Source organism: Opisthocomus hoazin, chromosome 6 (genome assembly GCF_030867145.1).
Source record: "Opisthocomus hoazin isolate bOpiHoa1 chromosome 6, bOpiHoa1.hap1, whole genome shotgun sequence".
In the NCBI taxonomy this organism is placed as follows: domain Eukaryota; kingdom Metazoa; phylum Chordata; class Aves; order Opisthocomiformes; family Opisthocomidae; genus Opisthocomus; species Opisthocomus hoazin.
In genome coordinates, this window is record NC_134419.1 from 3,125,048 (window position 1) to 3,267,048 (window position 142,001).

The 142,001-nt window shown below is 46.0% G+C and overlaps 5 protein-coding genes across 10 annotated transcripts; 1 reads left to right on the forward strand and 4 right to left on the reverse strand.

Annotated features, from left to right (window-relative positions):
- Window positions 1-9,092: 9,092 nt before the first annotated feature.
- Window positions 9,093-36,384, reverse strand: PGM1 (phosphoglucomutase 1). 2 transcript variants are annotated; one of them, XM_075424312.1, is made up of 11 exons: window positions 36,035-36,384; window positions 21,433-21,595; window positions 21,012-21,158; window positions 19,450-19,575; window positions 17,907-18,097; window positions 17,320-17,474; window positions 16,616-16,731; window positions 13,346-13,481; window positions 11,516-11,699; window positions 10,304-10,438; window positions 9,093-9,363 (listed from the first exon to the last, which is right to left on the reverse strand). In XM_075424312.1, exons 1-11 carry the CDS (start codon window positions 36,278-36,280, stop codon window positions 9,274-9,276), a joined length of 1,689 nt encoding a protein of 562 aa, XP_075280427.1. In that variant the 5' UTR covers window positions 36,281-36,384; the 3' UTR covers window positions 9,093-9,273. The 2 variants fall into 2 exon arrangements, with proteins under 2 accessions (XP_075280427.1, XP_075280426.1); XM_075424311.1 differs by lacking the exon at window positions 36,035-36,384 and adding an exon at window positions 24,566-25,286.
- Window positions 36,385-37,718: 1,334 nt separating this feature from the next.
- On the reverse strand, window positions 37,719-67,669 carry EFCAB7 (EF-hand calcium binding domain 7). 4 transcript variants are annotated; one of them, XM_075424308.1, is made up of 15 exons: window positions 67,510-67,669; window positions 67,145-67,273; window positions 64,721-64,908; window positions 60,329-60,540; window positions 57,796-57,882; window positions 56,755-56,950; window positions 55,527-55,651; window positions 49,343-49,484; window positions 48,353-48,462; window positions 47,196-47,353; window positions 46,859-46,992; window positions 44,602-44,750; window positions 42,729-42,938; window positions 39,690-39,797; window positions 37,720-38,590 (listed from the first exon to the last, which is right to left on the reverse strand). In XM_075424308.1, the coding sequence occupies exons 3-15, from the start codon at window positions 64,905-64,907 to the stop codon at window positions 38,516-38,518; spliced, it is 1,893 nt and encodes a 630-aa protein (XP_075280423.1). In that variant the 5' UTR covers window position 64,908; window positions 67,145-67,273; window positions 67,510-67,669; the 3' UTR covers window positions 37,720-38,515. The 4 variants fall into 4 exon arrangements, with proteins under 4 accessions (XP_075280424.1, XP_075280425.1, XP_075280423.1 ...); XM_075424309.1 differs by lacking the exon at window positions 42,729-42,938 and having other exon boundaries at window positions 37,719-38,590; XM_009931325.2 differs by lacking the exons at window positions 67,145-67,273; window positions 67,510-67,669 and adding an exon at window positions 67,274-67,381.
- ITGB3BP (integrin subunit beta 3 binding protein) lies at window positions 67,625-101,236 on the forward strand. The gene is made up of 9 exons (XM_075424313.1): window positions 67,625-67,709; window positions 72,932-72,974; window positions 77,257-77,395; window positions 84,436-84,508; window positions 87,770-87,848; window positions 88,965-89,058; window positions 90,838-90,897; window positions 98,342-98,395; window positions 99,709-101,236. The coding sequence occupies exons 1-8, from the start codon at window positions 67,705-67,707 to the stop codon at window positions 98,392-98,394; spliced, it is 546 nt and encodes a 181-aa protein (XP_075280428.1). The 5' UTR covers window positions 67,625-67,704; the 3' UTR covers window position 98,395; window positions 99,709-101,236.
- Window positions 101,237-103,442: 2,206 nt separating this feature from the next.
- On the reverse strand, window positions 103,443-127,300 carry ALG6 (ALG6 alpha-1,3-glucosyltransferase). Of its 2 annotated transcripts, none has more exons than XM_075424315.1 (16): window positions 127,250-127,300; window positions 126,297-126,551; window positions 123,856-123,946; window positions 120,056-120,140; window positions 116,441-116,530; window positions 115,392-115,480; window positions 113,030-113,112; window positions 112,262-112,329; window positions 110,183-110,365; window positions 109,521-109,656; window positions 107,384-107,469; window positions 106,721-106,805; window positions 105,532-105,602; window positions 104,514-104,582; window positions 104,192-104,390; window positions 103,443-103,920 (listed from the first exon to the last, which is right to left on the reverse strand). In XM_075424315.1, the coding sequence occupies exons 3-16, from the start codon at window positions 123,935-123,937 to the stop codon at window positions 103,723-103,725; spliced, it is 1,524 nt and encodes a 507-aa protein (XP_075280430.1). In that variant the 5' UTR covers window positions 123,938-123,946; window positions 126,297-126,551; window positions 127,250-127,300; the 3' UTR covers window positions 103,443-103,722. The 2 variants fall into 2 exon arrangements, with proteins under 2 accessions (XP_075280430.1, XP_075280431.1); XM_075424316.1 differs by having other exon boundaries at window positions 123,856-123,967.
- Window positions 127,301-133,962: 6,662 nt separating this feature from the next.
- On the reverse strand, window positions 133,963-136,043 carry FOXD3 (forkhead box D3). Its single transcript, XM_075424030.1, has one exon. It carries the CDS (start codon window positions 135,706-135,708, stop codon window positions 134,518-134,520), a length of 1,191 nt encoding a protein of 396 aa, XP_075280145.1. The 5' UTR covers window positions 135,709-136,043; the 3' UTR covers window positions 133,963-134,517.
- Between the last annotated feature and the right edge of the window lie 5,958 nt (window positions 136,044-142,001).

The window sequence follows — 142,001 nt, forward strand, 5'->3', positions numbered from 1 at the left end:
AGATTTGTAGTCTCTGCCTCCTGTTTCATCCACTTTCGCACAGTCCAAAGGAAAAAATACAGAAAACTTTCTCTCTCCTTCCCCTCTTTCAGGACTAACGTGTAGGATTAGCACAGCCAAAGGCAGACTCGAGAAGGCTTCTCTCTCGGTACAGTCCCTTGCAGGCCGGTGACCCCAAGGGAGAAGGCAGAGCCTCTCGTGCTGCTGCCGCTTGTCGGTGCTGCCTCACGTGAGGGATGCTCCAGCCAGAGCAGGTCTTCAGCTTGTGACGCCGAATGGCCGGGCAACGCGCCTTCCTCCGAGCGAGCCGCCCCGCAGCTCTCAGCACCCTTCAGAGGTAAACGCCGTTTCTCATTTCAATAACAGCCGTCTCCAGCGTTTTAACCCACGTTTATCAGATTTATTCTGCATAACTGGATCCTGCCCCACCTTGCTCGTGGCTCCTACCGGCAGCCCAAGCCTTGCTGCTGCCAGCAACAACTGCCGCAGCCATCCTTCATGGAAGTGCCGGAGCTGAGCGTTCCTGAAGGTCTCCAGGCCTCGCCATGGGAGGTTAATGGCATTGTGAAGGGACACACATGACCGGTGATTTGGTGCCAGAAACAACACAAGCACTCTGCTTGCGAACTTCCTAAACTCCTCCGCTTCCCTCCAGCTCCCCCCGTCTCCCAGGAGCGCTGGATAAACACGGAGTCAAATGATTCAAAGCTTCGCATACTCGCTCGCTGTGACACAGGACTTGCTTTGCCCATTTATTCCCTTTACAACTTACCTTTTTTTTTTTCACCTTCCTTTCTGCCATGGGTGCAAGGAGGTTCACTGGGGCCTGAAAGAGTGGCAGGACGACCCCAAGGACTCGCCATGCAGGGAGCCCACCACGGGGCGAGCCGCAGCAAGTCGAAAACTCACCCTGTGGCACCCAAACAGGCACCTTGAGGGAGCAGAGCATTTTTCCTAGTGTTTCCAGAACGGCTTTGATAAAGGAGGCGAGGGAGATGGTTTGATTTGAAGTCGGTGCAAAGTCTTTCTAAGCAATGCTGTGATATTAAACATAGCTGTTAAATACAGCCAAACTCCTCTAATGTTCATCTCATCCCGGCTGCTTCCAGGGGTAGATAGAAAGGTCGAAACTGTGGCAAATTAAATGTGCCACGGGCAGGATTTCTTTGCCAGCCTTTGCCTTGCTGTAGTTTCACTGGTGAAGCGCACACCGTTGTCCAGGAGCCGGTGGGGTGCTGGGAGCCATCACCAGCGCGAAGAGGGCTGTTGTGCTGGGGTTCGTTTACCCAGATGATGCAATTTCTAACCTGTGCCATCGGCAATGGGAGGATGGATCTTTAATAACGACTTCAGATGCCGTGCGAATCCATCCTGACTGCTGCGGCTTTGGCTCCTCTTACACGCTGTCACACAAGCCTGGACGAATTTCAGATCTGGACTGTTGCTCCTCGCTAAGATCCCTCTTCCTAACTAAAACTTAATTTGTTCCCTGTAATCAAGCTCTATGTGAGTATATCTGAGTGCTTAGCCACAGAGGAAAATGTGAGTTTACAGAATGCAAGTGCAGGCGGGATGCTGTGAGCAGCAGGTTCTGTGCTGGCATACAAAGCCATTTCCCATAACGAGGAACAGGGCCGTTAACTCTGATAATTCTGGCTGGTAATCACAACCTGTGAAAACAAAGGAAGTAAACCCCAATCTGTCACTCTTTTGAAGCTTTTATCCCTTCCAGTCTCCACGTATACCACCCCACTCCCCTCACCTCCACCCCAGCACCAGCTCCTGATCCCGTTTTGTTCTCACCACGCTTCCCTGACCCTGCTCCTTCGCCCGCACTCCTTGGCCCCAGCCTGGCCCTGCTCCTCGCCGGTCCCAGCTCATGGTTTCTGGGATTTTCCCAGATCCTCCCTGAGCCTCCCAGAGCTGGGGAGCATGAGGGAATACGAGGGGAAGGGATGAGAGGAAACTCTGCTGATGGTGGAGAAAGTGCGTAGAGACACTGGGATGTGCTGGTGGTCCCACATGCCTGGACAGAGTGTGAAAACATAGAGGGAAAAAAAGATAATTGGCTTATTTTATTTGATAATTAGCTTATTTCATTTGCAGGCACTCTCCCCACCTGAGCCTGGGCATAGCTGTCAGTGCTGCGATTGACAAATACTGAAGAACTCACGCTCTTCACTGCAAAGCTGAGAGAACAGATATTTTTTTCAATGGCAACTGGAAATTTTGCCCAAAACTCTGCATGCTGAAGATCTGGGGCTTAGCCTTTGGATTTATCACATGGAAATATCCCACAAAAGCCAGCACTGTGCAGCATTTTCCTGAATTGTTTTAGCCAGTCTCAAAGCAACCTTTGCTTTCCCAGGCTGAGTTTCAGCTTTGGGCCAATACTATGCTCGGGAGACCACGCTTAGGGGATGGCTTGGCAGTCTCTGTACTCACTAAGGACTTGAAAGATGCAGGAATTCTGAATTGTGAATGAACGCCCAGATTACAGATGAAATCACGCCAGAGTGAGGTGTAGCAAGACCCTGGGTCCACAGGAGACTGCCCCGAGACTCTTTACCAATGCTGCCATCTAGAGAGAAGCAGTCCCTCCTCCACCGGTGAAGCATTGTCAGATCCTACACAAGAACAGGATTTCGGAGCGTCCGCCTCTGCCTCTCGCACAAGGGCTCAGCCTCTGGTGCGTGGGCTCGCTGACACCAGCCCGTGGAACCATCACCCCTTGCGCTGGGAGCCACCCTGGCCGCTGCTGCCCGCTGACAGCTTCTGGCCACGGCACGTCTCCAACACCCACCAGCTCGCGGCAAGAAATCACCGCGCGGCAGTGCGGTGGCTGGGCCGATTTCCGCTCCGCGTACGGCTGTGGCTGCTTTAGTCGGTGAGCTCTTGTGATGCATTTTCATTTTTGTGCAGTGGAAACTGCATGCAGAAATCAGATATCGCATTACGTAAACGCGGGGTAAAGATTAAAACGCGTTTGGCTAGTGAGACATCTGGATCTAATTGGGCTCCTCTGGGACACGAGTCTATAGCTTTAGTCTGAAGAGAAGCAAAGAAAGAGCAGGAGTAATTTTTCATGCAAATACCCATCTGCGCAGAGGGGCTGAGTCTCTGCAAACACCTCCGTCACCACATCTTTGGCGACGGCGGCCCATGAAGTGCCGTACGGGGCTGAGCGTGTTTCCCTGCTGTTGCACACAGTCAGTGACTTGGAAGGAATCCGCTCTAATACAGCCCAGGGGTAAAAGTGAATTTCCTGAGAAAATTACGACTAACTGAACCTCGTAGAGCGGAAGTCTCCCGTATTCAGAGCTGTACCAGTTATCCTTAACCACCAGCCGCCTCTCCCTCATTTGCTGCACATTCAGGGACTCGCCGGCACTCCGGCAGCTGCCGAGAGCCACATCCCGCTCAGCGACCCAGCAGGCAAATCCACCCGGGCTTCACCAGGAGGAATATTTACCTGCGGCCATCTCCCTCCCTCATGCAAGGCTCCAAATCCCACGAGCTGAATGGGCAAGGGCTGCATAGGCACAAATCGTTTATCAAGGGGGAAGGGTATCAACAGGGGGAACAGTTATATCTTCAAATAAGATAAATTAGGAAGTTGATTTTGCCCCATACCTCCAGCACTGTCTGTAAAATACTCTGCTGGGTGTCTTGGAATATTTGTTCGTGGTCAACGACCTGGATAAAGAGTTAGAATGTACCCTCAGCAAGTTTGCTGATGACACCAAACTGGGAGGTGTGGTAGATACACCAGAAGGCTGTGCTGCCATTCAGCGTGACCTGGATAGGCTGGAAAGCTGGGCAGAGAGGAACCTGATGAGGTTCAACAAAGCCAAATGCAGGGTCCTGCACCTGGGGAGGAACAACCTCATGCACCAGTACAGGCTTGGGGTGGACCTGCTGGAGAGCAGCTCTGTGGAGAGGGACCTGGGCGTCCTGGTGGACGACAGGTTAACCATGAGCCAGCAGTGTGCCCTGGCTGCCAAGAAAGCCAATGGGATCCTGGGGTGCATCAAGAAGAGCGTGGCCAGCAGCACGAGGGAGGTTCTCCTTCCCCTCTACGCTGCCCTAGTGAGGCCCCATCTGGAGTACTGTGTCCAGTGCTGGGCTCCCCAGTTCAAGAAAGATGAAGAGCTACTGGAAAGAGTCCAGCGCAGGGCTACGAGGATGATGAGGGGACTGGAACATCTCTCCTGCGAGGAGAGGTTGAGGGAACTGGGCTTGTTCAGCCTGAAGAAGAGAAGGCTGAGAGGGGACCTTAGAAATGCTTACAAATATCTGAAGGGTGGGTGTCAGGAGGATGGGGCCAAGCTCTTTTCAGTGGTGCCCAGTGACAGGACAAGGGGCAATGGGCACAAACTGAGGCACAGGAAGTTCCGTCTGAACATGAGGAAGAACTTCTTCCCTCTGAGGGTGACGGAGCCCTGGCCCAGGCTGCCCAGGGAGGTTGTGGAGTCTCCTTCTCTGGAGATATTCAAGACCCGCCTGGACAAGGTCCTGTGCAGCCTGCTGTAGGTGACCCTGCTTCAGCAGGAGGGTTGGACTAGATGACCCACAGAGGTCCCTTCCAACCCCTACTATTCTGTGATTCTGTGATTCTGTGAAATAGGAGGAGAGCATGACTTGCTCTAGCTCCATTGTTTGATGGCTGATCTGCCCCACTCATTATGCTGTGAATTAAGAGAACAAACGCAGATCATTTGTTGGTCTCTTAAATGATGGTGGTCTGATTGGGGCCCAAGTCTGTTACCTCAGGCAATTGCATGGAGGCCAAGTACGAGGAGTCACCAAACCGCTCCGCTTGTAGGTGCAGCGGACAGGAACAGTTGGAGGAACCGTAGCTGAGATAAAGCCACGAGAGTGCAGGGACGTTTCCACCTCATTCTGGAGATGCTGAAGTAAGTCGGGAGCCCCAGGAGCAGCGAGCTGCGTGCCGCCGTAGAGCCCTTAGCACCATTAAGGGCAAGAGAGCAGTTTTGAATACACAGAGTTTGACTGAAAAGCACTCACGGTTCCAGCAGAAGCAACTCAGGGCTGACCTGCTTTAAAAAGAGGCCAACCATAAACTATGGGGTCACTTGTCCACGCAACGCTTAAAAGGCAAATTCGAGCAGCCAAATTGTTTTTCCCCCACTAATCCCAGCTTTCTGGGTTAGTGCTTTGCAGCTGGCGGTGAGGAAAGCCTCCAAGGCCTGACCCTGCCAAGTGACGCGCCGGGCTCGCAGGGACGGGACCCCGGCACAGCAAACACGGCTCTCCCGAACTCGGGCTCGAGCTTTCCCGGGGTCGGCAGCTGCCGTGCCGCTGGGTGACGATGCTGCACACCCCCTTGGCTGATCTGCTGTCTGCAGAACGCGGCCCGCGCTAACATCTCCTCCTTCCCATCCACCCTAAGACTGAGCGAGATCATTTTATTGAGCAGCTATTAGGGTGCTAACATAATTTTCAGAATGTATTATTTCCCATTCTAGTTTGTTTTTATAATCAGAGTGAAGCTCTGTGGTGCAAATGTAAATTCTTTTGTCTCTTACTTTATAATCACCAATTGTCTGGAGTACTCTGTCCAGTTCTGGGCTCCCCACTTCAAGAAAGATGAGGAGCTACTGGAGAGAGTCCAGCGGAGGGCTGCGAGGATGATGAGGGGACTGGAACATCTCTCCTACGAGGAGAGGCTGAGGGAGCTGGGCTTGTTCAGCCTGGAGAAGGCTGAGGGGGGACCTTAGAAATGCCTCTAAATATCTTCAGGGTGGGGGTCAGGAGGTCGGGGCCAGACTCTTTCCAGTGGTGCCCAGAGACAGGACAAGGGGCAACGGGCACAAACTGGAGCATGGGAAGTTCCGTCTGAACATGAGGAAGAACTTCTTCCCTCTGAGGATGACGGAGCCCTGGAACAGGCTGCCCAGGGACGTTGTGGAGTCTCCTTCTCTGGAGATATTCAAGACCTGCCTGGACAAGGTCCTGTGCAGCCGGCTCTGGGTGACCCTGCTTCGGCAGGGGGTTGGACTGGGTGACCCGCAGAGGTCCCTTCCAACCCCGAACATCTGTGATTCTGTGATTTCCATTGGTTTCAAGTTTGTTATTAGCTGACTGAGAGATCAAATGTTTCCGAGCCATATGCGTCTCTGCAGAAGAAGCTGTCAAGTAGATTTAGGCTTGGTCTTTCAAGTGCTCGGAAGAAAGGAGACTCCCCAGATTAATTTGGAAGCTTCCTTGCTGACTGCATCTGCCCTTTCCTGGCCGTGCGGCTCACGCTTCCAGACGGATTCGTTTGGCAAAAGCCACCGGAGCGCCCGTGCAAACGATGCCTGACGTGTGCTACGGAAATGGAGTCCTTCATTACAGCCCCAAATACTCCAAACATTTGCTCCACTAAAACAGTTACAAACCTCCTCTGCGGATTAAAAAGGGAAGAGCGAGATGGCTCCATGCCGCAGAGCAGCAGCAGAGAGGAGGGGTTTTGATCGTAGCTCAGCACTAAGGGCTCTTGGGCAGCAAGAGTTTCTGCTAGAGGACTGAAATCGATGTTTGCCATTAAACATGTTGGGGAAAAAAAAAATCAGAAAGAGGGTTTCACAGCAGTGATTCACTTGAATAGAAGAGGTAGCAGATGAGTCCCCTGCTCCCCCACGCGCACTGGGCCAGGGGAAGGGGACAGAGCAGCCGCCCAACGGCAGTGGTGAAAAGCTGCAGGGTCTGGTCCCGTGTCCCTGGTTCCCCTCTACTCCAAGTGCCAGCGTGGCAGGAGCTCGGCTGAGCAGCGCACGAGAGGGACGGGCGGTTGATGCCACCTCGAGAAAGGCTGGAAGCCAGGATTTACACCTGGGAGGCTCCAGGTTTCACTGCCGACCTCCGGCTCCAGCCGCGCGTGTTTTTTGACAGAGAGCGAAGTGGAGCAGAGCGCCCGGCTCACACCGTGGACGTGCCTGGATTGCACCATTCCGCTTTGGCACACCTCTCGCCTACGTGAGGACGCAAGTAACGAGTACATGCTGGACCATACTGAACTGCCCTTGGCCGGGTTTGACATGCAATGCAGGTTTGATTTAGGGTTTATTTTTCCCCTTTCTCCCCTTAATGCAGAAGCCGCAATGTTTGCTGGGATTTTGTGTTTCTTTAGTTGTGTTTTGTTAAGTGACCCAGCCCAGCTTGCTCTGGGCAAGGCTTTTGCACTCCCTGTGAGAGGAACGCGCCTGCTGCTCTCTGCACCTGCCTTGCCTCCCGCGAGGTTCTCCTTTCGCCCCGCAGACCGCGAGCAGGAGGGATCTGCAGCTCTGCAGCGGCTGCGGAGGGAAGAGGCGCAGCAGCGAGTCCGGCCGCACAGGCAGAGCTCTGCACCGGCACACCGCGGTTTCGGTGACAGCCGTTGGCCTCTCAGCCCTTTCAGCACATGGACTTTGGAAACCGATCTTCAACGTCTGGTTTTTCTGAAGATCCTGATCACCAAAGCTCCTCTCCCCCACCACGCACTAGGACGGAAACGCTGGTCCGTCTCCATGCACATGGGTTGTTTGGGTTTGGTTTTTCCTTTTTGCCTGGAGTGGGAGAAAACCATGTGCTGCTGTTGCTATCCTTCACTGTAAACAGGAATCCTGGTTGCTATAGTTTGTGGCCAGACCCTGAGCACAAGCACTGCTTCCTCAGACAGACGACACAGGGTTTATTCGGATCATCTCCTGGTATTCCTCTGCGCTGCTGACCTGAATCCATCCAACGCAGAGGCCGCGGCTGGTCCAAAAGCAGAGCACGGGGCGGGCAGGGCTGCGGTGGAAGCGGCACGGCTCCAGCTTTCCCCACGGACCATTTCTCCGAGCATCCCAAGGGCACGGCTGCCCAGCGGAGCTGGGCTGCGGGAGTGAGCGGGGACATCTGTGCCCCCGGCCCGGCGACATCCAGCACCAGGGCGCAGGCAGACGACGAGCAGCAGCAGGCTGGGAGGTTCTTTGGTTTCTAACGCGCCCCACGCCAGAGCAGCTCTGCCAGCAAAGCTGTGACCGCAGGCCGAGCAGAGGCGTCTGGCTGTCCGAAGAGACGCCTCACCGCTGTGAGGAAGGACCCAGCCAGGGCAGAGGGCGAGACGGGGCACCGGTGTCGCAGGGGTTTGTGCGACAGGTGTAAGCAAACCAAAAGGGGAAAGTCACCTGAACGCATCGCTAAAGCTAACGTGAGTGCTTTTATTGACAGAGCTTAAGCCGCAAGAGCCACGAGATGGAGGGAGTAAACCAGCGGGGTCTTGTGGGTTTACCTGGGGTTATTTTCCAGAGTCCCCTTGCACTGCTGAAGGGCATCACCTCCATGGATGAGGGGCACCAGGTCAACGGCATGAGCACGTCCGTCCTCTCCAGGGTGAAGGCAGCCGGTCGGGCCGGGAGCAGGAACGCGGCTCCGCTCCGAGGGGATGGCTTCCAGGAGAAGGGCAGGAAAGTTCAGCCACAGGCCGCTAACATGGAACAGCTACAGCTGCTTCCCAAGGGACCCTCTCTGTGCCCTCAGCTAAGACATTGCACATTAATGTCTGCAAATCTGGTTATTCCAGCGATCTTACCATCCACGGACAACCAAAGAAGAGCTCACCAAAACGATCTTTCCTTCTTCAAAAGGGAGCCTATCATGAGGTCAGGAAATAAAAGAGCACTGAACAGTAATTGTAGCTGATACCACTTTAATATCCTGCGATGCTCGTTACTGCTCATTTCTGTGGGGAGGGTTTGTTGTGGGTTTTTTCTCATACAGAAGGCAAATGGAGGTCAATTTACATAATTTGTTTTTGAAAGGGAAAAATCCACCCAAGTCAAAAACACTCAGCCTTAATAAACAGCCATTGCTTATTCAGAGACATCACATGTAAATGACTATGTATTAACAAGGATAAAGTGTTTGTGCTGCTTTTCCAGGAAAGTTTCCAAGACAGAAAAAACCCTCTGTATTATTGAAGACTTTAGTCTCTCTGTTATTTCTGGAGCCTTTTCTTTAAGCAAAAATAAAAGTACATATGCTAAACCAAAAGGCTGTGCTAATGAGCACCATACACAAATCGCCAGCAGTGCTGTGTGACGCAGAAAAGCAGCGCAGCAATGTGCACACAAAGTGCCGACAGGGGCTGGGTTTTATTGTCTATCCTTAGCCGTTCAATAGTGTTCTTAAATACAGAGATAAAATTAATATTCCTCTTTTAGTGACAGATTGGACAATGAAAAGGGGAGACAGGCTGATGTCCCTCACTCGGTGTGCACTCCAGCACGGTGTCTGACCAAGCCTTTAAGTTATGACGGTCGGACCGGTGCGGCCGGTTCTTTCATGAAGCTGTGAAAGTTTCAGTGCAATAGAAATGAGAGGTGCCAACATGACCTGCAGAGAGGAAAGAGACGGCTCAGAACGGCGGAGCAGAGCGGCGCGTGCAGCCCACGCATGCTGCGTCCGCCCTCCCCTCCGCTGTCAGCCCGGGACGCCCCAAGCCCGGCACCGCCGATCGAGGGACCGTGTCGGGGCGGCGGCGTGAGCGGTGGGGCCAGCTGGAGGAACGGCGCAGCGAGGGGTGTCGTGGTACGGCCGCGTGCAGGCTCGGAGAGAAAGCCTGAGTACAGCTCCGGGGTTGCTGCCACCCTCACTGTGCCGTACCCTAAACCCCGCTGCACCAACGGCACAGCACTGTTCAATCACAAGTTCAGCTCGTGCCTCTCAGAACGTGGGGGGTTTTGCAGTCTTTCTGTCAATAAGTGCAGAGTAAGTTATGCAAAAAGAGCTCAAACACTCTTTGCTGGGGAATAGAAAATGGGGATTCTTTTCCTTCCAGTGCCTACATGAAAGGTCAACAGCATTTTTAAATGATGCTGTAAAGAACAAGTATTAAACTTAGTACAGAACAGTTCAGTGTCACCCTACATATGACTGCATCCTTTTGCCCCCAAATTCATTTGTTTTGCACAAGTATTTCCCAAATTTGGCACAGGAATGAGCTCGCTCCATCCCTAGCGATGCGACGTGTCAACCAGCAGGTCAGCTCAGGACTGGAGCAGCGTCCTCCCACACCTGCAACCAGCCACAGATGGAACAGAAACAGGAAAACTCCTGTGCGACTGCAGGAGCAGCTGTGAGGGATTCTGCGCAAGTAACGCTTGTTCCACACAGAGCTTTTTTTAATAAATCTATTTCTGCTGGGATTACAGACCCCAAAGCCCTCGCTTCCAAACACCTGGTGCCTCCACATGGCTCTGAGCAAAGCCGTGATAAGCAAAGGCTCAAGCTTTTGAGGAAGGCTGGGAGCCAGCGACTGAGATGCCAGACTTACCTGTGGGTCTTGGTGTATCTTCTGAGCATCCTTCTCGTAGCTGTCGATGTACAGCCGCACCGTTGCTCCAGCGCTGCCGGTACCGCTTAGCCGGAAGATAATGCGGGAGCCGTCAGAGAAGATGAGCCGCAAGCCCTGGTAAGAGAGAAGGAGGGAAGAGCCTCTCAGCCACACGCCTCTTGGATACCCAATGTATTTTCCGTGAGACCCAGCGTGGCTATGCCTGACCTGCACAATCCCAGGGCTCCTCCTCTTCAGGGAGCCGCAGGAGGCCCCTCTATTATCCTTTCCCCACTCCCACAGGAGCGAGTGTCCCTCCGAACCCACTCTGGAGGACCTGCTGGAGCTCCTGAACACAGAGCCCGTTGCTGCTGTAAGGTTCCTTGCCCCAGCGCTTGCTGGGAAACAAGCGTCAGGGTCCGACTCTGTGTTGGACACCAACCCGCTGCTCTTCCACGACAGCAGGACGCACAGAAGATGCTCCTGCCATCCCCACGGGCAAGGCGATCATTCCTGCAGGATTTCGCCATTATTCCTTCCCACTGACTATGCTTCCACGTTCTGCTGTCAGACCAATCCATCTAGAGGACATTTTTATTCCAGTTATCTCTGGTGACAGGTGACTCATCTCACGTGTATTTAATACCCCCGTGGCTTCTGCAGCCTGGAACTCCACCCCCGTTGCAGCCGCTCCGCACTGCCGCCTGCCCTCTTCGGGACCAGCACGGGGAGTGCCATCGCCTCGGGGACAAAGGCACCCAGGGAGGGTCTGTTTGCGGCAACCTGGGGGTCTCGTGCTAGAGACAAGACAGCCCCTGAGCGGGAGGGCTTGGGCCTCGTGCTCCAGTGGGGTTTCAGCCCTTCGTTCAGCACGAGCCGTTCCTCAGCCGCTGACCCACCGCCCAGAGGATCCCTCTCAGCTCGGCTCCGTCGCCCCTTCCCCTCTGGGGTGGCTGTGGGGAAGCTCTGCTCTCCCTCTGGGCCCTGCTGGGGCTGGAGCAGCCTCCAGACCCTTCCCTCTCCAAGGCAGCAATTTCCCTCAGGCAGGGCAGGATCCCACCAGCAAACACAGGGCAGAAAAAAACTTCCAAAGGACAAATGCAATCTTTGACTTCAAAGAGGGTGCAAATGCAACGGGCAAAGACTAAGCCCAAAATACCCAGTGGAACACCCCTCCGAGGTCACGTTCAGCCCAGGCCAGGCTATGCCCACCTGGTTTTTGGAGACACTTCCATCCACGGGATCGTTGTACTCAAAATTATCAGCTTTCTCAACCGTGTAGACTTTGTCACCAGCTGATAACTGCTTCCCCGCAAAGGAGCGGTCAAACATCACTGTCTCCAAATCCTTCATCATTTTGTTAGCTGCATCTGCATCCACCTCTTCGTAGTCGTATCTACAACCAGTCACCATAACGCAAACGTTAGGAAGGGGAGGCTGGAGTAAGCAGCAAAGTTTTGTGGTGCCCGTGTTTAAACACTGCGGTCTGGCCCAGGTATGGTCTCTATGGGAGGGAAGGAAGGAGGGGAAGGAGGGGAAGGAGGGGAAAGGGAAGGAAGGAGGGAAAGGGAAAAAGGGAAAAAGGGAAAAAGGGAAAAAGGGAAAAAGGGAAAAAGGGAAAAAGGGAAAAAGGGAAAAAGGGAAAAAAAAGGTAAAAAGGGAAGAAAAAGGGAAAAAGGGAAAAAGGGAAAAAGGGAAAAAGGGAAAAAGGGAAAAAGGGAAAAAGGGAAAAAGGGAAAAAGGGAAAAAGGGAAAAAGGGAAAAAGGGAAAAAGGGAAAAAGGATCTGCATGCAGCAACGTCGATATGGTCCCATACAGGTCCGTGGGACACACTCCGACGTATCACAGGCACTCGGCGTCAGGAGAGATGAAAGCACAGCATCTTGCGCTAGGTGTTATCGAAGGCAGAGGGCTGGACTCCAGCAACGCTGACTGCAAAGAATTTATTCTAATTCTGCCGATAGGATCTCGACAGGTTCTTCACAGTAACAATTTCGCCTGAACATCCTCGTGTGCGTCCCCACAGCAAACCGCAGGTGCGATTGCAGCCCACGGTAACATCCCAGTGCCAGCTTTCATCGCATTAATCCGGGCAGGAGAGGCAGCAGAGAGCGGCTGAAGCACACGTCGGGACCCGAGACTCTGTACTCTGATCGCCAGCGTGATCTGCGCCGCTTTTCTGTGCCCGGTTGGCTAGATGGAGCACGCACAGGCTTGCTAACCTGCCCACCCCTGCACTTCGCCTGCTATGCAAACAGACCTCTGGTGCGAAGACTGCCCTTTTTATTCTAGACTTTAGCATTTTTTCCACAGGTTTTAATGCCTCAGATGTGTGCTGGCTGGGGTGGGGGGGGGAGAAGGAAAAAAATGGCAAGTTCTTCCATTTGGCAGTTTGAGACCAAATTTTCATGTAGGTCTTCCAAGCTGAAAGATTTGTGCCTAACGCTTTCCCTCCTGTCAGCGTTCCCACCTTTGTGTATGTGCATCCTTCTCCTTTCATCTTCCACGCCTACTGCAGTTTAAATTAGAATATTTGGGGACTGGATAGAAACGCCACCAGGTAAATAACGGCCTCGGAGCTCGGCAGCCATTCAATAAGACATCGCCACCACTGAAGATATTGCAAATTAACTTGGGATTTGTGGTCTCAAGAAACATACTGTCCTAGTGGCAAAAAAAGACTCTTGCAAGACAAAAAATCTCCATTAAAAGAAAAAAAAAACCTCGCATATATAAAATGTACAGCCTTTGCGGACTTTGCTACTTGGTAGATTTATGTTCAGAATAACAAATCCCAAACTGGGCATCGTGACAGGTGAATACCCACCGGTTTGTCTAACCCAGATAGGCTGCCTGCTGCAGCGAACGGCTCGGGGAGTTTGTGGTTACTGCGGCTGCATGGCCACAGCCGGGGCAGCGAGGTGGGAACAGCACTGCGGAAGCACATGCGGCTGCCACCCGTGCCGAGGGCTCCGACCTCGGAGCGTCGAGCACAGGACAGAGCGAAGTCAAGCGCGAGGCGTCGGGAGTGCTTTCCTCACCTGGTGAAGAAGTTCCTGCCGTATTTCTGCCAGTGATCCTTCATGATGTCCTCCACGCTCTGCTTGCGGGCGGCCAGTATGGAGAGCCACGCCAGGACAGCCCACAGCCCGTCCTTCTCACGGATGTGGTCGGAGCCTGCGGAGAGCCGCAGCAGAAACAGGTTTCCCACCTCCTTGCATGCCAGAGGCTGTGCTAGGGCCCTGCCTTGTCCTCTCGCCTCCATCCGACTGGCAGCCACACAAACTCACGAATGGAAGGCATTTCGTGAGCTCCATCCCTGCTGTATTGTTAAAACGGTTCAAGAAATCATCTGCTTTTAGCTATAGCCCACATAAAACGTTTGGCCCCTTTTAACTCACACACACTCATCGTTCACAGGCCCTTAATTCTGCTCCCAAGGCAGTAATGGGGAATGCACAGTAAAAAGGTCATTAAAAAGGAAAAAAAAAAAAAAGGCAAACGCAAAGGAGCAGCTCAGGAAGGACTCACATCGACCCTTCAAGCAGCTGTCACGTCCATTCTGCCAAATCAGCGTACTCCGATCAGCACATACTCTGGCTGAGCACCAAGAAAAATATCAGCCCTCGCCGAGGAAGCCAAACCCTAACGACTCCAAACTCGCGCTGCGACAGAGAGAAGAGCCGCTTGCCGGAGGGCAAACAGCAGAGCAAGGAGGGGCTTTGCTCGCCTGCGGAATCCAGGAGAGCGCCTCGTGCCTGCTCTCACGCCCAGGCGCCAGGCACTGACGGGCTGCGAAAGCCCCCGCTTTGTCTGGAAGAGGATTCCTCCAAGCCAGCACGGCAGAGAGCCCGAGGCCGGCAGAGCCCAGCCCAGCCTCGCCTGGGCACGCCGGACCGGGGCTGACAGCGGGGCAGCAGGGGCTGCGCAGCACCCAGGCCCCCGCGAAACCTGAGCGGGTGGTGCAGCTTAGATGGCCCCCCGAACACCTAAATTAAACGAGGGATCAAATGGCGGCCCGGAATACTCCGTGCTTCTGGCTTGCGAGTTGGGCACCGCGCCCCACAGATGCACAACCTCTGAGCTTCATCCTTGGAGCTCTGGAAAGCCTCCAAACAGGTACTACTGAAAGCCCAGGGAGCCAGGGGACGCCTGCTAATGCAGAGCGCGCTCCAGAGCTGCCGTTTTACCCTCGCCCGAATTGCCAGGGTGGGCAACGGTCCGGGGAGAAAGGCTGGGGCGCAGGGTACGTGGTGCTTCACACAAATCCCACTGTTGTGGACGCAGCGAGAAATTATCCTCACGGTCCTTTGTGGCAGAGGGAGCTGCACAGAGGTGATGGAGAGGAATGCTGAATAAACACAAGTCCCATGTGATGTATCAGCTTATTGCTGGAATAAAATACCCAAGAAAGCAAGCAGGAAGTCTGTCATGTCACATTACTCTAATTGCTCCTGGACCCCAGTCCCACCGGGTCACAGTTTGTTTCAGTTTTTACTGGGTCTCTTTGGCTGCCCCTTCACCTCTCTCCCCTTCCGCACTCACGTTCTGCCCCGCTACAAACAACTCCTCATCAACTTGCTGTCAAACAACCTTCCTCGCTCCTTGAAGCGTGTCTGCCATATGGGCAAACCGACTTCGCGTCGCAGGGGGTGTCCCACACTCCTTTCTTCATCTGTCCCTCCGCCCTGAAAATGCTTCAGGCCACTCCGACATGCTGCTGCGTGGCCAAAACCCCAAACCCCTCTCCCAGCCCCTGCTGCAAATGGAATCGGTCGCCCGGATTTGTAGGCTAGGGTCACTTACCTGCTGGGGGATGGAGAGCAACTATGAGCTCATTGCTCACACAATAAAAGATGGAAACAATTTGAGAGAGCTGCTCGTTAGAGGCCATCTCCTATCAGCAGCTCCATGAGTCATTTGCTGCTTTTTGTTTTTTATTTATTTACTGAAATGCCAGTGCCCTCTCATTAGCCAAAGTCCAGAACGTAAACTTCACGCATGCTGAAATCACTCCGGGCAAAACTCCAAATTCTTTCTTTACTCACAATTTACTTCAAGATTTCTTTACAGAGATACCACATTTTCTGAAATTCCCCTTTCCTTCCAACCTAAGGCCAAATCCCATATATTAGAATAGCATTTGATTGCTAAAATATTGCCACTGAAGCCTGCGTCAGCCCCACAGCAAACCCCTTTCAACCCGAGCGTGTGATGCCATTCCCTCAGCTACAGAAAAGCTGGGGTAATCCTTTCACGTCGGGTTGCGCACCCCAGTTCCACAAAGCACTTGGTCTCAGGCATTTGGGGACCTAAGGCCACCCCTGCTCTGCGAGACGCCCACGCACAGGCTAAAACGTTTTCCTGAAATACGGGGGGGTGGAATGAAAACACAGAAGGCTGGAGCCTGATGTCAGCCAAGCTGAATACCCTGAAACCCCCGTGCCTCGCACATCCCACCAGCAGCCCCCTGTCTTCAGAAAACGGGAAAAACAAGACCTCGGGCAGAATTCAGACCAGAAAAAACTTGGCCTTTGTGTATGAACGAGGTGCTGGCCTCCTGCGTGCAGGGAAGATTCCACTTCCACAGTCAGGATGTTAGAACCACGTGCTAGATGCTACGGGAGAACTCAGAAACTGCCGAGGCCTCCCGGGAACCCTGCGCGTTCCCAGCACGCCGCTGCGACGCAGGGCAAAATCTGCTCACTTTAACTTCCCTGCACAAACACTACATTTCGTGTCACACGCACACCCCTAGTAAATTCCTTAAGATGTTCGCTTTGTTTCTCAGTAACCTAATAACTTGCTTAGACTGTTCAAAGGCAAGTGTTAATTTAAACTTTATAAATCATACCTTGTTTTTAGAACAGGAAAATGAGGGCCCTATTAAGCTCAGAGATTTAATAGTGACCTGAAACCTTCCCTAATAAAACTGCATGCTCCAAACCATATTTCTTTCCAGAAATGAAAACATTTAGAAGGTTTTCCTGGCCACCAAGAGTTGAAAAATATATTTAACACTGCACTTAGTCCCCATAGACTCAATGACCGGGCTAGTAAAGAGGCCCTTCAACTTCCTGCGTATCTACATACGCCTACCTAAATAACCGAAAGGAGAGCTAGCTCTTGCCTGACAAAACTTTTAGCATTGTGTTCATTTCCACTAGTGATTCTTGCAAGCTTTTCTTTTTTCATTATTTTAGAAGCGTTAACAACCACACATGAAAGATAAATCCCAGGCTACCCAGCACCATAAAGAACTAAGAGGAGAAATAATACCCTCACTGGTGAGATCGGGAACGCTGACTTACCCGTACCAAAACTTTCCTCTCCACACAGAGACAGCTTGTTTGCATCCATCAAGTTTCCAAAGAACTTCCAGCCAGTTGGAGTTTCATACAAAGCAATCTTTGTAGCGTGGGCCACCCTTCAAAGGCAAGATGGCTATGTCACACCACAGCTGGGCTCTGCGCGCTCCCCGGTGAAATACGGCGGCAGGAGCTTCAGCTGCTGCCAAGCACCTCCTTCGGGGTAACACTGCAGGCAGGCCACGCCGCCGTTTTGGCTTTTTACAACGAGCAATTCTTTGTTCCTCTATTTTATCCCGGTGTAACGCTTGGGAAGTGTGTGGGATGCCCAACTACAGAGCAGATATAAACTCACAGCTCTTCTAAAGCCATTTTAAGTTTGAGATCTCAAAGCCGACAAAGTATCATTATCAAACTTAAAAAAAAAAAAAAAGGTGGTGAGGATCACTTGTTTGGGCTTATCTTTAGAGAAAAGAGCGAGCCAGGAGCGAAGCCCCACTCTGCCAGGTCCCCAAGCAGGATTTAATTCATTAAACTTCCCTGCCGGCCCTGGCAGCCAGCCCGCAGCAGCCCTGGCCCTGCCTCACCCCTCGGGCAGGCCAGGCACTCGCTCCCCACCACAGACCTGCGCTAGACCACAAAAAAGGGACAGTCCCTCTCCTCGGCAGCGCTCCCTCCCCTCCCCACCGCGCAGAGGCGGGTGCTACCTGTCGAGAGCCCCGCTGGTGGGCATGCTCCGGGCAAAGCCACGGACTCCGGTCTGCTGGAAGTAAGGGATACTGAAAATATTGGCAGCGATGACGGCGACGGAGTCGGAGGGGTTGACGAAGAAGCCATGTTTCCCAAGAATCATGTTGCGATCCTGGCGAAGACAAGAGAGACACAGCTCTCCTCCCCGCTTTGCGCAGAAAGGCTGCAGGGGCAGAAGTTGCTCTACTTGGCAGGCGCAGCCTATAAACCCAACAACTCACAGAGATTTTTGACTGCACTGAAATAAATGCAGAGTTTGGAAAGTTAAATAGCAACACCTGTACAGTGTTTCACCTTCCTGCTGATTTTTCACAGCCTTTAAAGCTATGTAAATACCGTTTGGACTTCATTATGAACACAGCAGCCAACCATTGCCGTGGTGGCAAACTGCATCGAGTGGTTCACGTCCATCTGCAGTTACAGCAGGGAGCGAGGGAGAGAAAAGCTCTTCGCCTCCATCCTCCCCTGTTTAAAACCAGCTGAGCCGTCCCTCCCCCACAACTGACTAGGGGGCAAAAAGGGGACTGCGGAACAGCCCAGTTACCCCGTCTCCATCAAAGGCAGCTCCAAAGTCGTACTCTCCCGTCTTCATGGTCTGGACCAGGTCGGCAGCGTAGGTTAGGTTGGGGTCGGGATGGTGGCCACCGAAGTCCTCCAGTGGGGTGCAGTTCACGGCTGAATTCGCTGGGGCTCCGAGCTCCTCACACAGGATCTTTTTTACGTAAGGGCCCACAACTACCACGGCAAAACACGGAGAGGAACGAGTCAGCCTCTGCCCTCAGTCAGCTCTGCGCCAGCCACGTAACCGCCCAGGCCTCTGGCCTGCTCACTTTGGGTCAGTTTGCCTGGTTTATGGCACTAAAGCACAAACACTCACATCAAAAGCCAAAAGCAGCACACAGGCGTGCTAAAGCCTGATCCACCCAGGCACACAAGCCCTTGCCAAAGCCAGCTTTGCAGCTGCGGGGCTGTCCCACGAAATAAGTGCAACCACTCGTGGGTTTAGAGGTGAGGATGAGCCTATGGCAGGGGCTCGGTGCGTGAGCCAGGATCCCACTGCGAGGGGCTCAGGCCCCAGCGCACCGAGGCATTCGCACGGCAGCATCACGTGGCAGAACAGAACGCACGTGTGAGCCACAGACAGCCGGCAGCACGGCAGGATTTACTGCCCTCAAACGTGAGCAGTGTAGGCAATAAAAAGCGAGTACAGGAATGGGAATGGCCTGGAGACAAGAGAAACAAGATGCTAAGAAAGCTAGGGCGCTCCTGAAAACGTCTGCTGAAGAAGACTCACAAGCATATGTATGAAATTACATAGAACAGTCCAAAGGTCCCGTTTTTGTACTCAAATATCTACAGGCAGACCTTTGTCTAGCGCCGTGTCCTCCATGGGACATCGACTCATGCAGAGTCTCCCAGAGCAGCTCGGATCACGGCATCAGCGCTAACCTCTGCCTCTCCAGCGCGGGCTGACGTGCGTGAGCCACGCAGCATCCCTCCCCAGAGAGAATCACAGAATGGTCGGGGTTGGAAGGGCCCTCTGTGGGTCACCCAGCCCAACCCCCTGCCGAAGCAGGGTCACCCAGAGCAGGCTGCACAGGACCTTGTCCAGGCGGGGTTTGAATATCTCCAGAGAAGGAGACTCCACAGCCTCCCTGGGCAGCCTGGGCCAGGGCTCCGTCACCCTCAGAGGGAAGAAGTTCTTCCTCATGTTCAGCTGGAGCTTCCCATGCTCCAGTTTATGCCCGTTGCCCCTTGTCCTGTCGCTGGGCACCACTGGAAAGAGTCTGGCCCTGTCCTCCTGACACCCACCCTTGAGATATTTGTAAGCATATATTAGGTCCCCTTGCAAACCCCGCCAACGTCTCTGCCCCAGGTCAATTCCCCAGTCCGAACATTTGACAAAAGAAAACAATGTAAAGCTATAAAAAGTTTGCCTGCAAAAAGAAAAATGCAGTATGTTACAAAACAAAAAAACCCACAAATTTACAGGGGACGGATACAAACAGTTTTCCCTCTGCAGTAGGTGGCAAAGCCCCGGGGACACCCGGCCCCCCGCAATCCTGCAAGCCCAAGCCCCCAGGTACCTCCGTGCATAGCATCTATGCGAATCTTGAGGTGGTTTTTCCCCGAAAGCAGTTCCTTTAATGCACTGAAGTCAAAGATGTTCCTCAGCATATTCGCGTAAGCTTCTACCGAGTCCACAATTTCCACTGGGGAAAAAAAGCAAACAGAGACCAGCTCTCAGAGTCTGAAATCTTCGCAGAAAAACGATTCTGCTGCACGTGGCAGCGTGCTGATGGTCCTTGGTGCAAAGGGCCAGGGCTCAGCATTAAGCCTTTAAACATCCCGTAGAACCGTTTCATAAAGACAATGATAATGGTCCTGTATTACGAATTTAATTACAGGCTGTCACTGCTAACGGAGCTGCACACCAAACGGACCAACGGGCCGGCTGCTCCCGGCTACAGCTCCCGAGGCTTCTTTCGAGAGGGCTCAGTCCCACTCTGCTTACTGGGAGAGTGGGATTAAAGGAAAGGGGGGAAAAAATATAGACATATAAAAACAGATCTCCAGTTTCCACCAAAGTCAATGGGAACTGTGCACCCAATAGTCTGAAAGTTGCACCTTGGCAACTAACCAGCCATATAAAGACAGAGCCACGAAAACGCCGTTAATGTAAAAATCCCACTATAGAGAAATGGGAACTGAGAGAAATACCAACTCTTATGATAATTTGATTTTTTTTTTTAATTACAAGCACAGGTCACCGGGAGATGGTAAAAAATACCTGCAGTAAGTGTTTTTCAAAAGTCTGTTTTTAATGTATTTTCGTACTTCACTGCTAACTGACAAAAGTCACGTGTGAAATGTAATGGATTTCCCACTCAGAGAGCGCTTCTATACACGAAACCATGGGGGGGAAAAAATCAGTTACAAAGATTAAACACTGTAATTTTTAATTAGGAAAACACACTTTAACTGCAGAGCTGTCTGTTTCGCAAGTAGGTGTTAACGGTACCCTTACAGACAAAATAGTCTCTGATTTCAGTGACGTTTGCTGGACCAGGTTTATCTACCTAAGCACAACTTTTTGCAGGACAGAACCGGCGATATAATCAAAGCAGCCACGCAAGGCAAGACGCAGGCTGAAATAAAAACATCCCAGGATGGCAGTGTGACCAGGAGTGATGTCCCTGCTTGGCTTGTCCAACAGATGAGGAGCCGAGGTCACAGAATCACAGAATCACAGAATAGTAGGGGTTGGAAGGGACCTCTGTGGGTCATCTAGTCCAAGCCCCCTGCCGAAGCAGGGTCACCTACAGCAGGCTGCACAGGACCTTGTCCAGGCAGGTCTTGAATATCTCCAGAGAAGGAGACTCCACAGCCTCCCTGGGCAGCCTGGGCCAGGGCTCCGTCACCCTCAGAGGGAAGAAGTTCTTCCTCATGTTCAGACGGAACTTCCTGTGCCTCAGTTTGTGCCCATTGCCCCTTGTCCTGTCACTGGGCACCACTGAAAAGAGCTTGGCCCCATCCTCCTGACACCCACCCTTCCCTCTGAAACGCCAGGTGTTCTTGCTCCTTCAAGGTAGGTCCATGCTAACTCCACCTGAAAGGAAACTTCTCGAGAGGAAGAACAGTTGTTTACCTGTAAATGGTTTAAATTTGTTCTCCAAGTCAAACTGCTGTTTCCCAATGGTGCCCAGGTCCACCTGGAGATCTGGGCAGATTGCATACTCTTCAATTTTCTTGCTGATTTGGAAAATTTTATCCGTGATACCTTCAGGAGCAGGACCTGTAAGATAAAACGGGCAAGGGAGAAGACGTTGAAGAAGCAGACTGCAACAGGAGTGTACTTCAGCAGGGCAGCAAAAGACCCGGGGCTGGGAATACCTCCCTTGGAGGGGAATACCAGGGTATGAGGGGAGCAGATCAGTCCCACGCTCTGGTTAGGGAAACCCACTGCTCAGGGTGCTGAACCTCTGCGATATAAATTTGGTTCCTCGGGGTCAACACAAGAAATGGCCAAACAGAAACAAAGCGAATCAAAACGAACCAAGCGACCTTACCTCCATTGGCAATATTGAATTTAATGCCAAAATCTCCGTTGGGCCCGCCAGGGTTGTGGCTGGCTGTCAGAATGATGCCGCCAATGGCTTTGATTTTCCTGATGATGCAGGACACGGCTGGGGTGGAGAGAATGCCGTTCTGCCCGATGACCAAGCGGCCGATCTGAATATTGAGGAGCAAAACAAACAACTGTGAGTCCCAAATCCTAAAACCAGCAAAACCACCAAACCTCCGCACGCCGGTGACAGGTACACGAGAGCCTCGAGGAGAGGTGCTGCTCCTCTGCAAGCAGCAGCTCGTTCCCGGGAGGCTGCCGAAGCTCTCTGCTGCAGGCAGTGAAGGTCAGCACCTGACCCCGCTCTGTTGTGCCTTTTTAGCATTTTCCTTTACGCATGCTGCAGCTCCACTGGAAATGGCAGCGTGCGCTGAAGAGCTGAGCTTCCCAGAGGCACCTAAACGACTGTGGCCAGCAGGTCAAGGGAGGTTCTCCTTCCCCTCTACACTGCCCTAGTGAGGCCTTATCTGCAGTGCTGTGTCCAGTGCTGGGCTCCCCAGTTCAAGAAAGATGAGGAGCTACCAGAGAGAGTCCAGCGGAGGGCTATGAGGATGGTGAGGGGACTGGAGCATCTCTCCTATGAGGAGAGGCTGAGGGAGCTGGGCTTGTTCAGCCTGGAGAAGAGAAGGCTGAGAGGGGACCTTAGAAATGCCTCTAAATATCTGCAGGGTGGGGGTCAGGAGGATGGGGCCAAGCTCTTTTCAGTGGTGCCCAGCGACAGGACAAGGGGCAACGGGCACAAACTGGAGCCTGGGAAGTTCCAGCTGAACCTGAGGAAGAACTTCTTCCCTCTGAGGGTGATGGAGCCCTGGCCCAGGCTGCCCAGGGAGGTTGTGGAGTCTCCTTCTCTGGAGATATTCAAGACCCACCTGGACAAAGTCCTATGCAGCCTGCTGTAGGTGACCCTGCTTCAGCAGGGGGTTGGACTAGATGACCCTAGAGGTCCCTTCCAACCCCGACCATTCTGTGATTCTGTAAACAACCACCAAAAAAACCCACAACCCTTTCGGTCTCAAACTTTGCTTTCAAAAGGCACAATGAGACTGAGAGAAACCAAACCAAAAATCAAACATCATCACTACTCCCATGGGACCAGCTGCAGATTCTCTGCTCGCAGCGGCTAACACACCTCCTTCCCAGAAATTTAGTAATATCACTGAGATTAAATCCAGACCAACGTGCTAAGCAATGCAAGGTAATCAGGATCCAGTTGCTGGCATTCATGTAATAAAACAGAAGATGAATATTCTTCTGGAAGAACATGCTCCTTACCATAGCCCTCTAAATGAGGTGACAGAGGTTTAAAAAAATACCAGACTACTCTCCATCAGCCAAGGAGATCAGGCCGAGATACGACCGAGAAAAGCACAGGAATTTCATTCAAACTGGAAAACAAAAGGCAGCATTCCCAGACCGAAGGTCCATGTTTGGTGCTAAGCCAAGGGCACTGGATGACTGCGATTCCTCTCCCGTGGCACTGCCTGGTGCTAAGCCCCAGCGTCGCTGCCGATCGGTTATTACATGCTCCAGCTGCCACAGACCGGCTGGGCGAGCAGGGGGCCGCTGGGAGAACTGCGCCGACCCTACACACTGTGCCACAGTTCCAGCCTCTGAACAGAGACCCTCCTATCTAGGCAAGTCAGGTGAAGCGGACAGACTACGCCGGGCATCTCCTTTAACCAGACAATCAGCATTGAACGTGCAACGTGATGCTGCCGACACTGCAAGCGTGTCCGACGTGATTCGGCAGTCCTGCTGACCCCACTTTTGTGGAGGCGACAGCACCTGCCTCTGCCACACACCGACAAAGAGATTTTCACATATTCCAAACACAATATGCATTTTTTATATCTGAAAACATCCTTGGACTCACCCCTTCTATTCCATAGAGCAAGACGAGCACAATGCTGACACAGTCACCAGTATTAGGCAGACTGCATAAAAACAGGCAAGGAAAAGTACCAACACCAGCAGTGAAACCAGATTTTAGCCAGACACGGGCCACACCGCTGGAAAGGAATGCATGAGAGCAGCCTCACGGTCTTATCTCACCTTTACCAGCAGAGAATCTGTCCTAGTGCCAAGCAGTCCAAGCAGCAGGCCTGGCTCTTTGTGCACGTTTTCCAGCTCTTCTGCTCTGCCCTTACACTGCCTTAAGAGGAATGCATTAATTCGCAACGCCAAAGGATTATTTTTTTCCCCCAAAATGGAAGATATGTTGATCTAAACAAAGGTCTCTCCTGCTATTCTCCCATTCACTACTAATTACCCTACTGTGATCAGATAAGTTTTTCTGTCAAACAAATGCCTAAGAGCCAGGTCTCTCGGCATAAAGCTTGCTCTGCACAAAGAGATCCAGGACAGACAGCAGAGTCTTTTCTTCCCAAAAAGCAGAAGGAAACAAAGACAAAACCCCAGTGCCCCAGAGCCTCACGGCGCACGAACCGTGCTCTCCTGCAAACAGAGAAGCCTTCTGTTCCCTTCCAAAACACAGATTTCCAGCACAACCGGAGATCACCGTAAAGGCTGCCACTCATTTGCTAACTCTCATCTTATTTCAGCTTTCAAAGGCTCCCGGAGCCCTTATCGCACAGCCACAACTTAGACCTGCTGAGAAAGAAACAACCACGTTCCGCCTTCTCCTCGGCCGAGCAGCTCAGGGCAACGCTGGAAGAGCTTCTGCTGCGCTGCCACCGAACAGCGAGCCGTGGCTCTACCAGTTCCTTCGCTTCTGAACAACATCAGGGCTTCAGGATCCGACGGAGAGATTACGAAATCCACAGGTGCCAACAGCCTGTGGCATGTCAAAACACAAAGCCAGAACACACGACAACCTAGCAGGATTTATTTTCTTTGCTGCATGTGTATTTCCACATACTGCTATCCAACTGCATCACTTCAAAGAGAAAAAACAGCAATTTCTGTACTACCCAATTGATTTTCCATTAAAAAGTTAACTATTAGCAGTTGAATAAAGTCTTTGGGGAAATTAAATCTCACAGTGACTAATTCATTATGGTTTTCCGCATTTATCAGCTACACAACTACAGGAATTTAGTCATTTAACATTTACCAACCCCATTGGCAGCAGCCATTTGCACTATCAGTTCCACTGCAGACTTGTTAAGGTATCTCCCATCACCTCCAACCACCATCGAAGATCCTTGCCGATCTCTTAGGTCTATGGAATAAAATATACTCTGGATAAAATTCTGCAAATAGTTCATCTTGGATTCAAAATAAAAGGTCTTCTTCCGTAATCCACTGGTTCCTGGCTTCTGATCGTTGTAAGGAGCTGTTGGCATGGTCAACAGAGGCAGAGGAGCGTCTTCCATGTTCTTTTTTCATACAAATGCATTTAAAAAGTAAATTATGCCAAAACACCAGGAAAAAAAAAAAATAATCAATCTTGACACCAGCAATGGCCCACCTATTAGACAGAAGTTCAGTGAAGTTGCTGAGCACCCAAAAATAGCTCCTGGAACCTTGAGCTGAATGTAGTTTCTGTAACTGAAGACGTTTTCTTGCACTTGTTGTGGAGGATCAATGTCACGGAGAACCACAATTCCACGCTGCCGTCCCTCACAGAAATGGCTGGGAAAAGGGGATTTTTGTCTTCTTTATCATCTTCTGTTCTCCCCAGGCACAGCTCCTTGCCATTCTGCGCTATCGCCCAGCGCCGTCAACCGACCCAGGCAGGGGCGATGCGGGGAGCAGCTCGGCCCTCTGCCCAGATGCACCGACGTGCTGCCCCGGCACGGAGCCCAGCGTTTTCCCCCTGCTGAGCAGATCTGCACGGCAGCAGCAGGCCGCTGGCTCCCCAGGAGGTGAGCCTCCAGCAGGCACGGCAGCGCTCCACTCGAGTTATTTTGCAAAGTCTGGCAAGTTAAAGGTCACTCTTAAAATGGAAGGCAGCAGATCTGTTACCTACGGTTTGCTCATACAACTCCCGCTCTGACAACCTGCCTTCTCCACGGGCTCCCTCTCACACACAGGGACGTTACCCACGATGAACAGCGGGTCGACCGTTGTTTGACCAAGAAAAACCCAGAGTAGCTAAAAAGCCACAAGAGCAATGGTGTCAAACAGATACCCACACAAGTCTCACCACAGAATCACAGAATGTTTGGGGTTGGCAGGGACCTCTGTGGGTCACCCAGCCCAACCCCCTGCCGAAGCAGGGTCAACCAGAGCCGGCTGCACAGGACCGCGTCCAGGCGGGTCTGGAATATCTCCAGAGAAGGAGACTCCACAGCCCCTCTGGGCAGCCTGGGCCAGGGCTCCGTCACCCTCAAGAGTGAAGAAGTTCTTCCTCATGTTCAGACGGAACTTCCCATGCTCCAGTTTATGCCCGTTGCCCCTTGTCCTGTCGCTGGGCACCACTGGAAAGAGTCTGGCCAAACCAAGAGCAGTATATGCACCAAAAACGATCAAATCTTTTGGAAAACTGCGTCTGATAAAGCTATTCATTTTGGAGTGGCTTCAATACACAAAGAAAAGACTCAGCCACCAGGAAACTTTTATGAAGTATCATCTTCCTGAACATGCAGAAGGTAACTTTGAATGCTAGATTGAAATCGGTTTCCTCCAAACCACTTCAATAACCCTTGGAGTCCCCCGTCCGAGCTGCTGGAAACAATTTATCGACATTACTGGTGCAGTTAAAGAGCATACACTTCGTAATGACTCAGTTTGTCCAATTATTAAAAAGGGGGGGGAAAGGAGATGTGTACACAGCTGAACTGTGAAAATCTGCAAAGGCACTCACAGGATTCTGTCGTTGCTCCAAAACCTGACAGATCTTCTTCCAAGGGACACAGAGATTCCGTTACATGCATCAGTACGTTAAAATCAAGCTGGCTGATTTGTCTGAGACTGAGGGGAAACCTCATGACTGAAGGCAGAAAAACACCTTTGGAGAGAAAAGCTCTACCTGACCTTCTGTGAGTGCCTCCAGCGGGTCCTCCAATGGAGCCGAGGAGCCAGGTGAACTTCCCTAGGGAGGGAATTCAATTCCCAAGGAAGGGGAGTTTAATTCCGGTTTGCTCTCAGCAAGCAAATCTGTTTAAGCCACCTGTGGGAACCCCAAAGGCCACCCCAAGCAGCCACCTACCCAGGCTTGTCCAAGGAGCGAGTGCTGGCTTAGTCGAAAGCCAGGACGCTGCAGGGTGCTGGCCTGAACACTCCGCACATGAACCGAGCTGCCTGATCCACCCAGAGCCCTCGTGTCTTCGTGCCCCAGAAGCGATTCATTTCGCGTGGGCTCAGAATCTGATTCCTTCATCCCTCCCCATCAAACCACGCTGAGGCATGGGATGCGGGACGGGATGCCATCCAGAGGGACCTGGACAAGCTGGAAAGGTGGGCCTGTGTGAACCTCATGAGGTTCAACAAGGCCAAGTGCAAGGTCCTACACCTGGGTCGGGGTAATCCCCGGTATCAATACAGGCTGGGGGATGAAAGGATCAAGAGCAGCCCTGCTGAGAGGGACTTGGGGGTACTGATAGACGAAAGGCTGGACATGAGCCGGCAATGTGCGCTGGCAGCCCAGAGGGCCAACCGTGTCCTGGGCTGCATCAAGAGAAGCGTGGCCAGCAGGTCGAGAGAGGTGATTCTGCCCCTCTACTCTGCTCTGGTGAGACCTCACCTGGAGTCCTGCGTTCAGCTCTGGAGCCCTCAGCACAAGAAGGACATGGAACTGTTGGAGCGGGTCCAAAGGAGGGCTACAAAAATGATCCGAGGGCTGGAGCACCTCTCTTATGAGGACAGGCTGAGAGAGTTGGGCTTGTTCAGCCTGGAGAAGAGAAGGCTGCAGGGAGACCTGATTGCAGCCTTTCAGTACTTAAAGGGAGCCTATAGGAAAGATGGGGACAATCTTTTTAGTAGAGACAGCAGTGACAGGATGAGGGGTAATGGTTTTAAACTGAAACAGGGTAGGTTTAGGCTGGATATAAGGAAGAAATTCTTTACAATGAGGGTGGTGAAACACTGGAACGAGTTGCCCAGAGAGGTAGTGGAGGCCCCATCCCTGGAAACATTCAAGACCAGGTTGGACAGGGCTCTGAGCAACCTGAACTAGTTAGGGGTGTCCCTGCTCGCTGCGGGGGGGTTGGACTAGATGGCCTCCAGGGGTCCCTTCCAACCCAAAACTTTCTATGATTCTACTGCAGAACGATGACAACACATATTTCACACCAAGGGCAAGACTACCTGGGATATGCAGCTGGAAACAACAGGTTTGTATTTTATACATCCATGCCATGGCAGCGTCCTGCAGCTGAGCCGCCCTTTCCTTTCACGCAAAGGCACAGGTTTCCCTCTAGCGGCACAGAAAACCAAACCCGGCTCCCAAAACGAGCTCCGAGGAGCCTCACACCCGACAGCCTCTGGCAGGAAAAGGCCTAAGCAAGCTCTTTCCCTTCTTACTCCTGGTGGGATAAACTTACTGCCCTGCGAAATGTCGCGGCATTAAGTGACGGGAGGAGGGCCCAGGCCACCCACCAGCTCCCGCAGCTGCACGGAGGAGATGCACGCGGACTTACTGGCAGGGAAAAGGCCTATGCAGGGTTAGGAATTTGTGCGTGTAATTAAGTGCACACATACTGGACAGAGGAATCAAACTAAATTAAGCTGGGGAGGAAGGTGTTGGTCATTAGTGCCACGCTTACGAACACAAATGAAACACACTCTATCAAACGGGAGATACAACTCAGCGATGAGCTAGGGCATGTAAGGCACAGGGAGAGGAACGGCATATCCACCAGCCCTGCCGCCGGGGCACTCACCTGCTCCCAGCGCCTTCCATCGCTCCTTGGGATAAGCCAAATCCCCAGCAACTGGCCAGCCAGGACTGGTGCAGGGGTTGGTGATCACACAGTTGCCAGCAGATTCAGAGGTGAAATAAGCTCGTCAAAGGTGGATCCTGTCCACCTCCAGGACTGGAGCAGCGACTGGGGAAGGATCATTTGACCTGGGAGGCTTTGTTTGGATGGCTGATAACTACAGATCACTTACAGGCTGGAAAGGAGCTCAGCAGGCCATCTGCTCCCTCCCCAGAACCCTGGCAGCACCAAATACACCTAGGGCATCCTCCAGAAAGTTCACGTAACCTGTTCTTGAAATCTTTTTCTCCAGGTACGCTGTGCCAGTGCATAATTCACCTTGCAGGTAGCAGTGTGTTCCTAAAATCTGCTGTACACCTTCCTTACTGTGGCTTAAGCCCTCCTGAGCTGACACAGAAACTGATCCTATCGCTCTTCCTGACATCTCACACATTAAAAAAATCCCCTTTCACATACAGAGACTGAGTGCCCTCTCTTTGCTACACCAAACAACCCCAACCTCCATAACTCTTCCTTGCGGTCATACTTCCTCGGCCTCTTACCCCTCCTGGCAGTCAGAGGCTGCTGAGGGTGTTTCCTCCTCCAAACGGCCGATCTGCCGCAGGCACGGACGCTTGCTACCGTTGGCCCCCTTTCACCGACTCGCACTTCACACCCAGGAACAGAGGTAAAACTGTGAACTAACCGTTGACTTTGGTTAATGATAAAAAGACAAACAAGACTACTTTAAGACAACTTAAACCTCAGTAAAACATCGCCGAGCATGCAGGTCCTCCCTTGGCTGAGTATTGTCAGTCCTTGCCCCATCTCCTCTCCCACTGTGTGAGCTCTGCCATCTTCCCTCGGTGCTGCCACCTTCCCTCATCCCACCCACGCCAGCCCGTGGCTGCCTGGAGCCCTCCCCAAGCCTGGGACCAGGCACCCGCGTTCTCCCAGCCTCCCACTCCACCACTACCTCAGCCTTCCTCCCACCTACAATCTTATATTTTGACATTCAGGCAAGCAAAACGGTTGCAGGGAGGAACCCACTGTGCAGAAGCCAGACGGAACAGCAATCCTCTCTTCTCCTCCCCTGCAAACACCCCCGGGTCGGGCTTCTCCAAGGCCCAGCATGCCCCTTCCACGCCGTGAGGAGCCTTCTCCTCCTCACCTTCCAGCTTCTCCCCGTCCCTCTCGCTCACACCTCTCTCTCCCCATTCCGCAGGCAGATAAAGCCAATGGACCCCACTGCAGAGTTGTGTTCAGGTGCAAAAAGTTTCCTGCTTCTCAAGAATTTTTCTGACAGTAACCACATGGTGATAGGAGTTACTCCCTTACGCTCTTTTTCTAGGATTACTCAAAAACTTACACTGCATGAAACCCCAGGGGAAGGCATGGAACCAAATCAGGTACTTTACTCTTATTTTGCGACTTTCCTTTAAGACAGAAATCGCATTTCCCTAACTGCTGCCCACAGAAGAGTTCCTCGTCCCTGCACTGCTGCCGGCACGCTCGCCGTAAGAGGGTGCCAAGAGCCCGGAACAGCCCCGCTGCTCAGCTGCCAAAACCAGGAGCCTTCTGCCCGAGCGCAGCTCTGGTCCGGGCAGCCACCGCTGCGTGTGACATTTGGCAACGCCAAGACAAATGGAGCCATGGTAAAATACACAGACCAACTGCAAGCCTATTAGTCACACAAGGAGTGCTCTTCCAATTGCAAAACTCTCTGTTTCCATAAGAATTAATTAAAAATCTAGGTTTTGAAGTTGCTATAGAGATTCCAGAGAGGCAAAACATGGTCTTGACAGCACGAGTTCACGTAGGTGCAACCACGCACACACAAGTCACTCCAGAATTAAGATACGTTGCTCTGTACTTACACACCAGCAACCACGATTGAGAAACTTTCCGTTCAAAGGTCTGCTCTTCAAAGCACACCCAAATCTGCACGTTACTTTGGACTGCCCTGGCGTTTGCTGTCCCGCCCCTGCACCGCGGGACGGGAGCGGGATTCCAGCCAATTTACCTCAGGCAGACCCAGGAATGCTCCCGGATCTCTTGCCCCGGCCCACTGGGAGATAGCCCCTGTCCCTGGGTCCTCTTAGAAACCAGCACCTGAACCCAAAAAATCCATAATTACAAAACGCAGAAATGTTGTGGAGCAGAGGGAGGGCACTGGCTGGCTCGGCCAGATGCTAGCGTGAGGAGCAGAGCCGTGTCTGGTTAGACCTTGCAGGATCAGGGACAGAACCTCTGTACACCCCACCCAAACCACTCTCCTTACAGGTTTTCCCAGGCAGGTTCAAACATCCCCAGGCACAGCACTCCTTCCATTAGCCTTCAGCTTCCAAAAGGCTTTCTGATGCCTAACCCAAGCCTTCGCTGCTGCAGTGTGAGGTCTTTCCCTATCCCCAGCAGGCCAGAGAACAATTTGTTACCTCCCTCCCCGCAGCACCGTCGCAGCCAGCCGTCTGCAGACTGCCACCACGCTTCCGCTTTGGAGTCTCCTTCTCTGGAGATATTCAAGACCCGCCTGGACAAGGTCCTGTGCAGCCTGCTGTAGGTGACCCTGCTTCGGCAGGGGGGTTGGACTAGATGACCCACAGAGGTCCCTTCCAACCCCTACTATTCTGTGATTCTGTGATTCTGTGATTCCCCACCTCCAGGCCGAGTTCATTTCTCCCTCAGCGGCCCCATCCACCCAACTTCAGGTCACCGCTGGCCCCATCTGCCCAGCCTCAAGTCACCGCTGGCCCCGTCCACCCAGCCTCAGGTCATTCCTGCCGGAGCGTCCCCCGCGCAGACGGCATCCTCTCCGAGGGCTGGTACCCCAGAGCAGGACTCGCGTTCCTGGTGAAACACCATTTCCTGGGTTTCACTTACAACCACCTAATTTAAAAATCCAGGAATGCCATTTGTTTTTCTGGATAACTAGATGATACTGCCAATAATCTTTGTGGTCTGCTCATCAGATCTGCTGCTTAGTATGCTACTCTGAAACTTGTACTATGATTAGAAATACATATATTACATTTGTATTTTATTACTTCTGCCTATGCAGGCTTCTTTGCATTTCCTCTTGCTGACATCCTATGCTATTTCTGTTTATTTCTGTTCCAGTTCATCATTTGAAGCATTAATCAATCTATCGACTAGCTCAGAGAGAACCACACCAGGATGGCAGGGACCCACCATAGTGCATTTCTGGATCCTGGTGCAGCTCAGCCCTGGCACAAGACATCTGGGTAGCACCTATTCAGTCCAGCTCACCCATCCTAAACTTTGCCTTGCCAAAGAGACAGCATTAGACTCCGTCCTGCTGCCCTACCAGCACAGCCAGAGCTGAGGTTTCTGGTTATACGGAGTCGTTGTTCCAGAAGACTATAGTTAAAGCCCTGTTAGTGTGAATTTCAACACTCTGCTGGCTTTGCAGAGATTAACTACAAAGCACCTTAGCTCTTCCCTTAAGCTGGACTTTCATTTTTGTAGAGTTTAAAATTCCAAAAAGGCACTGAAACCGGGCAACCTGACCCCTGCCTTAATAACTTTCATTTGCAGACTTTACAGGCAAAGCGAAGCTAAGCTAGCATACAAGCAGTCTCCAAGGTGTAAGAGCTGCTGCAGGCACGGCTGTCTTCTAAAGCCCACCATAATGTGAAGCCAGGGCGTATCTGCACGGGAATGCTCACGGCACAACCGGTATCTGTTTCCTTACTTCAGACACCACATCTCAATTTCCCCTTCTGCTTCTGAGAAAAACAGTAACATAAGAAAGACCAGAAACGGAGTTTTTTCTTAATGGCCTATAGGACTTAGCATCACTGCACCTAATTCCGGTACACAGGGATTGCTTTTTGGAAGAAATTTCTTTATTATTATTTTAATCTGATGTTTTTAATACCAGGAGCTTTTACACAAAGGGAAGATCTGACCCTGAGGACCGAGGGGGTCTATTCTTCAGGACAATGATGCCGATTGCTGAATGGATGAAGGTCTGTAAACCACCAAGGCTAAGGCTGACTGCACAGCATTGTGTGGAGACAGGAACAAGAAGCAGAGACATCAGTAACGGGTTTCGTAAAAACCAGGTGAGAAAAACAAGTGAGGCTGAGACAGGGGTGAGCAACAACGAACACTTCCCACCAGCAGAGCCAAAGCAGATCATGGACGTGCCGGTCCCACCATGCCCCTTCCACAGCTGGGATGCTGAGGCCGGGACCGTGGGCACACTTTAGCCAGGACCAGAACGCGGTTCTCCAGGCCTGCACCGCACCGTACTGCTTATTGTGGGCTCAGCAGCCCCATCAGAAAGGGAACGGGTCTGGAGGCTATGGCAGAAAAGGAAGCAGAGTTACAAAAGTAGAGCAGTAGCAAATATGGAGCTGCTGAGCAATGTAACAGAGTTCAAACACTTGGTTTTCCCGGGATAATTGAGGGGGAAAAAGGTTAACAGCAGCCAAGCCAGGAAACCAAACTTTCCAGGGTGGAGAGCAGTATTTCTAATAAAAGCCCTGTTTGTCCTGCAGCAATAAAACAAAACCAGGCTAACGTTTAACATGCAAAGCACTGCCTGGCATGCAAAACACCTTCAAGCAATTTGCTTTAATGCAGCTACTTTGCAGCACTTTCAAATCTGTTTATTTAAGAAGGAACCAGGGGCACAGTAAATTTGTTGAGTAGCGGGTGACAATGTCAGCGAATCCGCCTGGTGCCAGCTATATGACCAGATCTAGACTGATAGCTTCAATTCTGTAATTTTTGCGTGCTTTTGACATAAAGCTATTGCACAGCCACAATTCTATTCTGACAGGTGATGCTCCGACAGGAGCTTTTAAGCTTTTATTCACATAATTAAATAGTCAGACTCACTAACAATGTGGGAATAACGTCAAGGAAACCTGGCACAACAGACCAAAACAAAGCAGGTAGGCTACACTGGATGCCAACTGGGAATGGCAAAACCAACAATCTCTATTCCAGTTTACTTATATAAATGCAAACTTATAAATAGGATAAACACTCCTTAATCACGCAACTACAAATTGAGTTGTTGCTAGTCAAACACAAGTACTTAGTTATATATTAACCATTCCAGATAGAGACAAAACTAAAACTGACTGTAGCATCCTTTCCTTTTACACTGTAAAACTAACAGTCACAAACTGCGGTCCTCAGGTTTGTCCTGTGGCTCGAGAGGACCACTCGACCAGACCTTAAAATCACAGGGTTTTAAATTAGTAATCCAATCGCCTCTTACTCCCTAGGACCAGAAATACCGTTTTCCAGCCCTTGCTCTGGGACCGGTGGCAGGCTGGCTGACTTTATACGAGTGAATACAGCCCGGTATAACGTACCTTGTAAACCAAGCAACCAGAAGAGCTATGCTAGAAAAGACTGTAGCCCAAACATCTCTTCATTATGTCTTTACTCTTTATTTCTTGTTTTCAGTTTTACTGCGTTCATGCTATAGCTGTACACCAGTCCCTCCTCACACGCATTGTAACAATCACTTCTCTACAGGTAAAACACAGCACTGTCGGCTCATGTGTCCAGACACGGCAGCGCAGCCACTGCAGTTGTCTCCAGATTATTCAGTATTTCTCAGCACAAGATGACCGAGTCTTTCTGAGACCTGGCTGCTGGAATCAGGAGGCCCCAAGAGCCCCAGCGCTCTGACAAAACCACAGTCTCCAGGAACAAGGTACCAGTGTTCCGTGCTCTGCAGTACACTTTCCTACTGGTTCACAGATTCAGCCCACCCTTCTCTTTGAAGGGCAGGCGACCTCCAGCTACTTCACATTTATTATGATGAAACAGGATTTTCACAGGCTCTTACTCAGCTACACTGTGGTAACTATTAGGGAACTAACACTTGCAATTACAGAGAAAAACCACGAAGCAAGCACCCCCTAACCATTCCAAAACAGGAAAGCAAGTACATAGATATTATTACAAACCAGCATTTTGCATTCGCTAAAGAAACTTTCTATTTCTAGTCACCTCGTTTCTTGGGACCTGACAGTTCTGGCATTCTTGAGTTTGGCAACGCAACACTTGCAGTGTCTTACACAGGCCAGTGCCACACAAACTTCACCAGCCCCTGTATATCAAGCTTCAACGGCTCTGTATTCTGCAGATCACTTTGCTGCACCTCCTTCCGGTCACTTATTCAGGCTTTACCTGCCGTTCACTTATTAAAGAACAAGGAGATACTTGGCTCTTGCTCTTCAGTACTCCCTTATGAGGCCTTTTTCTTCCTCTTTTTTTAAATGGGATACTTAGATCTACAATTTTGCGGTGCTTTTGACCTGCCAGTCCTCTTTGAAACTCTTGGGGGGGGAAACAGGGTAATGTCATGGCACCCTACAGCACTCTGTCAAGCCTATACCACTAACTCTGCTCTGCTACACCAGAGGTATAGAGACCCTGCATCAGTAGATGACCGGTAGTGCTGTAACATTGCCAAATTGTTGCTTGAAATAGCCTTAACATTTTGTCTCAGGCCATGGCAAATAACCTTGTTTTATAAAATAAATGATACAAAACGAAAGCTTTTAAAGGAAAACTTCTCACTTCATATAGTGGTGTCCTGGCTCTTAACCCACATATTCTTTCTCCTGTTTTCTTCCTCTACCTCCCATTTCCTTTCTTCCCTTTCCAGAACGTTCTTCTGACTTTAGAGCCAAGTCTGTCCCAGCACTCTGAACTGATGTGGTGAAAATCCTACAAGGCAAATACCCATTATTGAGCGCATCCCTCTCAGGCCCTCGACCCCCTCCCCAGAAGAGACCTGACCAGAACCTAGCGCAGTCTGCCTTCAGGCCCTTGCTTACTTCTGGGACCAAGCTGAGACACAAATGACAGAGAGCTCCCCAGTGCCTGGAAGACTGCCACGTCCCACCAGGCCCTGGGTGCACATCCAAAAACCTGCACAAACTAAGGCTTTATTCCAGGGAACAAGCCTCCCAGTCTGCTTCTCCATAGTGATCCAGCGTGCTGTCTGTGTGTGCAGTCAGGCGTGAACGCTGTACACTCCAACCCCTTCTTAGAACAAATAAATAAACCAGTGCCTGTTGCTTTTCCCGTCAGAGAAGGCTGCGCTGTCCATCGGGTGCACGCAGCAAGTGCTGTTCAGGGATGCTGGGACACGGGCTGAAAACTGAACAGCTACCGCAAATCACAAAAGATAAATTTCTATGGGGCTTAAAAAGAAAGTTCTGTGCTTTTTCATGCCGTCAGAAGGCAGTGATCATTTTTCTCTTAAGAAGCCAATGTTTAAAGGCATTGAGGCACCCGATTGCCACTGGGAAGCCAAAATAGGTAACTCTAAGGTTCTACTCTAACGTACCACCCTGGCCACCAAGCATCCTCAGCTCACCCCCCTTGCTGGCCTGCGAGGAAGCAAGCTGGCTGCTGGCGAGGAGGAGTCAGGTGTCCCAGGAGAAGGGGATGTCTGTCATTTGGAAAAGAGCAAATGCAGGGAAAAGCCGTTCGCCAAGGCAGCCGCAGCTCAGCCGTCCCCACCACCACCACCTCCCCTGGCCGGGCTCCTCTCGGGCTGCCCGGACCAAGGACAGGGACGGAGTCTCCAGCAGCGAGATGGTGGAACGCGCTGCCGCTGCCCGCCGCCAGCACGCTGTGCCACTGGTCTGTGGCTGGAACACCCCCAAACCCCCACAACCCCCCCCACCACCACCGAGGGAGCCCGGGGACCGCGCTCAGCCCTACCCCGTTGGCGGCGGCGATGCGGACGATGAGCTGGATGGCGTCCCTCATGTAGAAGCGGCCGTCCCCCCCCACCACCAGCGCGGCCTCCTGCCGCTCGCCCGGCGGCACGGTGGCCAGGATGCTCTGGATGAAGTTCTCGGTGTAGTTGGCATTGCTCTGGAAGACCGTCACCCGCTTGCGCAGCCCGCTGGTACCGGGTTTCTGGTCGCCGTAGGGCTTGGTCTTCACCGTCACGATCCGCACCATGGCCGGCCGCTGCCGAGAGTTCCGGGCGGCCGCGGCGGGAGGCGGGGGGGGGAGACGCCGGAGCCGGCCCCGCCACCGCGCCCGCCCCTTAAAGGCACCGCCGGCAGCGGAGGACCCTGCCCGCCCCAGCCCCAGGGATGAGGGGGGGGACCCTGCCCGGCCTCCCCAGGCTCGTACCGGCGGTGAGGAGGCGGGGGGAGGCCGGCAGCCAAGCGGCGGGTCTGCGGGCCGGGAGCGCTGGGAGGGCGGCGGCGGCGGGCCCTGCGCGGGGAGAGGAAGATGGAGGAGCCGCGGAGCCGAGCCCCCAGCCCCGTCCCGAGCTCCCGGCACGGGCAGGAGACCCGCCCGGTGTCCCGCCGGCCTTAGCGATAGCTCTGGTCCCCAAAAGATAACGTCCCAGAAATTCAGATTGCGGCTCTTACTGACCCTCCTTCTCCCAAGCGTCTCCCACGAGGGGAAACAGGCCAGCGTTTTCAGCCTCAAAAAGGGAAGCCGGAACGTTTCTCCACCTGGACTTGGAGCAAGCTGGAAGAGGCTCTGCAGGTAACAGCAGAAATCTCTGTTCTCAGCTCCTGCGGGGCAGGGAAGAAGAAAACTAGCCGGTGTTCCCCCCTAAGAAGTTAGATGATGAAACCCTCCCTAGCAGCAAGAGGATCAGAAAGGAAAATAGGTTCCACTGGGTATTGCCGTGTTATGTTTAACTGGACCCTACCTGCAGCAAAACCAAGTCTTTCCACGTGCAGTCCTTTCTCAGCCAAGAACTTCCTTCCGTTTTAACCATTCCTTTCCTAAAACACAGAGAGTGTGGCGTAGCGATTCCTGCCACATCTAACGAGGCTGATTTTATACACAAAAGAAATGCAAATAATGCAGTGCTCACTTTGCACTGCCTACTGTACGCAGAGAGCATCCCGTTATTTCCCAGCTCCTTCCCAGACGCAGCTGGGAACTTCTGACATACCCACACCCTGCCCGAGGCAGCGTTTACAGAGCTCAGCCGCTTGCCAGAAATTACCAAATATCTGTGGGGCCTTTTAATACAACTTCTTTCAGACAATTCTGGAAATGAAAGCAGCATCTGCTATACTTGCTAAGGAAAAAAAAAAATAGAAGACGCTGAAGGGTGTAAATCACAGTCGGCCTCTAGCAGAGCTCTCGTTTTGTCACTGACCTTTACTCGCCCAGCGTACGGTTACAGCAGAGTAACAGCACAGCGCGGGAGCTGCTGGCAGATAAATATAGCTTTTCAGGACTACCTGCTGCCCTTGCGGGTGAGGTCACACACATTTAATGTCTATTTTTAACTCAGACACTTTTTAAGAATCCAGTGACCAGGGTCATCTTTTTTTTCCTACATTAACAGACATTTAGAGAAAGCAGAAAAACACAACAGGCTGAATATTTTTAGTACCTCAAAGCTGGTTTTCACTGCTGTTGCAGCCTAAACTTGGTGGACTTCAGTCTCCTTATTGCAGCTACCCTGGAAATCATTAATTGCTGTTAACAGTCAAGAGCCCAAGACAGATCTTCAATTTCCTCAAATAATATCTTCCTATCGCATATGAAAAGGCAGAGTTTATTTTATATGAGAGTATAAAACCAGTCAGTAATTACTCAAGTGTAAGATGTGTATTAAATAAAAACAAAAAAAAAGAGGGGGAAAGAACCAAATCCTTTATCAAGTGGCAAAATGAAATCATGAACCCCACCCCTTTACACTTCCAACACCAAAACAACACAAATGTTTCATCAGGAATCCATCAGACCTATTTACAAAGTAATTTTTTCCCCAGTGAAGCAGTTCCAGCGTGTGATGGAACTACATTACACGTTGTAGAAAGCAAGAGCATATTTAGGGAAACTAGCTTTTATAAAACACAATTATATTACAGCTGTCAGCTACATTACTGAAGAGCACTCGTTTTCATTGTGTCTCGGTGTTTTCATGCCAATGCATTTCGTCAGACCGTCTGTGATGAATACTCTGTACTTACAGTTATTCCATCCCTAAGCTATCACTACACGCTTCTGAAAAGCCATTAGCAAAAGTGCGATACCAGAAATAAGGAAGTACTTCTGTGATTCCTTGGCTTTTTAACTAATCAAGCTCTGTGAAGTATAAATGCAGGCCAGCTTTTTGAGCAGGACAAGACTGGAAATTGTCTAGAAGCTGCCAAAAAAAAGTTCCCGGTGTAGTCTGAACGCTACCAAGAAACACCTCTGTAACTAGAATGTTTAACGTAAGAGGGAATGCACACAACTGTAAAGCCATTCTTCCTGCTCGTTCAGCGGCATCACATGCTGAGAAACCTGCATGCAAGAGAGAAAACAGAGGTGAAACAGCCGTTTACTGGAGAGCTGCGCGTACGTTACCTGAAGCGCTATGTGAGCAAAATGAGCTGTTTCAGTACTTGTGTCACTAACATTAAATGATGAACATTCATCATCTATAATGACAGCTAGTACTCAATACTTACTATTGAATTTAATTGCATGATGGCAAAATATCCATAAGGGGCACTGAGCCTACAGTTCATACTGAATGAAGCCAAAATTAAAATTAATAAAACACCTTCCAGGCTCAGGCCATAGATATCTAAAGTGCCTAAAGTGTCAGCAGCAATATTAGAATAGGCCCCAACCCTGCCTGGGTCATGGGACTGTGCCTGTTTACAACGCGTTTCGACGCATCTACAGTGGAAAGCTGTGAAACATAAAATGGTTTGGATGCCTCTTCTTTTAAAGAAAGAGACCATACTTTTAGAATAATAAAAACTGGGTTTTCTTCATAAATGAATGAAGAAAAATATCATGTGCATTTGTAATGCATTTTCAACTTCATTCTATCCCTTAGAACCCTCATTTAGAATGTTCACTAAAGCCTGCCCTGCTCTGGAATACGGATCCACAGATCAAATTGCCTTGTGGCTAAACATGATCCCTAAGCCTGGTTTAAGACAAATTAGCCATCTGCAAATCACACTGTCCATAAGCAGTGCCATACATATATTTTTGTTTCTGACTAGCACATGCTTGGTCTGTTTCTCACAGACATCAATATATCTAATTAAAATTTGTTAAGTAAAAAACAAGAAAATGCAGCCTTAGGAAAAAAAATTAAAATAAATTAGTAAATGGTACGTGCATTGAATGGGCAACTGAAACAGGCACACTTATGAAAAACTGCACAGCTATGGACTTTTATGGCAATCTGCACAGGGAAACACGGACACATGTTCAGCTCTGAAATATCAGGAACTATATCTGATCTGTACTGGTGATGAAGATGCCACTATCCATGTGCTCATTATCATGATAAAAGACCTGCAAAATGAAACTGTAAAAATGTCACATCATCTTTTTTTCTTTTTGCTTAGATTTTAAGTTGGCTAAACAATAAAAATCTTACCATCATGGATTTTGGCGCCACTTCTACAGCAAACACAGTAAGTCCCCTGTTGCTTAGGCAGTTCTTACTCTGCTCATTGCTGACATGAAGAATCACTTTGTTTTCAGACTGCAAGTGAAAAAACATGAAGGAACCCATTAGTCTTAATGGTTAAGTGACTGCTCCTTAGGTAACAACTGCACATCCCTCTTACTTCCTCTGACTTGGCTTTTCTACAGGATAGAAATGCTGTAAGGGTGCTGATGTCTATTCTCTTTGAAGAGTAACAATTTCAAATGTACCTTAGCATCATCAGAGCAGATTCATTGTCAAAAGTCATTTAAGACTTGTTGAAATAACTGAAGCACTTGTGAAGATACAACTTGGGAACACCATTGAGCGAGAAGACTGCCACAGAACGCTACTGGTGCTAACGGTTTACATCATTTCAAAAGGTGACTGGACAAATTCATAGTAGAAAACTACATTAAGGGATTTTAAGTACAAAGAAAATATTTCTGACTCAAGCAGTCCTTCATCTGCAAATCACTAGAGGCTAGGACAGCAATCTGGAGAAGTGTCACTGGATGCTTGCCCAATTTTTGTACTTGCAACATCCCCTACAGGCCCTTTACAGAGGCAGGACACAGACCTAGAATAATCTTTGTCTGACATCTGATTTTCCAAAATGCTATCACTCTAGCAAAAGGCTGTTTCCTTAGGAGCTGACACTACAAGTCCTTAAATTCTCACCAACTATGGACGGATTCAATGGAGACTAGGCTCCTAACAGCTGAAGATAAATGCCCAAGGTAAGCAGTAGGAGCACCCTTCATATTCATAATAAATGACCAGGATTCCTCCCTAGTTCCTCACTGCCACAAATCAAGGACACCCCTCACAAAGGTGTTTGTAAGAGACACTCATCAAGATGTGACCCATCCCAATCCACTGCACATGGTTTGTTTCAAGCATTCTCTTGAAAAAAACAGCTAGACTTAATAGAGATTTCAAAAAACAGCTGAGAAAATTAATATAAGTATAATCACTTAAAGGACAGATGTTATTGCTGTGCAAATGCTTCCAGGAAGGATCCAAGATATAAAACTGAAAGCTTGGTAATGGAAAATTCATTAACCACCAGTTTGTCCCAGGCAATGCTCAGACATGTGACTCAAGGACTTGCTATATACCCTGCTCTTCAGCTGTCTCTAGGTAAACTTCACTTTGCAGAGATGTTGGGAAATGTTTGATTCTTAGACCATGCTATCCAACATTCTCTCTGTATTGAGAAATGGAATAGAAAGACAGTTACTTTACACAATCACCCTTACATGGCAAAGAAGCCACTATGAGACTGGTAAGGACTGACCAAAAATAAGTTCTCTCTGGTGCTCACAGTACAAAGGGTTCGTGGACAGCAGAGTATAAATATGGTAATTCTTGAAATATGGTATCGTTGCAGAAATGTAAAGACAATCTAGCATTAAGCTGCTTACGACTTAAGTCCTCCTTTCTACATGGCAGCGAGATAAAGGCAAACAAAAGAATTATCTGTGCCATAAGTATCTTCCTGTAACAGGAACAAGGTCACAGAGCTTCGCCTAGCACAGAGGGTATATTATAGTAAGTTTGTGCTTTGGATGATACGAAATGCCTCATTAACCATTTCTTTTGGCACACAAATGGGCAGACAATAGATTTGGTACTGCTTACTCTGAGAAATTTGAAGCTCCGTATGCAAGGTCTTTTAATCTCCCCAGCTCACATCCTGACTAGGGTTAGAAGACAGACAACTTTCTCTACCCTCAGATTAAATACATAGCAAGACGAAACCAGAATCCATCAGAACTAGCATATTTCCTTAATTTAATTATAGAAATAACAAAGAAACAATTATTTCCATTTAAATCATCAGTACAATAACTGAAGATGTAATCAGACTGCTTACACTGCTGGAAGCTTAGAAGACGACAGACGCATAAAACTGCTTTTTTATTATTTCTTTCCAGGCATTTGCAATTCAAAAAGGTCTCTAGCTTACAAATTCTAATGAGATTTTCAGGGAAGTGCAACTATTTGCTTCACTGCAGCACAGTGGTATTTATGAGACCCAAACGGTATAAATGGCAGTGGTCAGTGATTTTAATCAGACAGCATCCAGTTGCTTCAGTAGAGAACCTCATCTCCTTCTCTGACATATCCCCAAACATATAAATAACTCCAGTGTATCTACCCTAAAGGGCGAAGTGCAGATCTAAACCTGTAGTTCCAAGGAGCCTCGGCATTCAGTCCTAATATTAGTCTGCCAACCCACCCCCTTTTGCATGTTTGTCCATTTAAAAATACACTTCTTGCAGTGCTCTTTTAAGACTTAAATCTTCTTAAGTTTAGCGTCTTACGGCACTGTATTTATTTACTCACAGTTCCCGATATAAATGAAACTGAAAATGAACAGCACATTCATTATGATCTACACAAAAAGGTTTAAAATCTGTGCTTCTCACCAACCACTTCTGCTTGGATTTACAATTCTTAGCTTGGACTAGTAATACAGTAGACCTGTAAGAGCAGCCAGTTAATAATTCATCTGTAATATGCTTCTAAAACACAATCAATGCAAATCACTGCTCCTTTACTTTCTTATACACGCTGAAACCATTGAATACTGTAAATGCTGTAGCCTTTGCTCTTTCTTTAGTTGTATTTCCTGTTCTTATTATTTGCTTTCTGGTATTATGGACATATTACGTCTCCAATATTTATCAAAATATTGAAAAATTGGAATGTGAACACAAATACTCAGATTCTGTATGATACTTCAAACTGCTTGCCTCATTATAATAAGCTGTCCTTTCCAAGAACACTGATCCAGACTCTTTTGAAGTCAGAGTCATGTCTCAAAAATAGCTCTACATCAGTCACTTTTTTTTTTTAAAATGAACTAGATACAGAAACTTGGTATCAGAAATATCAGAAAATGTAATTCTCAAAAACAATGCAAGGAGCGACAAAGAACACTAACAGAAAGTACCTTACAGAAGAAGTCTCATGCCATACCTTGTTTTCAATAACAGAAGTGATTCTCCTGGCCGCTTTGTAGGTATAGACAACTATGTTTTCACAGCCATCCATTACTTTGGCCTCTCCTTTATTAACAACAGACTTGCAGATAGCCCTGTTCAGTTGCCAGCTCCCTGCCTCTAGATATATGGCTTTAATTCTGGGTTTGCATTTTTCTGCATAGATGTCAACGACAAAGGGGCATGCCTGCAATGGAGAAAATGAGTTTTATCATCATTTTATCTGCAGTTTTTCCCTTCAGATTTTCATCCACAGCTCCTAATTATTTTCATACATGCTCTGAAGTAAAATTACTCAAATGCAAGTATGCCACTGAATATTAAATATTCAAAACCTGAGAGCTGTGGCAATCTTTTAAACCAAATGAAAGCTCAGGACAAATGAATGTTTCTCATGCTAGTCACAGCATACTCGATATGCGGCTTGGTGCATTTAGCTCCAACATAGCAAACCCTTCCTTGGATACTGAAACATACAGGAATTAAGATGAAGTATTAATGTATTTTAGTGTCTGAAATACCCCTTCACTATTGGAATCCACTAGGATTTCTCAGTTCTGTCTTTAATTTGTTAGAGGCTCAATGCTCTTGAAATATCTATCTCTTAAATTGTCTGAAATCGAGGAATTAGTTAAGTTTTAGATGCAAGTAGATTATACATGTTTAGATGAATGACTAAACCATTCAGAGAGCTATATTGTCCTTCGGAAAGCAAAGACGATAGCCATAAACCACAGCTAGTGTAAGGCACAAAATACCTTTTTGAAATGTCTAACTTGATAAAAAACCTCCCCAAAATCTTAGAGGATAGCTCCCTCTTACGTCTGAAATGCAGAAAGACAGTTTTGTAGTTGCTCTGCTAAGCATACTTGCAGGAAAGGAGAAAGTGCTACTCATTAAGAAACCTTTCACCATGATCTCAGTGTTTTCACTGAGAGACAACTGAAGTCTCTCTGCCATACAGAGTAGATTTGGTTCTGTATGTATTCGTTTCACACACATACTTTTATATGGTGACTACACTGACCTGATTTAGTTTAACAAAAGTTAAAGAAATAATACAATCAGACTATGATAAAAAAAAAAATCAGCTTTTCTTGGGAATGAAAGTTAACTGATTAAATTACCTGCATATTTAATGTTTTCTTTAATTTTTCATAATTTATTTTCTATTCATTAAAGATATCTGCTTTCTTTAGTGAGAGCTATTAACACTGATAGTGTTTCTGATAAATAAATAAGCACACAGAAACATCAGAGAAATAATCCCTGGTCCTGTAAAGTAAACAGTGTGCCATCAGAAGCCCTTTCATTAAAATTTTATGTTGAACACCTTCAGACACTTATGAAAGGCAACAGTAACAGAAATAGCCATGTCTGGAAATTCTGAATTTGGAATCATCTAGGGAAAAAAGTTATCTCCTCCTTATCCATTTCTGTTGCGGCTTGGGCCAGGAAAGTGACCTTTTCAAGCAGAGCCAGTCCTGCATTTTGTAGGTTTGCTCACAGGTCACAGTTTACCATCACTGTCTTCTCATCACTTCCCACCAGCAAGCTGCATGAATTCTTTCAATGGGTATTAACCAAGCTTCCTTCCTCTACAACCCCACAAAATACTGGCTTTTTCTAAAGCAAAAGGCAAGACTTACTCTTTCAACAACGTCAGTGTTACCCGAAGAAACAGGACACCATAATGACTGAAAGTCATAGTGTAAACCCTGTATTAGCAGTTTGGACTGGATCGCTGACCTACTGAGACCAATTTCTGACAGACAGAAACAGTACTGCAGTGGAACATGTGCAAGCAAGCTGTATACAAAGCAGTTATTTTTGCTATATTGCTATCATACCTCTGTCATTTCTAATGCTTTATTGTAGCCCAGAGACAATAAAGTGACCCAAAGGTCACTAGGATCCCCTTCACGGTCATTGGCTTCCATGAGATTCAAATCCATAAATCCTTGTCTTGTTAGTTCATTCTTCTTCATATCAAAATTTTCTGTTTAAAAAGAAATATATGGTAACAGCTAAACATCTGTTCCCTCTGCAAACACCCTTTATCCTTACAAAACCAAACTCCCACTTAGGTTAAATGAGGTTTAAAGGATGGAGCAGTCTCAGGCTCTCCAATATTATTTGGGAAAGAATGTCCTTGACCAGGTATGTGCTCTTTGCACAGCTTCCCTGTGGATATTAGATAGCGACTGAAAACAGCCGGCCCCTTCCATAACCCAAAAGAGGGTGAGATTTCAAAACACAAAGTTTTGAGTTCATATAGATTTTTTTCCCCCTTTTTGCTAGTAATATTTGTTGTGCTTTAAATTTGCAGAATGGGGTATATTAAGAATGGGAAATGAAAGTCTGTTGGGGCCAGCACCCTCAGTGCTTGAGCTCCTTGATATAGAAATGATTTACTTAGTTCCTGAAAAGCAATAAAATGCCAGTAATCCTAACACCCCTTTCTTGATAGAATATCATAGATCGACCACTCTAATGTCAGCAAACACATAATTGAAATGTCCTTGTGTCAGAGATTTTTAAAAATGGTTTTCTCATCTTCATAACAATGCTAAATCTTTACTATATATTATTAAAAAGGAATTACCAATTTAATAAATCTATCTAAGGGTACAGATGCCGTAATAAATGGCTTGAACTTTGGTGTCAAGATTTATGACATTCGTCTGAACCCTTCAACTGATTAATGACCTGGTGAAACATTCACCACATTATCTTCTTTCCTCTCTTGTGCACTTCACGCACACACATACACCCCTCCTACTCACGTTGAGACCAGTGCACAGAGGCGTAACACTGACAAAGTCATAAAGTGTGGAAAAGCACATACAGGGATGACACCGACGAGAAACTCATTTAGAGGAAAATAACTTTGTATGAGCTTTCCATCATTTAGGAAAAAGTCCAATATCTTAGAGTGGTTTGTGGAGAAATAGTTAACAGGACTTTCCAGATCTAAAGTATTTTGGCCCAAATTAAGGAATGTGCCATAGCCTACCAAAGAATTACATCAAACGTCACATGGGCCGACATACAACTACATGCCATACTGGCATTTCAGACCTAAGTTGCAGAAAAACTACATTTCTTATAGAAACTTCTAATTTTCAGACAATGGCATCTAAATTCCCACTGAGAAATTCCCACTCACTTCAGCTAAACAGCTAATGCTTTTAAACCATTGCTTTCGTGCACTGTATTGTTGGTGTAGCCTACAGGAACTGGTGGTTGTGTTCTCCTAGCCCTGTTATGAGCTAAATATGTCCATTCTCAAGGCCTTTGAGAGCTTAAAGCAATGCCACAGAATTCCTTTTTTCTTCAAAATCAATGTTTGTGGCCTAACGCTGCTCCTGCAAGCTAGCAAGATGTCCAGTAACACTGATGAGATGTATCAGCAGACAGAAAACAGAGTACAGCTGGAAGAGTCTTCACTGTCTGTCAGCTTCCTCGTCTCACTCACGGGAGTCTCAGAATCTCACGGCTGTCATATAGCGCAATATGGACAAACTGACACACCATATATGACCCTTCAAAAGACAGCTTTTTTATGAAAACCTGCTTTCATCTGAAGAAAATACATAGTTGCAATATGCATTTTCTAATGTCTAACGTTCTAAACAATCACCATAAGCTCTAGATGCCGTTTCTAAAGCATTAGACACACGCTAATTAAATGTCTCTCTCAACACTTGGTGAGATATGAAACTAGTATCAGCTTAATCTGAGGAAAGGAGATTGATTAAACGAATACCTGTTACATCTTAATTCACCATATGATCCATGATTAGAAAACCTGTAGTTTTTGGCAGCTATGAAATCTTTCACCTACAAAACTTTGCAATTAGCAATGGGAAGAATTGTCTCAGCAGAAGGTCAGTGGCACACAAACCAGAATGAAGCAAAACAAAGGACAGGAGACTGGAAAAGGAAAAAAAGAAAAAGAGAGAACAATATCTACATGTGTTCTTGGCAGAGGCTATAAAATGCTCAGTTCTTTTATACTATATACATAACAGGATGCTATAAACAGCAGCTTTCAAGTAGACCGATAGCCCTAATTAGTTGCATCAAGCACCGCAATGAACTTACCCTTACACACAGCCCATGCTTCCTCATCGCATTTCTCACCACTAGTTCTCAGTTCAAAGAAATTGTATTCCTCCAAACTCAGCAGGCCATTTCCATCCAAATCAATTGTTTCAAATATATCCAGTAAAGCAGCTCTAAAAGATGAAAAAGGCAGAACTATTTCCAAATACTTCTGTTTCCTTTACTGTCTCATAATATTGTCGGCAACTGTTCAGTCTATTTGAGAATATTCTGTACAAACAGTATTTTAGTAACATACAGCTTTTAAAAAGCTAAATGTTATTTGGAGCACATACTTTTACAATGGTTACCATGCCTGTTTGGGAATATGACTCACCGGAACTCTTTGGTCAGAGCCAGTTCTCCATCTTCACCTCTATACACCAGCTTTGCTTCTCCAGTAATTTGTGTTTTCACCTTCTTCAGCCTACAGCCTGTTGTGAATGGGAGCAGCCAGTAAACACCTGATCCGAGCTCCCCTTTCCATCCAAACGTCTGCTCTTCAAGGAAGACAAGTCTGTAAGTTACTTCTCAAATGATACCTTTCTTTATTAGTAGTAATACTATACAAAAAGATTACTTGAAAACACTGGTAATGCTACGTTCTTTGCTTAAAGAAAACAGGTCTACAGTGAGAGGTTGTGTGATGTCATTTTTAAGACACAAAAACTAGTGAATCTCTTAGTTAAAATAAAAGTTAGAAAAATGTACAGGACCGGAGATGAGGAGAGAACAGCCATACTAGAACTGTCTAATAACAGTCCAATCATTTTCAGATTTGTACCACTCTTTAATTGTTCAACTTTAAAACAAAAGCAGCCAGAAGCAGGTTCACAAAACCCACTGAGTTTTTAATTTCCTCCCTGGTTTAGCAGTTTTATTCAAACTAGCAACAAAAATTTCCTATTTAAAAAGTCACAAGTGACTTAGGTTTTAAGAAGCAAGCCAAGTTCCCTGTGGCTTGGAAGGGGGAAGTAATTTCACGCTGCCATTTCTTCTCCCTTATTTCTGCCATAGGATAAGAATATTCTGTGCATTATGAAGTTCAAAATCATATTTATGGCAAGGAGAAAGAAAATTAAAGGAAATTTTATCAAATTTTACCTCTGAATAAACAAAAAAACCTTTTGTTTCTGAAGGTGCAGGAATACAAGTGAGCTTCCACAGAGTATCTACATCGATAACCTGCAACTCAGCAATAGTTGCCAACACACCCCATGGTAATATGGTCCTCACAGGAATTTCATTAAACTTCCATACAAGTGGCTTGCAATTCAGCCCATCCAAATGGCATAACTAAGACAGTATTACACCCTACCTTGCATAAATTCTGTCAGTTTTGAAAGGGAACATGCACAGAACAAGTGTTTCTTCTCTCCTCTAGTCTGATTAGGTACAGTTTGAATTCCTTCCAAACACATGGGAACTCACCCATGCAGCATTAACACATAAAGATATAACAGTTACAACAGGAATACAACAAAAACATCTAACCTCCTTGTTTTGCTGTTCAGTAAAGCTCACAAGCTGTAGATTTTCTGGTGTTTCATTTTCCTTCAGAATATACAAAGCTGTATCCACTGACAACCAATGACAAGATTTTCCTAAAAAGAAAAACATTCCCGACACAAATGCTTAATAATGGCACAAAATTGTTTTTCTTTGAACTCCAAAGTAGATAATTCCATGGTATTTACAATATTGATCCCTGCTAATGCAAGATGGAAAAAAAAAAAATCATTATATGCTATCGGGATTTCCTTCCTATTTAGGCTGATCAGACAAATTGTTGCAAGTCTTGTGATTGTCTTACAGATAATGATTACTATTAATAGCTCTAATATTAAAACGTTTGGTAGTTAAGGAAGCTATTTTCATTGTAATTGATATTAGCAATTAAGGATGTTAGCAAAATTATATCATATTCTCTTTTAATGTTCTGTAAAATAGTGTTAAACTTATCTTGACTAGACACCCAGATTACGTAGAAAAGCTAGGGATACCCAAAGATGTAACTCTTAGAAGTGTAACTTTCAATCATTTTCAAGATTTAAATATAAAATATTTTAAAATATTTTAAAAGCCATTTTAAGTAATTACAGAAGTATTTGGTGGAGAATATTGGTGGAGAGTGCTGGATTCAGAAGTTTTGTATTGCTGTTTCCCAGAAAGTACATTAACACCTTAAAGAGAGATACTGCAAACAGTGCTAACATTTGAATTTTGTAATAAGAAGCTTCACAAACCTATGGCCAAAAATAATCTAAGAGGTTGGCTGACTAAAGGGAGAAAGATAATGGATTTAGCTGATTTTCACCGCCCGGGCAGCGAGCACAAACTGACTAAGCAGAAAATATAGTATAACAAGTTAAGTTGTATGTTTAAATAGGACTCTGTCAACAAAGTATTGCTATATGGCAATAGTCCAAAGTATTGCAAGTAAGAAAGGGAGATGTATCTCCAGAGAAATACAAATACACTTACCTTCCACCTGACGAACATTTAAAGGCTTGATGGTGATACATACTGTAGACCTTTGAGGTAAGTGCAGCTTGTACTTGTGACTAATGATTTCACCATCTTCTTCTAAGTAGAAGCATCCTTTGGATTGTGCACATTGCCATTCCTGGAAACCAAGCAAATATTAGATATTGCCTTGATCTTTAATCAAGATAAAATCACCTTCTCTAAAATATATTAATTTGATAACTTAATAAAACCTGAATAAAATACACCACAAGATACAGCACTCATCTTCTACTTCTTTGTTTAAAAATAATTTCTCAAATTGTCTTTTTTGTACCCAATTTTTGCAGAGCAGTTAGTAGCATTGCTTCACTTGTGAAAATGCTTGGAAAACATACAGATTACCCCAATGCTCAAACAGCTGAAATGAAATTTGAATTGCCACGAAGAATCAAACTGAACTCATTAAATTCTCTGAACTGTGTCATTTACCACTGAAAGGCTGGAATTTTTCTACATTAGTTCCATCAGGCCAATCAAGCAACGAACATAATTGATTAGCTGGACAATAAGGAGTTATTTGCTCAGACAAATCAAAACCACAAGTACTGGTCAAATTAAGCAGCTCTTGACTTCTGTCAAAGCTATTGGAAAGACATAAACTGAAAACTGCTGTCTTTGTGAATAATATGATTCCTAGAGAAGCCATGATTTTGCCAAGATGCTAAAACATCTACATGCTTCAAAAATTGGTTTTTTTAAACAGCAAGTCCCAATTTTCAATTTCAAATAACATTTTAATGATATTTATTTACCAAAATAAAAATAAAGTCCTTCTAGACATACTGTATGCCTTGAGGAATGGAAGACATCCTTGATTTGCCTTCCCTGGCCTGGATTAAGTCCATGATTTCTAGTCCCCTTCCTAGCAATGGAAGATAATGTTTCTGAGCGGGGCCAAGCAGCATGAACCTTTCAGTGTCATCTTAGCCACGTGGCTGTACCGATGCTGAGTGCTCAGTGTAACAAGTAAGCCAACACAGATTTGAGAAGAGAGCTTGTAAAAAATGGAGGAGGTCTGCATGCAACTCCCAGTAAGGAGGCTGACTACTAACTCCATCTGAGGCCAAACAGTCTTCAACAGAGTGCTACATTTCAATTCTCCTCGTACAGCATCTGTTTTCATCACAACGCGTTCACGCCCAGTTGATGGTACTTTACAGTCAATGACCTAAAGGTGTCAGGCAAGAACTGGACTTTGCTAGTGTACGTCCACCCAGGATGCCAAGTAACACACTTGGTCTACATGCAGCTCTGATCCTAAACCTGGATTTCTCTGTTCAGAGCTCTACATTTCTTAAGAATATAGATTTCTCAGGGACTCATGGATTTAAGAGCCTTCAGTCCTGTGCCACAGTTTTGCCACTGATTTCTGTGGAAACAGGACCAGCTCCTCTACACCAAACATTTCTCATTCAAACCTTACCAAATTCATCTTCATTATACTCCTTTGTGCTTTAAGAACTTTTTATAGTTTAGTCAAAAGAGAGAGAGAGGTGTACTTTGAGCAAACTCACCACCTGTGTTGGCACAGAAAAACTGCAGAATTTAACACTATCTCTCCATTTTCTGCCTCTGAATCACTCTTATCAGTTTCACCAAATAGCACAAACTCAGCTATGAAAAGAATCTTCACATTAAAGGAACAAAAACACAGCATCCTCAAAACATCAATGTGGATAAATACTGAATTCCAGATTTTACATACTGGGAAACTACCTTCATCTCAAAATGGTAAGACTACCCTGTTCTTTTCAAGAAGTTGACCTAAAAGCAACAATTATTTCAGTATCAGTACCCCAGTAGTTCTGGTAGCATAATGCATCATACCAATTTTAGATGTCAAATTCTGCTAATTATATTTGCATACAGGAGTATACAATATGGAGTACTTTTAAGTACAAATACGATATACTTTGCAACTCACTTTGTGCTGTTCTTTGGAGAAATTATTTGCAATTTTTAAAGAAAATTAAAGACTTTGCTAAGGAACCTCTAAGAGACTTTAAAAGTAAACACGCTTCCTCAGAGCACAGGCTATTAAAAAGACAAAGATCAATTAAGCTATCTAAAAGAAAGTGGGACATCCAATCCCCGATGGAAATTAAAATCCAAGTCCCTCCCCTCCCATAATCTCCCATAATCTCTTCCAGTTAAGGTAACATGTGGGATCCGGACCTTTGTGGAAACCTATGTTCTCTGCCATCAGAGGTGTGGAGGGAACAGGGTGCTGTTAGAGCAGCAATGATCTCACCTCATCTCACCAGCTACAGCCACACTGCGAAATAAAAGACAGCAAGATGCAAGGTGAAGCGTTCAACACCCTATCACCCATACTGTTTAGCTGTTAGCTCATTCCAAGGCTCCGTTTCAGAAGACAACCACCAGCAGTCTTCAAGAAAGCGTGTACATGGTTCAACAGATTTTTCACTTCAGGCACCACTTTCAAAAAGGAATATGGATGTAACTGCACTCGATTTGGTTTTCTGGGACCTACACAGTCTACGCCATCCCATAAGGTTTTACAACCTTGCACACTCCATGCCATCACCTGCCCCACAGCTTGTAACGTGTTCTTGGTTGGGATGCAGACACATAAAATTATGAATGGCACTGAAAAATATAATTTCTTAAGTCCACACCACCAATATATGAGTTCTAGGGGAAAAAGCAAGCTACGTGCCATTTAAAGGGGGCACAATCTGCTTGATAGGGTGCTAGGCCTAAGCCTTGTGGAAGTGAAGATACTACCTATGACACCTGGTCCACAGAGTCAGAGATCAGTCCCTGGTTACCTTTTACGTAGTGGTATAGACCTAATTTACAAGGCCACCTAAAAATTTCATACTGATCTTTATCCATGAGACTAGATTTCTAGTGATGAGATAAGCAAAAAGGGTCTAATCACAAGGAATAATCAGCAAAGAAGTGAACAGAGACAAAAAGTTACTGGGACTTCATGGTGAGGGTTAAATGTTGAGCAACAGATGGGGTTCTCTCAGTCAAACAAGTGGATAACGGGAGTTGATATTAACATTAGAGTCAACTTAAGTCAGTGCTGGAATGTGAATATGTAGTTTAGTCTGTTAAATCATTCCAAGTACTATTCCATTCTCTGTAAACTGTTTATTCCAATACTCGCGTGACTTCTAACTTCATCTAAAGCCTGTATGAGAGATTGAGATTTTTCCTTAAAACTTGACACTGCTGAGATAACTGGTTGTTAGCTCATTCAGTCTCTAAGCTTAATACTTTACAAAACTGCTTGAAAAATTAAAGACATTTCAAAAAGATCAAAGTCAAAAGGTCTGCTAATGAAGCAACGTGGCTGTTCTCTGAGACACAGAAGAGCATAACATGAGTTTAAACAGCAATCCAAGTGTGCTATAACTATTCAGAAAGATACTGTGACAATTTTCTTATACAAAAATGACTCTAACAACCATGTCCTATTCCCCCTTTCTCACTATGGCAGTGGTCTTCAAACCATTATCTCACAGAAAGCGCATGGAGCATAGCTTTGCCCTGTTTGTTCACCTTCCATTTTTCTAGCTGTTATTTCAGATGAAAGAATACCTTTTTTTACAGTTTTGCATTCAGATGGACATTGTTACAACAGGGACATCAAACAATCCAAGCAAGCAGGGAAAATATCTCCAGGATCAATGTTCTGGTTAAGACGTGAGCAACAGCAAGCAGAAGTCTCACAACACTTCAGGAATCGAATACTGAACTGTTATTCTTGCAGAGAGCATAAGGTGGCGCTGTGTTCCCTAAATTAGCCATGTCAAATTGCAAGCAGGTATGTAAATTTCAGAAGCTAAAAGATTATTTGCTGTTTGGATTTTAGCATGTCACTTCAAAGCATAACAAAAGTTGTCAAATAATAGCTAACGAAACGTAGTGGGAAATGTTTGTATTAGAAATCATAAAGAATTGTTCGGGACTACCTGCTGCTGCCAGTGCTGGTCACTGCCCAAATAACTCATTCCACTGCTGTTACAGTTTGAGTTATTATTGAATAGTCCACACACTCAGGCGTAATTCAAAACCAAAAGCAATGTTTGTGAGAGGAATCGTTTCTATGATTAAAGCAAAGAACTTCAGCTCAACGCTTTGTCTCATACAAAACCTGTTCCACAGTCTTGCTAGTTCAGCTGCATGAGGCTACTTCACGGATACGAGTGGGAGCAGATCACTGTTTCTTTCAAGCAAAAAAAATTTTCTCATGTATTTCTTTTGCTACCCACTGCGTGTACAGGTCTTTCACTCACTTCAGTAGAGCAGAATGCAAAGGTAAGAATCCTTAGCAGGGATAATTTAGCTACCCAACGCAGAGAGATGATTTTTGAACATGATACACTGCTTTCTTTTTTTTTGTTATTGTCTTTCAATCTTCACTAAAACCGACACAAAGAACACTTTGCAGAAATTTAATGTCTCCATTAGCCATCTTTTAATGAATTGTGATTCAACTACAGTTAAAGCCCAACAGGTCAGCATGTTGTTTATGCACATCTGTAGCACTTCCACAACGGTCTATTTTTTTTTCCCCCATATTTATTTATCTGGCTTTGAACATGCCACAAAACTCCACTGACAAAAAGAAAACACATGGAAGAATGTACTATGAATACATTCCATGTTCTCTAAGGGTTTTTAAGTTGAGACATTCATCATGTTTTGACTTCCACTGTTTTCTTCTGTCAGAAATGTAAAGCTGGCATGGGTCCAACTTCACAATGGCAATATTTTCTTACTGTCACTTACAAAGAAAGGTGAACGGCAGAAAAAAAAATCCTGAATATAAGATAAATAAGAATTTTTGGGTGCTAGATTCTGATCCGCACTGCAAATGAACCACTGTGTATTTATTCATTAGTTATGACAGTTTGCATTGTGCCCTTACTAGCGAGGGTTGAAAAAAATTTGTAGTTCTACTTACACCTTTTCATGTTTACTGATTTTGTATGTTTACAGTTTTTGTATGATGCTAATCAGTAGTAATCAATATCAATCAAAGTAGCTGCTTTTTTTTAAGTCAGTTCTTACTTGCTTGTACAAAGAAAGAGGAATCCAATAATGAGAAACTGTGCGATGGTTTTATATACTACACATCATTTTTGAACAAGGTGAAATTGCAGGTTAAATTGCATGGAGGTCCAGATACCTAAACAGACTGCAAAAAATTCCTCTGAGATTATGTTTTTAAATTTTAATATAGAACAAATGTCACTGTATAGCAATGTCGAAGATATAAAGGACTTCAGAGTTCAATAACAAATACAGAGTTGTTATTTGAAACAAAAATGTAACTCCTGAGAACAATCAGTTCAGTTTTCTAGCAGCAGTTATACTATGTGGTCATAACCATTTTTTCCCTTTTATACAGGAGTCTCAAGGTGCACATTTTTAATGTATCCTAGCAGTTTCCTGTTAATGTTTTATATTTCTACAGCTATTATTTTCTGTTGAAAGAAAACTAGTAAAGGTTCAGTCAAGACAGGGAAAACAAAGGAAAAAGATCAATATTAACACTCTACAAATATTGACTTAGCAAAGTGACTTTGTTGTCTTTCTCCCACGGGAATTTATATTGAATGAGTGATTTATTTAAAAGAAAATACTGATAGAACATATTATTCTAACTAAAAATCAATATTTTCAGGCTACAGCATATATTTACAAATTAATGCCCAACAAGCTGAATACGCTCATGGATCTGTTATTTATTTCCAATTACCTTTCATATAAAGGTTTATGATACACAACCTTTCAGACTACTTAAGCATTTAAAGTTCTCACCAACCTAATAAATTATTAAATTTTAAATTTCTCAAAAAGTCATTAAACGTTTTATCCAACAGTGGTTTCATTTATAAAAAACACACTTTGTTCTATTAAACCTTCACACCTGAAAAATTATTTTCAATAATTAGATGTCAGCAAAACCAAAAGTATATAAAAATGTTAATAATAATATGTATCAAGAAACCTCTCAGTTGTTTATAGCTGCCCTTGACAAACTATTAATAAAACATATGCTAAAAATCAGAGAAAAACGGTTTCTTATTTAAAATGCAATAACATATGTGCCTAGAGGAAAACAGCATAATTTCAAAGGGACTAGCTTACGTGATACCTTCACTGTGTCTGGCTCAATTAGCTTTGCATTTCTGTTGCTACTGGCACCCATGCTGATCGTGGTAGAAATGGATGCTTTGCAACTTTGAGCTGATGAGGGTCTTGAAGGAGTTTTGCTATCACCTATAAACATAGATATTTAGTTACAAACACATTATTTCAACCCACTCCTAGTGCTATTTATCACAAAGCCTCACATTTATCGGCACACAGAGAAAAACTAAATGACAAGAACATCAATCAGATAAGCTGACTTCCATTATAATTATATAAAATTTAATAATTCATTAGCCAAACATCTTTACTTCCCTAGTGTACATCCCAGGTGAATGGGCATAGGAATAGCAGAACCTTGGAATCCAAATCTGCCTGAAGGACAAGAAATTCTTACCACATGATTCCATTTAACTTGCAATCAAGGTAAATCTGTCCTAAGTAAGTAGGTTTAACCTGCTTCTAATTTAAAGTTATTTCTTTTCAGGACAGTGTAATTTCCCTGCCAGACAGCACATCACTTACGTACAGCTGCCCAATGCAGTTACTTGCAAGCCTTTACTTTCTGGTTCCTTATGTTGGGGCAGTTCTGCTAGCACAATTGTTGATTTAGGTACATAAACTCATTCTTCATCAGTGTTTTGTCATCTTTGCACCTCTTCAGTATTGCCAAGAATCGAAGCAACTTAAAGTAAACAGTGCACACTACTACATGCGAATATTTCAACATGTACCTTTGCAGTCTGTTAGCCTGTCGTCTTTTTCCAGTTTGGGAAGGTTATTAAGTATCTTTGTAAATTCAAGAAGAACATAAAACTCTCATCTTGATTGTGCTTGAAAAGTAGCCTCAATAATTGAAACAAACAGACTGCTTATTGATAAATGTTTAAGGTTTCATCTCTGATCTGGGAAGGAAATAAATAACTTGCTGTGTTGCAACATCTGAGAATTCATTTTCTCTCCTCCCTCTGGAGTCTGGCACATGAGAGTCAATGAAGTTCACCCTTAAGAATTTGAGAGCTTCAGATCACAGATGCAGCCAAAGTCCATTTGAACAGAGGGGTCAGATATTCTACCACAACATTTACACGATTGCCACAGTAGCAATTTGTATTAGTCAATAACACCCTCACCAACCTGAGAAAAATTAAACAAATACTCAACTGTTCATTGATCCAGAGCACAAACTCCAACAGAATGAAAACTCATTCATTTACATGAAATATAAATACCTTTTTTTGGTGCTAGTTTGTGATCAGTTTTCCTTGAGATTCTTGGTGATGGTTTTGACACCGGCAGCGTGATCCCTTCAGATGAGGTTTCAGCTTGACTTCCAAACTGCTGTTGCTTCAACCGACCATCAACTTCCAGTTTCTCTCGTGCAGTCTTGCAGCACTGCTCACTGGTTGTCATGTACAAGTCACAAAACTTCAGAGAAAGAAAAGCAATCTGGTAAGTGAAACATTCTCACAGTTTTAAGGATTAGACTGTAACATTAGTAAGGAAACGACAGGTCACTAGATGTAATGCATTTTCTCTTAAAGCACAATATTAATTTTAATTTTCATGAATCAGAGCACCACTCAAGTGACATAGTAAAATGAAGCCATGATTCAACAAGGAGGTCCAATACTGAATAAAAATTAAGTGCGACTTTCAACTCAAGAGGTGATTTAATTTCTTTCTAGATATTTGCAGACTGATTTTTCTTTAACGTATAATTTTTAATAGGGGGTTACTTTTCTCCTATGAAACTATATTTATGTACAAAGCTTTGTGGACTTTGTGGTTCAAAACTTAGTCATTACTTAGAGATTATGTCAAAAAACCTGTAAGATGTTGCATCTTGAAAACTAGATGTTCAACATATACAATAATGTCCCCCACATAAGAAATTATGAAATGTCACAGCCATAGCAGCTCTCGCTGATTAGCCAAGTTTGCTGTCAACTGTCATCTTCATCCTGCCATTCCTTCAGCTCTTACCTTCACACATGCTGTCAGGCTTTGTGCTTACTACTAGGCTCTGCCTCATACATGAAGTTCACTTGCAGCAAGTGACCTTTTCAAGGATAATAGCCAGCTAAAGTGAGTGAAACAGGAATATGCACCAGCCCATGTTCCACTATGTAGGCAGCTGAGAGGGGCCTGGGGTGAGGTCGTCAACAGACCAACGCATGGGGGTGGTATGCATTGTATGTGACAATGCTAATACTGCCAATAACACCAAGCCAGTAACAGAGGAACAAATAATATCACCCTGTGTGCCATACCTTGTTGTAGTCAAGTTTGCCACTGCAGTTAAAATCAGCTTGCTCAGTAATGGCACTCACTTCATCCCGAGTCATTTTTTCGCCTCTCTGCAATAAAAAGCAGCTCATTTCAGGCTCTTAATCAAGACTGCTGTTCACCTACAGCACACATTTAATAAAAACAGAAAGAAATATTCTTTTTAATAACCTTCCAGGGGGTCTTATCTTGCAATACATTTACATGGATTTTGATTTCAATCATCAAAATAGAGGTAAAAAATTACATCCCTACAATGCTACTAAATACTGAAGAGATTAACTGCATCAGTTCATGCAGTTTTGTGGTGTCTTCTGGAAACCTACTGTGAATTACAACAATTTCAGGAAATCTTCCAGAAACTGGGGAATCCCAGCTTTCAGTCATTCTTACTTGTACTGTAGCATACTAACAACCAAGAACTAACTTCATAATAGTTAGTTTCACTTCTTTACTTGAGCTATCCTATCTTACCTACAACGGGCCAGTCTACATCTGCAATGTAGTGCCCTAGAAGGGTTACTCCAGGCATGAATTTGCCTTGCACCTATCTCTACTTGGCATCTGTAGTGTGAAGCCAAAGCAATTTCTCTCCTTTTGGAAGTAAGTCTGAACGTGCACACCAGAACGCCATCTTGAGTGCCCCACCTGCAATGTGGACACAAGGAACATCTCTCAGGAAGAAAGCATGTCTTCCACAAGGTCCTTCCACAATTTCCTCTACACAGGTGCAGAGGGCTGTTAGCAGTGACACAGCAATACGTGATAGCTGTGCAGAAATCCACTTCACATCACTTCTCAGCTACAGATGCACAGTGTAAACTTGGGACTGAAAACAGAGGCGAATTTTATCGTTGGTAAACACGTGATGTGGACATATGGTCCCAGAGCCATAACGGATTGCAACAAATCAGGTCCTGATCCTCCCTTCTTTGAACAGCACCAGTTGCTCCTGCAGGCACATCTAGTAACTTCTTCAGTCTGGGTCTATATAAAGCAATGCCCTGACTTCAGGTAACAATACAGAGTTTATAGCTCTTCATGGCATAACTACTGTAGCACTCAACATCTGTTATTTCTGTCTTCCGTTATATAAAGAGTATTTCCTAACCATTGCAACCATATCTTTATGTTCATGAAAAATGAGGACTGAAGGCTCTGCCACAATGTTTGAAGTAAACAAATAATTTTTATTGGGTCAACCACAACAAATACAGTATGTAAATTGTTCCTTCCACCCCCCTTTGCTCTCCTCTACATTTCCTTCAAATTGTTTTATTCTCACTTTTGAGCACTCCACTAGAATTCTGCTACTAATCCATCTTCAATTGTTACTGTTCCCTAGTGTTTGTGCTGTGCAAGATGATTGGCTTCTACAACGAAGGGTTTCTTTTGGTTTACAGAGCAAAATACCTGGCAGAACAAAGAAAGAATATCACTGTAATCATCTGTGATGTACATCTGTGTAGTCTAAAGTCAGGGCATCAGCTCTGCACTGACCTGGAAGACTGTTTGCTTGCTTTGCAGATCCTCAGAGGACCTAGATTTTAATCTTGTCAACATTCATCATTCTAACATACTCTTGCTGTGTTCTTTGAAGTTTCTGCTCCTACAGTCTCATAATATCATCAAAATCACAGCTGCTATTTTAAAAAAATTATTTTCTGTCCTTTCAGATAATACAATCAAGCCTAAAAATATGGTGACAGTTCAGCAGCTAAATAAGAAGTTCCAGATATTTTAAAATGTCATTATTTTAAGCCATATTAATGACAGGTATAGGTAAGCCTTACGATACTTGCATGCTTTGGGCTGATAATGCGTAATCTCTAACAAAAGTATTGACCTGCCCTAGCACACCTTATCTTAAGACCCCACTGAACTAAATATAAGATCCAGTGAAGTCACTGGCGTGACAGAACATCATAGCTGTGATAAAACTAAAACACTGACCTTCATATTTTTTGTATAACTTGGATAAATGTTATTTTTTAATTTTGTATCTGGACACACATAGACAACTTGTGAGGGGAGAACAGCAAAGGTAGATCATTAATTCTCCTGGTAAAAGTTCATAACCCCAAAAAGCTGCAGGGGGGGCTGTGTAGAGAATAGAGGGATTTGCACTAACTGAACCAAGGGAGAGACATGTGCTTCCCTTTCATTTGCTTCACTGAAGTATTGATAGTGTTTCAACAACACATTCTGTGAAAGCATTAAAAATATTTTCTCTGCCAGCTTCCACCTTCAAGGTGCAATTGCTAAAAAGGACAGACAGGTTATGAACTGCAAGACTAAGGGGGAAAAAGTATAAGAAAGATCATTGACAACCACAGAAAATTGGACATAAGACTGCAAAAAAACCCCCAAAAAACCCAACCCAATAAATCATGAATCAGTTATCATTTCTTTTGACCAGGAATATGCATTTACACATTCAGAACAGTTTTAGCGTTTAAATTCCAAAATCACTACTAACAGTTAAAGATGGATAATTAAGTTTCTACTGATACCTACCGTTGTAAGAATTTTATAAAGTTCATCATGTAAAATATAGCCAGTGTTATGTGTGTCTATTTTTCCAAATGCTTCAAGCAGTTCAGTTTTTGTAGCTGGTTTTTCTTCTTTTAAAATAGCACAAAAATCATCAAAATTCAGCGTAGTCGTTTGTGAAGTCCAGTATTTATTAACTGTCTTCTGAGATGGATTTCTTCCAGCCTGTTGAAGTACTGAACAATAAAACACAATATTAACTATATATTCCAGCTGTCAGTAAAGGAATTTTCTCAAAACATCCTTTAATCACTTTCCATGTTCAGACTTTTTTTTTTAAAGCCCAATCAATCCAAGGGAAAAGCAGGTCTGAAGGACAGTTTTGCTTACAGTCTCAATCCTGTGCTCTGCTGATGCAGACTGACTGTGACCTTCCCTGGCCTGGAATTCTGTGATTTGTACCAGAGAGGCTCAAGCAGCCTGAGGAGCAGATGAGCTCACTCGCATACTCTTTTGAAAGGAGTCATGAAATGGACAGTGCCTGGCATCCTAGGTCATCCCTCCCGAACTATGATCCAGCAGAGATGACATATGCCACACTGCTGAGGATCACACCCACTTTCTTCTACAGAAAAGGGAAGAAACCAGAGAGCAGTCTGTAACCTTTTATAACACAGCAGTATCACAGGAATTATTTTGCTTACAGGCTCTGATCTGCAGCTTCCCCTTGCTCATGTGCACTGTTCTACTGAACTCAATGGGATGACTTCCTTAAAGAAAGTTACTGGGTTCAAACCATTAATTAAGCAAAATATCCCTCAATTCAAAGACAGCCTCCTCAAGTGACAAGTGTAAAATTCAGCCCAGTGTCTATATCCCTTGCCTTAACATCAAGAGCCTATTATTTGTAAGCTTGCACATTACTGGATCCTGTTTCTACTGAAATCCACATAAGTCTTTCCACTTACTTTGCCAAGACTGAGATCTAGTGTAGAATTTATCTTAAACAATATTTTATATCACATCTATACATTTGAACTTATCACTTCAAATTACACAACACGAATTTCAAATGTAAAGGGAATACCTGACACCAACAGACATACATGAAGTCCAACAGCCAATACCATACATGCAAGCAGTCCCACTGCTCCTACACCTGGCATTCTTCAAAATGAATTTGCCGGATCTAGTTAGCCTCTTAAAAATCTTTACTGAAAAACATCCTTTCATCAGTTTCCAGTGTGAAGAAGGTATTACGTTAAATTGAAATTAAAATCAAATGCACACTATCTGAAACTGGAGGGATGCTTTTATGTCTTCCCATATAATCAAGTTTTTTAGGGAGACACAAGAGATCCTTCACCTCTACCTAAACTGGCAGTATGATTTTTAGCCAGCTGACCAACGGCCAAGCCTGTACCAGCTAAGAGCAGTTAGTAGCATCTGTGAAATGAGGCGGTGGCATTGTTACAACGCTCAGCAGGCAGCTGTGTCACCATAAAAACAAACAAACAAAACCAGACACCTTTGCTGCTAATCTCCAATTGAATGCCAAGGACTAAATAAAGATCTCTGCCCTGTCACCTCTACAAGCGGAGTCAGGAGAACACAGCAAAGCTTATGTCTTTATCCGTGCAACGCTTGGGCACATAGCAATTGTTGAAGGATTTCAATGTCAAGGTCAGCCAAGGGAGGGTAGTTACCCTGTGTATTTGTGTGGAGAGCAGAGCTCCCTGGAACGTCAATATAGCGCAGTATTCACTTACATTTAGCAAGGTATCCTTCAAATATGCGACCAGTCTGTATTTTTATATATCTGGGGAGATCAGCACTTGCCATACCCTACATGCCTCCCAAGTTTGTATTTTTGAAAGTTCAGTTAGACTGTACCTTTTATTTATACTTCTTTAGAGACTGATTCTGCTAAATACCTCAAGTAATATTACACCACAGGACATGAAGCTACTATCTGTAAGTAAAACTCCTATGAGTAAAATTTCACAGGGCCAATCTCTAAGTGAATATTTCACGATTTCAAATATTAGCCATACGCCATGTAGCAAGAGACGCTGAAGCACTGGCACCACTCATTTGACAGATGCCAGAATTTACTTAAGATGCAATGGAAGTCCATAATCGCTCTCCATACTTAGAAATATTTTAAAATAAATTCTTAAATATCTCTGAAAAGACTGGGAGCCTGAGCCACTAACTGCGCTTTCTGAGTTGACCTTGAAACCAAAACGCCCAACACTTGCTATGTCGCGAAAGTGGCATATGGATAGAGATGAAAGCCAAAGCTTATATAAAAGAGATGGCATTTGTTCACACCTCTCCTATCTTAAACTCCAGATTATCCCAAACTACCATCAGGATGTTGTAAAGGCACTTTTATTACAGCTGAGAAAGCCTGGATAACACCAAGTCACATGCTGAAAGAATGTGCTTGCTAATGGGCAGAATTTCATGTACTGGTATCGGGAAAGAAGCTACCAACAATCAGTGCATCAGCTCTTAGTGCTGGTTTCCATGCAAAGACCTCATGTATTTCACACGTGGGCACTGCAGCCATTAGTGAGAAATTTATTTCCTCACATCTGCAGACAAAAATAAGGTGACTAGAATTATAAGTAAATTATTTGATAGCATAGCATGTTTTTGCCTTTAGCTGTTGTTTGGGTTTTTTATTACAAATAACTGCAATGCCATAATACACACACCTTTTACTGGCATCATAATCTATGAGGAAGACTTGTGAGAGCAACCCGTACTATCACCAATCCCAAGTGCATTCTGAGCTGCACCCCGAAACCCACAAAATTAAAATCTTTATTTTTTAAATGATACATTTTGGTTCTCTTTGTCTAAATGAGCATTTATGTTCTCATGCTTTCTTTGTCAACCATGTTAGCCGAAAACATTTTTTCCAATAAAGCAAGCTAAGATTTTCACATAATCACGGAACTCCGGGTAAAAAATAGAACTGAAAGACACTTTTGTGGGTTCCCTAATACAATCCCTGCTACTACATACAACCACAAAACCATACAACTTCATACAACTTTTTGACGAAAGGACAAAAATGCTCCAAGTAAAAAAGAAACAACACAAAAACCCCACAAACCTCAAACATAGTAAAGCATAGCAGTTCTAGGATTGCGTACAAGACATAGTAAAGTTCAAATTTCTCAAGCAAATATAATATCATCTGGCAACAGTGAAACCTGTTTCACAACTGAAACAGGTTATTACTCAGTCTTATTTTAGTTCTTCCTCATCTTGCTCAGACACTAAGATATATTATAAAGAAATCAATTTCCAATACACAGTCCTAACTACCATTTTCCAGCTACACTTTTGTAACTTTCCTAACAATTCCATGCAGGGAACTTTGAAATTCCATAGGTTTTCTAAACAAATTTTGTTAAGCTCCACAGCTTTGAGTATCTACTAACATGTTTATTTAGTACATTTGAAGCATTCAGAGATTTGTTTTTTCCTATTGTACCGCTGACAGCAATACCACTAATACATAAATATAATACAGATGAAAAAAAATGTAAACTTTTTCTTTCAGTCTATAGGAACATTATAATTCAGTAGGAGTTTAAATAAGTGTAAAAATCTTACGAAACACAAGCGTCCAAACCAGTCCATTTGATCCCATAAAGCTGGTAAAGGAAAGGCAGTATTTTCACACACTACCCAGACACAGTGACACAGAACTGACCTGTGAGACTATCTTTAGGTGTAAATTACCATATCCATGCCTCCTATAACAACCTCTCCTACGAGTCTGCAAACCTCTGTGCCAATTAATGCCAGTTACCATGGCAATTTTCTGTGCCAGGGCAATTGCCCATTATAAACTGAACTTAATCATTTGTCAGGGATAGGAGAAAGTTTACTGTAGAAATGTCACAATCAAAAAACAATACTTGGGCCTACCTCAAGTAAGCAACAATGCTGCCATCAAATTTGGTGTTGTTAAACAACTCACTCAGGTCCCCTGTAAACTGTCAGCTGGGATTGACTTCTGCCCATTCATACTGGTGATTTACAGATGAAGAGCCCTGTATGCTATTCCCACTTCCACAAGTCATCCAACGCCCAGCAGTAACGATTAAGGATTTCAGGAAAATCAAAAACACTGAAGAATGGTAGTTTATCTATAAACTTTAAAAAATCACGATGTGACATGCTGTATAACAGGCAAAGGACGAAAACGTCTTCAAAGATACAGCCACCAACACTTGAAATCTGAACCCTCTCTAAAACTACTGTAAATTCCTTAAAACAGTTACCGAGTTTATGCACTGGCATACTCTTGCTACTGAATTGCCTTATGCTGTTTGTAAACTACCCACTGCAATCACACACAATAGTTATGGAGAAAAAATATCTAACCATTACCCAAACTGAGTTGTTCTTTTGATTTAATATTTTCTAAACTGCTTTTTAAAACAGCTAGATAAGCTGCTCGGCAGTTGGTGTAAAAGATTGCTTCTTCTGCATGCTGGGACTTCTTTGCTTGGGAACTTTCTGAGCGTGGGACTTTCTGAACGGAGAGGGATGCATTATTCTCAGGACTGCTGGCCATTCTGTGAAGAATACAATTACAGTTACAATTTGTTACTTTCTTACTTGTTTAATAACTTCTCTGCTTTGTCCTCTGAAACACAGACTAGCACAAATTAGCCCAACATCTAGGTCATACATTTTCTATTCTCTAAATCCGAGATGGGAATACATACCTACGCTTGTAGGTAAGCACCATGAGATCTGCAAACAAAAATAGCTTGAGCGCTACTTATTACAATTTATTCTTTATTGGCAGCAAAAAGTTTCATTTTATTGTATTTTATTTTAATTTCAGACACTTAGTATCAAAATTATTATATATTCATGTTATTTGAAAGCATAAAAACAAATTTTCAAGTCATCTGTGATACAAACCGTTGCTATCCACGTTTAGAAACAAACCACTAGGACTTGTCCTTACTACAGATTTCCACTAGAATTTCTACTCTTGCCACATTAGCTAAATTCTCCTAATGACAGAAACAACGGGAGAATTTGCAGAGAAGTGCACTTGTTGGCTCTGATGACTTTACTACCTCTCTCTGTGCCTAGCACAATGATAAATTAATGAACATACCATATATACCACTGTTTTGCTCCCAGTGCCACTCTCATTGTTGCTACAGTTCACCAGCAGTAGCAAAGGTGTAGTGTTTTTAGAAAAAAAACCACCAATTTAAACGTGGCCACAGGTGTGAGGCACACAATCATTTGAAAGACTTTTTCACCAAACAACAACAAAGTAAATATTATCAAGAATGGATGCAGCGCTTATTGGAGAGAGCTCTGTGGCTGCATGATCACGACTGACTCCTGTCACGTGGGATTCCCTATTGCATTTCTTGGTGTTAACAGCAGAGTAACAGCCTCCTTTGTCCTCCAGTGAAAACTACGTGTGAGCACGTGTATGTTGTCAGGGTTTCCTCCCTTCACTCAAAAGGTGACTTTTGTATTTCCAAGACTGATTTAGCTGGAAAACTGGGTAGTTTTATACAGCTTCAGCAGAGACACCGTGTAATGTCTTAAACACCATATAACATGCACAGTTTAAAAAGTGATACAATAATTATTAAATTGATTACATGTTTTTTTCTGGTTCTAACCCATACCAGAATGGGGTTTGGTTTTTTGTTTTTACAGTTATAACTCAATAAAACATATTGTTAATAGCAAAACTGCTAAAAATTTTAACTCTTAATCCTTCAAGTATGTGAAGTTAAACACACTTCATTATACTTTTAAGACTTTTCTAAATATAAGCAATAGAAGTAAATGAGCCTGAAGCTAAGAATGCATGTAAAACTGCATAACTTAGGCCTTTTACGTACAAGAACGCTACCCACATAATGGTGAAATGATAAAAAAAAATATGAAATGCATTTTTTCTAAATTATTAAAATGATTCAAAGCAGTAACTAATACTGTTCGCTCACCAATGGCCAGTAAACTTTAACAGCAGCTTTCTGCTTTTACCAGGGGTGATTAAGGTCTTTAGAAAGCCATCACAGAGGGACACTAAATCGTGTTGTACTGTTGGTCTAACAGCCTCTCATATTATTTTACCCAATGTTGACTTCAGAAAATATATTCCAGGATAATAAATTGAATATCTCAACTTCAGCAACAAGACAACGACATCGTAGGGTCCCCTTCAGGACTCATTGGATTCTTACTCCAGAGGCCTAAATCACTCGCACCTTGTTGAGTTATATAGGTCTTTTACACTTGGGAAAGAAAGATAATAATCGCTTATCATGGATGAAGTACCCTATTTATAATACACAGACCGCCTGCCTGACACTTTAATATTATACTGGCATTGGAAGGACCCCATAGGGACACTGTGATACAGTCTGGTTACTGCAAACGGGTGTCACAATAATTAAGCACCAGTGTTACACACACAAAACGGAAGTGGGTTAAAGTCAAGGAGGAAAAGAAGAATAAATGTTAATTTTCCAGTAACTAGCTTATAAAATGTGAACTCTCGTTTATACTCCTTAGGCTTCCCGTTACCGAGGTATTTCTTACGTGAGCCACAGCTCTGCCGAGAAGCGCTGCCAAGGCGCTGCCCAGAAATCCAGCGAGCGACAGCACCGCCAGCAGCCCCACGGCTTCGGCTCTTAAATTTTTAGTGGACAACTGACCCTGCAGACAAAATGGACGGAGGGCAGCAATCCTGCCTCAGCTGAAGCAGGAGGACGATGCAGCCTATTACTTCCCATTTTAGTTGCGGCGATTCTAACAAATACAAACCCCTTCCAAGCAGGAATTAAGCCTTCTTGGCAACACCGGCCTTCCCCGCCAGGCCCAGGTGCAGCTCCCTCCTCAGCAACCGCAGGCGGGCCGGGAAGCTTCGAGCCCAAGTGCCCAGGCCTCGCTCACCTGAAACGAGGAAACTTTTACCACATGAATCTTCACCATCTCCCTCTCCGGTGGGCGCAGGGGTCTTCTTAGGCAAAAAATTTACCACCCAACCTCCCGCAAAGCACATCGCGACCCCCTTCCCTCAGCCCGTCAGAGGGGAATCGACTCTCCCGCCCTGCCCGGCGGCCCTGAGGGGCCGGCATGGCCCCACCTCACCTCCCGCCCTTCGCTCAGGCCTCCCCGCGGGCTCCTACCGTGACGCGGCGCCAAAAGCGCGGGCAGCGGGACCCGCCGAGCCGCCCACGGGCCTGACGGGCGCGGCTGCAGCCCCGGCCCGCCGCCTCCCGCCCTCTGCAGCGCCGTTTCCAGCCGGCGGCGTTTGGCCGGTGCACGGCGGCGGCGGCGGCGGGAGAGCTGCAAAGGCGGCGGGAGCGGCTCCGGGCGCTGCGATGTCGTAGGTATCGGGTACGGGCGGCGGAGCTCGGCTGCAGGCGCCGCTCTCCTCCTCCTCCTCCTTCCCCCCGGCCGCCGAGCCTGAGGGCGCGGCGGGAGTCGGCGGAGCGAGGGCCCGTGTGGGACGCTGTGAGGCAGAGCGCTGCTCGCCGGGCTTCCTATGCGGCGGCGAGCTCCTTCCCCGAGGAGAAAGGCGCTCCTCGGGCCTCCTATGCGGCGGCGAGCTCCTTCCCTGAGGAGAAAGGCGCTCCTCGGGCCTCCTATGCGGCGGCGAGCTCCTTCCCTGAGGAGAAAGGCGCTCCTCGGGCCTCCTATGCGGCGGCGAGCTCCTTCCCTGAGGAGAAAGGCGCTCCCCGGGCTCTCCCAGAGAGGGGAGGAGCGGGCCGTGGCGTGGGGAAGGGCGGGCTTTGGTTCTGGCTCTGTCTTCCAGTCGTTGGATGGGACCGGGAAACATTTAAGATGGTGGCTCCTTGGGGCAGAGCTTTATCCAGACAGGGTTTGGGTGGGCGATGCCCGCTGGCATGGGTAAAACTGCAGGGATCTTCCGTGGCCGTTCCCGGCTCCCGCAGGCGAGCTGGAGTTTGGCTCCACACGCCCGGTGGGTACAGCCCGTGAGGCTGTGTGGTAGGGGGTCAGGGGGGAGAGGAGCCATGTCGTGGGTGGGCTCCGCTGGGTTTGACCCCTGGGCTTGGCACTGCTGAAGGGGGGGATTGCAGGTCTGCGATGACAGGGGCATGGCGCGATCCGTGTCTGCTTTCCATCACGCTGTGTCTCTTGGTGTTGTCACCCGTGGGGATGAGTCCTGTCCAGATCTCTCCTGTTCTTTGCAATATATAAAGCTATGGTTGTGTAAATCCGATGCTGTTCTTGTCTGTCTTTGCTAATTGTGGCTTCTGCAGAACGATAAAATGTATAGAATGTTGGGAACTTCAACTGCAGTAAGGTGAGGCCGTAAGACTTATGCTGCCTGTATATAGGCTTTGGATATTGTCCAAGTTTAAAGCTCCCTGTGCGATTTCAAAGGTAACGTATGTTAGAGCTCACGTAGATTCCAACTTCTGCCAGTCTTTCTCTTGACCACGGGAAGGTGACATAATCATGCCAGACTGTAGTGATGCAAAGGAAACATCAACACACAAGCTTTGGGGTTTTTTGGTGTTTGTCAGTTTCTCACTGGTCACACACTGAGTTTGACTACTGTGTAAGCTGAACATAGAAAATGACACGTATTCTTTCTGCTTTTCCAATTAATAAGGCATTTTTGCTGGCAGGTTTTGAAGATGAAGCAAGAAGTAAATAGTATAGAGGTGTTTTCTCTTTTCCCCAGTGAAAGCAGAAACTTAAGAGGAAGCTAACTGAAATGGCCTCAGAATGCACTACAATACTCTCTAGGGTATTTTTAATGAAATAATATAATCAGGTTCCTGATTCTATATATTCTTTGTTTTGCATTCAATCTGTATGTGACTGTTACCATTGCATTCATTCATACATGAATTGTTAAGGAAAGTTAAGTGTATGTGGACTTTAAAACAATATTAAAAAATCCATTTCCTTATTGAAAGTTAAATTGCATACCCAGACTCTCACTGTTAAACAGTTCCTGTTAAGTGGTTCTGATAAGTGGTTTCATCAAAGCACTATTCAAGTAAGTAAGGATCTCCCAGTATTAGCAAGGAACTGACAATAAGACCTGAAATGATAGATGAACAATATGCTGTAGAAGTAATATGTAGCTCTTTAACCTGATAAATATGCCTACTGCCATAAAAGACAATAAAAAATGTTTCTATAAATACATTAGCAACAAAAGCAGGGTGAAGGAGAATCTCCACCCTCTATTAGATGCGGGGGGGAACTCAGAGACAAAGGATGAGGAAAAGGCTGAGGTCCTTAATGCCTGCTTTGCCTCAGTCTTTAACAGTAAGGGAAGTTGTTCTCTGGACACCCAGCCCCCTGATTAGGAAGACAGGGGTGGGGAGCAGAAGGAAACCCCAAAATCCAAGGGGAAATGGTCAGTGACCTGCTACGCCATATAGACACACATAGGTCTATGGGGCTGGATGGGATCCACCCAAGGGTGCTGCAGGAGCTGGTGGAGGTGCTCACCAAGCCACTTTCTACCATCTATCGGCAGTCCTGGCTAACAGGGGAGGTCCCAGCTGGCTAGAAGTTAGCTAATGTGATGCCCATCTACAAGAAGGGCTGGAAGGAGGGTCCCAGGAACTACAGGCCTGTCAGCCTGTCCTCGGTGCTGGGGAAGGTGATGGAGCAGATCATCGTGACTGCCATCACGCGGCACACACAGGACGACTGGGTGATCAGGCCCAGTCAGCAGGGGTTTATGAAAGGCAGGTCCTGCTTGACTGACCTGATCGCCTTCTATGACCAGGTGACCTGCTTAGTGGATGAGGGAAAGGCTGTGGATATTATCTACCTGGACTTTAGCAAAGCCTTTGACACTGTTTCCCACAGCATCCCCCTGGAGAAACTGGCTGCTTATGGCTTGGATGGGTGTATTATTTGCTGGGTAAAAAACTGACTGGGTGGTCGGGCCCAAGGAGTGGTGGTGAATGGAGTTAAATCCGGCTGGTGGCCGGTCACGAGTGGTGTTCCCCAGGGCTCGGTGTTGGGGCCAGTTCTGTTTAACATCTTTGTCAACGATCTGGATGAGGGGATCAAGTGCACCCTCAGTAAGTTTGCAGATAACACCAAGTTGGGTGGGAGTGTTGATCTGCTTGGAGGTAGGAAGGCTCTGCAGAGGGATCTGGACAGGCTAAACAATTCTATGGTTCTATATTATGGGCAAAATAACCATTGCAGGTTGTACAGCTAGCTATAAACAAGTGCCATCATACTCTGCATAGCTGAGAAAATAAAATAAGCCCTGTCTTGGAATGTTGAACCAATTCAAGGGTAGGAAACTCAGGTAAATGTGGTGTTGTTTACTATCATCAAGTGTGTCTCGTCTTTCTGTCTCCTTTTCGTGTTCATACTCTGACATTTGATTTTACTCCGTAGCCATAGCAAGGCTTTTCCAGCCATACAAATAAGATAAACCAAACTAAAGCTGGTGCTCCTCCTGCACAGTGTTTCCTAAAATACTTTAGGAATTTTCTTTACACCTGGATGCACATATTGGGTTTCTTCCATGTTCATCTTCTGAAAGATCTGAGAAGACACTTTGACCAGCTGGGTCTTCATGTTAGATGTCTGGATGAATTTTGTTTCGATGGTCCTAGCCAGGGACTATGTGTAGACTAAGCACAAATTTTAGCTTATTTGGAGTGAATCACAGTCACCAGAGATTTACCTCCTCATGTTGTGCCATCAGAAAGACAATGACTAAAAACAAGCCCACAAGCAAACCAGGCTGCTGGGTAGGACCGAATGGGAAAAGCGAGGCAAAGTTGACCCCTGAAGCCAAAATTGTATCCATGCAGATCCTTCCAACTCTGAAGTGCTTGCCTGGAACGAGGCGGCCTCTTCGCCATCGTAGCTGAGGGTGTTTGCAAGGGTTCTGCAGGCCATCAGAGAGAAATTTGGGCTATCTGCAGCTCTGTTGCTGTACACGGTACTTGACAGACTTTAAGGAACATAGTCTTGACCAGTCCACAGCTTTCTCTTTAAGAAATTTTCTAAATGTTTATAATTTAGTGGGATTTTCATGTAGCTTCTCATTTATCTTCATCCTACAGCTATGTCGAGTCCACATTCTGCTTTACTTTGGCTTCCAGCTTCTTTTGAAGTCCATCATAAAAACTTCCATCATAACATGCCTTAGTATAACATGCAAATGCATTGGCCCCTGGAGCATCCTTTCAGACTAGATGTATTAATAAATATAATGTTTCTCTGCTGCCACCGGGGTGGGAGATGTAATGGAGTCTGCATTCCTACAGCAATATGGCTTTCTAGTTAAAAAAGAAATACATTGTAAAGAATTCCATCAAACTGTTACAGCTTTGACTGCCCCTTGGCAAGAAGTTCACACGCTATTTTAATTTAAATGTTACCTGTTTACTTGGCTTTTTTAAGATAGAATACTTCTCTTCCCCTTTTTGTAATAGATAGTTGTAAAACAGTATTCATGTAGACTGTTGCCTGAGTTATATTTCAAAGATATGTTTTTATTCTATCTTTTCCCATACTTTAATTTATAGTTTTGGAATAGTAACATAAATTTAAAAAGGATATGTTTGAAATGAGGTCATCTTAACTCCTTACAAGTAAAAACATTCTTTTCCAAGATGAAAACGGTGAACTAAGTTCTTGAAATATGATGTATTTTCTAAATCTTGTTTAATTTGATATAATATGTATGTTTCTTGGGAACTGTTCTTATAAAGATGTTACATTTTTTTACTCTGTTTTATATAATGCTTGAAACTATTGTTAAGATTTAGGAATGTGCTTAAAAAGTTTCAGTTGTCTCTGGGAAAAATAGTCTTAATTTATGTTGACCTTTCTTTCCTTTGAGCATTTAGTCTGCATTCAATAAAATTTTGATGACTGCTCTTTAGAAGACAGCTGTACGATATAAAGTATTATAAATATTCAGCTTTCCTCTTCTAGCGTTGCCATTAACAGCTGGGCATCCAGTTCAGCAGAGCAGATTTTGCAGAGAGAGCTTGGCATGTTCCTGAATCAGTATAGTGAAGAAGACTAGCGAATAGTTTCTTATGGTTTGGGGACCTGTAAAGACATAGAGCATCTGTTCCCCAGTTAAGTCATAGTCTGGTAGCACTGAATCATGTTAAGAGCTAAAATGATGGGAAGAACTACTTTTTTCACCTTGGCTGTACCTGTGTTTTAAATGCCTGATACATTATTTCTACTAATGGCAAAATAATTTCAACCCTTCCTCAGAAGGTATGTAAATGATAATGCTTTTGCATTTTTTCTTTGTTTATAGTCTTTGAGAAAGAGACAAATGTACAGTGCAATTTCACTTCAGTGTCTTGATTTTTATCTCTAGTATAAAATGGAGAATTGGATTTTCTTATGCAAACACCTTATCCTTCTAAACAAGCAATGTTCTTGTTACACGGTATTTTAATCAGTTAATGTATTTGCTTTGGATGAGATTAGCTTTCTTGCGTAGTAAAAAAAAGGTGAAAAACGAGATGGGAAATGTCTTTAAAATTACAGATTATTGACCGTACTACCAGAAATCTTTGTGTCTAGATGACCATAAAACTTGTCCATATTTTTGTCTTCCAGAGTTAAGAGAGCATTAAAGTTGGACACTGTTAAAAAAGATAATGTAAGTATTTTTTGGTGTATGGAATTATCTGGGCTGTATATATGTGTGTGTTTGTGTGTGTATATATATCTATATGCACACATATATGTGTATATAAACGTGATATTTCATTAGAGTTGCATTTATATTGTTACAGATTGGATGTTGTCTAGAAAAGTGATAACAAGGCACAAATTTACTGCTGGAAATATTTATATGGAATTTATTGTATTCCATTTGTCATAGAGCTGCCTGGCTTTAAGTAATGTACATCAGCATGAATCACTTGAAAATAGTGGAGAAATATGCATATTTTTATTGCCATCGGTATTTACCCAAGAGCTGAATGAGTTAAGATCCTTGGTGAAATCATTTATTAGAAATTAGCTCCATTATCTTGGAAGCAAATGTTCTTCCATGTAATTGTACATGTAACAATGTGGAATTATGATAATGCTGTAATCTGCATATTATAAACTGCAAAATTGAAATGAAAACATTAAAGGCATTTTCATGTCAAGGATATAATTACCTCCCTCAGCTAATCTGGCATAATGAAACAATAAAGTACTAACACTGCAATAAATTTCACCACAGTTATCACAATAAAAATAAAATTGTACTGTTGCTATTATTTTTTGTAAATGCAGCTATAGTATACTCCCAGTACCAGCATATCATGACATATGTCAGTTTATTATCTGCTCCTACCAACAGTGGGTGTTGCTGCAGACATCAATACAGAGAAGCTTGTGAGGATGGCAGTGTTTAAAGGAAGGAAAATTTTGGGGAAGTGTGGAGAGAGAAATAGCTGGTCAGCAAATGAGCTCCCAATAAATCTCCATGGCTGTGTCATTTTGAAGAGACTTGTTTATATGCACATATTTGGAGGTCTCACTGGTATTTAGCAAAATAGAAATTTGCCATTTTAAAATTTTTTTAGGTACTTTTTTTTTTTTTTAATTTAAACAAAGGTGGCAAAATACTGCAGTGGCACTAAAAAAAAAATCATTAGCAATTTAATTAGCAGCTTAGTGTACCATTACCCAACTTGTTCTTCTCAGAATGCAGCTGTGACTGTAATTTTGCATCTGTTTCTTGGGCTGTAGTAACGTTTTTGTAGGTGAGTGGTCCAGCTGAAATTACAGGCAATTCTTTTTCTGCCTTAAAGCTATTCCTTCCCTGCCCCCTCCCCGTAAGATAAAAAGAAAGAGTTGCTTGATGGTTATCTGCATCCAGGTTCTTGTGCAGCAAAGAGCTTAACAAAAGCCTGTGATTATAAAAACTTTTACTGGAATCTCAGTAATGTAGGTTTACACTATGATTTTTAGCTTATATGATGCCTCGAACAGATACATGTCAAAGATTTAAAGCGTACCATAATTAAGTAACATTACAGAAAGTAGGAAGGAATGTAAGGTAATAAACACAGACGGGTTTGTGTGAAGTATCTGTGTCAGCTCTGCCCCATCCATTGCTGTTACTCAGGAGGCCCTCATTCCACCTGCTGGTCAGACTACCCAAGGCATTCCTGAACCAACCAGATCAGAAATGAGTGGTTTTAGTTGTAATGCTGGTGTGGTATCATTAAAATACTGCATAACTGAATTAAGACTTTTCTTCCCGGAAGAGAAATTTTTACTGCCAAATCAATACTGTCCTTGTAAGTACTACAGTAACTTTTTCCAGGTAGCTGCTCAAAGGAGTCGTAGTTCATATCCAGAAATATGGTGACTGAGGTGACTGCTGTTCAAGCAGGAAAAATATCCTGGAAGTGCAAGCAGATTGGTGATTCTCCCTGTTACAAAAGAGATTTGATGATATTTCAATGCCTAAAGTGGCATTGATACTTTACTGTAATTAATATTTCATTTCAAGATTATTCGAAACATTTCTATAATCTTCTTGAATGCGGCAAAATATTTGTGACAACAGAGTGAAGATTTCCATCAGTTATTGTTTAAATACTGATAGACTGCAAAAAGAGTAGAAATGGCTGATGCAAAATTATTTAGGGTATTGAAGACTAAAACAAGACAGAGTAATATCCAGGAGCTATAAAAAAGGTAGGTACGTGGGCAGCAAATTACATCTTTTGAAATACGGTGTAAGTCGTATTACTGATGACCAATACTAACACTCGTAGGTTCTAAATTAAGGGTAGCCACTCGAGGCGGAGTAGGAGAAGAGAAACATCAAAACTGCAGCTTTGTGTAAAAGTGCAGTAAGATATATCAGAAAGCGAATAGCAGGCAACACTGGAAGTAGAATGCCATTGCATAAATCAGTATTCTGTCTTCACCTGAATTAAAATTGAATGTACTGTCACTCTATTTTAAAGTACAATTGCAGAAATTATACTTTGAACCTGTGTCATTCTGTGAAAGAAAATGAGTGTGAACATAGGCTGTGGTACAAGTGGCACAAGAAATGCCTGCAAATGAAGGAGATTAAAAGATCAGGATGTGTTAATAGGAGTTCAGCAGTGAAGAGCAGGAACTCAGTGTAAGAATATGCTGTGTTCTTTTTAGAGGGGATATTGAACATTCTGTATACTTTTATATAATCAAGAGGAATTTAGTAGTATTGCAGTGTGGAAAACTGAAAGCCAAAAATGGACCCTAATTTTTATATAACATGTTAACTTCTAGAACTCATCCTGAAATTTCGGTGAAGTCAAGAAGGTAGTAGAAGCTATAATACAAACACTCATTCGTACAGATAACAAGAGTATTCATATCTCTGTAGTTGTGAAAAATAGGAGTATTGTACTTCAGGACACTTCAATCAACTGGTGCAACTCGTCCTCCTAGTTTTATATTTATTGCCTATTATATTTGTTACCTGGTGAACCTCATTATTGGCCTTAAAAATACTGCTTTTCCCACCTGTACACCCCTTTTGAAATCTGGAATTGCTCTAGTAAGATTTTCCAGGGGATACTTGTGAGACCTTAAATGTGCGAGGTTCAGGCCTTCTCAGAGTTGTCTTCCCATGCTGTACCGTGCTCCAGAATCAGGCTGCCTTTGCCCTCAACCGTGTCCCCGGTAGCCCTCCTCCCAGGGCACCCAGGAGATCCCTGTGCTGAGAAATCCTTACTGGATTTGGAGATTTGTGTGCCCTTTGTTTAAGCTGCTTTAAAAAGCAGTAGGGTGAGGGTCTTATTCCAGCAAAACAGGACAACGTATGGAAAGGCAATAAATGAGTTATTAATTTGAAATTGCAGTGGAACTATCAGTTACCAAAGTGCAAATATCAGGTTGCCGGATTATTGGGGTTTTTTTAGTTTCTGCCGCCCCCCCCCCTCCCCCCGGCTTAAGTACAGTGCATTCTTTAATGAATATAAACCCCAGATCCTCACTTTGTACTTCATTCGTGAAATACATGAAGAAATACTGTATGAAATGGAGTGACTGTTATGAGTGACATGAAGACAAACGATAGAGAGGGCAGATTTAGATGAGATATGAGGAAGAAATTCTTCCCCATGAGGGTGGTGAGGCCCTGGCCCAGGCTGCCCAGAGAAGCTGTGGCTGCCCCCTCCCTGGCAGTGCTCAAGGCCAGGTTGGATGGAGCTCTGAGCACCCTGGTCTGGTGGAAGATGTCCCTGCTCGTGGCAGGGGGGTTGGAACCGGATGATCTTTAAGGTCCCTTCTAACCCAAACCATTCTATGATTCTATATTCAGTTTTATGGATGGAATGAGGCTCAAGGTGGTAGAGAAGGCTAGTGGTTTGAGAAGTGGAGGAGTCATTCCTTTCCTTGCTGCAGGTACAGAAATAGAGATCAATAAATTTGCTTCTCAAACTCAAAGACCCAGGACTGTAACAAATTAAAGGATTAAGCAATCTCTTGTTCTGTTTTTCTGTGGGATGTGCTTTGATGATACTGTGTTTCCAAGAGGAAAAAAAAAACAACCACTGAACTGTAGAAAGAAGTGTCTGTTTCACTGCATGTAGCCAGCTCTTTAAGCTCTGATGAGGAGGGGGAGCGGTAGAGCGGCTTGGTGGGCACCTGGCAGCCAGCAGAGGTCAACCCACCCCAAGGTATAACATGGACTTTCCGTGAATGGGAGGACATCAAGTTAGGAATTACTTAGAAAAATCTGTTATCCGATAGGGAATGTTCAGAGAGGCTTTGTCTGCTGTGGGGTGCAATAAATAACTCTGCTGATAGGAAAGGTAGAGGCCAGCATGTGTTTAGTGTGCAGAAGTTTACGACTGTTGTAGGCTTAGATGCACGTAGGTACTTCTTTATCTTTAGCCAATATTCATGTAGATTCTTTGTCTTTTGCTCCATTTTAGGCATCTGATACACCACCTTTGAAGACCAAAAGGCAGAATCTAAGCTCTTACTCACCAACAACAGGAACACGCCAAATGAGTCCATTTTCATCTCCCATGAGTCATAATGCACAAAATCTCAGAAATCGCCCAGCATGTGGTTAGTTGAACATTCTGTCTTTCGTACTACAACATTTTTCTGGTTATTGTCTTGATTTCATAACTTGCGTCTCATGGTTTGTTGGATTTCTTTTTCCTCTTAATCTCTTTTGGAAAAGGTGGTGTTTATTTTTTAAGCTTGAATCTTTTCAGTATGAATCTTGGGTGTGTTTGTGAAACAACTTGTCTATGAAACAAGTTTTACTTTCTGTTGATCAATATTAAAAATGTTTTACTTTGGCTCAGCAAAAAGAACTTGCACTGGCATTTTTGTCAGTAATTCCATTGATTCCACTGGTTAGGCATGTTTATGCTAGCAATGTCTTTTGTTTGCTTTCTTTCTAAGTCCCAGCTTTCACTGGCAGAACTGGTACGTGCTACTGACAGTGACTCTGTTCTTCTTTGTATTATACTGGGAGATGTTCTGAGGTTGCTGTGTGCTACTCGCAAGGAAGTCTGCGTTTACTCCTGCAAGGCAGTGCAACCCATTGGTTATAATAACATAAACAGCTGAGGGCTGCGCTTGCTTGTGGTCAGGAGAGCTGGAAAGAAAAGGTGCGTGCGGTTGATGTGTGTTTAATTTGGGGGCCTTTGGAAAACTATGTTGAGATTTGCCATGTGAGTCCTGGTTTATGTACTTCCAGGTTTCTGGTGGTAAGTGCTCGCATGTATGCATGCATGCATATAGATAGGATTTCTCAGCTCTGAGTCTTTGTCTATGAATATTGAAAGATACGTAGGTTTTATCAAATCAAAGCTAAAAGGGAGCTTAGTTGGTTTAACTCTTCTGTGTTGCATTCTTTTACATAATTTTATATTATTGTTTTTCATAACAAGGCACGTCAAGGCAATTTTTAATTAATCTAACATAACACTGAATGTCAGAAAATCGGCCTTTTTGTAACTATATTATTTCCAGTTCACTTCAGGATATATGTCCACTTAACTACACAGTCACAGTTTTTGATGCAAACTGTGACTGCTAAGGAAGTATATTTTCAGTAGACTAACCTGCTTTTATGGCTATACAGGTTGTGATCTTTTTAGGTGTTAAGGAACCATTAGGTCACCTAATGTGACTTTTTCGTATTTAAAAAAAAATACAAAGAGCCTTTCTTGTCGTCTTTCCCATACAGAGCCCAAGAGCTTTTATTTCCTTGCAGTACAACTTCTAGAAAGATGGCTTGATCTGAAGGCTTCAAATTATTAAAAAAAAAAAAAAATCCATCACTTGTTAGCAAGTTCCTTGTTCAATTACCTTAGCTATTAAAAAAAAAAAATCTCCTGTCTGATTTTGAATTTGTCTGGCTTTAATTTTCAGCCATCAGTTCTTGTTAGGCCTTTTTGTTGGGTTAAAGAGCTTTTTATGCCCCATATATTTTGGAATTTATGTGCAGTAAGTGAGGCCTCACTAACATTCATGAATTATGATGAGCAGAAATATTCTGAGCAGGATAGAATAACCACTGTTTGAAATTTATTTAGATGTCTGCAGGTTTTTGCAATAGCTAATTGCACCATATGCTCTCATGATGGAGCTGCAAAAGTAGATTTTTCCTCCAGGAAAAAGGGGGGTTTATTTTTTTTAAAGGTATGTGATCAAGAAATGTTGGGATTCTGTCAAAACTGGCTGACCAAGAAATGAAAATTACTGGAAGCCTTCAAGCTGAAAATACTACGGTCTGTGAGCATTGCATCCCTTTTCCTTATTAAAAATAGCGGAGTGCTTGAGGAGGCATGGAAGTACCGGGTGTTTTGGTGGCAGTGGAGCTATCCATAGTTACAGGCCTGCGTGTGGAGGTTTTGGGTTGGGTTTTTTTTCCTAAAGAGTAGTGATGCTGGGAAACTAAACAGAAGCAGCTAGATCCTAATTCTTTATCATGCTGCCAGTCTTCATTATGACCTGGCTTTGTGTCCTCGTTACCTGTTTGTCAAACAGTTTTAACACAGCCGAGTTTTTCCTGAGCACTCACTGCCAGTTGAAACATTCACAACTCTCCTACCAAGTTCTCTGCGGATTCCAGTGCTCCCCAGAATAGCTGTTCTTCTCCGCCAGTGCTATGCTTTTGAATTGGGCGTTTGCCCCTGGAACTAGTACAAAAATGACCGTTTCAACCATTGACATTCCAAGAAGCCTTTGGAGGAAGAATTATACTAATTTCTCCTTATTCTTTCTGTGAGTGATTAAGCATGTCTGAACTAGTTGTGCAAACCTGGTGTATTGAAAGGACCTGTGTTTTAGAACACCCTTGCCTTCGCAAAATTTAAGATGTATGCAGTCGACGCATGTTTAATTTTGTGGCCTTTTGAGAACTAGGTTGAGATTTGCGATGAAAGGCCTGGTTTATGTCCTTCCCAGGCTGGGATGAAGGGAGTACACCTCTGTCTACCAGAAAGCATGGATCTTTGCCACAGTGCCTACCCTGTCTTGTGAACAATTCCTCCTCTCAAAACTGATGGCTTCTTCTTGATTCCTAAAAAGATGATTATTTGGCACAGTGGGTATCTTCACACTCACACTTACTTCACATCCAGAAATCTTTAGGGACGTTTAATCAGCCCTCTAAAAGTATTGATCCCTGTATTCTAAAAATCCCCAAAATTCTCTTTGGGATTATTTTCCTCTTCAGTAAAGTTGCTTAAAGCATTGTCTTAAGTATTCCCACAGATACCCCTGATTATGTGTTGAATTTTCTCCGTGGAGTTTAAACCAGGTTAGACAGCAGTCTAAGCCTTTTGTTTTCCAACTTTCTTCTTACTGTGAAAAGTAACTCTTCCAGTGAGCAATATTCTGATTTAGTTTGTTAGGGAACTTATGTCTTTGACATGTAATTTTATCTACTCTATTTTTCTACAGAGAGAAAGGTATTTTCAAAGTATTCCCAGGTCAGATTTCTATGGCTGTCCCTGCTTTCATCAGTAAGAAGGAAATTTTGTGTTTGCATGTGTTGTACCAGTCTCAGGATTTGATGGTACTTCATGGATGAAATGAAGAGCCTATGTGTCTGTCTTTTTTTTTTTTTCCCTGGTAGTAAATATGAATCTCTTCACGCTGTCCAAAGAAACCTTTCAATGAGAAGCGTTGCCAATAGGTGTTGTGTGTCAGATCAGAGATGTGGCGGTTGTTAGTGCAATCAGTTGGTGTGCCTCTGCTGGCATCTGTCATGTCGTGGAAAGGTCAGCTCGTACCGTGTTTCAGTTAATTGTTTTGTCATGATGTGGCATCCTACATTCTCACCCAGAATGAAGCAAGAAGTATTCAGATTCAAGCAAAGTGACTGCGTGTTACACCTCACCGCTGACAATCGCTGAATTCGGATTGCCTGTATCCTGAGGGAGAAATCCGATTAGAACAATCTATGTCCCCAGTGACTACAGTCTGAGGCACTGGGAGCAGTAAACTGTCTGTTAATGTTGCCATGTCACAAAAGCAGTTGGGAAAAAAAATACTTTTTAATACAGATTTTAATTTTGTGGCTGTTTGCAGAATATGAAACTATACCTCAGCCTGGCTGGATATTCACCTGCACTTTAACACTTACCTTTGCAAAAAGCTTTTAAAGTTGTATATAATGATAGCGGTCAGATACAAACTTTAAAGTGCTATGGCTCTCTTGAATATCCCTACATGTTTGTACTTACCTGCTTTAATGACCTCTTTAGTTTTAGTCGATGCCACTTTGGTGACAAAACACATGAGAATACACAAACATTGAAATCTACTACAAGTTTTAAAACTTTTTCAGCATCTCTGCATTATCACACACGCCTTATCTCTTAGATGAGAGAAAAAAGGGGGCAAAATGTATCGTATTAAAATGCCTGTATATTAGGATGTCAGTGGGAGAGGTGAACATGTACTGCATTTCCATACTGATATGAAATATGGATATAGGGGAACATTCTTTTTGCCTATAAAAAGTCTGATCACCTGATCATAGCTGACATTTAGATGAATAATTATTCAGTAATGTAGTAATAGCCATCTTTTTTTTTCCTGTGTTCATATAGCTGTAAGATGGTGGTGTATAAGACTTCCTCTTATACCACAGGTTTCAGGTTGTCCTTTTAAACCCACGATTTCTTTTCTCCTTCTGAAAAGACACTTTTATTTTAAGTGTTGTAGTATTTTAATAGATTACACATATCACCTGTAAGGGAGGTGTTAGAGTGTAATCTATAGTCTGTTTTTCTGTGACCAATAAGTAAGAAAACAACAGAATGAAAATTCTTACAAAATTAATGCCATTAGCTATGAAAACTTACCTTGCATCATGCGAAGTACATAAAATTGCATGCATCTGTCTCACTGAGGAGTCAGATGGAAATTACTGATCTTACGAACATGACTTTCTTTCGAATAACTGTGTGGAGGAGTGCCTCAGAAAAGACTAAATACCTGCAGAATGCTAAGATTCCTCAAAAGTAACATTCATTTTAAGAGAAGACGTGAACCAATCCAATTATGAGATAGTGTGCCTTTATCATGTTGTCCTGTGTGTCTTATTGGGCTGCCTGATAATTCATGTATTACCTAAATACCCAAAATCTCACAACTCATTTATGACGTAAATTTCTAAAATAACAGACTATTAAATCTTCACGAGTTTCTCATCCTTGTTGGCTAATATATTTTTAAGATTTATTTTAAATTGATTTATTTTTATTCAAATTAATCCAGAGTTCCACCATTCCATAGTACTGGTCTAAACGTAATATCTGTTTGATGATTGATGACTGATTTAAGTGCAAGTTCTATGAGTACTTAGATTTAAAATGAAATCTCTTGGGGTCTTAACCGTTACCTACTGTAGTGGAACAGCTTAAACTTTTATAGCACCTTGTCATTCTGAGGCATTTCTAAATGTTTTACAAAATATTAAAATTAAAAGTTAATTTATCTGTGAGTGCTGATACTTGTATGCAATAATTTAGAACTAGCAAGAAGAAACCAAAGTTTTTTAATACTTAGTGTGGTCTCTCATTTTAGTCTGATTGCAGAAAGAAGACGTATTACAGTGAAATGTGAAAAGCACCTCATTCCAGAGAGTCTGTTCTAGGATCAGGGCATTTGTTAAGGCCACAGTAAAGACCTGTTGTAGTTTCCTCCAAATCTTTGACTTTAAGGTGAATTTCACCTTGCAATAACAGCTGTTCAGTATGAAGCATTTGTAAGAGCGTGTATGCATCTGTTGGAGGGACAGTAGGCAAGAACTAATTTAAAACACCTTGTGAACTGCTTTGGCACCAGAAAAAAAAGAGCTTTTTTGGATTTTGGATAGATGGGTGTAGTCTGATTGGCTATAAATACGGTGGTGAACCCTGAAGCTGAATTACTGGTGTGCCATTGTAAATCACTAATTGTCAAATGCATTAACGGTCTCCTTGTTTAAGGAGAAAACTGTTTTCAGGAAAACAGAATGGGTGCGTGATCATGCCTCTCACCCTGCATACGTACACATGCACCTCCACCGTTTTGTCTTTAGTGAGTATCAGATCCAAAGAAATCCACTGCACGGGAGAGCGGAACTGTGTCCAGGAAAGGGAGCAGCGTGTGACTGATACTGATACTGAGAGGGGAAATTCTTCAGGTGGAAATTACAAAAACTCCACGTTGTATGATGTCTTCAGCTTCAGCCACAACTAAACAGATATCATTTCTGCTATTCATACGTGACCTTTTTATTGCTGGAACCTAGACACATACAACACTTCAAAGTGTTGGAAGGTGACCATATAGATTTTGTGGAGCACAATAACATGAATAGGTACGGCCTCACTAATTTCAGTAGCTTCACTGAAGACTCTTGTACTGTGGGAGCCTGTCAGCTGTGACAGTATATACTGTTTTTTAATATTACTTAGGAGGGATGCCATATGTCTTTCTGTTAGTACATTACCCTCCTGATATGCTAATTGAAGGGCAAGCAGAATTGACAAGTTAATGTGCTGACTTTAAAACCAGTAGTAACTGATAAACAAGATAAAATTTTACTCTGGTTTTGTTCTAATACAACTTCTGTCTGAATTATACAGTTTGTGATAAGTTGTGTAAATAGATGGAAATTCAGAAAGTCTTTTGTGATCAAAAGTCTTTTACAGAACAATATACATAATGAGGCCTTTGTAAGTGAACAGTCTAAGGTAGGTAGCAGCCAGTGAGCCAGCGATGTTGTTTTAGTGCAGCACCAACTTTCTGAATCTGATCAGCATCACTGAAAACATCCCGCTGTCCACCTGCTTTCAGAGAGCAATATGTCTCGGAATCCGGTCATTTAAGAATGCCCAACCTACAGCGGCAGAAAGGCAGTCCACCAGTTTACCAACACCACACGTGAGCCTAGGTTTTATTAACAAATCCCTGGGAATGGACTCCTGTGGTAATACCCTATTCCTGTTTCCTCACAGAAAACATGCATCTGCTCAAAATACGCAGTGAAATGTAGAAATATGATTCACCATGCAGAGTAACGGCAACTGGCACGTGATTTATCACGCCCCGTCGTATGACGAGCTAGAATATTATATTGTCGATATAGCATGTCAGAGCCTCTGGACGTAATTTGCAGTATCTCCTTGTAGTTGTTTACAAGATGGAGTTGGGGGCCAGGCACTTTTTATTAAGGGAAAATGGAGGTTTCATTGCTCAGTCATTACGGTATTTTCACGATAATGCTCTGTGCCAGTGTCGCACATTCAGGCGGTTAACAGGATAAAAAGCTTCCGAGTTAACACAATAACTATGTGTCAGAATTATACTAACTTCCAGCTGTTAACACTATAATCCCAAGGTTTCCACAAATATAAATGTAATGCGAATTGATGAGAGGTCAAATTACAAAAGAGTAAATTATAGTGAACTTAGTGTGTTTCATTCCAAGGGACTCTGTCCTGCTTTGTAAGTGAGTCTGGGGCTTCCTTCACTTCCTAAAAGATCATTCAATAGTCGGGGTTCATACTGACAATTTTTTCATGTGCTTCAAATACTAGATATCTTATTTTCATCTTTATTGTTTCTTCCCTTTCTTGTGAACCTCCTAGGAGATGGAGCCAAGCAGAAGGGTTCAGAAAGCAGATTATCCAGGAGAGGGCAGCCTCAAACAGTGGAGGACACGTAAGTGTATCAAGTGCCTTGTGAGTGCGGTGCCGGGATTTTTCCTTATGAAAGATTAATATTTCATACAGAATTAAATTAATAGCGAATATTTTTTAATACTTCTAATTCCACAGGATTGGCTATTCAAAGGCACTGAATGGCAGGCTTAGTTGGAGGTACAGATTAATGCAGGGTTTGCAATACAACTGTCCGGCCAGTTCTGTCTTTCACTGGCAGTGTGGGGCATATGACACTGCCGATCACAGCAGTCATGCTCATAGTACTACACAGCGAGGTATTGTAATTAAACTGCTGAAACGAAGGAGTGGTTTGCCTTTCCAGGCTCTTCTGAAAGTGTACATTCCTTTAGCTTATTTTTGGAAGCATTAACTGCCAAAGATGCAGGGCCAGTAACGCTGGACACTTTTTGATTAAAAACTAGCCACAGGTGGTCATGGTGGAACTTCACGTTTGTTTTGCAAAATCTTTTCTGCCATAGTCTTACTTTAAGCTACAAGCTTCCTGACATTAATGGACTTTGGGCAGTGAACAGTTAGTAAAGCACTTAAATAAGTGTTTCAGGTGAAGTATCTGATAAACTGCTTTCCTAAACTTGAACAAGGAGAAGTGATAAGATGCGTTAGAAGTAAGGCTGCTAGTGTCTCATTTTGTTAGTATTGCTTGATCTTTTCTGTTATGAAAAACTTATTTAATTGTTTGTAACGTTGCCAAAGCTCAGCTGAGAAATGAACTGAGATTTTCTGTGCCAACAGTGAGGTGTCAGGCTAAATGTGTTATGCATTTCAGCTGAAACAAACACATCCATCCCTAAGAGTTAGACAAAGGAAATACTTGTTTCATCTATGATAGAACTTGGTGAAAAAGTGGGAAGCTCCAAATCTCTGTAAGTTGGATTGTATCAGGGATGCCTTGCATCTTTATGGGAAGTCACTTAATTTGGAAGTCCTGGAAGCTGTGAGGTTTTTTTAATATGGAGGTTGTATATGCTCAGTAAAACTACTTTGAGTTTAAACTTTAGTCTAGCTAAAAATCTGAAAGTTTCCTTTCTCAATGAGCAGGTTCATACTTCTTGCTGCTAGTACAGTATTGTCCTAGATAGTCCCCCATCCATTTCCATCCTTTCTATTAAACTGAAACTGCATTCACCAGAGACTCTTGTAATCTCTTATCATCAAAATTTTTTAAAAAAATCTTTATTCTCATTCTTCTTCTTTATTCTCATTCAACACTGTCCTGAAATGCTATTACCCTGTTGTGTTGTCCTGCCTTTTTAGTTGATGCTTCAACTTGTCCTCTGGTGGAATCTTGACTTATATCTTTGACATCTATCTGAGATTCTAATTCACAGCTCGGCATCAACATGGCTATACCACATCTCTTCTTCTCTCCTCTACAGCCTTATATGATTTTTTATCATTCTGTGTAATGTGACTGTCCAGTATTTCATTCAGGGCCAGTGCAAATTGTTCTGTTAACTTTCCTGTCTGAAGGTCTGGCACACTTTCCCTCCAAAATCTGAGGTGCATTTCCTGCTCCCCCAGTTGGTCCCCAAGAGCTCACCCCTCAGTCTAACGCAAACCTCCGCTGCCTACATACTCCTTTGCTGGCCAGCCTCGCTGTGCTTGCCTGATGTTCCTCCTGCTGACAACAGGTTGTACCGTAAGCCCTGTTGATGCTGAAGGCAGAGCGCAGCTGCTGTGCTGCACCTTGTGTCACTGGAAGAAGCATCACTGTATTCTGTTGCACGTATTAAATATTTGTGTCACGGTTGTACCTCGTGTCCCAGATGGAAATTCCCTTGGGGCTAGACATTTTATGCATGCATTTCTTTTTTACTAACAAATAATACTTGTGGCATTTATTCAACTAAATAGTATGTTTCTTACGTTTGAAGTTATAGCTCTTCCTTTTGATTATTGCACTTAAACGCTCAATGTGTTTGTTGGGTTTTTATCTTGTAATGGATGCTTTCCTCCACCACTAGGTTGAAATTTCTTGGTTGTAGGACAGTGAGTATCTTCTAAGTGATGGAGCTTGACAGATAGTAGAATTGTTTGGATGGCATGTTAGATACTAAAATATTAAATCTTAGAGTTATACCAGTGGAAGGCTGTAAATTGATTAATGGTGGGGGGGGGTGTTTGTGGTTCAGAAAATCCCTTGGTCAATGCATATAGACTCGTTTCTTAGTGACAGTAACCTTGAATTGCAGAACAATTTGAGCAATCATAGTCTTCACTGACCTCTAAATGTTTGCATTCAGTAAATCAGTATGTTTTTAAAAAAAATGCAAGATTTTCGGGAGACTGGCACTTAGTAACATGCCAGTAAAACACATTTATAAACTAACACCTACACAGTAATATTGATGTGAACTTCCATACCCTTTATTTTACAGGTGGAAAATACATTGTACAACACACAGAGATTAGCATTTTCTTTTCTGCGTAGCCGCCTGTTGCCATGTTGAAATGCAACAGGGAGAAGTTCTGCTCGTACTGTGGTTCTCCTTCTAAACTTGGAGTTTCTGATAAGGGTGGTTCTCCCTGCTGTGGGAAGAACCAATAAATAGGTTATTTCTCCATTGTCTCCACCATTTGATTTGCGTGTTTAATTGCTTCAAAGAGCAAATAGCCTATACATTCATTGCAGGATTTTTTTTCAATATATATTCAGTGCAAATCCTTAATCGTGCATTAAAGTATGCCATTTAGATCTAATCAGATCGGATGTTAAATGAGTAGTAAAATATATTTGTGACTTAAAAGGAGAGATGGTACAACTAAGATGAACAAATAACCTCATGCAATGTTGTCTCTGTTGGGCTCAGTTATCGCTTCTCACGTTTCCTATGGCTCCAAGCGGTGTTCTACGGTCTTACAGATCCTGGGTTTGTGGAGATCGTCCTCTTGATTGAGTTCCTGCTCTTGGGAACAAAGGAGTTAAATTCCTGGTTTTACCATTGTCTTCCTGCATGATCGTAAGAAAATCCTCTAATATTGCTGCACCTGAGTTCCTGTCCTTAAAATTAGGATATAAATATATTTTTGACACTTCGTGTATAGGTGCTAAGCAAAGGCAAGTTATATTCGGTGTTGTATGACACAATCAGGTTGCACAGCCCATCTGTTCAGAGCTTATCTAGATCCATCCGGATCACGATGTGAAGAAACGCTAGGAAATGTTGTAAACATTGCTGATTTTCAGCAAGTGGTGATGTGGCTAATTGGAAATGCTTTATTTTAACTTTTTATGCAGGTTCATGGAATTGCAGTCCAAAGTGGAAAGTTCCTTGGCTAGAATTGTGAAAATAAGAGCAAATCTGACAAGTCTACAGGTCTGATTTACAGTGATTTATTTTTATAATCTACTTTAAGTATAGGATTTGAAATTTTAAAAATGAAAATATCTGCAACATTTGAGTTTTAAAATATAGGGAAGCAAATATAGTACTTGAAACCAGACAGGTTTGACTTGGAAATCCAGGAAATGGAAAAATAATCCAGAACTTGGTAGATCTTTTTTTTTTTTAAACTAGGGGAGTTGCTTTTCCGAGTACACCATTTTTAATTTGTATCACTCCTCATTTTGTACACGAATAAAAGCATATGAAGTAGTTATCAACTGTTATTTATAACTTGAAGTATGAATTATTACTGCATAGATTTTTATATCTGGAAGATGAAATATCCCTTTGTGTTGAAGTGTTTGTACTATTTAATTTACCACTAATGTGTCATCATTTAATAATCTGTTTAATACATGCTAAAATGCAAATCACTTTTCTGTTTTATTCACATTTTGTTTCCTGAGTAAAGTTAGCACAAGGTTCGTTGCTGTGTATCAATATCTGAGAAATAATTCAGTGTACTCCAAGTATTGTATTGATTTATTTTACTTGCGTGTGTGGTCTGACAATGGTTTATTTCCAAAAAAGACTGATACTGATTTAAAAGATTTTAATTGAAATGTTTATTTAGAAAACCCCACTGAAAAATCCGTTCTGTTTCTCCTGCGATGGATAGCGTATGGTTTTAGGTCAGCTGTGAGATGCCGCGGAGCGTGTGCAATGGAACCTTGAACGCTTGCGGATTTCCATTTTCCTGACATATTATAGCAAGCTTGTACACGTGCCAAGATTGCTTTTCTGGGGATCAAGTGTTAATCTGGTTAAACAGCTGAAGACTTACGAATGAAGCGTAAATCGGAGGAGATTTTTGAGTAACCCTTTACAAGGCACCTGAGTGCCGTTTTCCAACGTAGCGTGTTTTCCTGCGCCCTTAGACTCCTCCTCCCCTTGGCTTGCTCTGCGGTGGCGTCTCACGCGTCGTTTATAGCTGATGAAAAATTCCAAAAGTTCTTTCTTTCAGATGTTTTTCATAAGTTGTAGATGTGTGAGTAAGTAGTTTGGGAAGGAGGTATAACACTGTCTTGAATTCTCTTTTTTTTCCAGGCTTTGGAGGGCAGTAAAGAGCTTGAAAACCTTCTCGGTGCCTCGGCCTCGCCTCGCCTCCTGGGCGCGGAGGTGCAGAAGAGCCGAATGCTGAGTAGGCAGATTTCCAATCCTCTTTATCCCTTTGGAACGGTTTCGCGTTTTCCCAGGGCAGGGAAGGGCCGGGGTGGGGGCGGGGAGAGCTCCCAAGAGCAACACCTTTTCTGATGTAAACAGTTAGCTACTTAGTGGGTAGTTGGCTAGTGATTGGGCTGAGCGTTTGCACTGTGATTGCGTTGCCTTTCTTCTCTTGCTGCAAGGAAGTCGTTTTGTTTGTTTGCCTGGTAGGAGGATTAGGCTGAATGTAGGTTTGCAGGCTTTAAAAGTCGCTATTCATGCGTCTTGAAATGATGGACGCACCAGATGCTTGTTGTGTTGGGGAGAAGGGCGCTTTGCAGCTGGCACATCTGTAAGACTTCTCCGAAGGAACCCAGAAAGCCAAAGCTTTTCATTTGTACGTGTCCGTTTTTAGGAAACTCTTTGTCCTTTCTCCAGGTCGGAGGCTCTCGGGACACGCAAATCCTCAGCAGTGAGAAGTGCGTTTGTACTGCCCTTCTCAGAAGGGGAGCATGTGATGGGGAAATACTCTGATGCAAAAAACTTGCATTATGGATAATTGCAGGAAAAAAAAAAGCTGTTGGCTTTCAGGGAGAAGAAATAAAGATCTCCCTTACCAGGGTCATTCCTTTCAAGGCGTGAAGGGTAGCTGTAGGCACCCCAGGGCCCCCAGTCTTTATGCCTCGGGGCAGGTTGTTCGTTTGTTTTCACAACAGCAACACCTTTTTTCTGCACCCGCATAGCGTGTCTGTGGTACAGGTGTGTGTCTAAGCCACTGCTTCTCCTCGTATGTAACATCATTCTTCTAGACTTTCCATACCGACGTCTGATAATCTAGTTTCCAGCTGACCAGGGAATATAAATCATATATGCATGCACATAGTCCCTGTGTCCAGTCTCCAGACAAGCACGCAAAGGTGATAAAACAGTTTCTTAACCTGCGGCAAGTGTGACGTTTTCCAGTATACGTCATTCTGCGGCCTGCCTGGTTGCTCTGTTTTCTGCTGGAGTGCAAAGCCACTGGAACTAGCTACGGGAGAGCAAAACCTGGGGTGGCTGGGACTGCTGCTTTGCAGCGGGGAGCAGGTGGGCAGTAAAGCCCCAGGTGCCAGAGAATTTTTCTTACCCTAGAGGCTGTGGCTCTTCTAAAGCATTCGGTGCATGCGCCCCGGCAGTGGAATTCATGCAGCGCACAATCCCGCAGCTACCGTTGGTTAAATTCCTCTCCCGACTTGTATTCCAATGCTCATTCAGTTTTCATTTTGCATGTGTATACGCTGTGCTAGATCCCACTGTGATGCAAATAACCAGACGCTTTCATACACAAAATGAAGTTTTCTGAAAACAGTCTGTGTTTACATTGCTGCCCTACGCTGTGGATAGGGCAGTGAGCCTGCCCAAGTGAGACGTCAGGCCCGCTGTTGACACCTTCTGTTGCGTCCACTCTTTCTGTTAGCTGCTTGCTGCCTCCAAAATGGGAAGGAATGGCTTTTCCCCCCATCTCTGAGTTAAGAACAAAGCACCGTGTCAGCGCTAGAAGACAAAAATGGGAACAAAATGTGGCATGGGACTTGTAAGCACAACTGCTCAAAATTATGGTAGTTTTGAAGATTGTTTTGTCAGTTTTTTTGAGCACAATTACATAGGTGAGTGGGGTTTTTGTCATCACTTGAAGAAAAATCCCAATGCTTTGAAAGTGAAGAAGGCAGCATAGAAATTATTTTCTTTGAAATCTCTGGGGCAACATTTATTGATCTCAGATGTATTTTTTCACTAGTGAGTGAAGCAGAAGAACTGCAGCTGTTCAAAAGAAGCCATGGAAAACTTCCTGCCCGAGGTAGGAAACTTTTTGTAACTCCGGTGTAACAGATGGTTTGATGATTCCTCTTGATTCCCTCTCAGTGCTTCCCACTTGAAATAAGTTGGGTAACCTTTGGCATGTCAAAATGACGATAATCAAATGTGCCTCTTCCAAAAACTTTTCCACTACTCACATACAAATTTCATCTTTTCTGCTGTTTTCATTGTATTGGGTATTTCTCCATGAAAGTGTGCAAGGAGAAGAAATCATTAGTGGTCTTCCCTTTGAGGCGTGGTCTGGAAATAAGCGCAGTCAGGTCCCAGAGGGGTTACGTGCCTTTCCCGTGTACCAGTGATCCTTGTTCTTCCTCCCCCTCCATTTTCAGCGTACAAGCCAAGCAGCGTACCGCTTTCACCTTATGTGTGTTGTGAGGTCTTTAGCACACTCCAGGGGACTGTGAAATCCCAACTATTAGGTTTCTTCATAACTAGTGCTGTGAAAATATTGGAGGTTAGTGGCGTTGAACACAGCGTGGCCCACATAGCCACCTTCGTGCCTGGTCTAGCTGGGAAGGTGGCGGGCGGATACACGCATGATTTATTTTTGACTCTCATCCCCAGTAAAATCAACCTCTGATATTTCTGTTGTCTTCACGCATTCTGTCTTAAAATAGAGCAAAACCAGGGTCAGAATCGGTGATGGCATCCCTACGGCTCCAGCTGCCGGCTGCCCCAGCCAGCGGGACTGCTGCGCATCACAGGCAGCCCCTTCGCTTTTGGTTCTGCTTGTTCTTCCACGGGCCTAAATTATTTCTGCTGTGGGGAATTCTGTTCAAGGAAGGAAAATTGATCAAACTTAAGTTTCCTCAGCTCCAGCAGATTGCAACAAAATGAAAAGGAGTGACATCACTTTTTAAGGAATTGGGCTGATTTGTGCAATCTGCTGTTTCTGATTTACAGCTCCCTGTGTCCTTCTGTTGAAGTGATCGCAGCCCCTGCCTGGCACTGATAATGGGGAATGCCATGGGCCGTTGCAGATTTAAACAGTCATTGCTTCCTTTGTGCACTGCTTTTTAACGGTCACCAGGATATACATTTATAGTTCCATCTTTGCTCGAGAAACTAGCCCTGAACGCTAAGCATGTATCCAGTCTTGTTAGGTGAGAAATGAGATATTTTGTGAAAGTAGGATGGAAAATAGCATTAATGAGTTGAAGTTGCCCACTTCGGATGAAGTTTGAATGTCAATTTTGCTTTGATAAAGAATAAAGTCGATTTTACAGCCTTCAAAATACAGTAGTAGGAGAGGCAAAGAAGTCAGTGATAAAAGCGTTTGAAGAAGTTTTGCTTTGCCTTTTAGTTCTGGATGTGGTTTTTCACAATTATTTTTAATCAGTTATGCTCAAGACTTAAAACTTATGACTGCTCTGTGGCTTGGTACAGACGGAATGTCACATTATCATCACATGGCGAGGCATGAAATTGATTTACTTTACATAAACAACCTCTGCTTAAAACAACTTAATACAAAACATTCCTTGCTCAATGGGCAGCATTATGTAGAACTCAGTATATCATTTTGTGTAACCAGCTTAAAAAATGGCAGCATTGTTTGCCCATGACTCGCATTTACAGTAAACAAAATGTTTTTGAATAGAATGTAAGCAAACTGTAACGCGACTGCCAAGAGATGAAATCTGGCCGGTATGTTGCAGTCCAGAACACGCTCTGTGCGTGTTGTCGATAAATGTGCAGGTTGCAATAGGTAGATTTAAAGGAAAATTTAATAGGTTCAGCGTTTCAAGGAGTGAAGATACCATTCTAAGCAGGAAAGCTTCTTAAGCTAGTTGTTACAAATTATACTAATACTTCGCTTACCAAACAGAAAAACATTGGCACAAATCCTGTCCATGACTCCGTAAGAAACAAGAGAGTGTTACAGAAGATCACATACTTGCAGTGTTAAGGAAAACTGTTCTCAGACTGTATCTTGTACTGGAGTAAAAACCACTTTCTTTCCTGTGGTGGTGTCCATCCTGCTGAGCCCCTGGGCGAACACCATCACCCCTGTTAAGCGCAGTTCTAACCACTCCGAACTCCTGTATCGTTTTTAACACAAGCAACTGAAGTTTGCACCCTTTGCAGCAGCAGCGGTGGCTTTCCAAGAGGCTGGATCAGGGTTAACGGGGTGGGTTTTAATTTAACTGAAATTACTAAGGAGAGCAAAGCTGGAGAGATTAGGGACCAAGTCATACTGAGTTCCCACTCACCTATTCGGTTTTTTGAAAACCGTGTATATATGGCGAAACATAAAATCCCGTTTCAGAAAGGCTGCTGAATATGGATGCCTCCTTAATGAGCAGAGTTCCCTCTCGAAACAGATAATACAATATTCTGCCATTTATCCCAACTGGTGTCAGTTTGTGTTGGGTCTTTGTGTACTGGCAAGTAAACAGCTTGGGCCTGGGCTGCTGGTGGGTTGCTGGGAGTGGGGGTAAATCAAGTTTACAATATATTTCTACCTCGTTCTCAAATCCAGTAGCATACACTTGTTGACCTTTAGACATACTGGGATGTCTGTCTCCCACCTGTCCTTGCTCCTCCTCCTCCTTCGGGATCCTCTGGGGGAAAGGGGAATACGTCAGACTTCAGGCCTATATTTTCATGATCGTATCTCTGGCTGTAAAAACCCTAACCTGAAAACATAGGGTTTTTTTCTCAGCCCAACTTTGTATCCACTTGCAGGGAAAAAATGTTATTACAGCTTTTCTGGGAAGAGTAAGACTTGTGAACTGGCTAAGCAGAAATTTATTACGTGAACTGAATGAAACGAGTAAATTTCTTCAGAAAGTGAGTTTCCTTCCAGCATTTCCATTCCTCGAGGGCAAATGGAACCAATACCACGATTGCCTTTGCTCACAGCAAATGCTCGCTGTGCAGGGAGGTGATGATATGGATAGGGGCTGGACCTCGGTGTCGGGAAAGGCCTTTTTATTGAACAAGCCTGTAGGCCTCTTTCTTAGGGACCGGGACAGGAGCTGCCGGTAAGGATGAACCATGTGCTCTAGTCTGGGCAAGCCCTGCTCCTTTTCATTTGTGATTGAGAGAGGCTTTGGTGAAGTCCAGTTCTTCCACGTTGTTAATCTGTTTGGCAAAAGCTGCTGATGCCGACACAAACGGCAGTTCCTTAGTTCTACCGAGGTCCTTTCAGTTGAATCCTAGGCTTCCTTCCAGCCAAAGTTTGAGATCTCTCAGCAGCCTTTTTGTCATGTACATCATCTCTAAAAGCAACAAAGATGACATTGAAGGACTTTTTTTCAAGCAGACTATTATTAGATGGAGATTCAGAGCTCGTGTTTGCAAACGATATGCTTACGTTAGTTCTTAACTTCACCCTGAAGGCCAGGTTTGGTGTCTGCCACGCGTCAGAAATGTCTGCTCTGGGCTAATGTCCCCAGGTGGTGCTTGGCAGAGAGGTGCCGGTCGTCAGTACTCTCTCGCTGAAGTCCTGCATCCAGCCAAGACACGTGTTGCCCTCTTGGCCTTACTCAGAAAGGCTGTGAAACTAAGACAGAAATTGAATTAAGAATGAATGTTTTCTGAAAGTCCAAAAATACGCTTTAAGTGTGGTATTCGGTCAGCGTAGTACCAGACAGCCTGTGCGCCCGAGGCTGCGTGGGCCAGACCCGGTCGGTGACGCCGCTGCGGTGCGGAGCACACACCTGCCTTCGCTGCAGGACGGAGAACCCTGGGACCAGGAGCGGGGCAGTGTGACGTTCTGTGGCACTGGTGAGACAGCTCCGAGGGGTCAGAGCTTGGTCTGCGTGGTGCGGGAGGGAGCCTGGCCTCCTTCATCTGCTCGTCTGTGCGGAAGATCCATCTGTGCTGCTGCTCACAAGGCTCTTCTGCAAGTAGAGGTGGGGAAAAGTTAATCGCAGGGCGGATTTTAAGTTACACCTCAGTGTGAACACTTGTAAACAGGGCTGCACTAAGCGAAACCGTGTGAGAACTGGTGAAGTGCTGAACGTGCGAGTGTGCATGTGCGCACAAGGACTTGGTGCAGCTCAGCTGTGTACTCGTGAGTTCTTGTGAGAGGAGACCCGGGGAAATCGTTCTGCCCCCCTGCACCAACAGTCAAAACTAACTGCGAGATCGCCCCAGCCACGCAAAGCCCTTTACAGTCCTCTACCACACTCAAAATCCGCAGCGCTAGCAGTTTTCCTAGGTCAAGGGAGTCATCCCGTCTGCCGAAGGCGCACTACCGACAGGCGCGGGAGCTGGCGGGCGGTTTTCTGGGCACAAACTGGAGCAGAGGAAGTTCCGTCTGAACATGAGGAAGAACTTCTTCACTCTGAGGGTGACGGAGCCCTGGCACAGGCTGCCCAGGGAGATTGTGGAGTCTCCTTCTCTGGAGATATTCCAGACCCGCCTGGACGCGGTGCTGTGCAGCTGGCTCTGGGTGACCCAGCTTCGGCAGGGCGTTGGACTGGGTGACCCACAGAGGGCCCTTCCAACCCTGACCATTCTGTGATTCTGTGATTTCCATCCGACCCCCGACGCTGCGCGCTCTCCCCGCAGGTTTGGGTCCATCGGAACGTCCCCGCGCCGGGAGAGCGTGCGGTGAAACGCAGCCTGAGGCGTCAGGCGCCTGAGGCCGCTGGCGTGATCGGCGTTGGGATGGAGGGAAGGGGGCGCGTTGCAGCCCTCTCCCGTGATTTAGCATCTGCGGCTATGTAGATGAAATATTAAGCTATTAACTTGGGTGGCAGATAGAGAAATGCGTGTGAGACGTACGACTGTAGGCCTCGGCCGTATGCACACACGGCACTGTCAACCTGCGTTTTATATTTAGGTGTCGGCCACATTTGCTCATTAATTTCACACTTGTGTTTATACTCTGTTTTGCTCTGTACCTTTTTACAGATGCAATAGCTATTAATTTTTAATTCTAGTGGATCTAGACTTTAGAGTATTAAGCTTAATGAAAAATTAAAAAGAATTGTAGTTCTTTCAACGGCTACATGTAGCAACTCCCGCGTGAGAATAAATACCGCTTTCTCCCATGAATATAATTATTTTAAATAAAAAAGAAAAGAAACATTAGTTTGGACTCACTTAGTAGCAATTATATGTTTAAGAGGTGTAAATAACTTGCTATCCAGACATTACAAATATCCAGGTGCTCTGTATGTGCTGATGACAACAAAATTGAAAAGAAAGACGGTAATAATTCTGACTGGTTTTCTCTGCAGAAGATATTGATTATTTGTGTGTGGTGAGAGATTTGGAAAATTCAATTAAAGGAGTTGTGCAAAGGTTTCATAAATTTTCCGTGTACAGCGTGTACACAGACATTGTTGCGTATTAAATCAATGCAGCACTTCACAATATATTTTCTTTGAAACATAAAAATAAATAACATTTAAACAGTTCTGCTTACTACAGAAACAAATTTTATTTTCTGTGAAGCATTTAGTCATGTGCTATCACTGACTCATACACATTTGCCAGCTGTAACAAATTTTATAGACGTTTCCTCCAGAGACATAGCTCATATACTATGAATTTTTAAATGAGCAAATGGCGAAGAAGGGATGTCAGCAATATAAAAATTGATCAGTTAAAAGATAAAAGCATAAGTAAAGAGATTTGTATGGTAGTCTTAATAGGTTTTATTAAATAAAAATACTATAAAAAGACAGTAATGAATAGACCGAAGGTTTTAACTGTGGTTGAGGTGGAGAAAAATTATTCTGGCACATTTAGTAGAAGATTGGTTTTATATCACCTGACAGGTGAACATTTTTTTCCTCTCCGCTTTGTAGATCTGCAAGTGTTTTAGAGCAGTCGAACTTGGGAAGGAATGGCAGTGGAGTCAGGAGGGGAAGAGAAACTTGGGACGGTTCTGCCCTGGAGCCCCCCCAGCCGCTGCCTTACCCGGGGCAGGCCCCGAACGCTGGCGGCGAGCGGTGCCCTCCTTTCCCAGCCGCCCTGCTCACGGCAGAGCTCCATCTAGAAGTTCTGCTGATGTTCTCTTTGCTTTTGCGTAGCTGAACTTCCTTGGGAATTCTGCATGTAAAAATACCAGGAGAGGGAAGGGTTGTTGGGGGCGTTTTGCCTGTTTTGTTGGGGTTTTTTGAGAGTAACTCATTATCTACATTAGCTCATATATATATAAAAAAAAAACCTCCAACAAAGAGGCCACAACAAGCATTGTAAGTTTTTGGCGTGTACGAGTAGTAAATCATAGTATTCAATTATTGGAATATGTAAATCCTAATGCCATCTGTCTAAATATTACTATAAGTAGGGATATTGTGTCAAAATGTGCCACCGCAGCAGATGTTTGGAAAGAGAGCTGAGTTGGTGATGTTTTACGTGAAGCTGGGCGGCTTACGTTTTTGAAGACAGCTTCTCGGAGTGAAGTGCAGATCTTGGCATGGTCGCTTTGGCGTGCGTGGGTTCTTCGAATGCTGCAGTCGGTGATTAACGGGTTCGTGGGACTGAATTAGGACAGCGACGTGTCATTAAACCTCAGTCCTTTTCTGTTACTCGTCCTACAAGACTGGACAGTTTCCTATTTTAAGCAATAGCTAGTGGTAGGGTTTTGGTGATCATTTGTGTGAAAAAAACAGCGTTTATAGGTGTAATGCTGAAAAACTGTACCTGAGGCAAAGCTGAATTGGGTGCTTTTTTTCTGGAGTAGGAGAGCTTGCTGGGGACAGAACTTCTGGCTCGGCCTGGGCCAGCCCCGGTGGCGTTGCCGGCTCCCGAGGTCAGCTCTGCAGGCAGGTCTCTCTCCTGATGCTGGACGCACGGTGGGGTCTCCTGCGGCCTGCGACACCCGAGGAATGGCAGCGTGCTGGCTGAGGGGAGAACCTGCCACCACCCCTCCCCGCGTCTCCCGAGGCGTTGATGCCTCTCTCCGGCGGGTTTACGTGTAGCCCCTTCCCTCGCAGTAGGAGTCTTTTTAGCTGTCACCCGCCAGAAATATCTGTTTTGTTCTCAGTAGGTTGAACATAAAGCGAGTAATTGTGAATTCCCGTCACCCTGCCCTCCGTGGGCTCAGGGCTCGGGTGCGGTTGCCTCCTGTTTTGTCGGCCCCTGAGAGGACTCGGGATGGTTGTTCCTCTCATGCAGGATCTCGTCCCTGCCCAGATTCTGATGGATCTGCTGAATTGGTCCTTAAGGATTTTTACTTCTTGTCATTAATGGCAAAAACGAAGGACCAGCTTCTACTCCTAACCCATTCTGTTCTGCTTTGTCGTCATTGGTAACGAGGTAGCGCGTGTGCATACGCTCACAAGTCATTAAGACAATCTCCTGAATTACTGCCGAGACCCAGTAACTGCTGGAACTAAAAGGGGTTCTGTTCACCACGGCAGTAACTTACTGAACTCACAGTTGCGTGGGGATTTCCATAATAAATTCTGTAGTAACGCCATTGTCCCGTTTATCAAAACCCGTCTCCTCCTCCCCAGAGCACGTTCAGACCGGGAGCAGCTCCGCGTTCCTGAAGTCGCTCCTTGGCTGAGGTGAGTAGCCCCGCGCTGCGCCGCGTGCCTTCCCGCCGTCCAGGAGGGCCGAGGCGCTGCGTTCTGGAACATTCGCAGCGTGATGCACGACGTGGGCCTGCAGGCAGGACCCCGACAGCTTGATGCGAAACCAGTTGTTCCTCTGCACGTGGTTATTTCTGGTTACTGGTTTGTGAAGTAAAACGACTCCGGCAGCGGTGGCGGCGGCAGCCCGCTTCCAGCCACGTCCTTCCCCAGGAGCATCTCGCGCTCTGTCTCTGCGCGTGGCCTTGCTGCTGATGCCTCCACCCCGTCAGCTTCCCCGGCACCCCAGAGCGGAAAGCGTAAACCAGTGCGCTGACCCCGAGACGAGTGCTGTGTTCTTTTACATCCCTCCCCCTTTGGGCACTTGTCTTTGCTCCAGTGTGGGAAGGAAAAGCCCAGTTGGTGACTGGCCTCATCTCTCATCTGGTGGTACCCACGTGTGGCAAAACATGTTGCTCTTACGCTGCGTAAAGTCTCACCAGACAGAGACATCTCTGAGGATGAGACTGGCTGCAGATTGCATCAATTCCCTGGGTAGTGTGAGAACATCTCTCTTGGAAAGTTACTAGCTCTTGTAACTGAGGAAGGTGGAAAAGTAGATCTCATTGCACAAGGTGTAGAACCGAGTTAGTGCAGGGCTGAGCTCAGACATACGCATTTTGCTCCTTAATTCCCAAAACCCTGTTTAGCAGCTCATTTTCACCATGCAGCGTAATTTCTGAGTCCTGCAGAACGCAGAGTGACCGTCCTGTGGTACAAAGATCAGTTTAAGTCTTACGCTGGCTTACTGGCTGGACGTAAACTCGTGCTGAGAACTACAAAGCTTCAGTGTGAAGTTAGCTCAGAGTGCACGCATGCCCCTGATATCAACTAGTGCGGTCTGGTCGGTGAATGTTAGTTTTGCACCTTATGTACAGAAAAAAAAGACACAGCTGCATTTTCTGGTTCTCCTGTCCGAAGTGTGACCAACACTGTAAAGCCCTTTGCTTTCTTATTGTGTAAAAGACAGAGTTGTGATAGCAAAATGATCCGTTAGCAATTATTTCTCAGCTTTTTCTACAGATAAAAACTACAGCAGTTCCTTAAAATATCTTCACACGTGGCTGCAGTTCAGGGGAGGCGGCTGCTGTGCTGCATGGCCTGAGGACATAGCTGGGTCTGGCCGTAGTTTTTACTCAGCGAGGCCGGCGCTGGCCCTGGGACAGACATCTGAGTCCGAGCAGATCACGGGAACGATGCTGCTCGTGGCTAATTGCTATTTATTTTAATCATTCCTTATCTCCACGCAGGCATTATTTCAGCAATGCATTCCACATCAACCCAAAGTTCTACATCTGCTTGACTGTACTTAAAAGGAGCGAAGAAATGCCTGTGAGCCTATCATCTCCCCAGCAAATACCAGTTCGGGATCGCTCGTTGCGCTGGGCACAGGTGCACGTCTAGATACAATTTCTGGCATCTATTTAAACTTCACAATGTGCACAGCCAGCTCAGCGCAACGTCAGTAATACAGCATGGCCCTTCTACGCGAGCGTGTGCGCAGAATGCTGACTTCGGTTTGCTGCTGCAGGCTGTAGTTTCTGTATTTTCTGTTTGCAATAGCAAATATGTAATAATTATGCTGCCTTGTTTTTTAAAAAAAACCTAAAAGCACCGCTATAACCCTCCCTCGAAGAAGCGATGTTAAAAGATGAACTCTGGATGCGGGGTCTCCAGTGGGAAACGGCCGCTTCCCGCCGGGGGATGTGCCTGCACGCTCACTTACGCAGCGCCTCAGCCCCCAAACGCCAGTAAAACACGATTTAAACAAATCCATTCAGTTTTGCGGCAGCGTGCCTAAAAATGTAAAACTTTTTCTGCCGATGACCGGGCTCAAAAGCTGGAGGAAGCCCAGCTGTGCGAGGACCTACTCTGCATGCTGACGTGTTTAGGTCATTTACCAAGAACGCTGTCCCTGTCTGGCTGCCACCATTCGGGACGCGTCGGCCATCTATGGCGACGCTTCCCCTGAAGTCACCCCAAGACACGCTGTGTAAAGGCAGTGGCTTCAAGCCCACTGTGTTCAGACCCATGGCTCCAATAACATCTGCTTTGTAGATCAGTCTTTTAGTTCAGTTTTGGCATTTAATGATCTGTGGGGAGAGGTGTTCCAGAACTGTTTCTTCTCTTTTTTGTTCTCCTCAAACCCCCTGTCCAGTGCAGTGACCACCCAGCAGCTCCGGTCGCTGAGTTAGGCTCAGGCTGAATGATTTTTTTCCCCAGAAACCTCAACATAAACGCACACACAAGTGCATGTCTTTTCTACCACTGCAAACCACTGTTACTCGAACAGATAAATGGATTTTTACAACCAAAATTCTGAGAACCAAAATGATAAATGCGTTCCAGTGGGTGCTGAAACACATACGCACTCCAGCTTTGGGAGTTTTTAATTAATAAAGATGTTTTTGCACTTTAATACCTGTGCAGTCTGATGGGGAACAATGTTAGCGATTGTTTGAAGGGAATTGTGTCAGTTACTCTTTTTTAATTTCTACACCCTTCTCCTTTAAGCTTTCTGTGCTGTTGGTTTGTTGTTGTATGCAGAAGAGTGACCCGCTGATGCGTTGTATAACAGAAGCAATAGTTTATATAACGCGATTTTAACCTCTGTAGGTGGAAATTAAATAATTATTGATCTGACAAGTCTGTAAATGAACGGTACACATCTAAACCAGGCTGTTCTGTGTGGGCTTAGAACAAAATAAAACTTTTACAGAAAATAACAGTAAAGGTGGTGATGCACAATGCGTTGCAGCAGTAACGGACACCATGGGGATTGTTAAATACCATGAAAGCTGGTATTTAATCATTTTTTAGGGCAATAGAGCGTTACATACTGCGAGCCTGCCGCGGCACTCCTCGCACATGCCTTCGCTATTTCAGCCGTTCCTGTTTCTTTGACCTCCTGCTGTACGAGGCATTGGCCTCTCCGAAACAGCTGGCTCTGCAAAGAACCATTTCCAGTTCCCCGCAAGGTGGATCGGGTGACTCTCACTTTATCACCCCTGGAGGCCACCTCAAGGACAAAGAAAAGAGATACACGCAAAACTAATGTTGTTGTAGGGGTGGGGAGGGTCGCACCGCGCTCTCGTGATGAACGCCGGAGAACAGGCCCATGAGAGCCTGCAGGCGTTCTGCTCCCACCCTCTTCGTTTGCCGTTTCACACGTGGGTTCAGTGGAAGTCGACGCTCTTCAGGCTGCCCGAGGCTTTGGCAGCCTTTCACCCAGCCGGGCTCGCAGGGAACGCTGTGGTTTTCAGCTTTCGCTAAAAGCCTCCAGAGACAAAGATCCCCATTTACGTGTCCTGATACGCATGGGTGCCGTGCGGCCTACGCTTCCACAAAGAAAGGCCATGTTGTGGGCAGCGCTCTTGCATACCACCAGTAGAGTCACACCCTCAGAAAAGTTCTGAATACTTGTGAAAATATTTAAGTTTTGCTGCTTTCTAGCAAACGATTACAGCGTAGGTAAATTGCTAAACTGTGCTCCCCCCCACCGATAACGCCGCAATTACTGCCCAAGAGCACCTTGTTTATTTTGCCTTCACTGCCCTGGGTATCGTGTTGGCTGTGGTTCCTTTTTCCACAACAAACAAGCTGGGAAAACAGAGTAAAGGCGCTCAGCCCGTGGGCCTTTCGTGGCCAGCATTCATAACTCACACAGTTGGGAGGCCCCGGAACAGCTGATTCACACACTCGCAGCCGCTGCTGCAGACGGCCCCAGAATGTGCGCGCGTCAGTGCAGGGCGGTGTGGGACAGCGCAGTCAGGTCAGGGCAGCAGCTTCACACAAGGACGGCTTTGCTTTTTTAAATATGTATATATATATATAGTGAGAGCAGAATGAAGAGAAAGGATAGCCCGACTCCTAATTAAACCATTCTACCCTGAAATCTTTGATGAGCTATTTTCTTACTACAGGCTTTGTTATGTATATAATTATTCAGTCACTTTGTATTCTCTGAACTGTTCCATCTGAATATGAGGAAGAATTTCTTCCCTCTGAGGGTGACGGAGCACTGGCCCAGGCTGCCCAGGGAGGTTGTGGAGTCTCCTTCTCTGGAGATATTCAAGACCCTCCTGGACACGGTGCTGTGCAGCCTCCTGTAGGTGACCCTGCTTCAGCAGGGGGTTGGACTGGGGGATCCCCAGAGGTCCCTGCCAACCCTGACCGTTCTGTGATTCTGTGATTCTGTGTTGGCCGCGGAGGCTGTACTGTGCAGGGGGAAACACTGCAGAGTTCAGTTCAGTTTACATCTGCTAATTACAACGCAGTAAGGGATGGTTTTTGTTGTGGGTTTTGTTTCTGACGAGCTTGTACCTGCCTTCAAAGTGCACTGCCGTGCCTCAGCCCTCCTTTTGGTAGAACCAAGCTCTTTCAGCATGTCAGGCCTGTGGAGAGTCGCAAGACTACAGCAGCGTTAAAACCAAACTGTAGCTGCTGACCTGCAGCGAAGGAAGACGGGTACTCCGACCCGCCGCGCCCCCTCTCCAGACGTCACAGCCTCTACTTCCGCGCCCAGCACTAACTCCAGCACGCCTCTAGCTGTTCTTCAGCACACGGCAAGGATCGGTGTGGCGGACAACGGCCTGAAACAAGAAAACCAAAAGCCTGCGGGTGAACTGGAGCTGCGCTGCTGTGCTACCAAACCTGGGCCCAGCCAGGGACGCTGCTGGACGGCCGAGTCGTCCCCCCTACAATGTTAGCTGAGGAACCAAGGGCTCTGCTTCGCTGGCAGCATCCGGAGAGCGCCTCGCACCGACACACAGCCGGGAGGGACTGCAGCGTGCCGTGCACAGCGACGGACTGCACAACAGCCTGTGTCACAACACAATTCGGCCAGACAGCTTGAGAGCTACCTGTCAAGAGCTTCTGCCTGACCTGCACCACTTCACTTACTTATGCTTTTTACACTGGGAAACGCATAAACTTAATGCTAACAACTTTGCTGTCTTGCTATCACAGCTGGGGTATTTTAGGATTAATTCAAAATTTGGTCCTTTATTGGGTATTTCAAGTTTACAAATGGTAACAAAAGTATGACACTTCTGAAGAAAACACCAAATCACATTTCCAAATGCTTCCCAAAAGACTTCTCCTTTAAAACAGTCTTTGATTATTTTGCCTTTAAATATGCATCTCCTGATTTTCGTTAGGTTACAGGAATGGTATTACATCGCACAGAGATGTACTTGCAATGCCAGCCACCGTTCACTGAAAATACTCTGTCCTTTCACAGTTTAGTCCTTGATCTTCACGAGTTAACTGATTTTCTTCTGACTTCTACTATTCTTTGAGTCCCAGAGTATAACAACATTAAAATACACCAAAAATAATAAAAAGTGTAGGCAAGAAATAACAGACACGGATACAGGGAACAGATCCGGTAACGTCTGTGGAGGATGCACCGCAGCGCTCATTAGAGACAGGACGCCCATCAGGGTGATGGAAAGAAGAAACTGCAAGAGAAGGAATGATAGATTAGCTGGTGGTGATTTAACACCTCAGACGAGGAAGCCGTTACTTTCATGATGTGGGTGCTCTGTATTCTTCAATCTATACGTAGATGACACAGCAGAAAAAAACCTACAGCACCTCTCTACACCGAGATAGCGTGGCTTTCCCTGTTCGGGGCTGTATGCACAGTTACGTACATGAAACTGGTTTATGCAAGCACTCCAGCACCAGGAAGAGCTGTAACTGAGAGTTACAGGAATTAAAACTGCTTACCAGACTCCTGACAATCTTGGGAAATGACTTAAACCAAGAAACATATCCCTTCAGGGAAAGGGAGAACTGTTTCAGGTGCAGGTCCTCTGCTGAAGTCTTCTCGAAAATGGAAAAGGAAGCCACGCAGACCGACAGGAACGCCAGCATCGTCACGGCGTAGGCCAGCAGCAGGCCGTCCTTCAGCAGAAGAGGCAACATGCTGTTAAAACAGAATTACCCGCAGAAGTGAGCGCACATTCCGAGTTACAAGAATGTAAAAAGAAGAGGAAAAAGCATACATTTATACTTACTAGAATTAGGGAAGAAACAGAGTCCAACTCACCTGAAAGTTGATACAAGTAAAAACCATGTAGCCATAAAAGGGATTTCATTGATGATTAAGCAGACTGGCCTAGAACGAAAAGAGGAAAACCAGGCATGCAGACACCAAAGTGACAGCAGTTTGTCCTCACAACGCTTCAGATGGATGCTGCACTCCCACCCTCTGGGAGGCAGGGCAGGGCTCTGCTCCCCACAGACACCAGCACAGAGAATCTGGGAACAGGCAGTGCCTGGCGCACTGCACCCTCTGCAGAGGCACCCTGCAGCCCCTGTGTCCCAGCGCCCAAACGCTCTGCACTGTGTGGGGCTCTGCGGCAGGGTGGTCACTCAGCAGGACCCTGCAGCACCACACGCCGTCAGCATGCACAGTCAGCCAGGTCAGTGCCCGCTCTGCGCGAGGCTGCCAGGAGCAGGGGGCTGCGGAGCGAGCAGGAGTTCTCCGGCACTGGTTCAGCCTGCCCGTCAGGCGTGAACCAGAAGGGTTCAGAGGGCTGTGCCTCTCCAGCCCTCCTTTATCAAACGTTACTTTCGGGAGCACACAGGGCACTCACGCAGAAGAGCAAAGCTGCTGAGTGTCCCTGCTGCCCTCGCCTCCTTCGGGGTGGGGGCTGGGAAGAACACACCTTAACACAAAGGCAGAGAGGACCCCTTTTCTGTCCCTGTTGGAGAGGTACTGACTGGCACCGTGCTCCAGCCATGCTGGGCAGCCCGGTAGGTGTCTCTGCTGTCTGTGGCAGCATCGCCTTTAGCAAGCCCCCAGGCAGTCCATCCCCGGGCAGGCAGCTGTGTTCTGTGCCCGTCCTATGCCAGGAAGTGCAGGCAGAACACCGGCCCGGAGGGACGAGCAAAGCAGGAGACCACCGTGGCTGTATTCATATCAATTCATTTACAAGTTATTCAGAAAAGCAAATGTATGGAGTTTTTAAAATCCAATGTGTTTGTAAGTGAGAAAGCAGCACGCAACAACAAGATGGGGAAAAGAAGATCAAAATATATCCACAGAAAAATAATTTACTTACACTGACACTAGAAGAATAGATTTTTCGTGTACTTGAAAGGAGAACAGGAAAAATGACAACGCACAACTAACCTTAGAGAAGGAAATCAGAGGTACGTTAGTACATGTGACTGCAATGCCAAGCGCTGGTTTAGTTTCTCTGTTGGCACAGATTTACATGAAGGTATGAGCTAAATGATCTGATTTTTCTAATTAACTGCTACATTTACTCCAGCGCAATTTCCAAGTACACAGAGCTACTTCTGTAACCACCTATACATACAAAAAAATACATTTTTTGAAAGCTTACCCAGAACTGTTCAGAAAAGACGTCCTGTAAAGAGCCCTCACTCTTGGTTAGCTTTGCTGACAAGACTGTCCCCACTAAGTAAACACCGTGTTCACGTACAAAAGCACCGGCAAAGTTCAGTCGTGGGGGGAACTAGCCACCTTTTTGACATAAAATTCTGCTCATCATCATGAACAGCCAATACATCAAACTAAACAAACTGTCTTTTTTCCCACCAAATAAAAACACACTGTAAAATATAAACCAATTCTTAAAAAGGATAAACATTAGTTTTAGGCAATGTTGCACTAAACTCGCAAACAATACTCACAAAAAATTAAAAATAGGAATTATCTTATAACTATTGAAACCTTAGGCCCAGCTCCACATAATTTTGATTTCAAGGAAAACTGATTTTTGCATGCAAGTCATGTTAATGTACTTAAATTCCATGATATAGTATGACTAAGAAAAAGCAAACATTTAGGAAAACAGTATCATTTTCTTTTCAAACTGCTAATGAGCCTCCAATGTCCATCTCGGGACTTTTTTATTGAATACTGCAGCCAACGCAGTAAGAAAAACTAACACTTTGAAAGCTAAACAAAAAGAGGAGGAATTCCAACTCTATATGAGGCTCTGATGTGTAGGGAATCTTCTAAGATTCTTCAGAGGAAGATAATAAAAATACAGCACTAAATAAAGAAAATTGAGGCTAAGGACAAAATTCTGGATTTCAAAGGCCAGTCAGACCCCCCAGATGCGTGACAGCAAGACACTTTTTAACCGATCTCTTCAGCAGAGACAGAACGGCGTTTAACGGTACCCGCGCTTCTGCACACTGCGGCAGCTGTAAGTGGCACTGTTGGTCACACACCAGTGCTGGATGCAAAACAAGGAGCAATTAAAAACATACACTTACCAAAGCAAATTTAAATCCTCGGAGAGAAGGCTGGACGGTTAGTTTTATACAAGTAGGAAGCAGGCTCAGGAACGTTACAGCAAAACTAAAGAATTTCATAAGAAAAACAGTTTTAATACATGAGTAACTACATCCATGATATCACATTATCACTTTTGAAAACTATCTAAGTTAGAAATTCAGTTGTAATATTCAGAAGTACCAAATCACTCCAGGAGACTCAATGGCAAGAGAAGAGCACTGAGCAGTCCACATTGCCGTAAGCGCTTTTGAAAAAGGAATAAAGCAGTCCCATTAGTATTTCAGACTTTCTAGACCTAGGCTTGAATCTTTCACTTAGTCAAAAAACAGAGCTGTGAGCTCTGACTTCTAAGAGCACTGAAAGAGGTAATTCTCTGAAGAGGGAAGAATGCAAACTTTAACTCAGTTTAACCAACGAGTAGCTTAAATCACTATGTAAACAAGCAGGAAATTTTTCAGTCACAAATATTCGTAACAGTACTTGGGGGAACCCTTATCACTTGGGAGAACAGTACAGGATAGGAAAGAAAACATTTTTTCCAAGGCTTTAAACACCACTTCTCATAATTCTTTGACAAAAAACCCTCATTTTGCAAAAAATAATGCAAATCAACTACTTAATGCACTTCAGTTATGTCTTACCTGAGTTTCAGCTGAGTTTGAGGTGATACTATATTCTTTATCTTTACAAGGATGCTTAGACTGCACCAAATATTGGCTACTTTATCCTGGAAGGGGGGAAAAAAAAAAAATGTAATTAGTAATGATTACATTCATTGAAGCGTATGTGTATAACAACAGTGGGGCCTGGGAGGTGGGGGATTGTGGGGATTTTACCATGATATTGCAAAGACACTTGCAGATATACATAATATTCTTCGATGTACTTTAAATTATTCTGATCTTCAAAAATGGAAAGTTTCAAGAGACTCAATTAAAACATGTTCTAAAATAACTGAGAAATAGTTCTCCAGCACAAAAGACTACTTCTTAACTCATGAGACCACACATTTTGTGAAAATAAGGCTCTGAGACTATCTGTCCCTGATAAACACGGGCACATAGGAATCTTTTTTCAAATGTGAAGACGTTCTGTACACTGTCACATTTCATTACATACCTGAATGTATTTAGCTGTGCTTACTACTTGCTAGCAGTGACAGAGTTAACCTCTAATAAATCAAGAAGCCTAAAGACATTAGCAGTTGTGCTAGGATCACTTTCAAAATTAAATTTGTAACTACAGCTATCATGCTTGTGAAACTCATCCCTAAACAGCTGCTTGAATCACAGCTGTGTAGACATAACAGCAAGAAAGCTACCAGCACCGGCAACTGAGCCCTCTTCCTCATGTGCTCACCAGCAGTACGGAATATGCACTCCAAATCTGCCGAGGATTACAAGCGAACAGAGGGTTTGGCAGCACCGAACGCACAAGACGCCTACTTAATAGCCAATACGATTTTACAACCAGCGGCATTTGTTGCTGCTTCTGTAAATGGGAACCAATTCAAAGAACCTGTTACACGCACCCCAGTATAAATTTACTGCGCATTGCTTACGTGGACAATTTCTCATTTTATCTAGATTAGCTTCCAGCAAGTCACTCCCCTGATCAACTCAGAAAAATATTTGGGCTAATATTAGACTAAAATCCTTAAGCCCTTTCAGACTCATTGGTTATTGTCATTTACAAATTTCATTTTTAAACTTCGCACTGGATAATAAGAGCCGTGATCCAAACTATTTATTCAGAAATTCTGGATAATTCCCAAGGAATAGGGTCATTGTTTGGGGTGGGGTTTTTTTTGGGGGGGTGAGTGGGGATGGGGATGTCTTTGTAGGTGGTTTGTTTGGGTTTTTTTAAAATAAACTAGCAGAGAATACACTGAGAACACTTCCATATCACTGCCTAAATAAAATGCTGCCTTTGGTACATCACCATGAGCTGCTGTGAAAAAGTGCCAGTCATGGTATTATTTACATTTAAAGATTAAAAGAAGACTTAAGATGACTCAAACTATGCAAGCGTTTGCTTAAGTCCCTGTGACACGAAAAACTGAAAATTCAAAGCTTCGTTTTATTGGTTACACTTGAAGTTCAGAATCTGCTTTTAGAAATGTAGCATTAAGACTCCTGCCCTAATCGAGCAAAACAACAACTCCCTGTTACTTGGGAAATGAGCAGCCTTTCTCTTAGCAGCGAGACTTAGTAAAGGAGTAATTGCTTTACTGGATTAAGGCTGCGATACTCAGCACCCTGCAGCATGCAAATGTCGATAGCCTGAGGAAACGTAAAAGCAGAACCGGCCTAAAACTTTTGGGAAATATTGTGAAAACTTGCATGTGGGTCAAAAAGGAAGTTCTAGGCTGCACTCAAAGCACCTTTTTTTTTTTTTTTATAATGAATCCTGTTGAAAAAAGCTGAGCAGAACCAAAAACAGAGACTGAAGCCGTTAACTTTTAAGGTTACATCTTCTGACACTGTCAATTACTATGGAATCTATTTCAATGGAAAAATGTATGGATTGAAGTATGGGTTTGATGATGGGATAAGTGTTGTCTACTCATATAGTATCCTGGAAGATGCCAGCTGAGCTGGGGTTAAATACTGGATTAAATAACTGGCAAGAAATGACTGCTGAAGAAGCCATCTCAAATTACTAGTTCTGTGGTGTGTCTCCCACATGAAATCCCTAAAGGTCACGATGAAGGTTTCTCAAGGGATCTAAGAATACAGAACATTTACAGTGGGGTGGGGGAGAAGAAAACATGCATGCCTCAAACAAGCCTCGGTCAATGGGAAAGAGTCTTCTGAGTACTTGCATGATTTGTTCCATGTCGGTACAGAACGGGAGCCAGCAGACAGCAAAGGAAAGCACCACTGTCCCAACTATTTTAGTTAACAACACTAATCTGTAATTGAGAGAAAAAGCTTACATCAGAAAAAAAGAAATCCAGCTACTGGTAACAAAAGTCAGTTCTTAGTTTACAGTTTATAGCATAATTTTTTTTTTTTTTTTTTAAAGAAAGATACAGAACTGAAGGTAACAAATCTAAACCAAAAGAGCTACCGGTACCACAGAAAAAGTTCATCATCCCCAGACTGGTGAGAACAAGTCCATGAGAACCAGAGAGCCACTGCTGTCAATCTAATCTGGTCACCCACTGCAGCCCATACTTAACTGGGCTTACAGAACGCACAGTGCTAAGAAAGGACACACCTTAACAGGTTTTGCTGTCTGTTCAGTGGAAATACTTCACGTAGATCTCAACAAGAAATATTTATTTCGCAGGAGAGGAATACATTACAAGAAGGTAAGTATCCTCCACTAGAAATGAATTCAGAAATGCCCACATGCAAACAAGGAGAATCACATTCTCAATGCCAGGCTGCCTGGGTGTATTCTTGTGAAAGATAAAATGTTTTAAAGTCACTTACCCCTTTCCTTTCAGTCCCTTCTTGAAGCACTTTCCAAGTAAATAGCAAAAAAAGGGTAGAGAATGGTAGAGTTCCATTTGCTTATAATTTAAGGCCAAGCAAAACGCCACTGACCCCAAAAGGTCCCAGTCGTAAGACAAACACAGTACGCCCCACAAGGCAAAGCCAAGGCTCACTGAGTTGTACATGGTTTCTTGTGTCAAGGACAGGATACGCATCTTAGTACTCAGTAACGAATGCCCTGAGGGACGAGCATGAAACAGCGCGCAAAGGAAGTTTTTCCAACCTAGCTTTAAAAACACATTGCCAGTTGTGAGTATGTTGTTCACAGATAGGAGTAATTTTACTTCTATTTAAAGTGTTCCAAGGTTTGACTCAAAGCTTGTACAGGCAAATATGAGGACAAATTGTGTGTGTTAATTATACATGTAATGTACATTCAGTCAGCCAAGCTTCTGGTGACAGTGACGGTACTCTAAGATGCATCAGGGTAAACTTTTTTTCTTGGTATTTACATGATTAAGGCTAAAGCTTTGGTCTCTCCTCCCAGCTCCCAAAAGATACGTGCAGAATATTCAAATACGTCAGTATTTAAATAATATATTATTTAGTTCAAGGACTCCTGGGGTTTTTGTGATTATACTTGCAGTGCACCCTCATCCATGACCAGTTCCCCTGTCTGCTAATACTGTACAAACAATGAATAATAGTTACTAAAAGCAACGTTACTTCCTTATGACTTTGAGAACAGGTTCCCAAGCTCAGCAGAGTTTGAAGAGACTAAGCTACACTTACTAATAAATTGCAACAAAATATTAGCTTAGCCTTTTACTATTATTTTTACACAATAAGAGAAACCAAATAAAGGCTACTTGCATTGTCAGAAATTTCACAGTATTTTCTCTTTGTCAATATAAATAACTATGAGAACACATTCAGATTTTCTATGTTGTTTTCAGCCCACCACATATATTTGAAATCTCATCAACAAAGCTTTATAGCAAAAGAACACACAGAACAGATTGCTGCCTTCCTCCTTGTACATCTTTTACATATTTAAAAATTGTAACCCTGTGCTGCCTTCTGACCACCAGCTTCTCTCACCTAAGATAAACCACGTTCATTCCCATCCCCGTTCTTGTGAGTGATGTCTCCAGATGACATACAGCTTTACAGAGTCACGCCAAAAGTAGAATTTCAGAATTCCCAAACTACAACTGAAATAGCCAATAGCATTATGATTTTTTTTTTCCTTCAAATTCTGCTAAGATATGTCACCTTCCAAATTCACCATGCACTCTCTTGGAAGAAAACCACAAATTAGTAAAATTTCAATTCGATTGTCAAAACTTGATTTAGTAGAGGCTGAGATTCAGTCTCTCCTTGGAATATTTAAATATCCACATTTATCACAACTCCAGGACTGCGTCCCTCTGGCTCAACAGCACTGAGCGGCACAGCCTGGAGTAGTCAACGAACAGCATTTGCTTGTTGATGTGCAAAACAAGTATCAAACCAGAAATCTTATTAAAAAAGACCCACCTGTGAAGGTGTCTCCCACCAATACTGACTAGTTAGCTCTGACGGCCTAACTCGTATTAGGGGCCTAGCTTTTAAAAGGTTAGGCATGAAGTGAAGCGAATCCAATCTCACGTAATTGTAAAGGCAAGACAGAACGGCACGCTTTATAGAACGGAACATTTTACACAACTATACTTGGCATCTCAAGAGGATCTCGGGCGATTCCCTCTCCAAACACAAGTCACAGGAGCACAAGCCACCACTCGTCTCACTGTCGTAGCACCACTGACGTTTTCTGCAATAAGACTGACTGGCAGAAATACGAGCTTGAGGCACACTAAGAACGTTGGTCATGTTTAGATTGATTTGTCCCCATATCAACTATTTATCTCCAATGTATTTCAGACTTATGGTTTTCTTTAACAGCTCTGCTTTGGGGTAGGCGGAAGCCCCTCACATGACTTCGTACGCAAAGGTAACCTTCTGCCCAGCTAAAGACAAGTACTAAAGAACAGAGCTACTTTGTAAATGGAAATCCATTTCCCTGCAGAACAAGGATACTGAAAGTGTCCGTGGTCGATAAGAATGAGGCCTGGGTAAAGCAGTATACAGAGAGCACTAGAAACCTGGAAAGAAGGATGAAAAAAAAGAGAGAGGAAAATGATTATTTTTAAGGTAGACATTAGACAGAGGAACTTAGACTACTTCTCCAGTACAAAAAAATTGCCCCTCCATGGTGCATCCTATATGTACGAATCTTATTCTCTAGAAGTAATCTTCTGTCAGCAATATTTGTAAGAATAAAAAAGGATAAAGTTTTTTCATAAATAAGAAAATATTGAAGGGAGACCAGCCCACCCTTTGCCAACCAGCTCAAAGATCATCCACACCCATCTTCACCCTCGGAACCGCTCCAAAAACCAGAAGACTTATTATTCCAAAAGTCTTGGTTCTACCATAAGGAGTGTGCAAAACAAAGCAGTTCCTGGCTTCCCCCACGTCACAGCACAAATCTTGGTTTTACTACCCAAGTAATAAATTCAGAAAGAAATACAATTCAGGAGTTCATGGCTACTAAACTTCAGAGCACCGTGTTATTGTTATTGAAAGCATTAAAATAATTGCTGTAAGATAAGTTAATGGCTTTTTTTTCTTTTTAACTGAAAAGCCTTTAATGCAAGATATAGTGACTGTCATCAGTTTTACATCAATTGAAGCCATCGCCGGGTTCTATATTTTAATTAAGTCTCATACTGTTACATTTCTACCCTGTTTTAACAGTATGTTTTCTCTGGTTTTTAATTCACACACACCCCAGATACTTGCCTTCTTTTTAGTAGATGTTTCCTTCAAGGAAAAACAATATAAAATAACTGCAGGAATATAAACCAGCAAATCGGCGAAAAACACTGAAAAATAAAGATTAACTTCAAGTTAGAATCCTCCCACATACCTCACCTCAATGCTATTCCAGTTGTGTGTTTTCACCTGGGTTGTGAATCTTTGACTCTGCTTACAGTTTTAACCTCTTGGTCGTATTTGGTGTAAAAAAAAACCCCACTCAGATGATAATAACTACACAGTGTTGGAGTGAGACTAGTTGCCCACCTTTTGAATGTGGGGTTTGCATCTCTATCCTCACTGAAAACTTCAGCCATTCAACTGAAGTTCAGAAGTCCTGTGACCGTAGTTTCAGCTGAGTATGTTTTTCTATTGTCTTACATTGCATTACAGTATGTTTCATTGCTTTAAAGATAGCTCAGGTTTGGCAGCTGTGCCAAAGCCAGTTTTCAATTGTTCTGGTGAAGACAACGAAAAAATACAGGCAAATAAACATTAAAAATATCAGCAGCTTCTTCATTAGAATAAACTGGGTAGTTCAAAGGACAAAAAGAAATAGGTCTACAGAATTTGATCTTGTTAATGTTTCTAACACTCATTTCTGATGTCCAAAAGCTGCTGCTTCCATGTGCTCAGCTGTTTGGGCTTCTGGCACAGCCTCAGTCAATAAGGGAGCACGCTCTAGTTCCTCACATGCCGAAATGAGAGAAGGCATTCTTAATTCTCAAAAGAAATCAACTACAACTAGATCCAGTCAAGCTGTTTGATGGAACAGACAGTCTGAAGACACAAAGAATTAAGAAGCTCTAGATTATAACAATCTCCAGTGTATCTGTGTGAATTACTAGTGATGTGGACAAACAGACTAAAACTCATTATTTGGCTTTGATCATCCGCCTACAGCAAATACACATGACAAAAAAACAGAACCAGCAGGTATATATTATATATATTGCATATATATATTTTATATATATATTTTATATATATAAATATAAAATTCTGCCTAGAATTATGTCAGCTCCTGCTCATGCTTAAACCATCTGGTGAATTCTTCTTAAGTGTGCTCTCAAGAGCCTGAGAAAAATCTCACATTATTTCTATAAACCAGTTTCAGAAAATGTGCAGTTATTCCAAGGGGAAAGTATGCTTTGCCTCTTTGTAGTCATGGGCTTTGGAAGAAAATGTCAGGTAGCCAGTGATGCATCATTTTGCAGGCTTAAGCCAAATATACCCAAGGCATTAGCAAAACAAATACACAGACACTTAAAATAAAGGTGCAATACCAACAGCTACATTGACCATTTGGAATTCCTTTAATGCATTCTCCTAATGGCTATTGTTAAAAGAGGGTTATCGGTTCTCCTAGATCCATCCGTGGCTTGTCAAGTGAGTTGATTTCAAAATTAATAAAGACCATTTCAAGGGTAATTAAGTTCCAGTGATTTTTTTTTTTTCCAATCAATTACTAAAGACCAGACTGAGAGGTTTGTGAAGTACAGAAAAGCTATCGATGAACAACAAATTCTGCCGTTGCAATCAGAAAGCATTTTGTGGAACTCTACTGTTACGCAAAAGACAGGTTTAAAATGAAAGAAAACAGTAACAGGATAACACGGCACCTGCCACTGCTTACAGAACAAGAGCACACTGGGCACACTGCTGTCCTACCAATACAGCTACTGAATTCAGTTATCTACAGTTTTTTTCTGCACTTATTGTATCCTTTCCTTTGTAGAGGCAGTTCAAAACAATCACATGGTCAGAAGAGCGACTGCAGGAAAATGAAATGTAGTACAGAAGTGGTAAAATACCTTTTTACTTTTTTGTTAACAAAAGTTTATCTCTAGGAAGTGGTGGCCATTTGAAAGAAAAGTGACATCTTTAAAAATACCAAATATCTCTCCCCTTCAGATAAAGTATAACAGCTGATAATAAAGATCCGAGACCTCAAGAGGTTGTCAAGTCAGTGAATGCCAGTCTACATGCAAAATAATTTTACAATAAAAATCCAGCTAAGCTGAAAAGCATATTTATTAGAATGGAAGGGAAAACACCACCACTCTTTTCAAAATTAAAAAATGGATCTATGCTTTGTTTTAGAGTTTTTACTGAACCAATTTGGTTGAAAACTTGTTTGTATATTTTATATTTATCAGCTTTACAAACGATGGCAGAAGAGAAATGAACAGAGGAGCCTGGTTCATAAATGGACCTGCAGAGCCACCCAAGCCAAAGAACTGAGAATAAACCGGTGAAGACAGAGAAGCTGCATGATACCAAATGTGCTAAATTAGTAAGCCAGACAAATCTGTATGATCATCCCGAGGAAATATAATTTTCCTACCTGTTGTACGCATAAATAACTTGTGTGGCTGACTCTCATACCCCCGTGATGTGTGCAGAGCAATCCAATCAGGATTTATTAACTTTGCACTGTAAAACAAAGTACAGACACATCAAAATGTAGACAGTTCTCATTTCCCTTTACACTCCCTTCAGCAATAAAGATGACATGCACAGGAGCATATTCCAAGAATTAAGATGAATGAGAAGAAATATTTCAAAGAGCAATAGTGATCAATGAAAGATTTTCCTCACCACTAGACTGGTTTACACTACAGACTTTAGCTGCTATTTCACAATTAAAAAAAAAATAATCTTAGAAAACAGTAAAAATGGAATACAATCTTTATTAGGACAAGCTAACCACCTTCAGTCTAGTTCCACTGACTTTTAAAAAAACAATTGTAAATACCTTTCATACTTAAGTATTAAATATAAACCATTTACAGTTCACATAGATGCCCCACATAACTGCGCCTCTGCACTTTAACCTACATTCTTATTCCATAAGTCTCATTCCAACAGCAGTAAAGCCCTTGTGGAAAAAGTATTCCAATAACAGAATTCTATTTACATGATATCCAGTCATCAAATGTCACTTAGGCGCTCAATACAAGAGAGGTTTCCCATGCGATGCACCCAACGCCTACAGCACTTTTCTCTGTGCATCACTGATCCAACAGTGGCTGATATGGAAAGCTAAAAATCTAAGTCACACCTAAATCTGCTAAAATTTACAGACCTGGCAAAAAGAAGAATGAAACCCTTCAGTCCTCCTTGCAATAATTACATGACGGAAAACCTGCAGTATGAGTTTTAAGCAATAGGGGTACACATAAAATCTATTTCCTCTGCTTTAAAGTAGCAAACAATACTTCCCATTTCATCAGCTGCCTAGATTGGTATTTTTTAGCTTCTAGTTTCTCCTCTCAGGGGAGAGAGGAAAAACAAAAAAAAACACGAAGGGGAGGTAGGAAAAAAAAAAAAGAGGTGAATTTAGTCTTTTGTATTCTCCACAGAAGTAAGTATTTAAAATAATAATAAACTTACATGTAAGCACACAGAAAACTGTGATAGGCAGTAAGAGGTGGATAATCAAGGCCCCAGTACAGTAGGTTGTTATCACTTGTATTGAAGTACCTGGGGGGGGGGGGGGAAGGGAGAAAAAAAAAAAATAAATAAGGAAGGATCTACGTTTCCAGCTTTGTTTCAGCCCAAGGAAAAGGCTGAATATTAAACCGAATGTTTTTATCAATGTATTCAAAATCCAAAAGGAAGTCAGCAACTTCTGTATGTGCTTTATTTTACTTTACACAAAAAAAATCTCAAGCAACACAACAAAAGCAAAAGTCATTCAGAGTACACTCACTTGTGTTTGCATAACAGAAGATTTGAAAACGCTGCTAGAGCTTACTTACCTGGAGTGGGAAAAGTCCTTAATGCGAACAGAGTTTGACAAAAATCCAGACACTACGACAAAGCCTGCACAAAAACAGCTGTACACATCTACCAGGCTCTGCAGGGCCTCACCTCCATCTACAAAGCAAACCCGCACTTTTTCCTGCGTGTCAATTATTCCAGAAGACAGCAGTCGATTTGCCAACAAAGAAATAAAAACAATGCAGTTTAAAGGAAATCTCGAAATGTTTTTCTTTGTATTAATCCTAGATTCCTTTTTCCTGGACAGTACATTTAATATGTGATGACTTCTGAACAGTTAAGCTTCATCTGCTACTCTTTTAGACTGTAATGTACCAAGTTGTGAACGGCTGCTGCTCAACAGACCTTAACACGAAAATTCTGAAAAACCATCAGCTCAAGTTATGCTGCTGGGAAGCAAGCGAACAGAAGTGGAAAAGAGCGGCATAAAGATATTACGCAGACAAACAAACAGCAGAATAGGTCTGGGAGAAAACTATGCCACGGCAGGTGCACCTAGGCAATTCCGTCAGCATGAATGTAGGAGTCAGGGGGCTAAAAAGTTCCTTGGAACCCAACACCAGGCTATCAGAGCAGCACCTCCTGAATAACCCACACAAGGTCATGAACCTCAGTCGGATGTGTCAGCCACAACTTTACCCAGCTCTACCTCAAAACTCAGGCAGGCAGCGTGAGAGAAAGGAGAAGGATTTTCCCATTTGTAATTATGTTGCATTGGTATTTCCATGGAAGGCTGGCAGCAGTCAAAATTAAGTCACCTCTTCCAAATGAGAAACAGAAGGTTTCACCCAAGGAAAATAAGTTACAAAAATAAGGCATCAGACCTTTTGTACGTTACAATGAAACAGAAGGTTTCACCCAAGGAAAATAAGTTACAAAAATAAGGCATCAGACCTTTTGTACGTTACAATGAAACAGACTGACTTGTCTAACTGCCAAGGGGCAAGCTGTCGGCTTTTCCAGTTTCTCTCTTTAAATGGAGCCAAATTTTGACATTTATTATGGTAAATATATCTTGAATTCCTTATGAGCTGCCTGAAGTATCTTATGAACTGATGATAAATCATATTTCTCTGCGTTGCATCTCTGCTTCTTATCCTACAATTCAAGATTGCTCATGCCAAGGCAGCTCAGAGTCTTCACGGAGATTGTAATAGTCTGCAACTTAGTAGTAAACTTTCCAGTTTCGTTTTGGTTTTGGGTTTTTTTTTAATTTTACCTTCAATAAACTCATAGTTTCAGCAGAAAAAACAATCCCTATACATAGTAATATTTAGCAAAACAGCCTTCACAGTTTTAATCAGCAGTATAATAAGAAAGGATGTTCCTAAAGTAGCCTTTAACAAATAATGTCAAGGCTCTAAAGAATAATATAAAAAAAGAAACATTTAAATTCTGGCCTCTAGCTCAGAGAAATCTCACACAAGGAAACTAAGCACAGACCATACGGTAGCTTACTGCAGCTTTTTTTTTTTTTTTTTTTAATAAATCTTTGTTCTGGATCAATGAAAATAAGCCTGGAACATGCAGCTGCATTACCTGTATGTGCCTGTTTAACAGTAAACATGACAATTAAGACTGAAAAGATGAAGAGATCTTATAGGACTACGTCCTCAGAAGAGCTACTCTGTGTATTTACTTAGACAAATTTACAGAAGAATACAGGCTGGCTGCACAGACAGCTTTTCTAAATACTAAACAAGTAACAGCACTAGAAGCGATCAGAATCTCAACTTCAAATCTGAACGCTATTTTTACATACTGGAGTATATCATTTCACACCACGTACTTCTATAATACAGAAGGGTAAAGACACCTCAGTATTCCAGAATGTAATCCCCTGCGTGTCAGCAGAGATGTTCTTTTCCAAATGCCCAAGACCGAATACGACTTCGCTGCACTGGAGATTCAATGCTCGAAGCAGACCCAATCCAAAAAACTTCTGTTATAAGACGAAGAGCAAATACAACAACACTGAGATGCCCAACTGGCAGCCCATAGGCTAAATCCAGCCTGCAATACAGTTTCATCTGGCTCCCGGGAATGCCGAGAAATAATGACTGCTATAACTCTTTATTTGAAGTACATATAGCTCCGCGTAGCAGAGTGGATCAAAGCTGCCAACTCCATTATTATGTCAGCTCTCCATTATCCCAACTCTGGCATAATGAGGGGTTTGGATATTCCAGAAAACTCTGTGAGAGAAACGATAATACAGACACAACAGGATGATCCGAAATCACAGAGAGTCATCTGCAGGGTTCCACAGAGTACTGTACTTTCAGAATCGGCCCCACATATATTTATAGAAATACAACTGAATTAATATTCTGTCCTGTTTTATCAGTCTGTTCCCCAACAGACAGCTGAGGAAAAAATGACTCCAGACAAACAAAATGCAACTATCCCTGTTGGAAGGTGACCTGGAGTTTCCATTTATTCCAATTTGTGTTGTAGCATATACACAGACTAAATAGTTTTTACTGTTCCACGCAAGCTCTAATGAATACCAGAAATAATGTAAAAATACATAAAATATTTGGAATAATTTTCCTACAGTTTTAAGCAATCTGTACAAATTAAGTTCACTACCCCTATACAGATTTTAAAATATGGGTGTCTGGAATCTAGATACAAGAACGTGGGTGTGAACCATGAACTTGCAGGTGTAAAAAGCAGCCTATGCCTCCAGCACAAGCCTTGAAGTCGCTGCACTTACTGCCACGCCCCTACCTCTTAGCTCAGGGCAGATGAGCCAAGTTCATTTTGGTTTTGTCAGTGCTGATAATCATGAAAGCTTTTGTGCATTAGAGAACTGGAACTGAGGGAGCTGAACTGATTTTCTTCTAAACCAGGAGAAAAAGCTTCTCCATGATCCTTTATAAAAGCCTGCTAAAAAATTGCTTCTTGATCTTTCCAGTCAATTCAAAACAAAGCTGGAGCTTCACAACAGAGAGAGGTACCAGTCAGAACATTTTGTTATACAAGCTCATAGCTAGCAAGTCCAAGTTCCAACTTTTAGCTTTTTTTCCTTTTTTTGTAAAGAAAACGGTACCTCAGTCTAAAAACAGGGTGATAATACATTACTACACAGGGGTTTTTAGAATAGTTCAGAGAACAGCAGAAGATGTTGCAGAGATCTTAAAGGTATATTACAGGAAGATACAAAGCAAAGTTTCATTACATTTACCCCTTTGTAACCTGAACTACAATGGCAGTACATACCACTGTCTGATGGGTAAATTGTAAGTAACTTCCTGCCAGTGTCTCTGAGCTTCATAGTCTCCATACAGAGGTGGTTTTCCTGCACCTAAAAGGAGATGACAGAGAATTTAGGAATTTATTCATTTTATGCAGATTGCTTTTCCTCCAGATATGTATTTGCATATAAATATATTACTAATTTGTTCTCCATTCCTCTATGATATTTGAGGGCAAAATAGAGGCATCATCTGCTATGCAGTCTAACAGGGAGGGGAAAAAAAAAAAAAGTTATGCGTTCTTTCGGCTTTCTGGATATTTCTGCAATAAGCATTTATCAAGATACTCTACTGTGAAGAATTGCTTCCTCACCTGACAAAAAAAAAATCATTTCCAAGAGTAGATGAAAAATGTGGCACTTCCTCTGAAATATGAAAATGTACATAATGGACATGTTACACTGATTTTGTGTGAACTGCTACGCTTCCTAATTGACAACGTTCTCACTTGTGTTTCGGCCATGTCGTGGTACCTCGCTATTAAAAGTAACAGCCAGCCTTATTTTTCAATTTATTTAGAACTAGGACCTGCTGCTGCAAGTCCCCCACTTCCTCTCCCTTTCCTCTGCTGCCTGCTTTGCAACAGTAGCAAGAATATTGCATCTGTCCCTCTCCCCGTGAATCTTAATAAAGAGCTAAGATGAGCCACTTATTACATCAGGCCATCCAGTGCGCAGAATAGGTTCAGCAGAATTTTTACTTATAATCTCTGAAGCCTTCTAAATAATAACTGCGCCATTTTGGTTTACAGGAATTCTCTCTCGCTCATTTTTCAACTGAGTGATTGCTACGTAGCAGTTCTGCAAAGTGAATTATGTTAAAGGACACTTTTCACGCACGCATACATAAGTCTCTCCGGAAACTAAGATTTGATTTTTTTTTTTCCAAGGAAAAAAAAACCACCTTTATCAATGCAAATACTTCAGATGTCCACACATAAACAATTCCCTCAGCGTAAGCCTAACTCCGATAACAGCAGTATTAAGCCATCTTTATCAAAGAGTTTATTTACTTCTATTAACCTGTGCTTACTGAGAACAGAAACTGGACTGATAGTACTCCCAGTAAAATATTGACACTAGCCAGACAGAGATTTAAGAGTTTCTTTAAAATATAGGAAAGCCATCTATATTTTTTTCATGTGATCTATGTTGGTGGGAGTCACACAAGCTCAGATACGTACTATTTATTCCTGGGTAGGGGAGAGAACAGATTATCTCTGCTAATTTATTCCTGCGTAGTAGAGAGAGTAGATTATCTCGACTACGTGCCACACTCAACTGAAAGTTTCCTAAATAAGTGAGGTCACTGGAGAATAAGAGTTTTATCAGTGCCCATTCTGTAGCTATAAATCTAGTGGAACAAAGAACCTGTCATAGGATTACAGAAATACAAAAATAGGTGTTATCCAGATTTTAAAGTGTGTGTATATCTCTGTGTGTTTGTGTATCAACACACATCTATAAACACACACATTTTATTTCAGCTTCTCCCCATGTCAAAAAAAAGGAAAAGAAATTAATGGGCTTCAGAATGATCAAAACGGATCTTAATCCAAAGCCTTGATTGCCAAAATCCAAATACAGAGACTGATCACACATCGGTTACTTTGAGAACGCATATTTAGCTTCCGTCTACAGCAAGCATCAACTACACAGCCAAAAAGAATTCACAATTAATAAAAATGGAGTATTTTATTTTAAAATTATCACAAATACTTTAAATTTAGAGTGGTCTTATTCAGTTTTATTGTTCCCTGGTAACAGACATTTTTAAGGGTCTGAAGCTGCCTTTCAACATGAGTATTTAGTGTCTACTCATTTAGCAGCATTTTGGCAATGCATTAAAAAATTATGCATTAATCTACGAAGCCAAATTTTTCCTCAATAATCCTCCAAAACCAACTAATCTCAGGTCATTGTAAACAGTAACCTTTAAAAACTAGGTGTTAGTTATCTGCTTTCTCACCACCACGACCCAAAAAGAGAGGCAGATCCAAAAGCACGCTAGATGGCAAGCAACAACAGAATGGAAATCAAATACAGCAATCCAAGACCATACAGTAAATGAGAGCAGAATTAACCCCCTTACGTCTGGCCACCCACGCCACACGTCGTTTCAGAATATACCGAACCAGCATTTCTACCCGAGACTGCTTCAGAGAACGACGACTACTTCTAATTGTTCGCTCAACTTTAGTGCATTATCTGACACAAGCCTGCTAAAAAATTGCTCCTTGATCTTTCCAATCAATTCAAAACAAAGCTGGAGCTTCGCAACAGAGACACGTACCAGTCAGAATATTTTGTTATACAAGCTTATAGCGAGCAAGTCAAAGTTTAAGCACTACCCTGCCCAATTTTTTTTCTTGCTCCTGTCATTAAAGGTTTATTACATCTAAAGGTAGTCCAAGAGAAAAAAAAAATTCCAGCGTAGTTATGCATTTGACAGCTCTCTCTAACATTCAGGTTTGAGCATTGGCTGGCTGAAAAAAAGACAAAGTCAAGCACATGCTTTAATAATTTGCTGGACTGGATCAGACTCAGCTTTTCCTATTCCAAAAGAAGTCACACAATCATTATGTCGGAAACAAGATTAAAAAATTGTTATTTTAGTTCATGCATTATTTTAATACTCTCTTGCAGAATCTTGATTGGTCTTAAATCAACTTAAAAAAATCTAGTTAGCAATATAATTGTAAATACTTGCAGTGCAACAGAAATTTAGTATTGTGTGGCAAAAGACAGGCTGGTTGTTTTTCTGCCTACAGATGGGTACAAGACAGCCCAGTTACCTACAGAACAGATCTCTCATAATGGCATTTTCAGAAAGCAAGCTAAACATACAACAACTGCACAAGAAGGTATGCATGCAACTTGTCTTGAAGCAAATTCCTTCAAGTAAATGAAGCCCAGGAGTTACCAGTTTAAAAATCACTAGAACGCTACTGAACAGCTCCAACTACTTAGGGAAGCAGGCTCCCAATCGCCTTAACAGAAAACCAGAGCTGAATTTGACTGAGCTGGGGATCCTTTTAGCTGACAGGGACTGAAAATATAACAGTTCATTTAAAAAAAAAAAAAAAAAAATTGCAGAGCTAGCTTTTGCAAGCTTATGCTAAGCGTAGGAATGGCATCGGGAGGTTTGGAAAAAAACTTGCTAGTTGTTTTCAAGCATTATTACATGGGGAGGAGAAAAACTCATCTGTTAAAAGAATACAGCTCTAGTTCATGCTGTAAACAATCTTAAGGAAGTACAGCTACAAGGCAGAGCGTAATCGCTCACTGCATGTCACCTTTACACCGTCTGCATTATCACCAGCACAGTTTTATCTAACTATAAATTAAGGCTGTATGTTACAGAACTTAATGGACAAGATTAAATATACGTACAATCGGACCGCAATAATATTCCACAGCTACTGAAAGGCACAAGGGTGAACAGCCAGCTGTACTTTGGCTCCTCCTAAGACATTACTGACCGACACACACTGCTCCCCCACCCGCCCTCCCAAAAAAACGAGTAGTGGTTTTTTCCAGCATTTTGTTCCAAGGGGCAGCGATGTTAATCATTGCACACATCAGAAAAATAAGAACAAGGTATTGTATGAACCTTAGGGAAATAGAGAGGCACTAAACTATGACAATACTCGAAACAGCACGTGGCTTCCTATTTATGATTTTACATGCAAGTTTATTTTAATTTATCACAAGCTGCATAATTCACCTTCGTGTGGTTGTTTTACAGACCACGAACACACATTACCTGAATAAGAACCAAGCGAAACAGTCCAGCGTACGGTAAGCGCTAGTAAAACAGTAATTGTCATCAAGCTCCACTTCTCCATAGCTGGTCCCTGTAACAAGCCAAAAGGTACCTGAAAAAACCACCACAAACATTGCTACACTACAGTCCATGATTTCGTTCCTTAGGCATTTAACGGCACTACTAACAGTCCCGGTTTTCCCCCCACCCCGAAGCATTCTGTTACAATCTTGCATCTGGCAGCATGCTGCAAGCAGGAGGGGTTTTCAGTACTGGAAAAAAAGAATTGCCCAGAAGCAATTTCTCCCATTTCTGAGCTAAAAGCTGAAAAGGCATCTGACAAAAGGCGTAAAAACAGCAGCAAAAACTAGGGTAGCAGATTTCAAACCACTTAAGAAAAATCAAAATACCAGATCAACACTGTACTATACATACACGTAAATACTTAAGCATCGTCTTAATCAGCTCCAAGCAACGTGCTATGCAAACACGTAGCATGTTTTACCTGTAAGTGACAAAAGAACCTACAAGAGACCTGTAGAAAAGATTCTAGCGGTAGTAAGAAAACTCATGCCAACCATGTATGTTAAGTAGCTCACAAACTGGTATCTGCCACTGAACAAAAAAAAACTCTTCAAAGAAACCTATAAAAATTCCCAGATTAATAACTCACTGGAAAAAAAAAATATTGTTAACAAGCACACAGTTTTAAAAAGTGAGTAAATGTCCCACTGAAGTTAATGCCACTTATTTTCTCGATTAAGAACATCGCAGCCGAATTATGCAAAATGCAGATCTGGTATAGGTTTCTCTGTTGGTTTAAACTTATTAAAAAATTATTTAAAAGTTAACAACATACTGGCAGGTCTTATGCTGGACCAGGCACTGTCTGTTCTCCTGCAGCCATTACAAAAGCACAGAGCCCATCGCAAATTCTGTATCGTGTGTTCTAACTAATTCCACGGGAATTCCATGAGCCAGCACATAACGGAAAAATCAAATGTGTACCATCAACCTAGGAATGCAAACTTCTGGCATTAACGACCAAATATCCCAGATCTGAATCTGAACTTCAGCCTCCCCAGTATTCAAAAAGGGGCTTGAAATCCCACCTCTCCCTTCCCAAGCGTAAGCACACTATCCATCAGCTACCCCTCCCTAGAGGCAGGAGTGCTGATCTCCCACTAAGCTTGCTTGACCATACTAAGGATCCAGTAACAACAAGAAACATTGCTAGATTTGTCAAATTAAAGGCCACATGCATCAAACTCGGAAATCAAGAAAATAATGATGTGGCCCTATGCAAAAAAACACTAACAACTAAACTTTGACCCAGAGGATTAAAAATATATTCATCAGAGTTAGAAAAAAAAAAATGAAGAAGAAACTACTCCAGCCTTGACAGTGAGAGACAGCAGTAGATCCAAAGGCTGTACTTCTGCCAAATCAGCAGCCGTAGGAGCACCATACCCTCCAGTCAGCAAGACACATTATCAAAGAGTGGACAAGCCTGGGTGCAACTGCCAAAGACTTTCCTTGCCGAAGAGGCACCATCCGATATACATGAGTTTAACACACTCGCCACTGCCAAAAAAAAACCCCACAGAAAAATCCCACATAACAGCAGTACTGAACTGCTGTTTTATCAGCAGACAAGCAACCATGTAAGGCATGTTCAGGTTATTTTGCTCAGACTAAATCTGTATTTATTTACCATTCACAGAAAGGTATGACCCAACAACACCACCAAGGGAAAAAAGGAAAATATTTTAACAACATAAATCTACGACAGCAGTAGATGACCATCTATAGGTAGCAATGTGAACACGGATATTTGCACGCTTTCAGTGCTACACCTGTGCCTAAGCCACAGGATAGGCACAATTTATCTGAATAAAAGATACTGAGGCTGACTCCGTAGATCATTTTACCCTAAGTGAACTCTCACGCTTCCCACACTTGGGCCTAATAAGACCAGAGTCCTGTACGGCTTCCAAAACCAAGCGTCAGAGGCCTGGCCTTTCCCTTCCATAGAACACTCACATCTGCCCTTCCTTTCCACCTCCAGTTAGAACTAGTGTTAATTAATTCTGTCTTCTGAAAGCCTGCGTAATGGCAGTCTCAACTGCAGACAGACCCCCCCATCTCCGTTCCTTTCAGTTCCTCCTGCCGTCCCCTATGTTTGGAATAACTATCATTTTCTGGGGTATAGAGTTCCTCCTCTCTCCCCTCTCTCTAAAGAGGTTCTTAAAAAATTATTCCCTACTTTTTTCATCTTTAATAATTATCCCGTATCTCCTGAAACAAAAGCCATGCTTTTATTAGGTTGTAAAGCACGGATCTCTAGTTTTTGCTACCCCGGTGGATAACAACACTAAACAAATAAGACTTTGCAGGGGACGATAACGCTGGTTTGGTCAGTCTCAGCTTAAACTTTTTACCTTCCGCTTCCAGACGGGCGGCACTAGACGCTCTCCGGAGCGAGATGCCGCCAACAACGCAAGGTGAGGACAACCGCTCCCCGCCGCCACGCTCCTTCCACGCCGCCTGCTACCAAGACGTGGGCAAACAGCACCAGAACAAACCACGCAGGCCTCGCCGAAGCGAAGCTCGGTCACAGGCGCACGACCCTTGGTGGGACTCCTCGTGTTCAGCACGGCCTGGCAGCACCCTTCCCCTCCTCGAAAACGCCGACGCTAAATGGAGAATTTCACTTGTTGGCGTAACCCAGGCTCCATCCTACCGCTCCCGGCCAGAGGACGGTGTTTCTTCCTCAGATCCCCTCACCCACCCGCCCTCCAGTCCCAGCCGCCTCACAGCCAGGCTCCAGGCAGAGGAACCCGGCGCTGGGGACTCCCCGCCACCCCTGCCCGGCCGCCCCCACCCGCCGGCGGGCACCGCGCCTCCCCTCAGCCCGCTTCCCCTTCAGGGCCCCGGGGACGCGCCGTACCCCCTCGGCCCGCTTCCCCTCAGGGCCCCGGGGACGCGCCGTACCCCCTCAGCCCGCTCCCCCTCAGGGCCCCGGGGACGCGCCGTACCCCCTCGGCCCGCTCCCCCTCAGGGCCCCGGGGACGCGCCGTACCCCCTCAGCCCGCTCCCCCTCAGGGCCCCGGGGACGCGCCGTACCCCCTCAGCCCGCTCCCCCTCAGGGCCCCGGGGACGCGCCGTACCCCCTCAGCCCGCTCCCCCTCAGGGCCCCGAGAACGCGCCGTACCCCCTCAGCCCGCTCCCCCTCAGGGCCCCGGGGACGCGCCGTACCCCCCTCAGACCGCTTCCCCCCCTCCCCCCGCATCCCCTCAGCCCGCTTCCCCCCCCCCCCGCCGTACCCCCTCAGCGCGGTTTCCCTCCCCCCAGGCCCTGAGGCAGGAGCGCGAGCCCCCCCACCGCCCCTTACTGGACGCAGTGGCCACGCGCACGCCCTCCCGCCTCCCTTAGCGGCTTCCGGTGCGCATGCGCGGGAGGGAGGGGGTGGGGGGGTGCGGTCCGCGCCTGCGCAGCTCGGGCCGCTCCCGGCGGCGGTGCGGGGCCTGGCGGGGCCTGGCGGGGGCTGAGCGGGCCGCGGCGGGGACGGGAGCGGGGCGGCGGCGCCTGCTGCAGCGCGGGGGTGGCGGGGAGCCGGGGGAGGCCGCCTCGACGAGCGGCTTCACCTCAGGAGAGCTGGCGGCGCGGAGGGAGCGGGGCGCGGGGGCCCGGCCTGGGCTGGGCCTGGCGGCCTGCCCCGGGCTCGGCGTTACCGCGGGCTCGGCGTTACCGCGGCCGGGGCTGTCGGGAGGGGAACCCCGTTGGGTTTTGCTCGGGCATGGGTAGCGCTCGCGTCTCGGTCGTAGCGGCGAAGGGAAGGGGGGAGAACGTAACAACGGGGTTGTGCTGGCGAGAAGCGCGGTGTCGGCGCGCAGGGAGAGGTTTGTTACTCAGGCGAGGAAGCTGAGCGCCGTGTGTGTGCTTTCGCGGGAGGAAGCGGCGGGAAGAGTTGTCCTTCAGCCACGGCGGAGAGCTGGGCAGCCGCTCCTCGGCCTGGGAGACGCCGCCAAGGAACCGACAGCCGGCGTGGGAAGGGAGGTGTTGGGCACCGCAGGCCTGCCTGTCACGGCCGTTCGGCTTCACCCGCTGCGATCCTCTCTAAGGTCTTGACGAAGCGCGTAGCGTAATGGAAATGATCCCAGATCAGCTTTGTACAACCCTTACCGATATTGAAACGCACAGTCTCTGTTTTTCCTTAGTTTGCTGTGTTTCTCTTCTGGCTTTGTGTCCAACTGAGGTTGGGGGATGAAATTTAATAGGAGACCGGTGGTTTTTAAAACTAACAGCGCATACTGAGGTTTTCCTGGCCGGACCTTCCGGATGAACTGCCTTGGACCGGAATCCCAGGACCAAAAGCTGTGAAGGATTTAAACCCAACTGCTGCAGGGTGGAAGTACGGCCAAGAAGCATCTGGTGACTTGTGACAGAAACGTTAAAGTAACCAGAGACTGGCAGGGAAACAAAATTCTTCACGGATTTTTGTTGGTTTTTTTTTAACGTGCAGGTGCTTCTCAGTACACACAAACATTAGGCGACGTGCAGCGTTGCGTGCCCCCATGGATGGCTTTTCTTCCTTGAAGTTTTTCTGGTGCAATGTCGTGTAGGATAGTAATTTCCAGTATCCCCAGCCGTGTGTCAGTTGGGTGCCGGTGACTTGGACATCCTGGTCCCTCTCGTGCCTGGCGTGGTTTCCGCGTTCTCAGCAGCTGTGGCTTGTGAGCGTCACCTCAGGTGGGATGGTACGAAGAGACTGGAAGTTTGTGGTCTGACCTAGGTAGATGTAAGGATGGCACTGGTCTGCTGGCCGGGCGAGGTGTTTGGAGCTGCAATCCCATTAGTAGGGTCCCTGTAGTAGGTGTGGCGGTGTTGGGTTGACAGTTGGACTTGATGGTCTTGGAGGTCTTTTCCAACCTTAGTGATTCTGTGATTCTATTGAAACTGGCAGATTATGATCAGCAAATTGTACATACTTTACCTAAAGCTGTTAATCGCTCATTGCTGCTCAGTAAGATGCTTCAATTGGAGGACATTAAGAAGATCCTAAGGGGTGTCTGGAGATGACAAATCTCTAAAATAAGGATATCCCTAAAAATCCGTCGGCCGCAAAGTAAGTTAGAAGACGGAAAGAGTTACGCCTCCTGAACCCCACCGCGGCTCGGTGTACGACACCCAAAATGCGCTGCACGAAGTGAATTCCCAGCCTGAGGCTGGGGCAGGCTCCTCACGGCGGGTCCCACTTTAAACTTCTCCTCTCCCGGCCCCTCTCTCCTTTCCTCCTGCTCTTCCCTCCAGGATTTTCCATGCCTGGAATTCCCTGAAGCCCGCTCCCGACCCGCGAGGCCAGGGAACGCAGCGCAGCAGGACCAAGCCCTTCCCAAGGCCGTGAGCTTTGCCTGTGGCCTCCTGCTGCAAAAAAACTACAGAATTTTGGGATTTTACCTCGCGGGTTATTGATAATTCGGTGCCGGAGCCGGTGTGGGCGAGAGGCAGCGCCCGGCTGGAGGTTCGGGAGCGGGATTTCCATGAGCTGAGCGCTCGTTGTTGCGAGGTGAAGCCGTTCGCTCCCCGGGAAAAAGGTTTTTTGACCGAATTCTCCCCAAACGCTGGCGTTGGCCGCGCGGAGTCCCCGACACCGGGCTTTCCGCCGGGGCTGCGGGCGGTGCGGTGGCTTTTGGTGCTCGGTAGCGGGGAGAAACCGGTAACGCGCCGACGGACGGCTTCTCCTCACCCTCTGCGTTCCCGGGAGGCTTCGGCGGGCTCGGTAACCCCCCCAGCCGGGAGCCGAACCCCGTGGGGAACCCGGGAAAGCCTTTCCAGGGGGGAAGGGAGCCCGGGAAGAGGCTGCGGCTGCGGGAAACCCTCGCTCCTCGACCCGCCCGGGGCTCCGCTGCCCAGCCGAGCGGGGACCAGCGGGGGGGGCTCCGTTTCCCGAGCAGGGGGAACGAACGCCGTAGAAACCCCTACCACAGCCCGCAGGGAGAATGAGATTTTTCTCTCTCCCCCCCCGCGGAATACCAGCACTTAATAAAGTGATTATAGAAAGGTTTGGGGGTCGTTGTCTTGAATTCCCGCGGTGGTGGGAGCGGGTGCGCCGGGGCTGGGGGACGGCGGAGCTCCCGGGGGGGGAGCGGAGGGTGCTCCCCGCCGCCCCCTCCCTCCGGGGAGCCCCAGCCGGTTTTCCCGTGTCCCGGCTTTTCCCGTTTTGTCCGGGGATCCGGTCGGACTCGGAGCGCGGGGCCGCTCCCTCTCCGACTAGGAGTTGCGAAGCGCCGACTTTTCCTCATCTTGCTTGCCAAACCCCGAATTAATTAAGTTTATTCCGTTATTTCAATCGACCGAATGCCACGGTTTGAATGGAAAGGGGGGAAGTTCTGCCTCGCTGACCCGTTTTTCGTTTCCGATTGCGAAAAAGGCCGGATTAGCGTTGATACCGCAGTTCGGAGGACCCCGCCGCGGTTAAACAGCCTGTGGAGTGCGTTTTATGGCGGAGGAGCCTGTTCCCGGCTCAGCCTGGGAGCCGCCGGAGTTCATCTCTACCGGCTACACTGAGCACTCACCGCCCGAAACGCTTCCTGCGGATGCAGTGCGGGCGCTCTGCGTCTTCTAAGCACATAACGCTTAATGTTTTAGGACTAGTAAAACGTAATTGAATAAAAAAATCCTCGGAATAGAAGCGTTGGCTCTCCAGAAAACGGGATGGTTTGGCCGCTCGCACGGAGGTTTCCCGGCTGGGGGGGGGGGGGGGGGGGGGGGGTGCGGGGGGGCCGCGGCCGCGCACGGCTCCGCTCTCCCGCGGAGGCTGAAGCCCGAGGAGCCCCGGGAGGCGAAACCCCGTTGAATTCTCCGGTCCCCCCGGGAGCTGCCCCCCAGCCTGGGGGGGGGGGAGGAAAGACAAAACCGACCCCCCACCCGCCCAAAGCGAGTCTCTGGGGTGTTTTTACGCGGAGCGGGGGTCAGCGAAGGGGGAGGGAAGGCGATCCCCAAACCGAAACGCTCGGCCCCGTTCCTCTGCTGCTGGCCCGGGACACGGAGCCGGGACCTGCGGGATGGGGACCGGGACCGGCCCCATCCCCGGAGCCCCCGGCCCCCCGCTGCGGGAAGCGCTGGGGATTTGCGGGCAAAATCACCCCCCCCCCCACGCCCGGTCCCGCCGGCGTGGATCCCAGCCCGCAACCCCCCCAGGGATGCGGGGACTCTCCGTTCGAGCACACGGCCGTGCCACGGAGGTCTCTGCTGTCACCAGTGGACGCTTTCCTCCGGCTCCCCCCCCGGCAAACCCGGCCCCAGCTCTGCCCTCCCGCAGCTCCGGAGCGGGGTCCCCGGGGTGCGTGTGTGTGGGGGGGGGTGACAGCCCGAAGGCTGCGGGTCCTTCCTGAGAAACCACGTCCGCGAGCGACAAATACACTTTTTTAATGATTATTATTTGATTAATGGCAAAAGATCTTTTTCCTGCCTTCTCGACCGCTCGCCGCAGCCTTTCGGCATCCGTTAGCCGGTAACTTTTATGAATTATGCTATAAATATGGGACGTTGAGCGCCGTTAACGTGGGGGGGGGGGGGGGGAAGCGCAACTCCCGCGGCCGCGGACACGCGGGGGCTCCCCGGGAGACCCGCACCGGCCGGGGAACCGGCCCCGACCCGCCCGTCCTCGTCCCGCTCCCGAGCGAAGTGGCGGTTTGCAGGCCGGGGGCCCGATCCTGGCTGTGCGTTCGCCGGGGCGGGGAGAGCGGCATATAACGAGGGGGGGGTCGGGGGGGTCGGGGAGGGGGGGATGGCTCCGGGTACACTCTCCGGGCGGAGGGGACGGTCGTTTTGCCGGTGTTTCGGATCCGGTTACCCCCGAGACACCCCGGGGTGCGGCGTGACGCCTCTGACGCCGACAGGGATCTGTCACCGGCCGCGTCCAGTTCCGCCACACAAGTTTGCGGGAGGAAAAAGGAAAGAAAAAAGACCGAAAATAATAATAATTAAAAAAACACTTTCTACCGTCCGGGGGGGAGCGAGGGGCTGCGGGGGCTTCCCCGGTTGTCCCCAGCCCGCCGCTCCTTCGGCAGCACCGAGAGCTCCTGCCCGTCCCGACTGCAAACAACCCCCCCGGTTTGGGGTCTGGCTTCCCGCACCCCTCCCTCGCCCCCGCCGATGGGGGGGGAGGGAGAGGGGGTCCCAGCCCCGGGAGCGCGCGTGCCCCTGCCCCGCAGGCGCAGGGGGAGCCGCCGCGCCCCCTGCTGGCCCCGGTGCGTCACTGCCACCGGCAGCCCGCACCTGCCCGCCGCGGGAGGGGGGGGGGGGGGGGTCTGGCCGCCACCTCTCCCGACCCCTGCGTCCTCCCGGTACCATGCGGCCCCCCATCCCCGGGATGGGCTTCCCCGGCGCCGCGGGGTCCCGCCTGCCGCTCCCGAGGGGAAACCGTGGGGGGGTGGGGGGGGCGGGGGGGGAGAAAGAGTCCGATGGGAACGGAGGGGGAAGCGCGTCCCGGGGCCGCCGGTTCCGCCGCCGCGCAGATGCCGGGCCCGAGGTATCGCTGCTATGCGGGGAAAATATGAGCGAGTAATTTTATAAGGAACAAAGGCCCGGGGGGGGGGTATGGAATGAGCCCCCGCGATCCGGTGTCCTCCGCAAGCCCCGGATCAGCAGCTTCTCGAGCCCGAGAGCGAATTCAAGGCGGCTCCTTCCCCCCCTTTTCCCAGGGGTACCGGCTAAATTTAGGAATAACCCCCGCGCAGCCGCCCCGCACCCCCCCGCACCCCCCGGCCCAGCCAGCGTAGGGCCTTGCCCGCCGCCGACCCCCGCCCGCTCCCGGGGCCCGGTTCCCCAGCCCCCCCCGGCTCCCCCCCGCTCCCCCCCCCGGTGATCGGCGAGTTCCCGATTTATAAAGTTCAAACTACCTCACCGCCGAGCTGCCCGGTTTATTTTCGTCCGCGCAGGCGGAGGTCTAAATATTTACTTAGGAAAAAATAATATTTGTTGCTTACCGGGACAGTCAGGACACACGCGCTTGGGTTTTTTTTTCGTTTTTTTTTTTCTTTTTTTTTTTTTTTTCTTTTAAATAATATTACTCCGCGGCTGCCGGCGGGGGGTTCGGGGTGAAACCAGCGCTTCGCCCCGCTCCTCCCGCAGCCAAACCCGCATCCCGCCCCGCCGCTTTTCCTGACAAAGACCGCGCGTTATTTGGGCGGAAAAAAAAAAAAAACACAAGCCAAGAAAAAAAAAATAAATCTAAATCCACCGAGGTTTCCCGAAAGGGACGAAAATTCAACGTTTTTGTGAGGGAGAGAAGGAAGAGCCGATCGCTGCCGGGGCGCGGGAGAGAGCGGCTGCCCGAACCCCCAAAGCGGCGTTTTAAATATTTTATTTTACTTATTTTATTTATTTGATTTGATTTGATTTGATATTTTTATATTATTTTTAATTTTTTCCTCTTGGCGGTCACTTTGTTTTATCCCCGAAAATGCACAGAAATGTACATTCCTTTTTTTTTTTTTTTTTTGCTTATCCACCCTTAAAAGTTACTCGGAATTCACCGGGAGCGGCTTTCCCGTTCCGCGGGAGCGCAGAGCCCCTCCTCCGAAACCGATCATTTCTCCGACCTCAACGCAAGATCCGCGCTCTCGCAGCGCGCGGGCGCGTCTTCAATTTTGTTTATTTTTTTTTTTTTCCCCCCTCTTCAAATAAATCGCGAAGGTCGCTGAGACGGCCCCGAGGTGTTTTAATTAAATCCGTTTCCCTTCGAAGCAGCTCCGAAAGCCAAGCCCGAGCCTGCCCGGTCCGGCCGGGAAGCGGCGGCATCCCGGGATGCAGAGCTCAAGCCAGGCCGGGAAAAAAATGAATATATATTTAAAAAAAAACAAAACACAAAAAATATCCCGGCGCGGCTGCGGGAGCCCTCGGACCCGCCGGGGGAAGGTTGGATTCGGGAGGGATCGGTGCGGGGCCGGTGGCCGTGGCTGCGCGGACGGCGCGTCCCGAGGTGGCGGGAGGTACCGGTGGGGTGGGGGGGTGGAGGGGGGGTCACCCCACCGTGGGAGCCCGAACCGGTGGGTGCCGCAGCCCTGCGGCCGGGCGCCTCTCACACCGAGCAAGGGCAGAGCGTTTTAAAAATTTATTTACAAAGTTGTGTACAACACGAAGGGATAACATTTAGAATACATATATTCATTCATATATAAACAGACTTCTATAATAGAATGACAGCGTTTTCCTCCTGTTTTTTTTTTTCTTTTTCCTCCAAAAAAATTTTTTTGTCCGTTCGTTTAATATTTAAAATTTCCCCCGCTTATTTTTTCTTTTTTTTAATACAATTTTTTTTTTTTTTTTTCTCTCCCTCCTTTTGTTCGTTTATTTCGGATAAAACCGCCCGGAGCGCCGGAACCTTCAAAAAAAGTGAAAGTTCGCGGCTCCTAATCGCGACCGTCATTCCGCCTCTTTAGAAAAATAAAAACCCCGAAAGCAACGTCAGTGATTTTTGATACAAATATGTACAAGCGGGGGAAGGGGGGGGTGGGGGGTGATGCCCGCTGCTCCGAGCCCCCCCCCTCCCCCCGGCTCGGCAGCGGAGCCCCGAGGGGGCGGCCGTCGCTGGTGGCGGCTGGGGGGGGGGGGGGACTCAGAAGACGGAGACCCCCCCGGGGCCGGGGCCCGGGGCTACTGCGCCGGCCACTTGGCCTGCACGGCGGCGGCGGCGGGGGCCGAGGGCTGCAGGAACTGCCCCGCGATGATGTTGGTAGGCACGCTGAGGATGGGGGCGATGGCGGCGGTGGTCCTGGCCAGCGCCAGCGGCTGGTGGGCCATCAGGGCCGACTGCACGGTGACGGGCGGCCGCAGGAAAGTCTGAGCTCCGGCCGCCGAGCTGGCGGCGGGGACTCCGATGATGTTCTCGATGCTGAAGGACGGCCGGCTGCTGGGCTCCGACTTGACGACCGACCCGGCGGCCCCCAGCCCGTTGAGCTGCAGCTGGAGCCCGGGCCCCAGCTGGGAGTTGAAGGCTTTGCGGCTCAGCTCGCCGGACGGCAGCAGCGGCACGGCGGGCGGCAGCACCGGCCCCACCGGGGGGATGTAGGGGTACTGCAGCGCGGCGGGGTGCGGGTAGGCGCCGGGGTGAAGCCCGTAGGGGCGGCCGTAGGGCCCGGCCAGGCCGTAGGCGCCGAAGCCCTGCATCATCAGGGCCGTCTGGTCCCGCAGGTGCTCCTGCTGGTGCCGCTTGAAGCGCTTCCTGCGGCGGAGGAAGCTGCCGTTGTCGAACATGTCCTCGGACTGCGGGTCCAGCGTCCAGTAGTTGCCCTTGCCGGGATTGCCGGGCTCCCGGGGGATCTTGACGAAGCAGTCGTTGAGGGAGAGGTTGTGGCGGATGCTGTTCTGCCAGGCGGGGAACTTCTCCCGGTAGTAAGGGAACCGGTTGCTGATGAACTCGCAGATGCCGCTGAGCGTCAGCTTCTTCTGCGGGCTCTGCAGGATGGCCATGGTGATCAGGGCGATGTAGGAGTACGGCGGCTTCACCAGGCTGCTCTTCGGCTTGCTCTGCCCCGCCGCCGTCCCGCCGCTCGCCCCCTCCTCGCCGCCGACCCCCTTGCCACCCTCCGGGCCCGCCGCCTCGCCCGGGCTGCCCCCCCCCGCCCCGCCGCCGCTCTCCGCGGGCAGCGCCGGTTCCGCCGCCTCGTCGGGCGGCAGGGCGGGGGGCGGCGGAGGGGGGGCCGGGAGGGGGCTGCCGGCCTCGCCGTCGCTCTCCTTGCCCAGCCCGTCGTCGCCTTCGCCCACCACGTCGATATCCACATCGTCGGCCGCCGGGACGGCGGGGCCGGACATGTCGCTGGAGCTGCCGCCTCCCGACAGGGTCATCCCCGCTCGGCGGACGGGGGGCGGCGGAGGAGGAGGAGGAGGAGGTGGAGAGGAGGAGGAGGAGGAGGAGGAGGAGGAGGAGGTAGGCGGCGGGGCCTCCCGCCCGCACCCCGCGGCGCGGCGGCGGGGGTCCCCCCGCTCCCCCCTGGGGCTAGACCCGAGCGGCCCGGCTGCCCCCCGCCGCGCCGTCCCCGCGGGGCATGGGGGGGCCGCGCCCGCTCCTCTCCCCTCCTGGCCGCCCGGTCACCTCCGGCTCCGCTCCCCGCTCCCGCCGACGGGCATCGGTGCTCAGGCGGCGACGCCGGCTCCCGCCCGCCGCGCTCCGAGCCCGCCGGCCATGGGGACGGCGACGACGACGGCGACGGGGGTCCGCGGGCTCCCGCCGCTCCACCGCTCCGCGGCCCCGCCTCGCTCCGCTTCGCCTTGCTCGGCGTCGGGGTCGGTCGCCTTTTTTTTGCTGTCGTTGTTTTTCTTTCTGTTGTTGTTGGGTTTTCCTCCTCTTTCCCGGCGGCTTTCTTTTTTTTTTGTCCCCCCCTGTCTTTTCTCCCCCCCTCCTCGGCGGAGGGAGGGGACGGAGCTCCCGGCGGCCGGGCGGGGCGGGGGCAGGAGGCCGGGGCGTCGCGGGGCCTCGCTCGCCACTTTGGAAGCTCGGCGGTCCGCTCTGCCTGATAGATTACTTTCCCGTTAAAGATATACTCGGAGGCGGCGCCACGTGACCGCGTGACGTCAGGGCCCCCCCGCCGTGAAGTCACGCCAAAAAAAAAAAAAAAAAACACCCCAAAAAAACCCCTCCCCGAGTTGTTTCACGGACCGGCAACAAAGAGCGGCGGCGGCGGCGGGGGCTCCGCTCGGCCCGCCCGTCCCGTCGGGGCCCCGGGACCCGCCGCCCGCTCGCAGTTGCCGAGGGCCCGGAGGCCGTCGCGGAGCTCTCGGCTGCGGCAGCCCCGGCAGCCCCGGCCCGGCGAAGAGCAGCGGTGGCAGCGCCTCAAACCGCCAAGTTCGGGCTCGGAAATGACTTTTCCGCGGTTTTCTGGCTTGCTTTTTTTCTTCTCTTCTTTTTTTCTTTCTCGGCAGCAGCGCCAGCTGGGAACGGAAGATCAGAGAATGGCTATTGATTAATCTATTAGGTTAGTTGCGGGGAGAAATAAAAAAGACGTAAAATAACAAGGGGAAACTATAAATAAAGAAGCTTTTAGCCGGTTCCTTCTTTTTTTATTTTTTTTCTCTCACCTCTTTTTTTTTCTCTCCCCTCTTTTTTCCCCCCTCTTTTTTTTCTCCCCTTTTTTTCTTTCTTTTTCTCTCCCCTCTTTTTTTCTCCCCTCTTTTTCCTTTTTTTCTCTCCCCTCTTTTTTTCCTCTCCGCTCTTTTTTTTCTCCCCTCTTTTTTTACCTTTTTTTTCCTTTCTTTCTTTCTTCTTCCCCCCCCCCCCCCCCCCCGAGGTGTTAACGACTTAATCGTTGCGGGCGTTAGCATACGAAAAAGTAGGAAATGAGGGAGTGTGTGTCAATGTGAGGACCGTATTGACGCGGCCCCAGGTAAGCCCCGGCCGGGGGAGAGGAGCCCGGCGGGGCGGGCGGGTGGGGGGGGGCCGGCCGCCCACCCGCTCCCAAGGAGAAGACCCCCCCACCCGGGACCTTTCCTTTTCATTTCGCCCCGCCGATACCCTTGACTTTGTTTCGTGTTTGTCGGATCTCGGTAAATCAAATCCCGTTAGGAAAATACCCAACGGGCGACGGGGTTCCTGCGAGGGGTTCTGGTTTAGGAAAAGCCAACGGGTCCCTCTGCCCTGAAGCTCCTGGGGGGGCCTTGGAGCTGTCGGTGCCCCGACGGGACGCTCCGGCTTCTCCCCCCGTCCCGTCCCGCTCCGTTTTGACGCGTTTCCCCGCGGATCATCCTCGCCCCCGGCCTCTCCGCACCCGCGCACCTTCGCGTTCCCGCTTGTTGCCCCCGCTTTGCACCGCAGAGGCTCTCCCGAGGAAAGGGGGGGGGGGGAGGGAGAGCAACTCCGCAGCCCCCCGTTTCATTTGTTGCGCTTTTCTTTGCCGCAATAAAAGTCAAATTAATTGATTCATACCGTTAATTACGGCGCTCGGCGTGAAAAGAGACGTTTCCCCTCGATCGGGGCTCTCCCGCGCTGATCCAGCGTCCGATCCCGGCCCCGCTCCGCACCCCCCAAGGGGGGGAGCACCCCAGGGCTGGGGTTCAGCAGCGCATCCCGGAGCCCGCCCGGCTGGGAAGCGCTCAGAAGCCCACAGCGGGCGGAGCGGGGGGGGGGTGTGTGTGAAAGCTTTTCTAAAAAAGGGGAAACTTTCCCCGAAAAGCTCCGGGAGCCCCCAAAACCGCTTGAGCTGGGTGAGCGGGAGCAGGGGCTGCGTCCCGCCAAGAGATCAAATCATCACGGCAGCCTCCGCGGAGGCGGAAACCCACGGTAGCAACGCGGCCGGGAACGGAAAGCGGGTGCCCGTATGGAGAGAGATGGATTTAGCAACGGGAGAAAAACAAACTGCACCGGCCGGATCGATACGGAGCCGGATAGAGACACGGCGAGCGGGGGGGCTGGGGGGGAGGACGGAGTAAGTTATGACAGAGAGGGAGAAATTAATTACAGCTCGATTTGATTCTGATACGGCAAAGCGAGGTCCCGGCTGCGAGGCGAGTTAAAAATAAATCCGGAGGCTGAGCCTCGGGGGGGGGGTGGGGGGGCTGGGGAGGAAAGGCAGAGCTGGGGCGATTTCTGCTTCTGTAATCGTTTTAAAGGAAGGAGAACCCGAAGGTGTCCCCTTTCATCTCCTTAAGCTTATTACTTTCACTAATGAGTTATATAAATCGTTGACCTGACCTGGATTAAAGCGGCATTGCGGTGCGTTATAAACGTGCGGGGGTGAAGGGGCTGGCAGGAGAGGGACTGCGGGTGAGAAACCTCTGTAAAATAAACACATCGGAGTAGCGGGGGGGACAGGCACAACCCCCTCGCCCCCGGCCGGGGCTGGAGCGGGGCGAGCGGCGGGGCCGGAGCTGCGGGGCGGCCGGGCCGGGGACACCGGGGACACGGGGGACACCGGGCCTGGACCCCCCCGGCCGAGCTTCTCGCTAAAGATGCCGATTGCCAAATATATCTGCTTGTAAAAAAAATACTACTAATAAAAAAAATTAAGGCCTCTGTTTGCACGCGTTTGGTTTCTTTTTTCTTTTTTCTTTTTTCTTTTTTGCTTTTATTTTTTCCCAAATTGTAATAAATCTCCTGTAAAACCGGCAGACCTCAGTGTAAAACGAAATCGGTCGGGTTTCCAAAACGGCTTCGGATTTATTTGTATTGGAAATGTATAAACATCCATTCCGCGAAAGGCAACACGTTTAATTAACGATGAGAGAGCAGTTAGGGGCAGAAAGCTAGTAAAATTGTGTGATAAATTTATGGCATTGTTAGCGTGCTTTTAATTATGGCTATTATGTTAATTATTTCACATTAGCATGGAGTTATCAGCAGCATGTCAGATTTAATCAAAACGAGCCTTTCTCTCGAAAATTGGGCTTTGCATTCGCCGCGAGGAGAACCGGGGGGTCCCGAGCCGAAGCCGCTCCCCCCCCCTTCTTTATTTATTTAAAAATAAATAAATGAAGGCTTTTAGAAAGAGGACTTCCCATTGAAAAGAGCGGCTGGACGTGCTCCGGGCTGGTGCAGGCGGCAGATCCCTTCAGGCTACTGCGGAGGGGAGGCAGAGGAGAGAAGCGACGCGCTTGTTTTTTAGGAATTCACCGTTTTCCCCCCCTCCGGAGAAGGCACTTTATCATTTCGGCTCGTTCTGTCAAACAAGATGATGCCGCTCGTTTTTATCTGTCCCGTTTTACAAAGCCCCCCCCCCCTCCCCGGCTCCCACCGCCGGCCAGGACAACGCGCCCGGGTGCGAAAGAATAAAAGCGGCCAAGCCGGGAGCAGCTCGGATCGCTGCGCGGATCGCTGCGCGGATCGCGGAGGAGGAAAGAGGAGGTGTGCGTGAGTGTGAGTGCGAGTGTGAGTGTGAGTGCGAGTGCAAGTGTGAGTGCGGGCGCGGCGGGGGCTCGCAGCGGGCCGGGGCCGGCTCCCCGCATCATCGCGGCCGTGGGTCCCGCACACGCTCCGCAGCCCCCGGAAAAAAAATAAAAATAAATTTAAATATTAAAAATTTGGGAGAAGCCGCGGAGGCCGAGTTTTTGGGGGTCTCCGTCCCTGTTCCCCCCCCCCCCGAGGTGCGCAGCGGCCCCCAGCCCCGCTCCCCGCCTCCGCGCCCGCGGAGACCCGGTCAATCACCGCCCTGCTCCCCGACCCGCGCAGCCCCGCGCAGCCCCGCGCAGCCCCCTCCCCCGGCCGGCCCCGCTCTCCCTGCCCCACGGGAGCGGGGGGCTGCGACCACGGCAGCTGCTGGCTTATTTTTAGAGCATTTCCATTCCTCCGGTTAATTTTAGATCGATTCATTATTTAGCCCCGGTTCGCCTTGAGGGAAATCCAAGCTGGGGGGGGGGGGGGGGGGAAGGCTGACGCTCCGCGACCGCGGGGCTTTCCCCCCCGTGCAGGGTGCGCGGCCGCGCAGGGGAAGGCAACCTCGGGGGGTCACCCCCAAACTTCGGGGGATACCCCCCCATACTTCGGAGGACCCCACCTCAAACTTCAGGGTACAGCCCCCAAACTTCAGGGGACACCCCCCACCCCGTGGGCTGCTGCAGGGGCTGAGCGGGCAGGGCCGCGGCACCCCGCGCTGTTTGCGCGCTGTTTGCGCGCTATTTGCGCCGCGTTTCCCTCCGAGCCGTGTGCAGGGGGTCCGGCGGCGCGGATTTTCTGCGGTCTTTTTTCCCCTTGGGGACACAACCACAAACCTCCCCCCCTCCTGCCCTTCTTAACCGGGCGGAGGCAGCGGGGATGCCCCGCGGAACCACGCGTGGAGCCGCCCGCCGCCCACGGAGCGATGCGGGTTGGGTGGGCGCGGATCGACCTGCCCGCAGTCCCCCTCCCATCCACTCACCCCCCCCGAGCCCTCCCCCGGACAGCCCCGCGCCGTGCCCGCCCTCCCCCAGCCCCCACGCGTGGACACGAGGTGTCCCCCCCCCCCCCAACTCTTGCGTGGGGACATCCCCGTGTCGGTCCCAGGTGGGCATGGCCTGGGGACCCGGCAGCAGCGCTCAGGGGTCCCCACGACGCAGCCTCTCGGGGCTCACAAAATCAAAACCCAAATCAGAAGAGCAGAGCCCAAAGCAGGGAGAGAGCAAAACGAATCGAAATCAGTTAAAACCTGGAATTATTATGGTGCTGTGTGCGCAGAGAAACTCTGCTTCCGTCCGTGCGAGACGGCTGCAAAGTTGGTTAAGATCCAATTAAGAAAAAAACCCCACACCAAAACTGAGCGGCAATCATTCGATGAAAATCTGTTTATTCTTCAGATTTTCCTTTTGCAAATCCCCTCTCTAAACAAACGGGTGGGTGCCCCCAGTTTGCGCCCGCAAGCACCCGGCGCCCACTCCCAGTCCCACGGCAGCAACGGTTCCTGGCAGGGCCCTGCTCACCTCCCTGTCCGTCTCCAGCAGAACGGCTCAGACTCATCCTCCGAGCACCCTGCCAAAGACCCTGCCCCGGAGCAGGCTCCTGTGAGGCGCAAGGAACACACAGGAGCAAAAAGCAGAGGGGAACCTCCAAAAAACCCTTTAAATTTGCTTTATTTGGCTTTACTGAGGGGAGGGGTGGGTGGGCAGGGTGGCCCAGCTCCTGCGTCCCGGCTCCGGGGTGCGATGGCCTCACCCTCCGGCTTGCACCCAGGGAATGGCTGCTTGGGGACGGGGTGTGCTCAGGCCGTCGTGGCTCTTTCAGAACTTGAGGGTTTCTCCACGCGTAGCGGGAGAGGAGCCGCTCGATGGCCTCCGGAGGGGAGATCTATTTTATACGAAGATGCCTTTATTTGTCTCAGGAAGTGGAATAAATCAAAGCAACATAATATTTTCCCCCTTCACCATGGCCCAAAGGGATGGTGCAAGCAGTGCCGGTTTGGTAGCAAACCTGGCGAATTGCCCCAAAAAGAGGGGACGCAACCCAAAAAGAAGGGACGCAACTCGACACGAGGGTCCGCGGAGAGGCGGCGGCGGAAGCTCATTGCAAGCCGCCGCCCGCGTGTGTGTTTTTATCCTGACTTCGCAGGCAAGGAGAGGTGTGAGGAAGGCACCGCAGGTTTCGTGGTTTTTTTTTCTCAGTTGTTCCCCTTGCCAGTGAGATGCAAATGGCTGGGAAGAAGCTACGAGGATTTCCAGGGATGCGAGGAAATCCTTTTGCT

Bases quoted from the DNA above. Each gene is read 5' to 3' on its own strand.
- PGM1 (XM_075424311.1), bottom strand. From the start codon at position 24,823: ATGGAAGACGCTCCTCTGCCTCTGTTGACCATGCCAACAGCTCCTTAC. The intron at 21,159-21,432 runs GTAAGGTCGCTT...TTTATCTTACAG, and splicing joins ATTCAATATTGCCAATGGAG to GTCCTGCTCCTGAAGGTATC. The intron at 16,732-17,319 runs GTAGCACCCGCC...TTGCCTTTGAAG, and splicing joins ACCAGCGGGGCTCTCGACAG to GGTGGCCCACGCTACAAAGA.
- EFCAB7 (XM_075424308.1), bottom strand. From the start codon at position 64,907: ATGGCCAGCAGTCCTGAGAATAATGCATCCCTCTCCGTTCAGAAAGTC. The intron at 57,883-60,328 runs GTAGGTATCAGT...TTTTTATTGCAG, and splicing joins TTTATAAAATTCTTACAACG to AGAGGCGAAAAAATGACTCG. The intron at 44,751-46,858 runs GTAAGTTCATTG...CTTTTTAAACAG, and splicing joins AGCATGGGCTGTGTGTAAGG to AAAATTTTGATATGAAGAAG.
- ITGB3BP (XM_075424313.1), top strand. The intron at 87,849-88,964 runs GTCTGATTTACA...TTTTTTTTCCAG, and splicing joins CAAATCTGACAAGTCTACAG to GCTTTGGAGGGCAGTAAAGA. The intron at 90,898-98,341 runs GTAGGAAACTTT...CCTCCTCCCCAG, and splicing joins TGGAAAACTTCCTGCCCGAG to AGCACGTTCAGACCGGGAGC.
- ALG6 (XM_075424315.1), bottom strand. From the start codon at position 123,937: ATGGAGAAGTGGAGCTTGATGACAATTACTGTTTTACTAGCGCTTACC. The intron at 116,531-120,055 runs GTATGTACTGCC...CCCCCCCCCCAG, and splicing joins AATTTACCCATCAGACAGTG to GTACTTCAATACAAGTGATA. The intron at 110,366-112,261 runs TCCTTGTTCTGC...AGAAACCATGTA, and splicing joins GACCACGGACACTTTCAGTA to CAACTCAGTGAGCCTTGGCT.
- FOXD3 (XM_075424030.1), bottom strand. From the start codon at position 135,708: ATGACCCTGTCGGGAGGCGGCAGCTCCAGCGACATGTCCGGCCCCGCC.